The sequence below is a fragment of the Macrotis lagotis genome, chromosome 7 (assembly GCF_037893015.1).
Source record: "Macrotis lagotis isolate mMagLag1 chromosome 7, bilby.v1.9.chrom.fasta, whole genome shotgun sequence".
NCBI classification, from domain to species: Eukaryota; Metazoa; Chordata; class Mammalia; order Peramelemorphia; family Peramelidae; genus Macrotis; species Macrotis lagotis.
The window spans coordinates 139,056,541-139,200,719 of NC_133664.1; positions in this window are offsets into that span (position 1 = coordinate 139,056,541).

Here is a 144,179-nt window from a genome sequence, read left to right on the forward strand (position 1 = left end):
AGAGCTTATATTCCAAAAGATAACATACAAAGGGGAAATTTGAAATGGGCGGGTACCTGAGCTAAGACATGGTGTGAAGATAGTTAAGAAGTTATATAATGGTTCTGTTCAGGGTGAAATGAGGCAGACAACTCATCTATTTTCTCATTTTCAAGTTTGAAGTTCAGATAGTCCTGGGACAAATTGCTCCCCAACTATAATTCTTTGATATTTAATGTATTATGAACTATTGAACAAATGGATAAAATACTTGCTTTTTGTAGACATATAAAAATGTTAGAAGTTTAACATTTGCAGCTCACTAAAAGTATTTTTGAAATAATCAAATACTATCTACATCATGCCCTGCCATGATTTTACTTTTTTAGCTATGTCTGCATTTTGAAAGTTTTCTTTTCCATATTAACAATATAACTGATATTATAATATCTATTATAATTGCTGTCCTTAAATTTTGTGGAGCAATTGTAAGTATGAACAATGATTTATTCTGTTATAATGATCAAATTCTCATATAGGTTTTGGGTAAACTCTCAAGGTTACTTTGACACCTTTATTTCATAAAAATAGCAAGTTTCTGAGGCATAGTTCCAGTCACCAGGTCATGCTTGACTAGGTATTTTATAAGTGCTAAATTTTTCAGCAACAGTTTCTATCATTCCCTTGCATAATTTACATTAATCACTAAATTTAGAGTCCTTAAAGATAGCTTTCCTGTTACTTCTAGTGTCCTGAATCTGATCTACCCTCCTATTTCCTACCCTCAATTTCTATAAACAAATAACTGAATGAGACATTTTTATGGGACTGCTTTGTTGAAATAATTTTTACTAAGTTCATGTGTACGTTTTCCATGGTCGTCTTTTGGATTCTACTTTTGGATTTTAGCTCTTCACTGATTCCATTCAGGAACAACTGGCATGGTAAGTGGCAAAATCATATCACATTTAGACGCATTTGAAGGAACTGTGTATGATTATCCAGAAGAATAGAAGAGTTAAGGAAGATATGACAGTGGCCCTAAAACATTTGAAAGATGGTCATGAAGAAGAATGAAGCTTTTTTTGCTTCCAAAGGGAAGAGTTAAAAGCAATGCATGGAAGCTACAAATGATTTGATTTTTTTGAGAAAAATAATTTCTATAAATTAGAGCTTTTGAAAAGTGCGATAAACTACTTTTAGAAGTTTATGAGTTCTCTATCCCTGGAGGTCTCTGAAGAAAGAAAAACTAGCTAACTTATTGGGGAGGAAACTAGGTGGTTCGCTGAATACTGGAATTAAGAGTCAGGAAGACCTGAATTAGAATCCTGCATCAGATGCTTACTAAGTCATGTGACTCTGGTCAAATCTGTTTCCTCACTGCAAAATAAGGATTTTAATAGCATAATAGGGGTATAGTGAAAATCAAATGAAATAACATGTGAAGAGGTTGACAAACCCTAATGTGCTTTGTATGTATAATATTATTATCTTAGGACAGCTAGGTGACTCAGTGGAGAGAGCACTATCCTTGGAATCATGAGGATGAGAGTTGGAATCTTGATAATTACCAGGTGATCTTGAGCAAGTCATTTAACCCTGATTGCCTCACATCCAATGCCATCTCTAATCATCCTGTTTCATATCTGGTCACAGGACCCAGATGGTCCGGTGGAGAAAGTGAGGCTAGTGACTTTGCTCAGCACCTCCTTACTCAAATCCAATTCATATGTTTGTCATGTCATTATCTCCCTGATGTTCTGGTCTTCTTCAATAGACAAGTATCACCATCATTATTATCATAGGGTAAAAGGAATTTCTGTCCAGGTACAAGTAGGACTTAATGTTTAAAGTTCTTTCAAACTCTGAGAGTCTATAATCCTCTTAATATTTGTAATTTCTAGTACTAACACAAGAAATTTTGAGTCTGAATATGATAAAATTTTATTTTAGGAGTAACTGAATTGACTGGTTTTTAAAGCTCTTGCCTTTTCCTTAGTTTCTTACATTCATAGAACATTTTTATTATTAACTTAATCTTCCCCTTTGGCAAAAATTATTTTATTATTGCATTAGATTTTTTGAAAGACCAAAGTGATGCAATCTTGTAAAGGTTGGAAGTTCATTTCTGTTGTACTGTGTCGGCAATGGTCCTCTCTAGAGTATATAATAAATCAAGGGGTGAAATGAATTGCTCCACTGTAGATGAGTATTAACAAAGTTGACAGTCTTCCAATCCTTTCTGACCCATATAATGATCAACCTTTGCTCTTAGATTTGAACCTTAAGTTGTAACAACTTCCCATATAAACCCAAGGTTTTTTGGACTCAGAGGCACCTTATCATTATTAATATTAGCCTTATTTCTCAGAAGAAAATATCATTATTAGCTTGATCTTTAATCATCATTTTTTAAACCTTAAGACCATTCTGGCAGTAGAATTACTTTATGGGTAATCCTTGGCATTCTGGATCACTGTCCACAGAATCCATATAATAATGATGATGATGATGGTCATGATCATGTTGAGGATAACTGACAATTATATAACATTTAATGGTTAAAGAAATATTTAAATTCTATTATTATTATTAGTATTATTATTATGTATGCATTAGTTTATTTGATTCTCACAGAAACCCAGTAATATCCATAATAGTACTACTAGTATTAATATGAACTGGAGCTCAAAGAAATTAACAGTGGCAGCAGAGATAGTAAGTATTAGAGGTAGGATTCAAATAGTGATCTTGTCTGTCTGAGTTTAAAGTCATTTTCATCTTCCAACACTACTTCTTTCATTCTATCATATGTTGGTTCCCCCCACTGGAAGGCTAGGAAAATGACTAACTGTTTTGACTAAGCTCCAGTGTGTCATGGCACCTGATTTTCCCAGGTAAATAAAAACCAAGTACTGGAAATGTTTGGAAACAACTGAAATGAGTCAACAACCAAAAACTAGAGATGTTCATTAAATATGAAAGTGGTTGTTCATCTTACTGAGTTCACAAGTTAACCTCATATTTAACACCCAGAAAGGAAGTCCTATGCCTTGCTCATCTCTAAAATGTGCATAGTTAATTAAATTCCCTATCTCATGGTTTCTGTAAGAAAAATATTTTATAAATCTTAAGGTTCTGCATTAGTGTAAGTTGATTTACATTTTTCTTCTAGGGTAGCTAGGTGGTGTAATGGATAGAGCACTACCTTTGGAGTCAGGAGGACAGGGAGTTCGAATCCAACCTCAGACACTTGATACTCACTAGCTGTGTGACCTTTGACAAGTTACTTAACCCAGATAGCCTCACTTCCAGGGCCATCTCCAGGAATTCTGATTCATATCTGGTCACTGGACCCAGATAACTCTGTAGAAGAAAGTGAAGCTGGTGACTTAGCACAGCTCAAATCCAATTCATGTGCTTGTCATGGCATCACCTCCCTGATGTCATAGCACCTTTTAGAATGAAGAACAAACATTATTATATTTTTCTTGTGAACTTGTTTCATCTTATGTTACATCTTCCTTAATTGACATTAATGTAACAATCATCAGAATATTATTATTTTATCAGTGGAAATGACTTTGAAGAAGTTTTACTGTTGTGCCTTAAGGATACGAGACAGTTTTCCATTTGACATGTAGTTGAATCCTTCCCTATGTCTTATTTCCCCAATAAGAATGTCAACTCCTTGAAAGCAAGGACTGACTTACTTTTCAATTTACACCCCACCCCACCCCCACCCCCACCTCACTCCACCTCCCCAGTTCAGCACAGTGCTTTGGCTGTAATAATTGTTTAGTCAATACTTTTCATTCATTCATAAGCTCTGCAAAACACTTTACATAATCTCATTTGAGACTCACACCAACTCTTTGAAGTAACTGTTATCCTTACTTTATAGATGGAAAAAAAACAAAAAAAAATCAATTAGATTAAATGATTTGCCCATGGTCAAACAACTAGTAAATATGATGAGTAAGATTTTAATTCAGGTCTTTCTGATTCCAAGTCCCACATTATGGTTTCTAAGTTACTGTCTGCTCTACTAAATGATGTACTTTGTATAAAAGGAATCTTGTTTTTATTAATCTTTGCATTTCAGGCAGCATGATTCATTGAGGAGAGTTATGAAATTAGTCACACAATTTGAAGGCAGTCCTGGTTTTGTTGCTTACTACCTTGAAAAAGTCAAATGACTTCTCTGAGCCTCAGTTTTTCCTGTCTGGTTGGATTGCATGATCCCTAATTCACCTTTATTTTCTCAATCTGTGATCCTTTGATTCTATTAATAAAACAGTAGGCGTTAACTAAATGTTTATTGGAATTATTATTATTTCATGATATCCTTAATTAATCATAGAATCCAGCCCAGCATTACCATTTTGAATGGTCCTTTTCTGACTAAACTGGTTGGAAGAAAGCTTCCAGGCATCATGGCTTCCTTTGAGGTACAGTATTCCAACATAGAATAAACCAGGGTCAGGATGATTGCCATAGTCTAGAACATCTTATTAGCAATCTATTAATAAGCATTAAATATATATACATATAAAATTCATTTTATTTAGATATTTTACTAATTCAGTTTCTTAAGATCAGACATTTCATTTATTCAAATTCCTTAATCTGGGTATCACAGTACTCACTATCCCAAAACCCTAACATTTCTACTCACAAAGTAGAACAGAAAAGATAATTATTATATAGAATATTATATAGAGATATGTTATATCTCTATTATATAATTATTATATTAATTATATACATAATGGAGCTGTATCTCTATTATATAGAAAATATTTTTTAAATGTACAATAAATTTAACTTTCTAAGCTATCTGTCTTATCTATGCTTCCTTATGATCTGCTTTCTGTTCTTTTACGGATTTTAAAATGTTTATATGACCCTTTTTTAAAAAAATTATTTTTTTGGTAGCACTATTTCCTAGTTCCCTTCTGTCCTAACTCTCCCAAAGGAAAGGAAAACAAGAAAGAAAAATCATCCTTGTAACATATAGAGTAAGCAAAGCAAATCCATACATTTGCCTTATCCCCAAATCCATGTCATATTTAAAATATTTAGTCCATCATCCCTGTTAGGACATGATTAGTATGTTTTATCCTAGTCTTCTGGAGTCAGTTTACAAGCATGTATATGTCAAATACTGCCAGGTATGTCATGGTAAATGCAAAATCCTTGTTTTCCAGAATTTCACAGCTTAATGGGATGAGACAACATGCAGACAATTCTGTACAAACAATTTATGGTTGGCCATCAAACATAAAATATTTTAATCTTTCAAATCTGTTTTTCTTTAAAATGTTTTAATTGTTTTTCTGATTCTGTTCATTTCCCTTACCTGAATTCACAGAAGTGTTTCCAATTTCAACAAGTACTTTTTAAATATCTTCTATATTCCCATTACACTACATAATGGTAATGCAGAGACAAAAAAGAGAAACAGTGATGATATTAGTAGTGATGATATATGTACACTTACATAGGTACATATAAAATCTCTCTCTATATGAAAAATTTTATTTTGGGGAATGACACTAGCATTATATTTGTAGAAGGTATTTTTGAAAGGTAAGTGCGGATTCTAAGAGGGGGGATATATATATATATGTATATGTGTATATATATGTATATATATATATATATATATATATATATATATATATATATATATATATATATCTGAAGAAAAAGTACAGGGCATCTAGGTGAAGAATACCAGCCCTAGTGTCAGGAGGCCCTGAGTTCCAATTCAACCTCATTTTCTTAGCTATGTGACCCTGGGCAAGTCACTTAACTCTGAATTCCTCAAAAAAAAAGTATTTTATCTGGAACTATGCCCAAAGAGCAATTAAACTAATCATACCTTTTACCCCAGCAATACCAATACTAGGCCTATAGCCAAAAGAAATAATGAAAATGGGATAAGTCCTGCATGTTCAAAAATATTTATAGCAGCTCTTTTTGAAATGATAAAGAATTAGAAATTGAGAGGATGCACATAATTTGGGTAATGACTGGGCGAGTTATGCTATATGTATGTTATGGAGTACTATTGTTCTATAAGAAACCATGAGCAGTTGGACCTTAGAGAACCATGGAAACACGAACTGATGTAGAGGGAAGGAAGCAGAACTAAGAGAACATTGCACATATTAACAACAACATTGTGAGTTGATCAGATATAATGGATGAAGGTCCTTTCAGTAGTTCAGAGATTAAGGACAATCCTAGGAGACCATCTACATAGAGAGGGGAAAAAAAATCCTATAGAATCTGAATGTACACTATGTTCACCTTTTTAAAACTTCTCTTATAGTGTTCCTTTCAATCTCATGCTTTCTTTTATTTTTTCCTTAGTCCTAATTCCTCTTACACAAAATGACAAATATGTAAATATGTTACACAGAAATGTTTATGAACAACTTTACCAGACTGTTTGCAGCCAAGGGGAAGGAATGATAACTCTCCCCCAATACCTCATTGCAATGAGAAAAGTCAAATTCTGATAATCTAGTTGAAGGAGTCCAAGACTAGAAAAATGTGTAACATAAATTTACAAATGGAGGAATGTTGAACAACTACCAAAACAATTGGAAAAATAAAATAAATATCAATTAAAAATGAAAAAGTACAGAGATAGGTAAAAGAGTACTGTGTATAAGAGAAGGATATAAGGGCAGTGTATCTGGATAATGGAGTTTGTAAAGGGCAAAAGAGAAGTTTGAAAGAGATGAGGTTTGGAAAACAAGGTGATATTAACTTTAGATAGTTTCAGATAATTTAAAAAATTTTAGATAGTTTTAATTTTAGGCATGATGAGTTGGACATGTTTCTGGTTTATCAAGTTTGAAATGTCTAACAGGTAGTTGGTGAATTGGGACTAAAGCTAAGGGGCAAAACAAACTAGATATATCTTCAAGACATTTATGTAGAGATGGCAATTACTTTTGGGATCTGATGAGGAGAGGGAGAGACAGAGAAAAGAGAAGACCTATAACAACAAAAACTCAGAGACCATCCATAGTTAGTGTGTCTTTTCTGAGGTTTTGAATCCTTATCTTCTTAGTAGGGACATCCATCTCACAGCTCCTTATTGTCTTTAGTTGACTCTTTATTTGTCAGTTTTTTTGTCACTGACGGTCATGGCCATACCTAAGTACTTTAGATTATGGGCTGTTTATATTCTGCTAAAAAGGAGGCTACTGATGGAGCATGAAACTTTGCGATGGGACAGGTTTAGAGTAGATCCCTGGCAGAAAGAGGGTCAGATTTGAGGATGGAGCAAACTCCCACTGGGGAGCAGCTCAAATGTCTTGTGAATTTCTTGGTTACAAGATCCAATCCCTGCCTTCCTATAAGGGATGATAACTCTCCCCCAATTCCTCATTGCAATGAGAAAAGTCAAATTTTGATAATCTAGTGGAAAGAGTCCAAGACTAGGAGGCAGGAGACCTGGGGTTAGTGTCCTGCTTTGATAACAACTTTTTGGTCTACTTCCTCTTCTGAAGAGTGAAAGAGATGTATGAAATGTTCTCTAAGTTTTCTTTCAACTCTAATAGTTTATGAGTCTATGTCATCTGGTCTTTTGGATGTTGAGCAAGTCCTCTCCCTTATCAGAGGCCTCAGTTCTTTCTTTGTAACATGATGTTGCACTAAATGATGCTTAAAATATTTTTCTGTTTTTTTCATAATTTCCTATGATCATGAGGAGGCAGAGATGAAGAGGAAGATTTTCAGGCAAGTAAACAGCAAGTAAAAATTCCCAGTCTAGAGGCCAATTCTAGAAGAATAGGGAGGCCAGTGTGACTGTATCACAAAGTATATGGAGGAGAAGTATAAGAAGACTGGAAAGGAAGGAATCAGATTATAGAGGATTTTAAGTAATAAAGAGTTTTAAATTTGATCCTGCAGTAATAGGGAGCCATTGGAGTTTATTAAATATGAAGGAGACAGAGTCAAGATTTGTTCTTTAGGAAGATCAATTTGACAGCTGAGTGGTAGATGAACTTGAGTAGATCTCTTTTGGTTTGAATGTATGTGAGCCTGTACTGCCCAGAGTAATATGTTATGAAAATAAAACTGGGTTTGGCAATAGATTGACTATGAGAAGTGAGAAAGAGGAGTTGAGAATGATACCTGGGTGTCTGAGAGGTTATTAGTTAGTTCTTGTCCTTCATTATTGAAGAAGACCAAAGTGACATCAATGTGTTTGAGACAAATTACAGTATGTCCTACTGTGGCTGATCAGATCAATATGAGCTCAGAATTCTCTACCACAGGTTTGGCACAAATAATCCATGTGATCACCTGGGGTGGGTACTCTAAACTTACAGATGTCATGTTTCCTTTGAGCTGTTTCAATTCTGCCTTCCCTATAGAGTACAGCACCCTCACTGATGAGGCATGTGGAACTATACTCTATGAGCAGATGGTGCTGTGCCAATGCTGTACAATCAGTTCTAAAGTTCTTCAATGAGATCTTCAGGGTGTCTCAGTATTACTTCTTCTGATCCCATTGGGAGCACTTGCCCTGTGCAAGTTCTTCATAAAAGAGTTTTTTGGGCAAGGATATGCCTGACATTTTCACAATGTGTCCAGCCCATCATAGTTGCACTCTCTGTAATAATGTGCCTAGTAATCCTAGGCAGTTTAGCTGGAGAAAGGCTGAGTGTCTGGTATTTTCTCCTGCCAGGTGATCTTCAGAATATTCCCAAGACAATTCAAATGGAAGCAATTCAGATTCCTGTCATGGCACTGGAAGATTGTCCAGGTTTCACAGGCATACAGCAATGAGGTCATCACAGCAGGTCTGTAGACATTCAGTTTGGTAGCCAGTCTAATACCTCTTATCTCTCATACTTTGTTTCAAGCCTCACAAATATTGAGTTAGCTCTGGTGATGTGTGTATGTGTGTGTCACCCTCAATGTCAATGTGTGCCTCCTTGGAAAGGACACTGCCCAGGTATGGGAACTTGTCCACAGTACTCAAAACTTCACCATCTACTGTAATCAATGGTTTCACATATGGATGATGTGGTGCTGGTTGATGGAGTACCTGTGTTTGCCTGCTGTTAATTGTTGGACCAAAATTAGCACAAGCAAAAGATCCATACTTTGTTACATTTTAGTTTCAGAAGCTTCATTGAGTGCACAGTCATCAGCAAACAAAAGATCATGACCATTGGTCTTGGCCTGTAACCTTTTCAAGTTGAAGAATCCACCATCAATGCAATAGCTATCTTTGAGGTCATGTTCATCTTCAGTGAAGGCGTTTGATAACATGGCTGAAAATACCTTTCTAAAAAGTATGGGAGCAAGGACACATCTTTGTTTTACTCCATTGGTGACTGGGAAATCTCAAAAGCATCATCCATTATCTAGGACCCAGGCATGCACTCTGTCATGAAATTGACATACAGTACTAATGAACTTCTCTAGGCAACCAAATTTTGATGTAATTTTCCATAAACCCTCAAGACTGATGGTACTAAAGGGCCTTGGTCAGATCTACAAATGTTGTATACAGACCTCTGTCTGTTCCTGGAATTTTTCCTGGAGTTTCCAGGCAGCAAACACCATATCAATTGTTCTTCAACCTTTTCTGAACCCACATCGGCTCTCAGGGAGGTGACTATCTTCTGGGTAAAGGATCAGCTTATTGAAAAGGACTCTGGCAAGAGTCCTTAACCAGAAATTAACTAAAAGAGAAATACCCCTGAGAGTGTCACAGGGCAATCTATTCCATTTGCCTTTATAGAGATGGATGATGGAGGCATCCTTGAATTCTTGGGAGATAACTTCTTTTTTTATTTTTTTATTTTTCTGGTTTTATTAATTTGTTTTTTATGATTTTTTCCATTTATTTATTCTTATTTTGTACAAATGTTTTTTTATACATTACTAGAATATTCTTGTTTAAGAGTAAACATAATACCTCCTCCCCCAAAAAATATAGACCCACAGGAGCAATAAAATAAAGGGGAGAGAAAAAATAAAAATAAAAATAAAAAATAATAATAATAATTGTAGGTATAGCCAGGTGGTGCAGTGGACAGAGCACTGGCCCTGGAGCCAGGAGCACCTGAGCCCAAATCCAGCCTCAGACACCCAACAATCACCCAGCTGTGTAATCCCATGCAAGCCATCCCAACCCCATTGCCCTGCAAAAACCAAAACTAAAAAAGACCCCAATTAAAATAAAATAGTAATAATAATAATAATAATAATAGTACGGGCAGCTGGGTGGCAGACAGAGCACTGGTCCTTGAGCCAGGAGCACCTGGGTCCAAATCCGAACCCAAACACCCAACAATCCATTTGCCCTGCAACCCTCCCCCAATAAAAATAATAATAAAAAATATGCTTCAGTCTGTGTTCCAGCACCACCAGCTCTGTCACGGGTGGATCACATTCTTTATGATAAGTCCATCACAAAAGTTACTTCCATATTTTTCCACCTTTGCCATTACTGATTGCAACTCCCTCCATTCATACTTCTCCACTGCTATGTACTATATTTTCTCTCTCCTTTCACTCTGTCTCTGCTGTAGGGTAGCTGAGTGGTGCAGCAGACAGTTCCCCAGCCCTGGGGCCAAGAGGACCTGAGCCCATATACTACCCCTTGGGCCCAAGATCCACCCAGTCCTATGGTCCCAAACAGGCCATCTAATCCCAGCCCCCTTGCAGGAAGTAAAAAAGAAAATGTGTTATATCTGACCACTCTCCCTCCGCCATGGTTCATCCTCTCCTCCATCACTCACATCCCCCCCCTTCCCCCATCCCCCTTCTTTCCTTCTTACTCCAGATGTCTATACCCCATTGGGTATATATGCTGTTTCCTCTCCTAGCCACCTCTGATGAGAGCAAAGATTCCCTCATTCCCCCTTGCCTTCCCCCTTCCATATCATTGAAACAGCTAATTGTAATAAAGACAAATCTTATTATATGAAATATCTTAGCCTATTCCACCTCTCCTTTTTCTCTCTCCCATTACATTTCCCTTTTAGCCATTGACTCTATTTTTACACTCTATTATATCTTCAAATTCAGCTCTCTCCTGTCTGTGCTTCATCTATAAAAGCTCCTTCTAACTGCTCTATTAAATGAGAAGGTTCATATGAGTATTATCCCTATCATTTTTCTATGCAGGAATACATGTAGTTCATCATCATTAAGTCCCTCATATTTTACCCTTCTCCACTCTGTATACTTCACCTGAGTCCTGTATTTGAAGATCAATGTTTCTGTTCAGCTCTGGCCATTCCAACAGGAACATTTGAAATTTCCCTGGTTCATTGAAAGTCCATCTTTTTCCCTGGAAGAGGTTTTTCAGTTTTGCTGGGTAGTTGATTCTTGGTTGCATTCTGAGCTCTTTTTGCCTTCTGGAATATTATATTCCAAGCCCTATGAGCTTTGAATGTAGTTGCTGTTAAGTCCTGTGTAATTCTGACTGCAGCTCCATGATATTTGAATTGTGTCCTGGATGCTTGTAATATTTTCTTTTTGACTTGGGAGTTCTGGAACTTGGCTATAATATTCTTAGGGGTTGGTTTTTTTGGGATCTCTTTCTCAGGGGGATCGGTGGATTCTCTCAATTTCTATTTTGCCCTCTGCTTCTAGGATATCAGGACAATTTTCCTGTAGTAATACTTTGAAAATGATGTCAAGGCTCTTTTCCTGCTCATGACTTTCAGGTATTCCAATAATTTTTAAATTATCTTTCCTGAATCTGTTTTCCATATCAGTTGTTTTTTCAATGAGATATTTCACATTTTCTTCTAATTTTTCACACTTTTGGTTTTGAAGTATTGTGTCCTGATTTCTCATAAAATCAGTAACCTCCCTCAGTTCCATTCTTTGTCTGAAGGATTTGTTTTTTCCTCAGAGAGCTTTCACATCTCTTTTTTCCATCTGGTCAATTTGCTTTTTAAAGCATTCTTCTCCTCAATAACCTTTTGAACTGTTTTATCCATTTGACTTATGCTGGTTTTTAACATGTTATTTTCTTCAGCATTTTTTTTGGATCTCCTTGACTAAGCTGCTGACCTCTTTTTCATGTTTTTCCTGCATCTCTCTCATTTCATTTCCCAATTTTTCTTCTATCTCCCTCACTTGATTTTCAAAGTCTTTTTTGAGCTCTATCATAGCCTGAGCCCAATTTATGTTTTTTTCTCGTAGTCTTTAGATGCAAGAGCTTGTACTTCCTCATCTTCAAATTTCATGTTTTGATCCTTTTTTGGGACCAGGCAAAGTATTTCTTAGTGGTGTTACTTTTTTTTTCTCTGCTTACTAATTTCTCCAGCCTGTGCCTGGTTTTGGGGTGTTTCCTGAGCTTTTGAGTATTAGTGGGACATCCCCACAAGGATCTACATGTGTGAGGCTCTGTCTTCCCTCCTGGTCTGTGAATGACCATAAGCGCACCTCTCTGACATGGGGCTGAGGTGGGGGGGGGGCTGCTATTCTATGGGGGTCCTAGACTGTGATCAGGATCTGAATGTGGTCAGAATCCCAGAGTCCTGTTCCAGAGACAGAGGACAGAGCTAGGCAGTCTCTCTCCACTCCCCTCCCTAGGCTCAGCACTCATGCCCTGGGGGCTCCTGCTTACTGGTTTCTCTTTCTGTTTCCTGGATCTGGGCTGCGGTGGCCATGTTGCTCGCTCTGTGCCCTGAGGACTGGGATTCACCTGCTCACTCTGGCAGAGCCCCCCCATCCCCCAAGTTGTGCCTGGTGCTCCCCCAGATATAGGTCACAAAACTGCCCTAGCTGCTGTGAGCTGTGGCTCCCAGCACCCTGGGGCAACCTTCAGGAGGCTGAAGTTCCTTCCCTCTGGTGGCCTGCCCCTCCAACCCCATGGAGGGGAGCCTTTCTGCTCTTTTCCAGGTTACCTTGGGTTGGAGAACTGCCTCACTGTGTCCCTCTGTGGATTCTGTCCCTTGAAAATTTAATTAGGGTCCTTAGTTTATATGTTTTGAGTGAGAGCACCTAAGAGATGGTACTCTCCTGTTGCCATCTTGGCTCCACCCTTGGGAGATAACTTCTTCATGCCATATAACCTGGAAAATTTCAGTACATTTTTGGATGATCAATGGACCCCCCATCTTGTAGATCTAAATTGGAATAGAATCAACACCAGGTGCTTTGTCTCTTGAAAGGAGCCTAATGGCATTTAAAATCTCTTCTTCAAATTCAGTTAGGGACTGATTGACTTCAACTTGAGGTAAACAGTTGATGGCTTCTATACTGATTGATGATGGTCTGTGTTCAGCCTATCTCTCTAGGATCATGTCCCTGTAATTAATCATTGTGGATTCATCCATCTCTATAAAGGTAGCAGGAATAGATAGTCCTATGATAGTCTCAGGAGTTGAGATGCACCATATATCTTTGACCCATAATAACCTTCAGGGAATCATAAAAGCATTTTAGTTTGTTATTGTCTGCATAAAATTGATTCATCTACCTTCTTACTGAGCCAAGTGTCTTGCATCTCTCTAAGTTTTGCTTGGACTTTACTTTTGTTGGAATTCAATGCTGGCTTCTTAGAAATGGATGGTAAACACTGTAGAGTTCTCATTTTTCATTTAGCAGCTTCTCTATTTCCCCATCATTTTCATCAAACCAGTATTGGTGTTTGCAAGTGTTCTGACCCAGATGAGCAGATACAGTCCTGTACACAAGATCTGTGAAAGTTGCCCACTCCTTTTCTGCTCCCCTATTGCCAACTGTGTATTGGCTCAGTTTTCCCTCCAAGTTGGCAAACAAACTTTTACCTCTTAGAGAGACACTCTAATCTCTTGGCATTAATTCTAATATTCCTTTCGCCTTGAGGCTGGTGCTTTGGTTGAATATGAATATTTAGCTTAGAGAGGATGAATGCATGATCATTCTAGCACTCTGCACCATACATTGACTTTATCACTCTCACATTCTATCTGTCTCTTCTCTTTAAAATCACATAGTCTAATAGATGTCAATGTTTGCTATGAGAGTGCATCCAGGAAGTTTTATTGCATTTAGGTAAATGGAAGTCAGTGTTTTTCATGAGAAGATCATGAGATACATAAGTCTTCAGTAGAAGGTGTTGTTGTTTTCAACTCCCTGCCTAACAACTCCCTGCCATGTCTGGTAATCTGAGCCTACTCTAGTATTAAAGTCAACCCAGAATTATAAACTTGTCCTCTTTTGGTACATTGATGATAAAGGCCTCCAGGTCTTCATAAAATTTTTCTTTAATTTCATCAGCGTTCATCATGGTGGGAGCATAGGCACTTATGATGGTAACGTGATGTTTTCCTAGAAGGAGCAATATCATTGTCATCAACCTGCCATTCATTCCTTTTGGTAAGCATTCAAGTTTTTTGAACTAGATAAGTTTTGATTGCAAAACGTACCCTGGTTTCACAGTACTTCACTTCACTTCAATCACTACGGAAAAATGTGTATTCAGCTCTTCCTTCAGTAAATTGGCCTTCATTTGTCAGCCTTGTTTCTCTCAGGGCTGCTATTTGGATACCATAATCTGCTGAGTTCTCAACAAGAGCTGTTCATCTTTCAGGTCTATTGGATCTTGCATTGTCTATGTGCACATTCCATGCAACAATGGTGAGTGGAATCTTCTTTGAAGAAATTTTTGTAAATTTTTTTTTTGTTTTTCAACCACACTGGTATTCTCTGCCTGCTGCTGTAATCAGACCAGGGTTGGGTAAGCAGACAATTTTTTAGGGCACTTTTTTCTAGCCCCTTCTCTGCATCAGGAGGTGAGCAGTGTGATCCTTAAAAGGGCTGCTCTGTTACTCAGGCACCTGCTCAATCTCTCTGCTGCTTTCAATGGAGGAATGACCCTATGGCCCTGAGGTCACCTGTGTGCAGGGTTAAGAGTACAGCTACCAGTGTATCCACACTTTCTGCTTTATCACTTGCCACAGGACTTTGAGGAATGGTCATGAGTTATGTCTTTTGTTGCTTATATAAGTTGGATTTAAGTAAAATAGAGCTGCACAAAATCAGTCACCTCATTCTCTCTTCCAAAGTCATCATGATCAAGCATGGTAAGACAGTTAAGACAACTGGTAATAGCTCTAGACACAGTGGATGACCTTGGCATCTTTAATGTTTAACCAAAGTCTAAAACCTTTACAGCACCTGCTTCAGTTGGTTTCATGGTTGTTGGAACGAATTGTACCATCTCTAAAAAGATAACCAGTGGAAGACTTCACATACTTAGTGTAGATACCCCCCACTACTCACCTATGAGCTTGAGACTCCCTGGATTACCCTCAAACTGGTTTAGCCTGCCTGACAAAACAGTTTGCTGGGGTGTGGCCACTGGCATGCTACAGCTTCTTGAAGCCAAAGGTGAGAGTTAGGTGGCTCAGGTGGACATCAAAGGTGGAAAGCAACCCTGAAGAGGGTTCAGCAGCCCTCACACCAAAGTACTTCCTTCAACACACCCTACTCCCTATGAGAGATTGTACTTTCACTGTAATAGGAAAGTGAGGGGCAGGGAAGGGTTTGAGGGAAAAGGTAAAAAGAAAAGAAGGAAAATGAGCAGAACAACTTTAAAAGTAATATGTTGAATTTATTGTAAATTTAAAAAGAAAAGAAAACTGTAAATAATAGAGATCTACTACTTTATGCTTAAACTTTTCTTCCTATTCTATTAAGTATTTAAAATACTTGTGTTATTTGGTATTTGTTTCAGGTGAAAGACATTAAAAAGAAAATTTGACAATAATTAAAACATGAAAACATCAAATATAAGATTAGTCCAAACTCCTTTTGCTAGTACAAGTGCTGTACCTCCCCATTCCATAAATATGTGATAACCTACTATTATTTTTTCCTTTTATAGAGAATTTTCTTGATATATAGCTCTTTCCATCTGAAATCTTTGTAATATTGGTATTCATGGTGATATTATTATAATAAATAAATTATTTGAAGTCTCTCTACTTTTCTTTGAAAATTTTTATGCCCATAGAAAAAAGGTTACTGGAATGGTTTTGATTTTTCCATTTCTAGTTGTGAATATTTGAGCATAAAAACTTCATTTGAAATCTGAATGTGTCTTGGTCTGCATATAAGGAAGGGGCATGGTTAGTCTTTGTAGCTTTCTTATCACTTTTAAATGCATACTTCTTTGGTTAGTGACCTAGTGGTCCCCTTAAATGACAGGCATGCAACTATTAACTTCTTTAACAGAAGAAAATTTGTCACATAAACATTTTACTAGCTCAAAATTTTATGGTAGAATGAAGGGTGGAGTTCATTATTTCAAACTCTAATTTTAAATTCACAATTTATCAAACTAGGCTGCCTCTTTTTTCTCAGTCTTATTTGAAATATTCAAAAACACCATGATGGCTTAGATCATTTCCCCAAGATAAAAAGAATTCATTATGAATATGAGAATGAAAAGCTGTTAGGTGATATTTAGGAACTGACTTGATTTTTTTCATTCACTGTGGAACTTATTCATCTGCCTTCTAATTAGTAATTTTAGTGGTGGAACTATACTTTCTTTTTACATTTCCAAGTCGTACTTCAATGCCAGTGGATTTCCTACAAAGAGGTTTTTGATTCTTGCTTTTTAGCACTGACTGATCCCTTGAACAGAGGATGCATAGCTTCTGTCTTTGGGTAGAAAAAAAGCTAATATTTCTAAACCATTTCAAATAAATGAAATTCAGGCAACTTATCTTGTAAATTTGGAGAACTGGAAACAATAAATGAAACAGTCAGTACTATTTGGGCATTTATTTAGTCAAGAATACAATATTTTGCCAAAGTCTCAGCAGGGTAGTCATTCAATCTGAAGTATGCCTTCCTGTTTCAAACATGGTTTGGAAGTAAAGGATTTGCATGTTACATTTACAAGTCTTAGAAGGAAAGGAAATTGGGTGTGGCCATTATTTTAGGCTTTTTTCTTTTTTTTTCCTTCAAGGCCTAGAGATGTGCAAATGAGCAATGGAAAGTGGAGAATTTAGGCAAAGCAAAACAGAAAATTACATATGTTACCAATTCATGGTGGTTGTTAAGGGAAAATAGTGGTATGACACTTGTGGCATTTTATAGACTTGCAATTTGGGAGACTTTTGGAGGAATTCATTAAAATAGATATTCCTGGAAAGCTCTATTGGAACGGTCACATTATTTCCTTCTTCAGAAATCTTCAGTGGTTCTCTATTGCTTACCAAATAAAATACAAGTTCCTAGTCTTTATCCAGAACCTTCCTCATTTTGATAACCAGTGATCTACTTATATCACATGTCTCTTGCACCAATGTAATATTTCAATCCAAATTAAATCCTCCTCCATGCTCTGCATACCTAGAAAGGAATAATTCTTTTCACATATCTTCTGATAAAATAGTATCTTTCCTAAAGACCTCAACTTAGCTGTCAATACTTCCATGAAGACATTGAAAAACTTCCCAACCCTAAATTCTCTCCATTTCTCAAATCAGTCATATTTTTCTGTTTAGATTTTCTTTTGCATTTATTATAATATAATATAAATTGTAATGTCATTCTGTGTCCTCTCCTCCCACTCTGCTTCACAAGTTCAGGAAATATCTTTTTTATTTTTTTGTATCCCTAGACTTTGCACTCATCCTGTATGTAGTAGACACTCAGTGAATATTTACTCACTATTCACCACTCTTTCCCACTAGATAGAAAAGTCTTTAAGTTTGAGATAATTATAATTGGTTACATTTACATTTAAGATTTACAAAGGATTTTGCATACATTATCTCATCTGTGCCTTTCAATAATCCAGTGAGGTTCAGACCTATATCACTAGATGAGTGGAGATCATAGAGTTAGGGCTGAGCTGAAAGGTTTGAGCTCATCTAATTCAATCACTTCATTTTAGAAGAAACTGAAATCCACCAAAGTTATATGACTCATTCAAGGTCATATGGAAAATTTGAGCCCAGAGTTAGAGCTAAAAGTGTCTTGCGAAATCACCTAGTTCAATCCTTCATTTTACAGCTAAGGAAACTGAAGTTGAAGAAGATGAAGTGGCTGGCCCATGATTGCACCTTTAGCAAATTTTGGAGGTAGGCTTCAAACCTAGATTTTTCTGACTTCAAGGTTAATACTTAATCCATTACATCATTCAACGATTGTACCTTGTTTTATTTTTTAGATTTCTAATGCTTAGCATAATGCCCTGAACCTAGTAGGTTATCTGATACTTGTTGAATACAGTTGAATCTCCATTATCTTGTCATTTGATAGATGAAGAAACTGAGACCTACAGAAGTTAAATGACTCCCTCAGAATCATGCTCCTAATTGGTAGCAAAGTCAGGAAGAGAATTTACCAGATAGGTTCAGATTAAACAGTCATAAAGGACTAAATAGGAGCCTAGAAGCCACCCAGTGACTGGAAAGATGAAAATGGATAGTTAAGTATGGAGAATCAGATGATCCATCTAGTATCAAAGAGATCTTGCAAGAAGTATTGGGTATATAATGGTTGGAGTTTAGGGGTAGGGAATTCAGGCTTGGTGAGATTGAAAGTAGAGTGATGGAATGAAAGTTATCATGATGGGAATCCAAATTATATGACACCCCATTGAAAGCAAAATTAAATCACAAAAGAAAAAGGTAAGAACAACTGCAAAATTATAGTGAGTGGGACTTGCTGCAAGATTTACTCAGTTTAACAACCAATAGAAATATGTAGGACCAAAAGTTATTCCCCACTCAAGTTAAAGAATAAGAAGAATGTATTTTCAAAAGAACAATTCTGAGCTATTAACATGATCCTAAGGTCAGTTAGATGGTGCAGTGTATATATTCATCTTCCTGAATTCAAATCCAGCCTCACACTTGCTAGCTGTGTGACCCCAGTCAAATCTCTTAAACCTGTTTGACTCAATTTCCTCATCTGTAAAATGAACTGGAGAAGAAAATGGCAAACCACTCCAGGATTTTGTTAAGAAAACCCCAAAGAAGTCTCAAAGAATTGGACATGACTAAAATGACTGAACAACAAACAATATTTAAAAAATGCTCCTGATCATTAATAAAAAGAATTGAAAATTAATAAAACTTTTAGTATACTTCCCTCAGCCCATAAATTGCAAAGATGACAGAAGTTGAGAACAGTCAAAGCTAGAGGAATTATAGAAAGACAGGTAAACAATGGTATTAGTGGTACAGTTGAAATTAGTATAAGCATTCTGAAAAGTGATTTGGAATAATGTTGATCAAGCACCTAAAATGTCCATATACAGTGACCTTGAGATTTCATCGCTGGGTGTATGTACCCAAGGAGATCATTGGCAAGATGAAAGACTATGTATGCCAAAATATTTGTAGCAGAAATTTTTGGGGTTAGCAAAGAACTGGGGGGGGGACAGATGTCTAACTGGGAATTACTAAATGTATTGTACCATATGGATATAGAAGAATAGGAAAAATGTCTAGCTGACTGAAAGAAAGAAATTGTGAGGGAGAATAATCAATAATAAACATAGAAGGCAGGGTTAGACCAGATTTTAAGGGGCTTAAAAGGCCATACAAAGAATTTGTATGTCCTAGAAGCAATGAGGAACCATCAAAACTTCTGGAGTTGACTTAATTAGCTCTGTACTTTAGGAATATTAATTCAGCAAATATAACTTAGAATTAACTATTTGTGTCTAGGGAATATGAAGACACATTCCAAAGAAACATAATAAAAAAATATTGGACCAAAGATGGTAGAATGAAAAATATCATCTTTTTCCAAAGATATAAATGCAGAGAATTTATTCCTATTTCCTTTTTATTTATATATTTGTTTCAGCAATTCCTGGAGGAAAGAACGTGCTTTTTATTTCATGTACAAAATTACAATACAGTAAGATGATCAACAGTGAATGAACTATGACAACTCTGGGGGACATATGTTCAACAATGCTATCTGTTCCCAAAGAAAGAATTGATGGTGTCTGAATACAGATGTAAACATACTTTTTGACTTTAATTTTCTTTAGGATTATTTTTTGGGGCTATATGTTTTCTTTCACAACATGACTAATATGTAAACATGTTTTGCATGACTATGTGTGTATAAACTATATCAAATTGCTTGCCATCTCATTGAGGGTCTTGCTGAGGGATGAAGGGAGAGAATTTGGAACTCAAAAATTTTGAAAATAAATGTTAAAAGTTGTATTTTCATGTAATTAGAGAAAAATAAAATATTATTTTTTTAAAAAAGTATTTGTTTTAGACATAAATTTTCCCTGAAACTACAGAAACATTGGATTTGGGAACTGTTTCATGTACAATTATTAGAATATTTATATATTAATACATGTTATTTATATTAGATAGATATATTCCTATAAGATTTCCCACCTAGAAGCACATAATAATTCTTGCTCTAATGTAAAAACTTCCAGGGAAGAGAATGAATAAGAGAGAGTTTGCTAAATCTTTTGTGTGTACAATCAGATACAGCTCAAAAGTCAATTAAAAGGTTTTTCCAACTTCATACAAAAAGCTAATAAAAACAGAAGATAATTGCATGTATTATACATACCACAAATGCTTTAAAGATGGTGCCCTAATTGGCTAACCTTTCCTCCTATTACACATATATGAACCATTGACAATGAAGAATCTATTCTAATGCTATCCATTAATAAAAGTTAAATTAAAAGTTATGCTATGTACTGAGGTAATTAAGAAACACATTTCATTCTGGTATTTGCATGATCTGCTTTGAATAAATGAATTTTACATAGTTCCTTAATAGCATTCTTTTTTTCCATGCAAGAAAATGGTCCAGGAAAATATTCTCTGGTAATAAAACATTGGAACATCCTTCATTATATTGCATGCAGAAATCAATAAAATAGTAATAAAATAATGCTAAAGGTTAATTATCATTTTTTTAAATGAATTGGTTTATAATAAAACTTAGGTATGCAAAGGCCATTGGTAGTGGGAAAGAGCAAAAGACTTTGCAGGAGCCCTAAATATGGCTTATTGTATTTTTTTTAGATTTTTCAAGGCAATGGGGTTAAGTGGTTTGCCCAAGGCCACACAGCTAGGTAATTATTAAGTGTCTGAGGCTGGATTTGAACTCAGGTACTCCTGACTCCAAGGCCAGTGCTCTTATCCACTGCGCCACCTAGCTGCCCAGCTTATTGTATTAAAGCAAAATGTATAAAATTAAAGGCAATGTTTTTCTACTTTTGATTTGGCTTAAAATTGTAATGATGAAGAATGTGTTTAGTGCCCACTTTTTTAGAAAGTTATAAAGTATTTGTTGGGATTTTTTTTTCCTGTTTGTTTAGCTTTGACCAGGAAAAGTTGGCTTTGTCAAATTATTCTTTCCTTATTCTCAAAGACAAATGGCAGATATGGTGTCTTAAAATCAACTTTCATTGAGTTTATAACAATGAAATGCATGTGATTCATAGAGTTTCATATGATCATTTGGGTGTTTTGCTCTCTTCAATTTGTTTTTGACTGTGGATTGTAGAGGTCCTAAGGAAGAGCTGATATCCTCTAGAAAGGGAAGAATTTCTGTGACAGCCAATTAGTTCAGGTATGAATCTATCTTGTGATTTGAATTAAATAATGCTTGCCCAATAGTCAGTATTGTGTTAGTCTGATTGCTCATAGGACAGATTCCTTTTAGGAGAGGAAAGAGAGCCAGATATTGATATTTTCATGATTTCTGTGGGTAGGAACATGAACCAGAGAGTCTTTGTGAACTCTGCTCTTCTCCCATCCCCTCTTCCAAAGAAAAAATTTGTACATGGGTCCATTGCACATGGAGATCTGGGGCTAAATGTTACATGTGTTACATGAATTATAATTGGTTGAAGGCAAGTATTGTGTACTAGAATTCTTTGTAATCTTTTTAATACCTAACCCAATACTATGTTTATATTAGATAACTGAGAAGTATTAGTTGTTATTTTGTGATTTATTTACCCCAATCTCTCCCCCTCTCCCCACTGCAAGATGAGTCACTAAGAAGAATCTTCAAATAAACAACTAGAAGAATTAACTTTTCAAGGGGAAAAAGTACCTGCAGAATGATGTGTGTGTGTGTGTGTGTGTGTGTTTGTGTGTACATATGTATGTATATTCAAAATGTGAGATTTCATTCTGTAATGCAAATTAGGGAAGCATTCACTCATTTGCCCAGTTTCATTTTATCACTAGCCCCAGCCAACCATCTGGCAAATAGGTGAGGATGATTCATCAAGTAAGGGGATGGGAGGGAAAGGTTAGCCCAAAGTTCTTACCATAGCTTGAAAAAAATCCCAAACGGAATCATTTGCATAGATTTTTTTTAAAATATTATTATTTTAAATACTTCAATTTCCCATCTTTAACATGTTTATAAAAACAACAATCATTTGGAAATGTTTCTGAGTTAGTACTCTCTTTCCACAATTGGGTGTATAGTGAATGAAAAGCCTAAAGGTAATAATTCAGTTGAAGTAACATTTACTAAACACTTAACTATGTGCAAAACACCGATGATGTACAGAAATTAAATTGTCTAACCTCAGAGAAGTTGCATTCCACTAGGTTGATACCTGTTCGGAGATGAGTAAGTAAAAGAAGAGCTAAGTAATGCTCAGCAGTTTTCAGAGGGAAGGAGCAGCAGCAATAGGACTGATATGAAGAGGCCTTATGTAGGAATCAGTAACTAAGATAAATCTAAGGGATAGTTAGGATTCTATGAAGTCTAAAGGGAGGAAGAAATATGTTCCAGATATTCAAGGGTGCCTAGAATACTACGGGAATATAATAGAATATGCATATGGGAATAGCTAGCAGACAAGTATAACAGGAATGGATAAAATAAAATAATCAGTCAGTGTGCATTGATTAATGTTTGCTATGGGCAAGATAGAATGATAAACCTAGAGTCAGGAAGAATCTTTTTTCTGGGTTCAAATCTAGCTTCATGCACGCCCTAGTTGTATGACCCTGGACAAATCACTTAACCCTGTTTGCTTTAGTTTCCTTATTTGTAAAATGACATGGAGAAAGAACTGGTAAACCATTCCAATGGCAAGAAAATCTCAAATGAATTCAGGAAGAGTTGGAAATTATTAAAAATGATTCAAGAACAACAAATATTCTAGGAAATATGCTAAGATCAAGGGTTACAAAGACTCAAATGAAACAGTCCTTGACTTTAAGGATACACATACACACACACAGACACACACACACACCCCTATGTGTGTATATAAATATACTTATATATATGAAAATGTGTTTCACATATATGAAAATGCATGTACAAATACATACATATGCAAAAATATATACAAAATATATTCAAGATAACTTTGGGGGTAAGAAATTACTGGAAAGGAAGATGGGAACCATATTGCACAGTGCTTCCAATACCTGGCTAAGTAATTTTTTATTTTAGTTTAGAGATGATAGGGACCCCCTGGACATTTTTGAGCACAGTAGTAAAAAAGAAAAAAAAATTTGCATTTTAAGCATATTGGTTTTGCCTGGTATGGAGGATAGCTTAAAGAGAGAAAAGAGTAAAACCAAAAAAACAATTTCAGGGCAATGCATATTTTGTAGGGTAAAATCATCAATAATATATTCAAATTTAAAAGACAACTTTCAAGGCAATCATATTGCCTTATAAAATTTTTCCTAATAAAATAAGAAAAATAGAAAAAAGAGAGGTCTTTTTTATTGTTCTTCATTGTTTTAACCTGAAAAAATTTAATTTATAGCAAAAATATGGATGGGGTAAAAAAATCCATAAAAATAAAGAGAAATTGGTCACAAGCCTCTCTAATGTATTAATTTTTCTTTCTTGTTCCTTTAAATCTCTCTTTCTTTTTCTTAATTTAAAAAAATCTGGAGAGACAGATTTGACATTTTTCCAAAAGACCACCAGATGTGTGTTCATAATCCTTGAAATATTTCTACTGGTCACAAAGGTATCCTCAGAGTGAATATCCTGAAACAGTAGGGAACCCTTTGGTCAACAAAGACCCTGGCCCATTCTCTTTGTTTAGAATAATAATACTGCTCTAGTATGAAATCAGAATAAATAAACATGGATAAAAATCACAAATTTGAGGAATAACAGTCACAATTATTCTGTGCAAACAGGCAAATTATCTAGGAAAAATTTAGACTCCAATATCAACACAACTGAAATACAACTCTTAGCTGAAAAGAGGTGGGGAAAAGAACAGTAAAAAGGGGGAAGATTATATCTTGCCAAATTTGCCTCCTTGTGTATATCATAGTTCCAAAGTCATAAAGTTACTAGCTACAAGTTAAAATAACCAGAAGAACATTGTACCCTAACAGCATCATGGGAGTGATGATCAATATTAATGGACTTGCTCATACCAACAGGGCACAATCAGGCACAATTTTGGGATATCTGTATTGGAGAATGCCATGTGCATCCTGAGAAAGAATTGTGGAGTTTGAACAAAGATCAAAGACTATTACCTTTAATTTAAAAAAAAATGTTACCTTATTATGTAATTCTGCTGTATCTCATACTTTATGTTTCTTCCTTAAGGATATGATTTCTTGGGAAGGCTAGGTAGTGCAGTGGATATAGCACCAGCCCTGGAGTCAGGAGTACCTGAGTTCAAATGTGACCTCAGACACTTAATAATTACCTAGCTGTGTGGCCTTGGGCAAGCCACTTAACCCCACTGCCTTGCAAAAACCAATAAAAAAAAGGTTATGATTTCTCTCTCATCACATTCCACTTAGATCAATGCATACCATGGAAACAATGTAAAGACTAACAAACTGCCTTCTGTGGGGGGGTGGGAGAGAGGGAAGCAAGATTAGGGGGAAATTGTAAAACTGAAAATATATAAAATCTTTCCAAAAAATAAAAATAATTTAAAATAATTCCTCAAAGTTTATAATTGAAGCAGCATAGTGAGCACTTAAGAAATTTTTGGGGGGAGGTGGGTGGAGGGAGGGAAGTGAGATTAGGGGGAAAAATGTAAAATTCAAAAATAAATAAACAAATAAATAAAAAATTAAAATAAAAGGTGCATTTTCAGTGGTTCAGAGAAGCTTTCACAGTTAAAAAAAGATCTAACAGTTTGTACAAGGCAGCTACATTCCATCTCTTTTTAATGTAATTTCTAACCTCTCCCATACTAGCCTCATCCAATTACTCCATCTATTTCTGAAACCGAGATAGCTTCAATTCCTGACTGTAGTTTCCTTTTGTTAAAATTTCTCATCAAGGACCTTGTATTCCATGAGACTTAGTGCAGGATCTGAACCTTCTCTTACCTCATAGCTTAATCTTCCTAGCTCTCTAAAGCACACTCTGGCCCCCTAACTTTCATGTACCATCATTTATTTGGTCTCTCTCGCTACCTAATATAGGAAGAAAAGTTGGTAAAAGCTTTTATCCCTACTGGGTCTTGGTTCATATAAGGGCCCTAGTTAATTCCTCACAATTCCCTTGGGATCTGTCCGCCTCAAGTCACTTATTTGTTCTTTTTAAATGAAAGTGAGCTGAATTAATTTTGGCTTGAAATTTCCTTTTGTTGTTGAAAATTCCAGGACACTATTCAAGAGAACTGAAGATTGTTGATGCTGGAAAATAAATCAGGATGGGGAGCTGAATTAAAGAGAAACATTTTACTCTGATTAGAGGTTAGAGGTATCCAAGATTTTTGTTTTTGCTTTTCTGTAGAGTTCAACAAGAGCAGAAATCCATATGTGTGGCAGTCACATAAATATAATTATATTACCTACACAGTAGGTTCTAGTGCATAGGATTTAGAAGACTTGAGTTCTTGTTCCATTTCAGACATTACTAATTATGTAATCTCCATATGCCTTTGTTTCCTCATCTGTCTAGTGAGGGAATTTGATTTTCCTATCAACTCGAAATTTTTGATCCTCTGACTTAGGTTTGAATCTTGTCTCTGCCATATTAGAATTATGTGACCTAAACATTGGAGGGTTGAGGAGATTCCTTTTCCTGATAATGAGAAGTGATGGATGCAATAAGATATTGAGTCACTGTCTGGTTTTATCTCTGGGCTTTAGTCAGGTTGGATGGGGTAGGCTTCAATTATTGTTATTTTGAGTTGTATATAATACTTCATAACCCCATTTGGGGGGCTCTTAACAAAGATACTGGAGTAGGTTTGCCATTTCCTTTCCCAGTTTATTATACAAATGAGGAAATGGAGGCAAAAAAGATTAAGTGAGTTACTCAGGGTCACATAGCTAGTGTCTGAGGTCAGACTTGAACTCAGGAAAATGAATCTTCCTTACTCCAGATCTGGCATTCCATCCACTGTAGCACCTAGCTGCTTCAATTACAATTGCTGATTGTATGAAGCCTGCTACCCTTATACCTAGCAGCATTTATTTATTTATTTATTTGTTTGTTTGTTTGTTTATTCATTCATTCATTCATTTATAAGTTGTATGTCACTTTTTTTTTTCAATTAAAAGTAAAGACAGGGGTAGCTAGGTGGCGCAGTGGATAGAGCACTGGCCCTGTAGTCAGGAGTACCTGAGTTCAAATCTGGCCTCAAACACTTAATAATTACCTAGCTGTGTGACCTTGGGCAAGCCACTTAACCCCATTTGCCTTGCAAAAAAACCCTAAAAACAAAGTAAAGACAAATTTTAACATTCTTTTTTTTAATAAAATTTTGACTTAGAAATTTCCTCCCTCTCACTCCTCTCCTTCTCTAAGAACATAGGAAATTTAATTTTGCTTATATATGTGCAGTTATGTGAAACATTTTCATATTAGTCATATTGTAAAAGAAGAAATAGAACAAAAGGAAAAAACATGAAAAAAAAAGAAAAAATGAAAATAGTATACTTCAATTTGCATTCAATTTCCAGTAGTTCTTTATCTGGATAGCATTTTCCATCATGAGCCTTTTGAAATTGTCTTAGATCCTTGTATTGCTGACAAGAGTTGTCAATCATAGTTGACCATTGCTGAATGTTGTTGTTACTGCGTACACTGTTCTCTTCATTCTATTTAATTCACTTTGCACCAGTTCATGTGTTTCCAGGTTTTTTTGAAATCCATCTACTCATCATTTTTTATAGCACAATAGTATTTCATTACATTTGTACACCACAACTTGTCCAGCCATTCCTCAGTTGATGGGTTTCCTTAATTTACAATTCTTTGCCGCTATAAAAAAAGTTCTCATAAATATTTTTAGTACATGTGGTCCTTTTTTTGATCTCTTTGGGATACAGATCTAGTAGTTATATTGCTAGATCAAAGGGTATGCATAATTTGATTGCCCTTTGGACTTAATTCCAAATTTCTTCCAAAATGGTTAAATCACTTCATAACTCCATCAACAAAGCAATGGTCTTCCAATTTTTCCATATCCTTTCCAACACTTATCATTTTCCTTTTCTGACATATCAGACAATCTGATAGGCATGAGTTAATACCTCATGTCTTAATTTGAATTTCCCTAATCAATAGTGATTTATAGCATTTTTTCATATGACTATTAATATCTTGGATGGTAGATTCACATTCGTAATTAGGCCCTACTCTTTCCTATGGGCTAGATAACTAATTAGGTAAAATATTTAATTTAGGCTGCATTTCAGGATCATATGAGATACAAGTGGTCTGTAGATACCTTAGTTGTGTGCAATACTTATATTTTCCATAATATACTATAAGGATCTGTGTAGGTATTTTGTAGTTCACCTCCACCTATGCCGATTGCAACCCCTCTACAACTTGGGAAGTGGATTTGATGAATTGTTATGGCCAAAATATTCAGCACTTACGCTGAGGGACAGTCATATCAGACAACTGTGGAACTATTATTAAAGCTTTTCTTAGGGCCAGCTAGGTGGCCTAGTGGATAAAGCACCGGCCTTGGAGTCCGGAGTACCTGGGTTCAAATGTGGTCTCAGACACTTAATAATTACCTAGCTGTGTGCCCTTGGGCAAGCCACTTAACCCCATTTGCCTTGCAAAAACCTCTTTTTGGAACCTATCAGAGTTTATAAACAGCTAACAAAGCTTTGGAGTAGTCAAAGTCATCTCCATAATCAACATAAGAGACTGCAGCAGGATTTCAGTTGAGGAGTTATAGGTGTTAGTAAATGAAAATGTCCTCGCATTTCAGAGATAGGAACTCAACTCATCTCACATCTCTAGATTTTTAATTGGTCTCAGTAGGAAACATAGAATGAATATTTTTAGAGTAAAAAAAGTCTTACTATATACTCAGAAGAATAAACTGTAATGGGAAAGAAAGTGCAAAAGGTAAACAATAAATACAAGGATCCACAGTGTCTGATGAGTGATAGTGATAGCTGCTATACAAAATGAAAGCAAAAGGTCCTGCAAGCCCAAGAGATAAACAGATCCAGAAACTGGGCAAACTAGTATGCAAAGAATAGAGTACCAATCTGCAGGTTGTTTTGCTCATTAGTTGAAGTATGATCTTTTAAGAGAAAAGAGGAACTGGCCTTCTTCCATATGTTGTCTTTCAAGATAGAAAGGAACAAAGCTCAATCAACACTCCTATTTACTGAGGGAAATTATCAAGGCCCAGGCTTTTAAAAAGCAAATAGTCCTTTTTGAAAGGAGAAATACAAATTTAAGCATAATTTGTGAACTTGATATTTTTTCTTTTTTAAGTATCCTTTGGGAAAAGAAATATACTTCTCTGGATTATGAAGTAAAAGAAATAAAAATAATAATAAATAACACAATTTTGGACTGAAAATTCACCTCAACTTTGTAGTTGTTTTTACTGAATATTTGTGATAGCCTGATTATTAGCTTTTGAAGTCAAGGCTTTGTTTTATTTTATTTTATTTTGCAACTGAATAAGATGAGATGAATTGCTTTCCAATTATGACATCAGAATAGGGAATTCTTTGTTCCTAGCAGAAACTTCAAAAAGACTTCTTTCTAAGTTGATAATAGGTGTATTTGTAAGCCCTGGGAGAAAAAAGGTCACCTTTTTAATAGCCCTTCCTCATATCAAACAAAGCCAATTTTTATTGTAAATATTGAAATTGACTAAAAGTTGCATAAAAAAATTGGGTTGAATGACAGAGTAAACAGAACATGTCATCTCATCAAGTGAAAGGATTTGGAATAGTGAAATATCAATGTGTTTTTTTTAAACACAACAAATCTTTTTATTATTTGTAAAACAATACTATCCTTTCCCTCTCCAATTCTATGAAATACACTGTCCCATATGACATTGATAAACACGTAGAATTGGAGAGTTCCAGCCTTCTGAATTTAGGCTTCTTATTCTCTATCAAGCAGACAGCAGAAATTTATTAATCACCTACTACATGCCAACTCTGTGCTAGGTGCTAGAGTTATGCAAACAAGAAGACCTATGTTTCTGATAGCCTCTTTCATCAAAACATCCCTTGAGACAACTGTTATAGCAGTCATTCTGATAGATATTCCTAAGATCTTATAGAATTCTTTAAAGATGACAAGGTCCTCTACTGAAAGAAAGAAGGTACATAAGGAGAGGCAAAGGAAACTTAGGGTCTTTGCAAAGGTTTGCTGGATTAAATACCCCTCAAAGAGGGAAATTTTGATAGTTTTTTCATCAAAGCATCCCTTGAGAATTCAATAGCAGCTATTCTGGTAGATATTATTGAGATCTTTTAGAATTCTCTGAAGTGGCCAAGGTCCTCTACAGAAGGAAAGAAGATACATAAGGGGGGGGGTGTATGCATATGCATATGCATTTGTATATGTTACCTAATATTATGTCATATATTCCTTTTCAAAAACGAAGCACAAACAGGAAATAATTAACAGAGGATAGACAAGAATTAAGAGGAACTGAATTTTAATTAAGACTTAAAGAAAACCAGAGAGGTCAACGTTCATAGTAGATGAGGTAGAGCATTACCACCATGAGGAACATTCAGGGAGAATGCCCAGAGCGGAGAGATGAACTATTTTGTTTGTGGAGCAACCAGGAGGCTAGTGTCAATAGATATAAGAAGTCATTTCTAGGGGGTGAAGGTTAAGAAGACCAGACAGATAAACAGGTAAAAGGTGGGGTTAAGTTATGAAAGACTATGAATTCAAACAGAACATTGAGAGTGCTGGGCTAATGTATAATATATATATATATATATATATATATATATATATATATATATACATATATATATATATATATATATATATATATATATATATATATATATATAATTGTATGTAGAGTCTCAACTGAAGTCTGATATATGATTTGCTAGACACATTAGTAGCCTCTGCAGAGTAGGGTCATCTCTGCTGAACATTGTTCTCTTGTTCTCAGAGGTTTTCATACATAGTCTCTTCTGGAGGTTACTCTACCACCAGTTGCTGTTCTTCATTTCTTCAGACACTTTGGTGGCTGAATGGAAGCTGTCTTGAAGTGGGGACATGGTTGAAGCAGGCAGACCCCCCTAATAGGCTCTTGCAATAACCTAAGCATGATATAATAAGGGATTGCAACAGTGGTGACAGTGTCAAAGAAGAGAAAGTTTCATATCTAAGAGATGTTTAAAAAAAGGTGAAATTCTTAGTACATGGAAATAGCTTGGTTAGGGGGAACAAAAGATAGTGAAGAGTCCAGGGTAACTCCTAGGTTATGAGTCTAAAGTTCCTTGGTAAAATGGTATTGCCTTCTATGTAACAGAAAAGGTGAGGGGGGCAGTTTAGGAGGAAAGACAATGACTTCCAATTTGAACATACTGAATTTAAAATGTCTATTGGACATATAATTTGAGATGTCTGAAAAATGTTGGCGATGTGAGATTTAAGGTCAGCAGAAAGATTGGCACAAAAGGTAGATTTAAAAATCATTAGCATAGAGATGGCATTTAAATCCATGGGAGTTGATGGTATCACCAAGTGAAGTAGGGTAGAGGGAGGAGAAAAGAAGGCTCTTATCCTGGTGTCATACCTGACATGTAGGATTGGAGTGTTTAATCAGACAAGTCTTTGAAAGGGTCCCCAACTGTCTTTGCCTCTCCTTTAGTATCTTCTTTCCTTCAGTAGAGGACTTTGTCTACTTTAGAGAATTCTAAAAGATCTCAGGAATATCTACCAGAATAGTTTTTAGTTAGATTGTCCAAAGGGATGCTTTGATGAAAAAGACTATCAAAAAGATCAAATGATCAAATATAAACAGTTCCATTAGAGATAAGATTAAAATGACTAATAATAGCACCTGAACACATACCGTTTTGCCCCATTGAAGCTTAACTAATAACAGCCTCCCAACTTACTGAATTATATGTGAATCTTTCTGTAATAATATACACTGTGATTCTTATGACTTTCAATGTTTTCTGTGAGGGAAAAATTGGTTTGTCTTCTATTTTGTTGTTATTATTGCCCAAATACTCTTTGCTTCTCATCCCTTTTTTTGAGGGAAATCCTAGACAAAAGTTAAAAGTAAATTTTCCCTTGAGATATCTAGAGTATGGATTTAAGGAACCAAGAAATGTGAAAATATGAGGATAAACTCCCTAACTTAGAAGAAGGTTCCCCTAACTCTGAACTCCTAGCATGACTGCATTAGTGAAATACAGAAAAGCAGTTGTCCTGGTTATTAGTTCTGTAAATCCCAATCCAGAACTGTCTCTGAGTATTTAGAGAAAAAATGTAAAATAAATTCAATATAGTTTAGAGAAGAACTCTAGCAAGTGAAGGTATTAGGAAAACCTTCATATAGAAGATGACACTAAAGTTATACTTTAGTATACTAAAGAATATATATAAAATAAATTCAAGACAGTTTAGAAAAGGACTCTAACAAGTAAAGGTATTAGTAAAACTTTCATATAAGATGATACTAAAGCTACTGCAGGAAGCTATTGCATGCTAAACATTTTCTACTTTCTCAAATCTAACTTCTAATTTCTGATATGGCAGTCATGACTGCAATTTGTTTCTTCCTTGTTGTCAAAGTCTTCTTATAATTCAACTTAAGCTCTTTCCATTAAAATTTTGACTTGCTAAAATCTTACCCTATACCCACTATTCTTTACCCCTGGTCCACCCTCCCATTACCTTTTTAAACTCTTAATTTTTTTTCTTTACATCAGGATTAGCTCAATTTTTTTGCTGAGATAGTAATCCCTTCCTTTGGTAATAGGAGTGAAATTAATTGTGAATTACCTGAAGAACCTATATTCTCAGATACATAATGGAGATCCCAAGTTCAAGATACTGAAAGAATCTTCTACTTAATAAAACTATAGATCATGAGAGCCTACTGATATGTTGACTTTTATCTCTAGGCAATCAAAGAACATAACTCATTCAAAGCAAAGACATTCAATGAAAGAGCATGTTATGAAAAAAAATAATAATAGAGGATTCTTATTTAAAAAAAACAAATGAATACACTCTCCTACAAATGTAGAAACCCTCAGTGGAGAAAATGGGCATACTTAACAATTACTCATGGGAGGATTGCATATAGGGAACAAGTATGATCAGAGCAGATGAATGGAGGGGCAACTATTACATCTGGTGCTTGGGGATCATTGATAATGCTACTTTTATTAGGCATACTGGTTATGGGGTCACCACAGGGCACTTTGCTGTTTATTTCCCAATAATTTCTAATGTATAGTAATATATATATATGTTTTATTTATAATAATTGTTATATATCAATATAATAATCATATAATATATTGCATATAACAATATAATAATTCTCTATATAACAATATTAATAATAATAAAAATGTTTAGCTATTGGTTGCTATGCAGGGGGAGTATGCTGAACATTATTCTCTTTTTCTCAGATGCTTTCATACATAGTTTTTTCTGGAGGTTACTCTGCCACCAGTTTATGCTCTTCGTTTCTTCAGAAAACACCTCCTTTTCACTAGCATCTAATTGCTAGAACCTTTCTCTTACAAGGGCAGATTGACAATTCTTTAGCCATAGTCACAGCATCCTAACAACAATAACAACAGCAAAAAACAAGTACTTCTAGGTGAAGGTTAAACCATGATTGTATCACTCAGGGCTAGACTTGCCAAATTCTTCTCTGGCTTCAAGTACAAATGAATTTGAGTCAGAGCAAAGGGTAAGCTAAAAAAGCAAGTCCTTCTTTGTTCTATGCCTGCCTAGCTATATTCTGCCTTTATTATTCATATCTGTCAGCAGCAAAACTCCATTGTTTTAGTGTTGTGTTTTGGCCATTGAAAATCTCTCCATCTCCCTATAACAGCAACAGTATCAATAAGTGTTGTTAAAGCAAATGCAATTATAGGGGCAGTAAAATAGAAAGGAAAAGGTGCTGGACTAGAAATCCAGGAATCTCGTTTCTACACTTCACTCTACTAACCTCTATTCTTCTAGAAGTTCTGGTAGAAAGGGTTCTTGGACAACTTTTTTTTTGCCTTTTTTATAGGGCTTTTATTTTTAACGTTGAACTAGATACTTCCTAAAATTTCTTCCTAAAGTTCCATGATTCTATGTTTGGATAGTGACATTTTAAGAAAGGTAATTCTAAGTATCCAATTATCATTAGTGTCAGAAGGGAATGAGTGGGGGGAATCTTGCCTAGCATCCTCAATTTACAGATGAAGGAATTGAGGCTGAGATTGGTCACGTGACTTACCCAATATCACATAGGCAGTATTAGAGTAAAATGTAAATCCAGATCTTCTGACTTTAGAGTCAGTGATCTTTCTATGATACCACATTGTTTTCATATGTGAGTCACTTTAAAAAAATGTTCTGTTCAGACATTTTATACATCAGAAAATATCAAACTAAATATATTTATGCACACATATATACATATATGCAATTATACATACAATTTATTTTGACATATAAAATGTACAACACTGTGAACAGGTTTTTCTAAAGATATATATGTGTATACATATTTTCTAAACATACATATACTTTAAAGTTGTCATAGCTATGTTCCTAGTGTGTTTGTGTGGTTACCCAAAAAGCATCTTAAGGATCACATATAATTTTAAGATATAGTTTATTTACTTTGTTAAATGTTTCTCAAATACAAGTGAATTTTTTAACATGCAATCATAAAAATTTTGAGTTCAAAATTTCCTTCCTTTCTCCTACCACTTCCCTCTTCTTGAGAAGGCAAGTAATTTGATATTGATCATAAATGTGAAGACATACAAAATATATTTCCATTTTATCCATATTGTGAAGGGAAACAAAGACAAAAGATCCCAAGAAAATTTAATTAAACAAATTATACTTCAATATACATTCAGAATTCATTAGTTCTCTCTCTTGAGATGGATGGCATTTTTCATCATGGGTCCTTTGAATTGTCCTGGATCTTTGTCTAGATCAGAATAGCTCAGTATTTCACAAATGATCATCATTACAATATTGATGTTACTGTGTAAAATGTTCTCCTTGTTCTGTTCACTTCATTTTGCATGAGTTCATATAAGTCTTCTCATATTTTTCTGAAACTAAGGGATCCTACATAATTAATAGATACTTGCAAATTAATCAAAGATTTAAGTTAATAGGGACCTAAGCAACCTCTATGGAAATGTGACATGTTATCTCCTTCTGCAATTGCTGTAGTCTCTACTTCCTCAGCAGCTATAGCTTACTAAAGACCCAGAAAAGAAAAGAAAAAATACATATAGATATATAGATAGACAGATAGATGTATACACACATACACATATATCTATCTATCTATCTCTATATTCATCTATAGTGGAACACTATTATTCTGTAAGAAATCATGAGGGACAGGATTTCAGAAAAGCCTGGAAAGAGTGACATGAATTGATATTGAGTGACATGGAACAATGAACCACTATGATGAACTTGTTCATTTCAGCAGTACAATAATCAAAGAAAATTTTAAGACTTGTGTCAGAAAATACCATTCATATCCAGAGAATGTACTTTGGAGTTTAAATGAAAACCAAAACCTATTATCTTCAATTTTGGAGAGCTGTCTTATGTATACATGTTGCTTTTATCTCTCTAATGTTTTCTTCCTTCCATTTTGGATCTGAATGTTCTCTCAAAGCATCATCAATATGGATCCATGTTTAAAATGGTTTATAAATGAAAGAAAAATAAATTCTTTTTCATTCACTGCTGCTTTAATGTATAATGATTTCCAATTTAAATCTTAGCAATATCTAGGATTTAGAGTCAAAAAATACTTTGTTGTAGTTTGTTATTTTCAGTCATTTCTGACTTTTCTTGATACCATTTGAGGTTTTCCTATCAAAGATACTAAAATGCTTTGCCATTTCTTTTTCCAACTCATTTTATAGATGAGGCAAGCATAAGCAGGTGTAAGTGACCCAGAGTCACAAGGTAGTGTCTGAGGTGGGATTTGAATTCAGGTCTTCCAGACTCAGCACTCTATTCACTGTGTCACTTAACTGCCCAAAAGATGCTTTAGAGACTGTCAAATCTTTTTTTCCTAAGCAATCAATATTTCCCTTGGCTTTAAAAGTTCATTATGGTCTGTCTCTAGTCTATATTTCCCAGCTTATACATCACTCCCCTTCATTCACTGTGTATTTGAATCAAATTGACCCTTTTGCAGTTCCTTACATATAGAAATCCTCTTTGCAGTGACTATTCCTCTTACTCAGGAGCGCCCTTCTTCCTCACTTCCACCTCTTCAAGTCCCTAGATTCTTTCATGGCTCAGTTCATATGCCACCTCCTACATTTAACCTTTCCCAATCCCTTCAGGGCTACTGCCTCCCTTTGCCTTGCTATGTTGTATTATTTTGTTTTTAGTTATCTAGATACCTGTGGTTTGCACAGAAAGAATGTATGTTCCTTTGGGGTAGAGACGACTTAATTTTTATCTTTGTATTCCAGGTACTTAATTTTGTGTCTGCCACAGAGCAAGTTATTAATAAATGTTTGATGATTGATCATCATTATAACAAATATTTATGGAATGTTTGTTTTATTCAAGATATCATGGGAGACTCAAAAGATAAAAAATATAGTCCTTATCTTATGACATGATACAAGGACAATTATGTATGCATTTAATTCAGTAAGCATTTATTAGGCTTTTATTAAATAGAATATCCCAAGGCAATATTAGTCACTGAGAATACAAAGACTGAAAAAAATAGTTCCTGCCCTCAAATAGCTTGCATTCTACATATAGGAAATTGTATGTGAATGTATGTATGTATGTATAGACATGATATATGATCATGTATATATATATATATATGTGTGTGTGTGTGTGTGTGTGTGTAAATACAAAATCAATGAAACAAATTCAGTGATGAGGAGTGCCGAGGGTTCATTGAATCAGGAAAGATCTCATATAGTATTTGAGTGGAATCTTGAAGAAAGTTAGAGATGTCAATGGGTGGTGGGGGAGGGGAGAGAGCATTCCAGGAATCAGGGATAACCTCTACAACGACATAGAGTTGGGAAAGCATGTTTAAGAACAGTAAATTTATTAGTTTTTCCTGGACTTTAGACTGAATGAAGAGTAGTGATGCATAATAAACTTGGAAAGTCAAGTTCGAGTCAAGTTATGCAGGGATTTAAATTTTATATAGTGAAATTAGCAATGGGGACAAGGTAGGTGCTAGTATTATTCTCATTTTACAGATGAGGAAACTGAATCAGACAGGATTAAATGGCCTGCCCAGGGTCATAGAGCTAGTAAAAGTGAGATCAAATCTGAACTCAGATCTTCTTGAATTAAAGTTCAGAGTGTTATCTACTGGTTTACCTTGCTGTCCCAAAATGCAGTTAGGTGGTTTCAGAACTGTTTAAATAGTTGACCTTAAAATGTGTTGGCAGGATTAGATCACAATGTAGGAAAATTCAGACAAAATGAAATACTATACTTGTATACAAGATGGAATTTAACAAGAGCTAAATATGGAATCCTTCCCTTCATCTGAAAAAGAAAATATCTGAACAAATAAAGGAGGGGAAACTTGGCTAAAAAAGCAGTTTGTGTAAAACAAGACCTAGAGGTTATAATGACCTAGTTAGCTCTATAGGAGTAAGTATCTTCTTGAAGACCTTATAAGCTCATCACTGTGTTCTGAAGCAGCCCATTCCATTTTTCAGAAAACTCAATTTTTAAAGGAAGCTTTTCCTCATGTTGAACAAAATTCTCCCTCTCTATCATTTCCACCCATTGAAATGACATGAGGCCAAAGAGAACAATAATAATCCTCATCTTACGTGAGTAAAATAAATTCAGATCTGTCATTTCATCTACGTGGGTAACTCCAAGGGCAGAAATTGAAACAATTAATGCAGATTAGTGCAACTTATAGAATCAGTAATATCACCTAATATATACATATGTATGTATATATAGAGAGATGCTTACACACAGATATATAAATGTAATAAACTCTTGCAATTTATACCTTTGGTTTTATAAAAATAAGTACATTAATTTAATTTGCAAACATCTTCCTCTAACCAGTGGTATAACAAAATGCAGGTAAGACAAGCTGAGTGTTTCTAACAGACTCTATCTCAACACCATTGGTCTGCCCCCTTTCTGCTTAAATGTGGTATGATCAGGGAAATTTTATATTGATAACTATTTGCCTTCAACTTATTAGTTTTCTGGAGTGATGGATGATGATGATGATGATGGACAACAAAGTGTAATAGATTGAAAAAGTGGCGTCTGAGTCAGGAGACCTGATTCAAGTCCTCAGACATGTACTAGCTATCTAACTCTATCAGTGCCCCAAGAAATCCAATCTAACTATAAAGTGCAGAATAGTTTCTTCTCTTCATGGATACAGGGTGTTCTGCCTAGCCTGTAGTTTCCTTCACTGATGAAATCATAGGCCTGGATCAATTTGGACCAACCTATAAATGATGATGATGATGATAATAATAATATAATAATAATAATAATAATCACTGCCATTTCTATACTATTTTAATATTTCAAAGTGCTTTATGTGCTTCATCTCACTATCAAGTAGGTACCATTATTATCATCATCATCACTATTTTTATAGATAGATGTTATTGAGTCCCAGAGACACAAAATGATTTGCTCATGGCCAGACAGTTAGTATTTGAGATAGAATTCTAGGTCAAGCCTTTCTGATTCTAAGTCTAGTACTCCATCTATTTACTGGACCCTATTGTCTATTGGATATTGGATACAGAGGATTGTAGATCATAGATCTAAGGTTGGAAGAGACCTTGAAGACCACTGAATCAAAAGTTATAGGATCATATATTTATTTATTTGTTTATTTATTTTATTATTTTTTAGAGTTATTTATTTTTTGGTTTATTTATTTTATATTATTACAATAATATTGTTGTGAGAGCAAATATACCCCCCAAAGATGAGGAACCCCAAGATTAGTGAGAGAGAAAAATTGTATTTCAGTATGTGTTCAGATTCCAATGGTTCTGTGCCTGGAATTATTTCCCTTCTTTACTATAAGTCCACCAAAGAAGTGCTTCAATATTTTTCCCACAGTTGCTATTACTAGCTGTATTTCCCTCCACTTTATTCCTTCCCATTCTCATCTATTCTATTCTTTCTCTCTCTCCTTTTACCTTGTCCCTGTTCAAAAGTGTGTTGTATCTGAGTACCCCTCCCACCATCTTGCCTCTCTTCTATCACCTATTTCCCCTTTCCCTTTCCCCATTCCCCTCTTATCCTATCTCCTTATCATTTTTCTCTGGGTTAAGATAGATTTCTACACCCTATTAAGTGTGTATGTTATTTCCTCTCTGAGCCATTTCTGATGAGAATGAAGGCTCAATTATTTCCCCTGACCTTCCCCTGTACCACTCCATTGAATAAAGCTTTTTCTTCACTCTTATGTGAAATCTCTTAACTCCTTCTTCCACTTCTTTCCTCTTCCTCCCAGTACTTTCCTTTATCACCCATTGACTCCATCTTTTTACGATATTATACCATAATATTCAACTCCTTCCTGTGCCTTGTATGTATGTGTATATATATATATATATATATATATATATATATATATATATATGTATATATATTACTTCTAACCTCTTATAAATGGGGAAAATTCATATGAGTTATTAGTATCTTCTTCTCATACAGGAATACAAACAGTTCAACATCATTAAGTTCCTTATAGTTGGTCTTTCTTGTCTTCCCTTTCTATGGTTCATATAAGTCCTGTACTTAGAGATCAAACTTTCTATTCAACTCTAGTTTTTAACAGAAAGTTTAAAAGTCCCCTGTTTCATTGAAAGTCTATCTTTCCCCTGAAAGAGGATGTTCAGTTTTGCTGAGCAGTTGATTCTTGGTTGTAAATCAAGATCTTTTGCCTTCCGGAATATCATATTCCAAGCCCTACAAGCCCTTAATGTAGATACAACCAGATCCTGTGTAATTCTGACTATAGAACCAAGGTAATTGAATTGCTTGTTTCTTGCAGCTTTTAGTATTTTCTTTTTGACTTGAAAGTTTTGGAATTTGACTACAATATTTCTGGGAGTTTTCTTTGGTGATTAGTGAATTCCCTTAATTTCTATTTTACCCTCTGCTTCTAAGATCTCTGGGTATTTTTGCTGTATTATTTCTCGAAAAATAAAGTCTAGGCTCTTTTCCTGATTGTGGCTTTCAGGTAGCCCAATAATTTTTAAATTTTCTCTTCTGGATCTGTTTTTGAGTTCAGTTGTTTTGCCAATGAGATATTTCACATTTTCTTCTAATTTTCTTGGAATAGTTTTGTTTCTTCCCAATTTCTCATAAAGTCATCAGCTTCCTTCAGTTCTATTATACATTTGAAGGAATTATTTTCTTCAGAGAGTTTTTTATCTTCTTTTCCAGCTGTCCAATTTTGCTTTTTTAAGACCTTATTCTCCTCATTTGACTTTTGTGTTGCTTTTTCCATTTGGCCTAAACTGGTTTTTATCATATTATTTTCTTCAGTATTTTTAGTATTTCTTTCATCAATCTTCTGATTTGGTTTTCATGATTAATCTGCATCACTCCCATTTCTCCTCCTAATTTTTCCTCCACCTCCCTTAATTGCTTTTTTAAAGTCTCTTTTGAGATCATCCATAGCCTGAGCCAGTTTTCTATTTCTCTTGGAAGTTTTGGTAGAAGCTTCGATTTTGTGATCTTCTGAATCTTCCATGGGACCAAAGTAATTTTCTATGGTCAGATTCTTTTCCTTTTGTTTGCTCATTTCCTCACCCTTTGACTGATTTACCTCACTTCCAAGGCTTTAAGGGGTTTTGGGGACAAACTACAGGGACTTTAATTCCTCCAACGTCATATGAGAGGCTCTGACTGCTCTCTTGACTGTGTTTTGGTATGTGAATGACCATAGGCCCTCCCCTCTGACCTAGAGCTGTGAGGAGAGTCCCAGTTCAGCTATGGTGGTATGGGGGCTCAGACTGCAACCTGGATCTGAGTGTGGGCAAACAGCAGAGACTTGCACCAGGGAGAGCAAAGAGACTTATGCAGTCTCCCCTGATCCCCTTACCATCTGTGAGCTGTGCTCTGAAGGTACAGACTGACTTCCCCAATTCCTGCTGTAGGTTCTCACCACAGAGCTGTTCTGAGACTGGTGTTCATTCCACAATCTCTGATCACTGGGCAAGGAGGTCTGGAAACCACCCCCTCTGCCACGGACCCAGGCACCCACCCAGTTGTGCTGCACTGTGTTGCAGCTGTGCTCACAGTGGCTTTTTCCAACCCTGGTCAAGTGAAACAGACCTTTCCTTTGGAACTTCTAAGTTGTCTTGGACTGGGAAATTGTATCACTCAATCTTTCTGTGGGTTCTGCCACTCTAAATTTTTGGCTAGAGTCAAATTTGGCTTTTAGAGTTGTTTTTTTGGAGATGCGTATGGGGAATTCCTGCCTTCATGCTGCCATCTTTACTCCCCGCCCCCCAGGATCATATATTTTGAGTTGAAAGGGACTTTAGTGGCTAGAAAGTCCGACCTCCTCATTCATATGTGAGAAAATTGAGGCACAAGAACTTATATAATTTACTCATGGTAACATAGCTATTATGAGTCCAAGGTAGGATTGAATTCAGGTCTTACTGACTCTTAAGACAAACACTATTAAATTAGGCTACCTAGCCATCTTTGTATCACCATTGCTTATCTTTACTCTTTTCCACTTGTATAGAATGGGTTAAGTAATTTTATGCCTCTGTATTTTGGTTTATTCAAAAGCTGTGACAGAAGGAACTTACCAGGAAAATGAACTATGACCAGAAGCATTAAAATCTCAGTACAGACATCTGCCCCAACTGCAACATTGAAATGAAGAAATTGTAAGACATGCTCTATATCATGACCAGTTCAATTTGACATGACCTAATTGATGGGGTTTCCATTGACTCCCTTGAGAAGTGAAAGATTTCACAGTCAGGAAATTTTTCCTATGTTATTCACGTTCAGTCTTCCTTTTTCATTTTTTCCAATCATTATTTTTTCTTAACCTCTCTCTTTCTGTGAGCCATTCTAAGTGATTCCTCATTCTCTTGGCATTTGTACCCATTACAAATCTTTTTTTTTATCCAGCTATCATGTTTGTTCCTAGTTGTTCTTTTGCCAAGTTACATATATTTCAATTTCTTGGTCTTTTCTTGAAAATTAGCTTTAATTCCATCTTTTTTCTGTTCCCAATATTTCTTTAATCACGCCAACTCAATTGAAATTCACATTTGAATTTGGCACACACCAACTCTGCCTAGACATTGCCATTTCTAGTGGAATGGTCGTAATCATAGAATTTCATTTATTTCAAAACACACACACACACACACACACCACACACACACACACACACACACACACACACACACAGAGGGGAGAGAGAGAGAGAGAGAGAGAGAGAGAGAGAGAGAGAAAGAGAGAGAGAACATTTGTTTCATTTCATTAGAGTTTAATATTTAAAGTATGGTCATCTACCATAATTACTTATGCTCGTTTAGAAAATATATCAGATAGAAGAACCAGTCTTACAATCCAGAAACCCTGAGGTCAATTCTTCTTTTGACACATAGGATCTTTTGGATCATAGATCATACATCTACTGCAAATGGCCTCTAAGGCCATCTCATCTAACACTTTTATTTTACAGTTGAAGAAACTGAGGTCCAGTGAGCTCCACACAAGACCTTCTGAAAAACCCTTCTGTTCAGGGATACCATTTCCACCCATACAGAAAACAGAAGCAAACATAAAAGAAAGATAGATTTATGGGAAGAGATTCACATAAAAAGTTGACTTTCCTAAAATCGTACATAGGCAGTAAGAAGTAGAATGATTTGAAACTTAGTTCTCTGACTCCAGAGCCAAACTTTCCACAGTATTATGAATAGACTCAGAAAAGGACAGCAATTTCCCTAAGTATCCATAGCTATATGAAGCAGAGTTGTGATTTGAGCTTAGATCCTTTAAGCACAAATCCACTGAACCATGTTACTTCCATATCCTAGCTCTGAGACCACTATGTTCCCCAGGCAATGCACAAACTTTAAGTTAGAGATGAGTTGAAAGGATGGAGGGAGTTTCCAGGCCCAGAGTCCTTACACAAAGGCGTGTGTGTGTGTGTGTGTGTGTGTGTGTGTGTGTGTGTGTGTATCCAAGTATCTCTGAGCTCTTGAAAATAGTTCATTTTCTGGGATGAGAGTCTGAACTGTTGACTTTTCTTGGTATCTAAAACAGCAAAGCTAACACACTCTGTACCCTTAACATTTTTTACATATTTCATTCCTTTGCAATCTCATTCGTCTTTCTGGGATTTCCTCTTGACATCTGTAGGAAAAACCCCTCCAGCCACACTGATGGTGCATTTCTATGGGGAGTAATTATTATTCCTCTTCACAGATGACTACACATATATTGCAAACCAGGGAGCTTCTGTTGGGGAAGACTTGGCTTGTTTACAGTTAATTGCTAATCTCCCACACACAATCCAAATTCTACATTATTCTAAAAAAAAAAAAAAGAAAGAAAGAAATGTGTCTTAGAAAGTAGCCAGACAGGAATCCCTTCTGTCATCAGTCTTATCAGGGAAAATTATGACTCATTTCTAACAAAGCTTAAGAATAACACTGTTGTCCTCTAATAGGTTCGAAAAAAAACTAATCCAGACGAATTCTGATCTCCTTATCCCACACAGGAGGATAACCTGTATAACCCTTGTATTCAGGAGTGTCTTTGCCACCCATACAGAGAATGAATTCTTATAAAATGGGCCATAGTTCACTTAAAATCACACATATAAATAGTTCCAGTTCTCATTACAGATATTTAATACAGGTACTTTCTTTAGTCTATTACCCTATCTTTGGTGGCTGTTAGCATGTGCATAAAATGTGGAGATCTACTTGAAAAATGAATTTTAGAATCTTGTTGCTGTTCTTGTTTTTTTGGAAACATATATTGTCTCTGCCCTCTCAGTGTCTTACCTAGAATGCATTCTCACCTTTTGTATTTTAGAATCTCAAGGTTCCTTCACAACCCAATTTATCACCTCTTGAGACATTTCTTGATCCCTTATTTTTGAGTATCTCATCACCAAAATTGCCTTATATTTATTTTGTATTGTTCTTGTTCAATTTTATGCAACTCCTTGTGTTCCCATTTGAGGTTTTCTTGGAAGCAATAATGGAGCAGTTTGCCATTTCCTTTTCCAGTTCATTTTATAGATGAAGAAACAAAGGCGAACAGGATTAAGTAATATGCCCAGGATCACTCTGTTAGTAAATGTCTGAGACCACTTTTAAACTGATCTTTCCAACTTTAGGTCTGGCTCTTTATTCATTGCACCACCTAGCTGCCTACTTATCAAATATTAACATTATAAATTATTAATAATATGAAATATTAATAAAATATTATTAATTTGCTATTAAATACATTATATCTATGAAGGAAAGTGAGATAGACTAAACACTTTTGCAGGCCTTGGGACCCCCCTAGTGAGAAATGTCTTCTTATTACTTGCCAAATGACATGAGTTACCAGGAAAATCCTTGGTTGATTCCTTGGTTCCCATGACTGGGGATAGGAGATGGCTCTGCCAATTTCAGCTATCTCAGCCTTCCAGAAAGGGCAGTAAAAGAAGGGCATCTCTCTCCCATTCCCTTCCCTGGGTATGACTCTGCCAGCTATGCAGCCCAGATAGAAAGAGCATGTGCCAACTTAAGTCAGCTAATATTAGCTTAAGTCCATGTTATGTCGTCTGCTTTGGGTTTCTTTCCCTGGATACAGATAACACTATGTTCCTGAGCAATGTACCTTTCCAATCCTAGGGGCTCCATAAAAAATTCTAGACGTCAAGAATTTCTATATGTTCATTAGCAATAAGAACAATTTTTTGCAACTAGACTCCTTTCAGAGGAGTTAATGATTTCACCAGAAGGATGAGCCATCCATTCCTGGCTGGACAAAAGACATGTATATTGAGTTGCCATTCAAATAGGAACAATATGAAATATCTTTTCATTAGTTTCATTTGTTTTTTAAAATATATTAATAAACTTGTGAATTTTTGGCCTATACTAGATATTTACTACTTTGAGGCAGGCTTAGTGGATAAAGTGCTAGGCCTGTGTTCAATTTGACCTCAGTTACTTACTAACTGTGAGCTTGGGCAAGTCACTTAACCTGTGTTTGTCTTAAATTAACTGGGAAAGGAAATGGCAAACCATTCCAGTATCTTTGTCAAGCAAACTCCAAGGACAGTATTGGTGAGTTAAACAACAATAAAGTGAATTCCTTTCTATACGGCATCCTGTTAATTATCTCAGATCCTAAAACTAAAACATATCTGGGACTTTGTTTTAGAGATCTTTTACCTGCTGGAATTTTAGGGTAGTGCCATAATGAGCCAGAGTATACTAAAAAAAAAGACTTGCCCCTTCTTTTAGACATCAGACTATGTGAGTCTTTTATGGGAGAGAGTACATTTTTTCCATGTCTCAAGTAGCACCAATACTTATATGCCTACATTTTTACTTCCAATAAAACACATGTTCATTGAAAACAAAACAAAAATTCAAATGTGTTTTTTACAGAAGTGCTTTAATAAATCTTTTGATGACTGAATCTTCTTCCTGTTGAGTCTTAACTAGCTGAAACTGCACCTGGGATATATTCTTGGTGTTCAAAGGACTGAAGGCTGATGATCTGACACAGTGGTTGGAAAAGGAGTTAGAGGTTTGTGAATATAGAGAACAGTTCCAGTTTTGACATCTGTAGGGATTAAGGGCAAATACAGGTCCAGGGAGAGAGTCACTGTGGAGAGAGTGACTAGGAAGCATTTGAACTCTGTACCTCTAGAGGATTCAGGGAATGGGAAAAACGTCATTTACTCTAATGCTAGTTTCAATTTTGATTTCCTTTGGAATTTTTTTTAAAAAGTTATTCCTGAAGGCCAGTTTCATTCAGTATAAAATTCACAGGCACAGCATGAATTTCAAAGGCAGAGAACACCCATGTTATACAGGTATAAAGCCCAGGATAAAAGCAAAAAATACCCACCCCAAAAAACAAACCACACACAGAAGTGTGTATGTGTGGGGGGCAGAAATCAAAGACCTAGGATTGATTTTGAGAAGTAATCAATTAATGGACTTTATCTAAATATTTTATAAAATTAAGCTTTGTTGTTCTAAAATGAGCAAAGCTACAGGAGAGACCTCCTCTGGCTTCAAAGCACTTTACAAATTCAGTTCACTCTCCCTATTAAATATGACTTGTTTATTTACTTAATCTCTCCCAAATGGCGGATTCCCCTCTCACTAGTCATTTATATTCTTTTCCAAAAGCCTCCATCTGTCAGAATATGTATGATGTGACCCAATGTAAATAGGATGAGGTATTTTCATTATTTCCTGTGGTCTACCATGGCTCGTTGTTGCTCCCAAAGGGAAACAGAAATACTGTTTAACACAGTTGGAGAGGTCCAAAGCTCTAGGAGTCACACCAGTAACAAGGATGAGGCCGTTTTTGAAGGAAAACAAAACGAGCAGCCACTGTATCTCTCTCCCTTTCTCTTCTGGACCAGATTCAACTACATCCTCATTTAAATGTCACACTGTCATCTTTGTCTGAACGAACACTCCTGCCAGTTCATTTAGAGCCAATGAATGCTGCGAGGAGGAAGCAGCTTTGCTATTGAGTGATATTCACCAGAATGACAGACAAAGTGACGACATAAGGAATCTGGTTTGGGATCCTGAAAGGAAAGAATGGCAGAAGGGGCTTCAGGGGCCACCTGGTACAACCCTTTCATTTTGTGGAAATCACTGAAAGTCAGAGAGGTTAAGTGTCTTGTTTATAAATAAATACCTAATTACTGGTAAGGCTTGGGATGCAATAAAAGTTTCCTGACTTCCAGTAAAATGAACTTTCTAGCATAGCTTAGAAATGATGATTTTATTATATATATATATATATATATATATATATATATATATATAGTACATATTATATGTGTGTGTTTGTAAATATATATGTGTATAGATACACCCTTATATATTTCTGCATATAGATACATAGTAATATAAATATAAATACATATTTGTGTCTATCTGCACATATATACACCTACATATGGATATGTATTTGTGTATGTATGTGTATTGCACTATACTGTGATTTCATTAGTGTAGGGACTCCCAGGAAGAACATTCCCTTCAAAATCAATGCACTATTGGTGGAATTGTGAACTGATCCACCCATTCTGGAGAGCAGTATGGAACTATGCCCCAAAATCACTAAAACTCATCATACCTTAAACAGGAAAAGCCTCATATGTTCAAAAATATTCATAGTAGTTGTTTTTGTAGTGGCAAAGAATTGGAAATTGAGGGAATACCCATCAATTGGGGAATGACTGAACAAGTTATGGTCTATGAATGTTATGGAGTACTATTGTTCTATAAGAAATCATGAGAGGTTGGACTTTGGAGAAGTATGGAAAGAATTGCATGAAAAGATGCTGAGTGAAGTGAGCGGAACCAAGAGAACATTGTATACATTAACAACATTGTGAGATGATCAACTATGTATGATGGATGCAGCTCCTCTCAGCAGTTCAGAAATCAAGTACAATCCTGAGAGACTTGTTATGGACAATGTCATCCACATCCAGAGGAAAAACCCATGGAATCTGAATGTATACTGTGTATGCTTTTTAAAAATTTCTGTGTTTTTCCTTCCTATTTCGTGGTTTTCTTTCTTTCCCCTTAGTTGTAATTCCTCTTTTACAAAATGTCTAATATGTAAATATGTTAAACACAAATAGACATATACAACTTTTACCAGACTTTTTACTACCATGGTGAAGGCTTAGAGAAGAAAGGTTTGTGGAAAAATGTGTAATTCATTAATTCAAAAATGGATGAATGTTGAAAAACTACCATAGCATGCAATTGGAAAAATAAAATAAAATTTCAATTTAAAAAGGAAAATTCCCTTCATTGATGCTTATTAGCACCTCCTCAGTAATATATAGTCTTAAAAAAATTCCCTAGACTATTAAAAGTTTAGGTTAATGACCCAGGATCACACAGTTTGCATTCCTGAATTAGATGTTGTATTTAGATATGTTTTCAATTTTCTAAAATAACTTTCTATTTACTAGACTTTGTAAAAAGTTTGAATTCCAAAGTCTATCTCTTCTCTTCTTTGTCCCCTACCTGAGATGGTAAGCAATCTGATATAGATTATATGTGTGCAATCATGTAAAACCTTTCCACATTAATCATTTTATATCACATATTTTCTTAAACAAAAAAAGCACAATATTTAGCTCAGCCATAGTGCATATAAATGAGAACTATTAATTAACATCAAGTCAAGTATAGTGTGCTCAAAGGAAAGTACTCATGATTCTTCATGTTTTGTTTGATGGTGGGACCATTAACCATATCTACTACAAAGTGAAATGAGGAGAGCAATTCTTCATCATATGCCTATCCTGGATTTTTCTAAAATTTTTATACAATTTTATATATTTTATATAAGATTGCATTAGGCAACGGTTTCACATTCTTCCCATAGCCTCAGTTCACTTATTTTTAAAATGAGGAAAATGGAATGGATGATATTTTATTGTTGCTGTTCAGTTATTTTAATTTTTTCCAACTCTTCATAACCCTATTTGGGGTTTTCTTAGCAACGATATATCAGAGTGGTTTAACTTTTCCTTCTCTAGATTATTTTATAGATGGGGAAACTGAGGTAAACAGGGTTAAATGATTTTCCTAGAGTCACACAATTAGTAAGTGTTTGAGAACTGATTTGAACTCAAGAATATTAATCTTCTTCCTGGCGTGATTCTCTAATTCTTTATTCTCTGTTAGGAGGTGCTAAAAGATTCAATGATCTTTTAGGTTCCCTTTAAATCTAACATTCTGTAATTGTTATACAATCTCAACCAACGTGATGCCTAAGGTTGAGGATCTCAGATGAACATCAGGATACAATGAAGCTTCCAAATCTCTTTATATAGAGATATAGATAAATAGATAGATATAGATATAATCTCTCTCCATCTATCTATATGTCATTTATCTATATCTTTGAATATAGGGACTCCTTGAGTCCCCGAGTCTTTTTTAATATTCATTTTTAATTTGATAGATCTTGTGGAAGTATAAGGTTATGGCGCTGACCCTGTAATAAAAATTGTAGAGGAGGTGCCCAGTTTGAAGAAGATTAGAACTGGTGTTTAAATCACAGACTCATAAAATTTCAGAGGTTGAGGGTCATATCATTCAACTCATATTAGACAAAAAAAATCTTGTCTTTTTTACTCCCATGGTATTTCTCAGTTTCTTTTCTTCCTTTGCACAGAGTCACCACTCTTTTCACCCCTCACTTGGTCTATTACAAAGAATTGAAAACTGAAGGAATGCCTATCGATAAGGGAATAGCTGAACAAATTGAGACATATAACTGATGGAAAGCCATGGTGCTATAAAAAAAGAATGGTTTCAGAAAAAAACATAAAAATCAGTCTCTTTGCCTCAAGATTATCCCTCCTCCAATCCACCATCTGCTCAGCTACCAAGGTGATTTTACTAAAGCATATGTGTAATTATGCCATACTCCAATTCAGTAAATTCCAGGGATTCACTATGACTTCCAAGATCAAATATAAATTCTTCTATTAGTCATTTAAATCCTTTAAAACCTGATATTTTCCCCACTTTTTGAGTCTACATATCTACTTTACTTCCTTCCATATATGCTATGATTCAACTACACTGGCCTTTTTGCTAATCCTCACAAAATAAACTCCATCTAGTGAATTCTTCCATTCCTTTGTACCAACTGTTCCCCATGCCTGAAATATTCTCTTATCCCTGACTCTGGCATTCTGGTTTTCTTCAAGACTTAGCTCAAATGCAGAATTCTAAGAAAAGCCTTTACTGTTTCAGACAATTATTGGAGCTCCCCAGCCCAGAAATTGATTTTCATTTACTTTGTATATAGTTGTTTTTACTTCATAAAAATTTAAGATAACATTTAAATAAATATTGTTATGCAAAACAAAAAAGAAATAAAACCATGATTATCTCTGTTGTCTACCTACTACCACTACAGTTTTTTTAAGATGATCAGAGTCCACAAAAAGTGAAATTACTTCCTGATACTTTTGTTCAGTTACTAAAAGAATTACTAATTCATCAACTTGTGCAAGAGAAAACAGAACATTAAATATAAAAGAATAAATAAATAGCAAGACAGTAATTTATCTTATGTCATTTTTATCTGACCATACATTTTTCTTCTTCTATTCTTTAGTTTTCAAAATCCTTTGAGTTCTTCTAAGATATCTTTTTGGAATTGAAAGCAGTACATCAACCACTTTGAGGCCTCATATATGGGCATTTTGTCACTGCTTCCCTCTTCTGAGATGCCATTTTATCACCCCAGAATATTACCCCATTCATGATTACTGCATTTTTTTGTGTGTGTTTTGGTCATTTTGTCAGTTCCTATAGTATAGGATGTATAGGAGAAAACTTTGCTTGCTAGACGTTGGAATTCCAGTCCCTGGCTTTCTGTTCTGGCATTTCCAGTGTTCCCAGTTTACTCCCTGAGCTAAGATAGCACAATACCACTCCAACTTCTCAGGGCTTGAAATCTTGCTCTCCAAGCTGGGAGTTGGACCCTCACTGCTAGACAAACTGTGCTGAGATGTTAGCTGTGATAATGGCTAGAGGCCTCTTCCTGGCTTCCCAATTGTACTGCCTACACTGGGCTATTCTCCTTTACCCAAGATGGTAAAGATCTCTCCAAGATATCTCACTGAAAAGGTGTTCACTATTTTTTGGTGAGTTCTGTTGCTTTAGAATCTGTGTAGAAACTTCATTCAAAGATTTTTTTTTTTAGAAAATCTCCCTTTGATAATTTTTTGATCTTTCAAGATATTATCTTTAATATCTAGGCTGAACATGATTTTCAAATAGTCCAATAATTCTTTTTTTTTAGGTTTTTGCAAGGCAAATGGGGTTAAGTGGCTTGCCCAAGGCCACACAGCTAGGTAATTATTAAGTGTCTGAGACTGGATTTGAACCCAGGTACTCCTGACTCCAAGGCTGGTGCTTTATCCACTATGCCACCTAGCCGCCCCTCCAATAATTCTTAAATTATCTCTTCTGGATCTATTTTTCAGGTTAGTTGTTTTCCAGTGAGATATTTTATAATTTCTTCTATTTTTTATTATTTTGTTTTAATGATTTTTGGTTTCTGATGGAGTTATTAGCTCAATTCTAATTTTAGAGTAATTTTTTTTTTCAGTAAACATTTCTGTCTCATTTTTTCTATTTAGCCAATTCTGATTTTTAAAGTTTTTTTCTTTATGGGGTGGGGGGTGGAGGTGGCCTCATACCAAGCTATTCATTGTCTTTTCATAATTTTCTTGCTTTGCTATCATTTCTTTTTCCAATTTTTCTTCTTCTCTGATCTTGAAAATATTTTTTTAAGCTTTCAGAAGTTCTTCTTGGACTTATGTCCAATTCACATTTTTTCCCATTGACACATTGCTTGTTACTGTTTTGACATCATAGTTTATTTCTGAGTTTTAACTCTATCTTCCCTGTCAACATAATAGTATTTGTGATAAGTTCTTTGTTATTGTTGCTTGTTTGTTTATTTTTCTAGTCTATATCATGTCTTTGAATTTTGTTAAAGATGGGCTATGTTTCTGTAGTGGAGACTCTGAAGATTTCCCAAGCTTCAGACTATTTCACATGCTGTTTTTAGAGCTAATTCTGGAGGTTTAGATGTTTTAGGTGCTTCCAAGGTGATATGATGTGGATGAAACATGTTCACTGGTCTCCTAGTCTGAACTCTGGTCCTTACTTTGGAAAGGTCCTTGATCTCTTGTACCTGCAAACACTTCTCTCCACCTCAAACCTATGATTCATAATTAGATCTTGGCAATAAAGTCCCAAAATACTGCCCAGATCTGTGCCCAGACCAGAAATGTCTCCTTCTATCAAGTGGCCATATCATCTCCAAGGCCCACAGCTGGTGTTGCTTCCATGTATATTCTGGGTCACCTTAGTGTCACAGATCTTTCTTTCCCATAATCTAAGTTGTTTTGGACTAGAACAAGTCTCAGCAAACCTTTAGATGATTCTGTTACTCTAGAATTTGATTTGAGGAGTTATTTGAAGATTTTTTTAGAGGGGAATATCAGTAGAGTTCATCCGCTGTCTATTCTGTTATCTTGACTCTATTGCTAGATATTTGCTCAGTTGTGAAAATGTTAGTATGTGCTTTTTTCAGTACATAAAGCAGCTATAAAAACTTTATTTTTATACAGATAGTATACTTTAAGAACAATCATAAACTAGTTATTAAATAGATAAAATTCTTGAATTATTATCAACCGGGATAGTAGAAAGATGCTGTTCTAAATGCTAGTAATCTTGAAGAAAATGTGAATAATTTTCTAATGTAGTAAAGCTATGGTAAAATCAGAAGGGCATTCCTTTTTAAATGCATTTAAATTACTTTTGTGAATTATTTGTAGTTTAGAATGCCAGCTGTATTGAGTCCATTGAAGTGTCCAATTTCAAGATCTGCATATTATAGGCATTCCACTTGGTCATGGGCTTTTTCTTCCATAGTAACAGTGTTCTCAGCTATTGATTCAGGACTTAGGCAATCTTAAACCTCTATCTACTGTTGTTTCCCCAGGGAAAATTTCTTCATGGACTTCATTTCACCTACAAAAGCCTCCTAAAAGCGAATTTTTGGATAACAAGGTTGAGGAGAATTGCATTCCATAAATATCTTTGCAAGGGAGTGAATATGTAATGCCAATTTGTAGAAAATCTTGTCATCTACAGAAAGTTACCTTGCATCTATGATAGGGGTTAACTTGTTCAAAATACTTTTGCAATTGTCATCTTTATTGAGGTCATTCACTCTTTCAGAAGTGAATTCCAAATTCCGAAAGTTAGAGAAACTGAAAATACTTATTAATACATGTTTTTGGAAATCTATCAATTGGTATTTATTGAGTTGTTTCCTTTGACTTGAACTGATTAGGAAATAGGACATTATTATAGACTTAGAAGAAATTAAAATTATTTTCATACTGGGGAGTAATATTATTAGAGTGTTCTCTTGGCTTAAATGATATAAAGAGTCGTCTCAAAAATATTATTTTGCCAGTGGTAAAATTGAAGCAAAGAAGAGTTATAGCTTTGTTAAGTCTATTTCTTAAACTATTTTAGCCATAGTATTTGGAATAACCACTGGCATGTTTATACTGATATTGTCAAGGATACTAATATTATCTTCTCACTTAACTGAAGAATTGGTGCTGCTAGCATACAACATTATTTACTAACTCAAACAAACCATTGTGCTTTGAAATCCAGCCCTTATTTAATGTACTCAATTCCTTTACGATGATAACCATCAATTGCTAGGCAAGTATTCAGTTTCACGGGATCTGGTGATATCATGGTGGCATAGAAACAACATTCAAGAAAAGCAAGCTCACTATCATTCTTTTGTACATAGAAGAGGAAATTGGAAAACAGCCAAAGTAGAGAACAACTCCACTTTAGTTTCTTCTGTAAACTAATACCAAAAATTGTGCATGTATATACATACATTCCTATATTTAAAGTTATTCCTAGCAGAAGAAAAGGAGAAGAAAAGCTCACTGTGAGGAGGAATGTTGGATTTTTGTTAACATATGCCAATTTGGAAGATTAGGAAAGATGACAGTGAAGAAAAATTTTTAAATTTTATTTCCAATTCGATATTATGAAAGTTTTTCAACTTGCATCCATATGCATATACATATTTATAAGTTACATAATTTCCTTCCACTCTCCCTACCCACCCCCTCCCCCTCAGTAGTGAATAGTCTTGTGAACACTGTACATAGACATTTTGTGTTTAACATATTTACAGATTAATCACTTTCTGCATGAGGAATTAGGATTAAGGGAAAAGGAAAAACAACAATAAGATAGAAAGGAAAGACATAAGAGAAATTTCTTTTTAAAAAGTGAACATTTCAGTTTCTGTACTTCTTTGCTTGTTTGTTTTTGTTTGTTTTTCTTCATCTGAATGTGGATAGCATTTTCTATAACAGGTCTCCCAAGGTTGTCCCAGCTTTATGTAGTGCTGAGAGGAGCAGCATCGTTCAAAGCTATTCAACTCACAATGTTATTGTTATTATGTACAATGTTATCTTGGTTATGCTCCCTTCACTCAGTATCAGTTCCTTTAATTCTTTGCATGGTTCTCTAGAGTTCAACCATTCACAATTTCTTATAGAACAAAAATACTCCATAACATTCATATGGCATAACTTATTCAGTCATTCTCCAATTGATGGGTATCAACTCAGTTTCTAATTCTTTGCCACTACAAAAAAAGGGCTGCTATGATTATTTTAGAGCATGTGGGACTTTTCACATTTTTTTTTTTATGATTTCTTCTGGATAACTGCCTAGTATTGATATCGCTGGATCAAGGACTATGATCAGTTTTATTGTTCTTTGGGCATAATTCTATATCATTCTCCAGAATGGTTGGATCAGTTCACAATTCCACCAACAATGCATTAATGTCCCAACCTCCCACATCCTCTCCAATATTAGTCATTTTCCCTTTTTGTCATTTTAGTCAATCTGATATGTATGATGTGATACCTCATAATTGTTTTAATTTGCATTTCTTTAATCACTAATGATTTGGACATTTTTATATGATCATATATAGCTTTCATTTCTTCATTTGAAAACTGCTTTTTCGTATTCTTGGCCCATTTATCAATTAGGGAATGACTTGTAACTTTATAAATTTGATCGATTCTCGAGATTTTAGAAATGAGACCTTTATCAGAACTCCTACTGTGAAAATTGTTTCCCTGCTTTTTTGTTTTCTTCTAATCTTGGCTGCATTGTTTTATTAGTGCAAAAACTTTTAAAATTTAACATAGTCAAAATCATCCATTTTGCAGTTTATAATGTATTCTATTTCTTGTTTGGTCATAAATTTCTCCACTTTCCATAGAGCTGAGTATTTCTTGACCTGTAAATTGGTCTATAGGTATTGATTGCCCTTTATGTTTATATTTTGTACTCATTGTGACCTTATTTTGGTATAGGGTGTGAGATGTGGTCTATGTCTAATGTTTGTCAAAATATTTTCCAGTTTTCCCAACAATTTTTGTCAATTAATGAGTTCTTATCCCAGCAGCTAATGTCTAATACTTAGAAAAGTATATTCTTTTCTATCCCCATTCAGTTTTTCTCCAGAGATTTATCATATCTCATAGTCAAATAGTAGATCACTATTTTTTGTACCTATCCATTACTCTGTTTCTTAACCAGGGCCAGGCAACATTGATGACTGCCCCTTTATGGGATAGTTTTATATCTAGTAGAGGAAGATCACCTTCCTTAACAGTTTTTTTCATCATATTCCTTGATATTCTTGTTTCTCCAGAAGAATTTTGTTACTATTTTTTCTAGTTCAATAAAACAGGTATTTGGTAGTTTGACTGGTATGACCCTGAATAAATAATTCAGTTTGGTAGAATTGGTATTTTTGTTATATTAATTTGACCTAACATGAGCAATTGACATTTTTCCAATTATTTAGATCTGACTTTATTTGTGTGAAAAGAAATTTGTAATTGTGTTCATATGGTTTCTGGGTTTGTCCCAGGAGGTAGATTCCCAAGTATTTAATGTTGTCTGCAGTTACTTTAAATGGAATTTCTCTTTCTATCTCTTTCCCTTGAGTTTTGTTGTTCATATATAATACTGGTGATTTATGTTGGTTTATTTTATATCCTGCTACTTTTTTGTATTTGTTCATTGTTTCAAGTAGTTCTTTAAGAGTGAAAGTTTTGTTTCCTTATTGCCAATTATAATTCCTTCAATTTGTTTTTTTCTCATTGCTAAAGCTAACATTTCTAATACTATATTGAATAGTAATGATGATAATGGGCATTCTTATTTCATACCTGTCCTTATTGGAAATGCTCCTAGTTTATCCCCATTACATATAATATCTGGTGATGGTTTTAGATAGATACTTCTTATTATTTTAAGGAAAACTCCAGTTATCCCTATACTTTCAATAGGGAGCAATGTTGTATTTTGTCTAAGGCCTTTTCAGCATCTATTGAGATAATATATGATTTCTGTTGAAAATGTTATCGATATGTTCAATTATGTTGAAGCATCCCTTCCTACATAGTGTAAATCCTACCTGATCATAGAGTATTATCCTAGTAATAACTTACTGTAATCTCTTTGCTAAAATTTTATTTAAGATTTTTGCTTCAATCTTAATTAGTAAGATTGGTCTATAAATTTTCTTTGTTTTGGCTCTTCCTGGTAGGTATCAGTACCACATTGCTGCCATAAAAAGAATTTGGCAGAACTCCTCATGTTTGTTTTTAAAAGAAGAATGAAGAATTGAAATTAATTGTTCCTTAAATGTTGGGTAGAATTCACTTATAAAGCCATCTGGATCTGAAGACTTTTTCTTAGGGAGTTTATTGATAGTTTCTTCTACTTCTTTTTCTGAAATGGGATTATTTAAGTATTTTTATTTCCTCTTCTGTTAATCTGGGCAGTTTGTATTTTGCAAATATCCATCCATTGCATTCAGCTCATCAAATTTATTGGCATACAGTGGGGCAAAATAACCCTTAATTATTTCTTTAAATATCCACCTCATTTTTGATGCTGGTAATTTGGTTTTCTTCTTTCTTTTTTTAAATCAGATTAACCAAAAGTTTAACTATTTTTTATTTAGTTTTTTTTTGCAAGGCAATGGGGTTAAGTGGCTTGCCCAAGGCCACATAGCTAAGTAATAATTAAATGTCTGAGGCCGGATTTGAATTCAGGTACTCCTGATTCCAGGGCTGGTGCTCTATCTACTGCACCACCTAGCCGCCCCTTATTTGTTTTTTTTCATGAAACTTACTCTTAGTTTTATTTATTAGATCAATGGTTTCCTTACTTTCAATTTTATTAATCTCTCCTTTGATTTTCAGAGTTTCTAATTTGGAATTTAATTGGAGACCTTTAATTTATTCTTTTTCTAGCTTTTTTAGTTGTATATCCAATTCACTGATTTGCCTTTCTCTATTTTATTCATATATGCATTTGGAGATATAAAATTTCCCCTAAAAACTCCTTTGACTGTATCCCATAAATTTTGGTTTGATGTCTTGTTGTTATTATTTTCTTGGATGAAATGGTTAATTATTTCTTTGATTTGGTCTTTGATCCACTGGTTCTGTAAAATTAAATTATTTAGTTTCCTATTATTTTGGTCCCATTATAACATGTAATTTTTATTGCATCATGATCTGAAAAGCATTTATTATTTCTGCCTTTCTACATTTGTTTATAAGGTTTTTATGTCCTAGCATATGGTCAATTTTGGTATAGTGCAGAGAAAATATATATATATATATATATATATATATATATATATATATATATATTCTTTTCTATCCTCATTCAGTTTTCTTCAGAGGTCTATCATTTCTAAGTTTTCTAAGATTTTATTCACCTTTTGAATTTCCTTCTTGTTTGTTTTGTGCTTAGATTTATCTAGTTCTGAGAGAGAGGGTTTGAGGTCCCTCATTATTAGTTTTACTGTCTAGGTCTCCTTGTATTTCATTCAGCTTCTCCTCTAAGAATGTAGATACTATACCTCTAGATGCATTTACATTTAATAATGATATAACTTCTTGCCTATGGTGACTTTTAAGAATATGTAGTTTCCTTCTTTGTCCCTTTTAATGAGAACTATTTTTGCTTTTGCTTTGTCTGAGATCAGGATCACTACTGATTTTTTATTTCAGTTGAAACATAATATATTTTTTTCCAGTCTTTACTTTTATCCCGTGTGTTATCTCTCTGCTTCGTATTTATTTCTTGTAAATGACATATTATAGGATTCTGGTATGTAATCCATTTTGCTATCCACTCCCATTTTATGGGACAGTTCATCCCATTCACATTTATAGTTAAGATTATTAATTCTTTATTTCTCTCCATGTTATCTTTCCCCATTTGTACTTTTCTTCTTGCATTCCTCTTATTCGTTCTCACCTACATTTTGCTCCCTTTCCCCTTTACCTTTTCTTTTAAATTTTAACTTCTAAGATTACTTTCATTTATATCTTGGCCTTCCATTTTATCAGTCCCTTCTTCCCTTTTCTTTCCCTTTCATCCCCTACTTCCTTGTAGGGTAGGATAGATTTTTTAAAATTTATTTAACACAATAGGGTGAATTGACTTGCCCAAGGTCACACAGCTAGGCAATTATTAAGTGTCTGAGGCCAGGTTTAAACTCAGGTACTCCTGACTCCAGGGTTGGTGCTCTATCCACTGCACCACCTAGCTGACCCAGGATAGATTTTTAAATTGAATTGGGGATATATGTTATTTCTTCTCTGGGTCAAATCTATTGAATAGGATTTACTCAGTGTTAATGCCATCCCTTCTTTCCCTCTATTATAATAATAGGCCTTTGTGTCTCTTTACCTGGTGTTACTTATCCACTAAGTCTAACCTTCTCCTAATATAGTCCTTTTTTATGTTTTTATTGTTTAAACCTTGTGTTGTACTTACATCCCCTTGCCAAAATATACTCCTTTTATCTGACCTCATAGAAGTACTATTTTCAAGGGTAATTGATTGATTATTTGATAAATGGCATTGTATCATAGTCACTAAGTTCCCTTCCCTCTTCTGTCTCATTAGAAATACACTTATTGACTTCTGGCCAAGATGGGAGAGAGAAGACAGACACTGTGCTAAGGTCTCCTGATCTTCTCTCATATATAATACAAGTATGTGTGTGTGTGTATGTGTGTGTGTGTTTGTGATATATTCATATAATATGAAACAAATCTCTTAACAGAAATTTAATCCACAAAAGAAGCTAGGAGAACAACATCTACCTCAAGGTTTGGGGGATCCTGAGTGACCTGGGCAGGGAGCAGAGACCCTGCCAGGAGGGGTGAGAGCTGGACTAGCCTAGGATCAGCTGCAGAGGCATTGACTGTTGGAGCTGCTGTCAAGGAGCCAACTGGGGAGTGGAGGATTTGACTGTGGGACTAAAGTTCTGGGGCTCTCTGGCAGGGCTGGAGGGCAAATTCCAGCAAGGAAAATTGCAGACATGGATCCTCTGGGCTCCTCTGGTCTGGAAGACCTCAGACTCCACACTTTCACTTTAGAGGAGTCCTCTTCCCAGAAAAAAAGCAGCCTCACCCCCATCCTCAGGTGGGGCCAGCAAAACTCCCTCAGCTGAATAGGGAGAGGAATTACCTTATCCCCATTGTTCAAGGGTAAAAAACAGCACCACCCACCCTCTCCAGGCAAAGGGAGAGGGCCTCAAATCAAGGTCACAGACACTCCAGAGAAAGCAACCACCACCCCTTACTGGACAGCCCACTTAGAGTTATTAAAGCCTCTAGGGATCTCAACAACACACTTCTGTGAACCAGCTCCTTCCCCAACACAAGATCTCACGAAAATGAAGAAAGGCCAATGAAAGGGGGTTCCATTGAAAGCTATCTCAAAGATGAAGACACTAATTCAGAACCTCAGAGGAGAATATGATTTACTCTCCATCCCAGAAAGACTTCCTTGAAGAAATCAGGAAGGAGTTTAAAAATCAATTGGAAAATTTGGCAGAGAAAATTAGCACCTTGCAAGAAGAAAACAAATCCTTGGAAAATACACTTGGACAAATCCAAAAGGAAAATAATTCCTCTCAAAACCTCAATTGATCAAATGGAAAAGTATTTCAAAAATAGAATTGACCAATTGGAAAAGGAGTTGAAAAAGGTAAAGGAAGAAAATTCTTTTCTAAAAAAAAAGAATGGAGTTTGTGGAAACTAATGGCTTCATGAGAGAAGAATCTGTTAAACAAAACAAAAAAATTGAAAAAAATAGAAGAAAATGTAAAATACCTCATTAGCAAAACCATTGACTTTGAGAACAGAATGAGGAGAAACAACCTAAGAATCAACAGGCTTCCTGAAGATATTGAAGAGAAAAACAGCCTGGACTTTATATTACAAGATTTAGTGATGGAAAACTGCCCTGACATCATGGAACCAGAGGCAAAAATAGTTATTGAAAGAATACATTGATTCCCTCCAGAAAGGGATTCCAAAATCAAAACACCAAGAAATATTGGGGCCAAATTCCAGAACAATCAGATAAAAGAAAATCCTGTAAAAAGTCAGAAGGAAACAATTTAGATACCAAGGAGTAATAGTAAGTATTACACAGGCCCTGGCTGCATCAACATTAAGGGATCGAAGGGACTGCAATGTAGTATTCTGAAAAGCAAGGAAGTTTGGAATGCAGTCAAGAATTCACTATCTGGTAAAACTAAGCCTTCTTTTCCAGAGGAAAAAGATGGACATTTAATGAACTAGTAGATTCCAAGTTTTCCTGATGAAAAGATCAGAACTTAATAGAAAATGGGAGACCCAAGAGACACATGAAAAGGTTAAAAAAAGGGTAAAGAAAAAAACTGTTCTCTAATAAGATGAAACTGACTATATCCCTACCTGTGAGAAAGATACTAATAACTCTCAAGAACTGTAACTCTATTCAAGAGAATATACTTAGCCAGAAGTCATGGACACTCATGACTTTTCTGTGACTCAGATAGAATGATTTAAAAACAGTATCTTCTTTAAAAAGGGGGACAGGAAGGAGATGGGAGGATAAAGGTGAGTGAATGGGGTAAATATCATTACATTAAGAGGTACAAAGGTCCTATTGCAATAGAGGGGAAGAGGGAAGGAGGTGAGGACCACCTGAATATTACTCTCATTAGGTTTGGCTTAAAGTTAACATCATACATTCAGTTAAGTTAAGAAACTCATCTTGCCTTTCAAGTATTAAAAGGAGAGAAAGGGAGGGGGAAGGAAAAGGGGAACTAACAGAAGGAGGGAAAGGAAGAAGGGGAAAAGGGAAAGAGGAAAGAAGGGAGAGGCATTGGATATAGGAGGAAAAACACACTGAAGGTGATGGTATTCAGAAACAAAATACTGGGGAATATGGATAAAGTGAAAAAAGGGGGAAATACAAACAGAGGGAAGATAGCATGGGGACCTATAAAGAATTAGAACTTATAACTTTGAATGTGATTGGGATGAACTCTCCCTTAAAATGTAAGTGAATAGGGGTGGCTAGGTGGCATAGTGGATAAAGCACCAGCCCTGGAGTCAGGAGTACCTGAGTTCAAATCTGGTCTCAGACACTTAATAATTACCTAGCTCTCTGGCCTTGGGCAAGCCACTTAACCCCATTTTCCTTGCAAAAAAACCTAAAAAAATGTAAGTGAATAGCAGAGTGGATTAAAAACCAGAATCTGACAATATGCTGCTTTTTAGAAGCTCATTTGAAGCAGAGAGATACATATAAAGTATAGGTAAAAAGGTGGAGCAAAATATATTTTGCTTCAGCTGAAGTGAAAAAAGCAGGGGTAGCAATCCTTATCTCAGACAAAGCAGCTGCAAAGAATGGAAAGCATTGAAAGAGATAAGGAGGGAAACTGTAGCCTCCTAAAATGTACCCTAGACAATAAACTAATTTCAATACTAAATATGCATGCACCTAATGGTATAGCATTCAAATTCTTAGAGGAGAATTTGAAGGAGTTACAGAAAGACATAGACAGAAAAATTCTATTGGTGGAAGACCTCAACATCCTGCTCTCAGATTTAGATAAATCTAACCAAAAAATAAACAAGGAGGAAGTTAAGAAGGAGGTAAATATATTGTTAGAAAACCTAGGCATGATAGACCTATGGAGGGAATTGAATGGGGATAGAAATGAATTTTTTTTCTGTAGTATATGGCACTTACACATAAATTGACCATGTACTAGGGCATAAAAAACCTAATAATCAATTTCAGATAGGCAGAAATAGTAAATACATCTTTCTCAGATCATAATGCAAAAAAATTACATGCAATATTGGGCCAGAAAAATAAAGACCCAAAACTAATTGAAAACTAAATAACCTCATTTTAAAGAATGAGTGGATCAAACAACAAATTATATGAAGAATTAATTATTTCATCCCAGATAACGACATCCCAAAACTTATTGGATACACCTAAGACAGCTCTCAGGGATATATTATATCTTTAAATGCTTACATGAATCAATTAGAGAAAGAGGAAATCAATGAACTAAACATGCAATTAAAAAAATTAGAGAAAGTGTAAATTAACCCCCAAATTAAATATTGAATTAGAAATTCTAAAAATTAAAGGAGAAATTAATAAAATTGAAAGCAAGAAAACTATTAAACTAATAAATAAAACCAAGAGTTGGTTTTATGAAAAAACCAGTAAATGATGAGCCTCTGGTTAATTTGATTTAAAAAAAGAAAGAAGAAAACCAAATTGCTAGTATCATAAATGAAGAAGATGAACTCACGTCCAATGAGGAGGAAATTAAAGTAATAATTCAGAATTATTTTGCCCAGCTCTCTGCCAATAAATTTGATAATCTAAGTTAAATGGATGAATATTTCCAAAAATATAAGTTGCCCAAGTTAAATGAAGAAGAAATCAAATACCTAAATAGCCTTATCTCAGAAAAAAGAAATTCAACAAGCCATTATTGAACTCCCTAAGAAAAAATCTACAGGGCCAAATGGATTCACAAGTGAGTTCTATCAAACCCTTAAGGAACAATTGGTTCCAATTCTATATAAACTATTTGGAAAAATAGTTGAAGACAGGAACTCTGCCAAACTCTTTCTATGACACCAATGTGGTGCTGATACCTAAACCAGGAAGAGTTGAAACAGAGAAAGAAATTATAGCCCTATCTCCCTGATGAATATAGATGCAAAAATCTTAAATAAAATCTTAGCAAAACAATTGCAACAAGTTATCACTAGGATAATACTTTATGACCAAGTAGGATTTATCCCAGGAATGCAGGGTTTATTCTATATTAGGAAAACTGTTATAATAATTAATTATATCAATAACAAACCTATCAGAAATTATACGATTATATCAATAGATGCTGAAAAATATTTTTGACAAAATACAGCATGCATTCCTACTGTAAACACTAAGAGAGTGTAGGAATAAATGGACTATTCCTTAGAATAATAAGCAGTATCTATCTGAAACCATCAACAAGCATTATGGGTGCAATAGGGATAGGCTAAAGGCATTCCCAATAAGATCAGGGGTGAAACAAGGATGACCATTATCACCACTACTATTCAATATTGTATTAGAAATGTTAGCTTCAGCAATGAAAAGAAAAAGAAATTGAAGGAATTATAATTGGGAAGGAAGAGACAGAAGGCTCACTCTTTGCAGATGACATGATGGTATAACTAGAGAATCCCCCAAAATACATCTAAAAAATCTACTAGAAATAATTAGCAGCTTTGGCAAAGTCACAGGATATAAAATACACCCCCACAAATCCTCAACATTTCCATATATGACTAGCAAGATACAGCAGCAAGAGCTGGAGAGAGAGAAAAAACATTCAAAGTATCCTCAGACAATATAAAATACCTGGGAGTCTACTTGCCAAGGCAGACTCAAAAACTTTTTGAAAACAATTACAAAATACTTCTCACACAAATAAAATCAGATTTAAATAACTGGAAATCAACTGCTCATGGATAGGCCGAGCTACTATAATAAAAATGAAAATTCTACCAAAATTAAACTACTTATTTAGTGCACTACCAATCAAAATTCCAAAAAAAAATTACTTTTAATGAGTTAGAAAAAATTGTAAATAAATTCATATGGAAAAATAAAAAGTCAAGAATTGACAGGGATTAAATGAAAAAAGTAAAGAAGGTGGTTTAGCCCTACCATATCTAAAATTATATTATAAAGCATCAGTCATCAAAACTGTCTGGTATTGGCTAAGAAACAGAGTAGTGGATCAATGGAATAGACTAGGTGCAATAGCAGGAAACAATCATATTAATCTGCTGTTTGATAAACCGAAAGAGTCTAGCTATTGGGATAAATCTTTATCTTTGATAAAAACTTCTTGGGAAAATTAGAAGTTAGTATGGCAGAAACTTCGATTAGACCAACATTTCACACCCTATACCATAGTAGGATCAAAATAGATACAGGATTTAGACATAAAAAATATATAAATAAAACTAGGAGACCAAGGAATAGTTTATTTGTCAGATATACAGAAAGGGAAGCAATTTATGACAAAGGAAGAGATGGAGGGCATCATTAAAAAATATGCCAATTTCAGTTACATTAAATTAATAAACTTTTGTACAGACAAAACCACTGTAACCAAGATCAAAAGAAATGTAGTAAATTGGGATACTATTTTTACAACTAGTACTTCTGACAAAAGACTCATTTCTAAAATATACAGAGAACTGAGTCAAATTTTTATCAAAACAATTCATTCCCCAATTGACAAATGGTCAAAAGATATGCAAAGGCAATTTACAGATGAGAAAATAAAAACACATAGTCATATGAAAATTCGCTCTAGATCATTACTTATTAAAGAATTGCAAATTAAAGCATCTCTCAGATACCACCTCACACCTATCATACTGGCCAATATGATCAGAAAAGACAATGATCAGTGTTGGAAGGGATGTAGGAATCTGGGACACTAATATGTTGTTGGTGGAGCTGTGAACTCATCCAAACTTTCTGGAGAGCAATTTGGAATTACACCCAAAGGGCAACAAAAATGTGCATATGCTTTGATCCAGCAATACCACTACTGGGTTTATACCCTGAAGAGATGATGAAAAAGGGCAAAAACATCACTTGTATAAAAATATTCATAGCACCGCTGTTTGTGATGGCAAAGAATTGGAAATTGTGTGAATGTTCCTCAATTGGGGAATGGCTCAATAAACTGTTGTATGTTATGGAACACTATTGTTCTATTAGAAACTAGGAGGGATGGGAATTCAGGGAAGCCTGGAAGGATTTGCATGAACTGATGCTGAGCAAGATGAGCAGAACCAGAATAACATTGCACACCCTAACAGCAACATGGACCTTAATGGACTTGCTCATTCCATCAGTGCAATAATTAGGCAAAATTTTGGGATATCTGTGATGGAGAATACCATCTGTATCCAGAAAAAGAATTGTGAAATTTGAACAAAGACCAATGACTGTTACCTTTAATTTAAAAAAAAACAATGCTATCTTATTAAGTAATTTTGCTATCTCTTATACTTTATTTTTTTCCATAAGGATATGATTTCTCTCTCATCAATTCAACTTAGATCAATGTATGCCATGGAAACAATGTAAAGACTAACAGACTGCCTTCTGTGGAGGATGGGGGGAGGGAAGCATGATTAGGGGAAAAAATGTAAAATTCAAAATAAATAAATAAATTTTAAAAAGAAATTACTTCTCAAGAGTCATGAATCACATCAAACTATAATCACTTTATACCTTAACCTCCTTTCAAGTACCATTCAAGAACACACAATCTTCATGAGCCAAAGCATCTAGCAAAGCAAAATCATTTTGTGAACCATTTATACCACTCCTGTCTACAGTTGTAAACTGGTTTCCATCTTTTTTTTTGGTGGGATCTTTAGCTTTAATGTCTGTGTTGAGGTTTCACTCCATCATTTGCTTCTGCCCCCAAAGTTCCCTGACAGTGAAGAAACTTAAAGGCAGCTGGTGGTGCAGTGAATAGAGAAGTGTGTCTGGAATCAGGAAGATTTGAATTCAAATAAAGCCTCAGATGTTTGCTAGCTGTGTGATCCTAGGGGGAAAAATTACCTCAGTTTGCCTCAGGATTGTTGTGAGATTATATGTGGTAATATTTGAAAAAACACTTAGCACAATACAAAGAATATATACAAAAGAGGTTCACATAAATGTGTGATCCTTTCCTTTTCCCTTAAAAATCATAGTTTAAAGTTATATTATTGAATAGAAAGAGAAAGGTTAGTGCCTCTTAATAAGTGTTTCAAATAATTAGGTTCATGTTGTTTCTTAATATTCGTTAATTTGCTTTCCTATTATTCACTCTTGTTTTTGAGATTCTACCTGTCCAAGCAATGCTTTCATGGTATTGAAAGAAGGTCTGTTTTGTAGAATTGTATACCCCTAATCAATAGTTCCATATATGGACAGTGTGGTGCTGGTTGATAAATCACCTGTGTTTTCCCAGTGTTAATTATTAGATCAAAATTAGTACAAACAGCAGAGAATCGATCTATACTTTGTTTCATCTCAGCTTCAGGCTGCACTGGGCAAACAATCATCTGAAAACGGAATATCATACATCAACACTCCCTCTACTTTAGTCTTAACTTGTAGACTTTTCCAGGTGAAGAATTTACTATCAGTGTGATAGCTGTCTTTGAGGTCACGTTCATTCTCAGTGAAGGTGTTTGATAATATGACTGAAGATATTATGCTAAAAAGCATTGAAAGCAAGGACACAGTCTTGTTTCACTCCATTGGTGATCAGGATATCATGAGAGCATCATCTACTATCTAGGACCTGAGCAAGTATGACATCATAAAATATTAATGAACTTCTCTGGGCAACCAAATTTTGACATTATTTTCCATAAGCCCTCATGACTGATGGTATCAAAGTCCTTGGTCAGATCTTCAAATCTTATATATAGACCTTTGTTCTCTCCTGGCATTTTTCCTGGAGTTGTTGGACAGTAAACACCATATTGACTGTTCCTCAACCCATTCTGAAACCTTGGCAGTATACTTTCCAGGGAGGTACACATTGATAATGAGGTTGATACATGCATTACCAGAGCTAGCTCAGTATCTGGGAGACTTCAAAAGAAAACGTGGGAGAGAAGAGGTATTAGACTGACATCCAAACTGAAGGTCTACAGAGTTGTGCCAACTTCATTGCTCTATACCTGTGAAACATCATTTATCTTAGGAAGATTCTGAAATCACCTAGCAGGATAAGATACAGATACTGAGATACTTTCTCAAGTTAAACTGTCAAGCATTCAAACATTGTTACATCATTGCAATGGGCTGGTCAAGTTGTTGGAATGCTGTTTGTATGCTTGCCAAAAAGATTATTTTATGTAGAACTCAGAGAGGGCAAGGGCTCAGAAGAAATGATAGCAAGTCATGCTGAAGGTCTCCCTTGAGTACATTAGAATTGATTGTACAGCAGGGGAGACACTGACCCAGGACCTCCCAGCATGGCATGCCCTTATCAGAGAGGGCTGTGCTCTATGGGGAAGGTGGAATTGAAGCAACTCAGTGGAAATATGAGATAATATAAATTGAGACTAAGCAACCCAAGAATTCACATGGACTATTTGTGCCCAACCTGTGGTAGAGTATTTTGAACTTGTATTGGTCTGATCAACCACAGTCAAACCTACTGTTATTTGTCTCTAACATAGTGATGTCAATTTGGTCTTCTTTGATATCAAAGGACAAGAGCCAATATCCATAAAGAGTTGGACTACTTATAGAAAGCTGAATGGGGCATCATGCCACACCACAGGCCATATTTTGCTTATGACTCCCATGAAATGGATTTTTTAAAGATAGCCATTTGGCAAATGTGAGATTGATTTATCAGTAACAACTTCAACATGGGAAAAAAACTCCAAAATGAAACACATACTGATGAGGATAAAACTTTTGACTTTTTCCTTTGATTTAGGAAAGATGTTACAAGTGCATGGGAAATATGAATTAAGGGTAATTAATGAATTAATATTACTCTGTATTTGATAATTTGATAATAATAACAAATCTGTAATAAAACTGTAATATGATGATAGATTTTGAACTGAAAGGGAGCATGGAGAGTATATAGTTTAACCCATTTAGGTCTAGAGAATGTAAGTACTTTGCTGAAGATCACATATATAACAAGTGAAAGAAGCTGGTTGTGAATTTAGATCATTGGATCACAGATTTAGAGCTAAAAGAGACCTTATAGGACATCTGGTCTGGACATCTACAGCATTTTACAGATTAGAAAATTGAGAGCCAGAGAAATTAAATTTATTGTCTAAGGTCACATGATTAGTAAATGTCAAAGTGTAATTTGAACCTGGTTCTTCTGTCATCACTGTACCAAAATGTCTACTCATTAATGATTTACCTCATCATAAGCAATCTACCATTATTTCTTCAAGGGACAGTAGATTTCATCTTTGGTGGAAAAGAGTATCTTAAAAGCAGGGGCTTATTAACCTAAAATCCATGAATTTGTTTATTTTTTGGCAAATATATTTAATATATTTGATTTATTTTTATTTTCTTATTTATTTTCTTTTATGAATTTAAAAAGCATTATTCTGAGAATGGTTTCATAGGTTTTACTGAATTTCCAGAGGAATCCACAATAAAATCAAAAGAATGTTAATTCTTCCTGTTCTAAGGATTTGTTTTTGATGTTATCTATCAATTTTCAATTGTATCCAACTCTTCATGACTTCATGTGACATTTTCTAGGCAAAGATATTAGAATGTTTTGCCATTTCCTTCTCCAACTCATTTTGCAGGTGAGGAAACTAAGGCAAACAGGGTCACAGAACACATTAAGTATCTGAGGTCAGATTTGAACTGAGGAAGATGAATCTTTCTGACCCAGATCTCTTTTCCATTGAGCCACTTTGTTGTCCAACTCTATAGCAGGCACACATTCTTATCTCTTTCTGTGACTTCTGCTATAATAATTATAAATAATAATAATTCCCACCTCAACTAGCTTACTCTTAGTAGCTTACTTGCTATTGGAGGCTCCATGGTTATCAAGTCCAAATTGCAGGTTCAATTCTCCTGAGAGACAGTTGGTGTCATTCCCTTACCTAACCATAGAAGATACCCTTATGTTTAGTGCCATAATTCTAAGGCACTAATCTAATTTTTATGACTGCTACACAGTGAAGTACTATTTGGGATTTTGAATGCTAAGTAATTATTATTCCAAAGGGGAAAAAAAAACAATTGATAAATATGATTTGAAATTGGTAAGAATTGGGAGCAGCTGGGTGGTTCAGTGAATAGAGCATTGGCCCTGGAGTCAGGAGTACCTGAGTTCAAATCTACTATTTTTACAAAAGCTTGCCTTTCTAAGTGCCTGTGAGAAAAGAAGACTGCAAATTTATTTACAGGAATCTAGGGGAAATAACAACAGAAACTCCTCCCCCCCAAAAAAAAACCCCTCAAGGCAACTAAGAGAAGTGGTTTTTTTCTCCTTATGGGAATCATAGATTTGGGGCTCCAGGGTACCTTAAGGATCATCTGGTATGTTCCTTTTGTTTTAGAGTTGAAGATGTTAAGACCTAGTAAGGTTAGAGAAGTTATTTGAGGCCACACAAGTTGTTAGTAGTAGAGTCAGGATTTACAGCTTGGTCTTCTGGACTTCAAACACAATGTCCTTTCCACTGTACTTCTGCCTTCATTTTTTCACTGAGAAATTCGAATGGACAAGAGATACAACTAGCAAGTGGCAAAAAGACTCATGGATGAGGCTAGATGCGCAGAGCTGCATTTGTCTAGGGAGCTCAACACCTTCTGTGACATTATTAATGAAACCATTAAGTCTGCTGACCACCGAAAGCCAAAGCTCTACTTTTAAAAGCAACTTGTATGGGAGATAAGAGATGCCAAGGACCTCATATTTTTCTTGTTAGGTTGTTTACTTGAGTTCAACACAAAGGGTGAGTGCTATGGATCCAGCCTGGAGAGTGTTCCCTGGCAATGATGCCACTCCTTTCTTTATGGAATGTTGTAAGTTGGACATGAAATACCTCTAGCTAATTTCATCTTAACTGAATTGGAATGGAAGACCAAATTTCCATCCCAGTGCTGAGTCAAACAGGGATTCCTGCACAACAAACTGTCTGTAGAGTAAATAAAGCTCTCTCTGTGTTGCATTTCCTGAAGTTACCTGAAAATGTTTGCTGAAGCCAGTGCTGTGCTGAAGAAGGAAGTTTGTGTATGTGTCTCTCTCTGTATGTGTGTGTGTGTGTGTGTGTATGTGTAAAAAATCCAAACATGGAAAACCTTATCTTAATCTTTTTAGCAAGTATCCCGTCACTTTATAATCCCCGGAATTTTCTTGGCAGAATCTCATGAGCCCTCTGCTCCACAGAGAACGGAATGCATGGCTGTATGAGACAAACAGATGGTGTGGATCAGAGACTCTTCCATCCCCCCCCCCTTTTATTTTCCACTGAGAAATTGGAAGAGCAGGAGAAATTACCATCATCTGGCAAAGGGACATCCCTTTTAGGGATTAATTTTTGGTAAAAACCACACCTGAAATGCAAATCATACTATATGTAAGTAAACTATAATTTAATTTAATCTTCTTTTGGTCAGTCCCAATTTTCTATCATCTCCAAATAATTCTACTAAAGATGAAAGCAGGAAGTGATAGTGAATATGAAACAGCCTTACTGCTGTAATGTGAAATACAACCTCCTCATCATTTATTTGCTGCCATATTTTGTAACAGTCTGGCTTTGAGACAAACCCAAGTTAACAGTAGTAGGGATCTACATCTGTATTGCAGAGGTTATGGTCATGTTGGTTAACCATGGTGTAGAAAATAATTATTACATAGAGAAATTTTCAAAGTCTATTAGTGGTCTACAGAATAACAGATTGAGTTGGAAGGAAACTTAGAGGTCATTTGTTACAATTCTTTCATTTTACACTTGAAGAAATGGAGGTCCAATGTGGTTTGAACAGCTTCTTGAAGGTCACATAGGTAAGTGGTAAGGTTAGAATTTGAACTACGATTCTCAAATTCCAGACAAAGCACCCTTCCTACCATAGACAATTCCAGTCCTTATTTTTATTCTCCCTTCTCACCATATTGATATCATCTTCTGCATTAAGGTAGAAGGACATTCTATCCCTTTGAAGAGACTGTCCTCCAAATGTGGAACTCACTCTGTCCTTACCTGTTTCTGTTAAAATCCTTAATGCTCAACTTGGCTCAAATACTTCCTTTTCCACAAGGTCTTTCCAGATTTCTCCTATCCCTTCACTCCTCACTTTTTATATGCAATTATTTATTTCTTTTATTTTCTTTGAATATACTTCACATTTACTTATCTGTGAACATATGAACATTGAAGGGAGGGAGTATTTTTTGTTTTTTTCTTTATATTTCTAGCACCTAACAGTGTTTGTGATATAGTGAGTATTTAATAAAACTTTGTTGAATTGAATTTCTATTTTATTTTTTTCCAGTGTTATCTTAGCCCATTAGACCTAGTCTAATTTTTCCAGGCCATAATTCTAAGGCGCTAATCTAATTTTCATGACTGCTACACAGTGAAGTACTATTTGGGATTTTGAATGCTAAGTAATTATTATTCCAAAGGAAAAAAACAGTTGATAAATATTATTTGAAATTAGTAAGAATTGGGAGCAGCTGGGTGGTGCAGTGAATAGAGCATTGGCCCTGGAGTCAGAAGTACCTGAGTTCAAATCCAGCCTCATACACTTAATGATCACCTAGCTATGTGGCCTTGGGCAAGCCACTGAACCCCATTGCCTTGCAAAACAATCCTAAAAAAAAAAAAAGAAATTGGTAAGATTTTAGATTGCCTTTTGGTTGAAATAGATGGCAGTTTCATTAAGAGTGGAACTTTACTTGTTTCTGCAGATTCCTTGGTATTCATAAAGAATTAACATCTTGCCCAGAAGTTACAAAAGGCAAACTTTCACTATTTGCTATATGCTATCCTACCATCTTTTGGTCCTCCGGAAAAGTCCTTTAGTCACAAAAATAACCTTTCCTTTATTTAAGCTTTGAGAAACAAATGTCCCTTCTGTGGAAAAAAAAGATTTTTATAGTATGAATGAATACCATATCAAATTGTCTCCCATGGATAATATGAAGAGATCATATAGAACTCCTTTTATTTCCTATACTCACTAGACTCTGTCAAGGCTATCCATACTTCTCTAAATAAGGGATTTATTAAGACTATTCAGTGAAGGCTTAAAACTAGCTTCTAGAGACTGATGGGAAGTACCCTCTTCCCCTCTGTCATTTAGCTCAATATTTCTCTAGTCTTCTTTACTTCAGCCAGCTGGACAGCTTTGGGTCAAGCTGGATGACCTCCTCCTGGGCTACAGTTAGACCACCAGGCAGACTCTCTCTCTATATATATATATAGCATTTTATCTAGAGATTCCCCTGTAGCCTTCGTTCTTTCTTCATATTTGGCTGCTATTTACAGAAGACTGAATTCCCAATTGATTGCCATTGATGTTCCCTTGGCTTCTTTTAACAATCTAAATTTTCTCGGATGGAACTTGCAAGACAGATTCTGTTGAGAAGGAGATGGTGGGAGGTTGAGCAGCTGGGGAGAAAGGAGAAAGGAAGGGAGGGGAGAGAGAGCAGTGGAAGCACAGGGATGCCTTTGGCTTACCACAGAATTTACAGAGTTGCACACAAAAGAAAAACTACAACTAAGTCCAGCATTTAGAGAAGCAGACATTCAAAGTCAGAGAAGCAGCTGGAAGCAAAGGGTTTCCAGAATCCTGGCTGGGGAGTTACAGCAACAAGACTGGTCAAAAACTGACAGTGCATCATTTTCCATTTGTTTGGGAATTTCTTTATTTATTTGTTTCAGTATTAGTGATCTAACCACCAGATATAAATGTTCTTTCTTATCTAAAATACCAATTCTTACTTCTGGTTCTTTTTTCTCAAAGGGGAAGTAGAAACTGTATATATGCATGTATGTTCTCTCTCTCTCTCTCTCTCTCTCTCTCTCTCTCTCCACACACACACACACACACACACACACACACACACACACACACACACACACACACACACACACACACACACACACACACACACACACACACACATATATATTTCAGCCTGGCATAGGGATAGAGCGATGACTTTCTAGAAGGTCAGGAAGACCTGATTTCAAGTCCTAAATTTCTCGTATACTAGCTGTGTGATTGAAGGAAAGTCATTTCATCTTTTACTTCCTCAGGCAAAGGTTTATCTTGGCAAGCACAGGTTTCAATATATATCAAACTTTATTTTGATTATAGAAAAATAATATCACTAATACCAGAAGACAGTCTGGTGTGATAGAAAGAACTCTGGATTTCAAGTCAAAAACCTTGAGTTCAGGTTTTGTTCCATCATTTCAGTTGTGTCTGATTATTCTTGATCCCACTTGGGGTTTTCTTGGCAAGAATACTGGAATGCCTTATCATTTCCATCTCTCTAACTCATTTTACAGTGGAAGAAACTGAGACAAACAAGATTTTCCAGTGTCTCTCTCTCTCTATCTCTCTCTCTCTCTCTCTCTCACACACACACACACACACACACACACACACACACACACACATATCTAGCTTCTGATGTCAGATTTTAACTAAAGAACATGAGTCTTCCCTATTTTCATCCTGGCACTCTACCCACTATACCACTTCACTGCAGGTTTTAGCTCAGAAATGATATTTTGACATCAACATCTTCTGGGAGCCATTTCCCTATAAATGTTGGAATGAGATAATATGACAGATCCTTTCCTTCTCTCTTCTCTTCCATTTCTGATGCCCACCTTGGGGGTGGTGACAGGAGCTCTCTTCACTATCCTATTATCCATCAAATCTAGGCAATCTCTAGCCTATAGTGATGGCCAAGAACTAAGTCTCTTCTGATCAGGGGACCAAACCCTAAATGTGAAATGAGTTATAGTCTACCTTGAAAGACATCTTAGTTGTCTTGGCTTTGACCCTTCTGGTCCCCTTGCCCTGGCCATTTTATTGAGGTGAGAGTGACTAATAACCCATCCCAGAGAGATGGCATTTTATGCCTTGAACCTTGACTGAAAATTTAAGCAAATCTCTAATAAAGTTCCTATTTCATAAAAAGGACCTTTCAGTCTCTGAAATTCAATTTCCCCATCTTTAAAACAGTCATAATAGTATCAACTTGACAGAGTTGTGGTGAAAAGTCGGTTATTTAATCAATTTTGTCTTTTATTTACTAGTAGTACTTTTTAGCTTCCAAACCCCCATGCCCAAAGAGTCTCAGGAATTTATGGGTCCTAATTAGCTGTAGGGGTTTAAAAGTCAATGAAAATCATTTTCTAATGTTGCTTCTTGTTTATCTTGATTCACTTATATTTTAATTTTCATGCCATCAACTTGCTGGAGCTACAGAGCTATTTTACCATAAAATGTATTGTTTTAATTTCTATAAAGCAGGGAGTCACATCTCTATTATTAATCCCCTTAGTAGTACTATATATATATATATATATATATATATATATATATATATATATATATATATATATATATACATACAAACACACACAGTGTATTTGTTGAGAAATGTAGGTCCCAAAATGAATTTTAAATGCCAGTATACATTAGACTATGAAAACCAAATCAAGAATTTAATACTAAATTCTTGTACTGATTACCCCTCTAAATACTGTGATGACAATCTTTATGGAAAATGAATATGTGTATTTTAAGAAAAGGTTACAACTGAATAAAGAGTGACCTATGAAAATTGAGCTTCTGACTCAGCTATATGAACCTAAATAACTAAGAGATGAGAAAATCCATTTGACCAAGACTTGTAGAAGAGAGATGTTCATCATTCAATTGTATTATATGGATTTCACCCATTCCTCTTTCCTTTCTATGTTTCCAAATTCTCCTTTGTAAGTATTTTCTTTTTTTCCTTTCTGATATGTTCATAATATGTGTCTAACAGTTCTTTGAGATGGATCAAAATCTTACCATCTTTTCCTCATCTTTATACTTTATCTTCCTTCATGCTAACATATTCTTATACAAGAGCCATATTATGGAATTGTTTTCCATCTGAAGTCTCCAGCTGTTGTTTTGCAGCTGCTCAGCTAGGTACTTATCTGCTATGAAATGATGTTGTCTAATTCAGACAAGATGCAGTTCCCTATCAACAAGGAGAGAGGAAGTTATGTCTTTAGAATAGTAGTGATCACTATTCATTAATAAGGGACCTTTCTTATTAAATTGACAAACTCTGAATGAACCTTGCTAATCTTTTTGGAGTAAAAGGGAACTGACTCTCATATTTCTGGGCTGTAAAAAAACAAATCAAAATGAAAACCCTACACCTTTATGTAAACAGATCACAAGCACTCTATCCCTTGCTTTATGGTTTCCTGAGTTACTGGGTTAAAAATCAGAAAGAAATATGAAATCAATATTTGAATGAAGTATCTCTCCAGGAATAGTTAGGATGAAGTGTGTTCAGCATTGGTTGTTAAGCAAAACCTTTGCAGCTCTCTGGTGCCCACCTGAGATGATATTAAGTTAAAATCACCTCTATATCATTGCCATTTATATGACAAAATGAAGCATAGTGGTACTCAAGAGTAAAGAAACTTTCATATCTCAAGATTAAAAATTTCCTAAAATACACCATGTAGAGAATTTCTTTAAAAAGTTAATCAAAGTAGGACTACAGTTAAACAATATATATTTTCCTTTGATAAAGTCCTCTTCTGATGCCTCATATATTATAGTGTTGAGGTAACCTTGGGCCATCAGTGAGGTATAAATTCTCATAGTTTCTACTAAGCTGGAAGAAATTTAAGTATGGCCTGTTGGCATTCTATAGAGAGGTTAACATCAATTAATCATTCAACAAGCAATTTACTAAGTATCTATTATTTATCATACACTGTGTTAGGTGTTGAACATACAAAGACAAAACCTTATTCTCATGTAGAATATGGTCTACCAGAGAATATTACCCATGTAGCTACATAGAATCTGATCTTTGAAATGATTTAATTTCAGAATCCCCTAATAAGGTGTGACAAAGACCCTTGAGTAAATCAGAAGGAAGTAATGTCATTGGAATAATGATGAGTGACCACACCCCAGGAGACCCTTAAAAGATACAATCAGAGTCTAGATCATTGAATATTAGGGGTAGTTGAGACAGAAAATAACAGTTGGAGAAGAATCTAGTTCTTTACTTGGAGGGGGTCGGGGTAAGGGGGTCACAAATCTAGCATTGGAACTACTTATCCAGAAGGAGATACTCAGTCCTGAAGTTGGAAAATCAAGAGAATTCAAGGCAAATTTAAGAAACCTGAGATACACACTCCAAAGCAGACACAGACTTCAGAATCAGTCATTTGAAGTCAGAAACAGCTTCCAGGAAAGTCTTCTAGGAGTAGGGAAGAGAGCCTAGATTTCAGGTATTTTTAATAGAAATTAGTATATCATCTATGGATATAGTTTTATGATTTTATGATTTTAATTATTTTAGATATTACATGTCATTAATATGTTATATAATGTTACACATTAATATATAATATAATATATTATATGGTATATAACATAATCAATTATGTCAATAGTTTTCCTTATGTTAAATTTTCACTGAATACCTGGTATATATATATACATATATATGTATATATATTCAACTAGGTCATACATGATATATTGTTGTAGTTTTCTGGCTAATATTTTATTTAGGATGATTGCATCAATATTCAACAGTGAAATCAATCTATAATTTTCTTTCTCTGTTTTTGTTCTTCTTTGGTTTAGTTATCAGCACCATAACATTTGATAGCACTCTTTCTTTGTTTATTATTCCAAGACATTTATTTAATTGTAATTAATTGATCTTTAAATGTTTGGTAGAATTCACTTATAAATCTGTCTGACTGATGTTTCCCCCCCCTTAGGAAGTTCATTTATAATCTGATCAATTTCTTTTTCTATTCTATTCTATTTCTATTCTATTTCCTCTTCCATTAATCTAGACAGTTTAGATTTTTATAAGTACTCTTCCATATCACTTACATAGATACATTTATTGACATGAAATCAGGCAAAATATCTTCTAATAATCGTTTTAATCATATCTTTGATAGTGGTGTATTCACCCTTTATATATACTAGTGATTTGGTTTTCTTTTTTTGAATCATTAACTAATAGTTTACTTATTTTCTTGTTTTTCCTCATAAAGCAAACTCCTGGTTTTTATTTATGAATTCAATTGTTTTCTTACATTTAATTTTCTTAATGTCAATTTTAATTTTCAGAATTTACAATTTGGTATTTAAGAGATTTTTAATTTTTTTCTTTTTCTAGTTTTTAAAAATTTCATACCCAATTAATTGATCTTCTCTTTATCTATTTTAATGATATAAGCATTTAGAGACATCAGTTTTTCTCTGATTACTACTTTTGTCTCATTTCATAATTTTTGATATGTTGTCTCATTCTTATTACTCACTTTAATAAAATTATTTAGTTTCTATTTTTATTTCTATTGTTTCATTTATTCTTCAAGATTAGATTATTTAGTTTCCAATGAATTTTAATTTGTTTCCATGATCCTTTATTAAATGTAATTTTTAATGCATGAGATCCCAAAATTATGTATTTAATATTTCTGCTTTTCTGCATTTAACTATGCAGTTTTATGGCCTAATATGTAGTAAATTTTTGTAAAGATTTCATGTACCACTGAGAAAAAAGTATATTCCTTCCTGTTCCCATTCAATCATCTCCAAATATTTAACATATTTAATTTCTCTTAGATGCTATTCATCTCTATGATGTCTTTCTTATTCAATTTTTGGTTACATTTATCTAGTTCTAAGAGAGAAAGACTGAAATCTTCCATGATTATCGCTTTGCTGTTTAATTCTACCTGTAATTAATTTATATTGTAGATGTCTTAGTATTTAGAGTATATATGGTCAGTAATAACTTCATTATTTATGACACCTTTTAACATAATATAGTTTCCCTGTTTCCCTCTTTTATTTAAAGTTATTTTACTTTAAATTTGTCTGAGATTGTGATTGTTACCCCTGCTTCTTTTTCATTATCTGGTGGGATGTGGTGAAGGTGGTGAAGCCTCAGGCTTCTGTTTTTTTGGGCCTTTGTTTTCTCACCCTTATCTGTATGTTTTTGACTTTTTGGTTCTTTCAATGTTCAATGATGCGAGACCAAGCATGGTCAGTGCTTCTCCAGCTCATGTCTTGACTTATGAGTGACTTTAAGATGTCCTCTCCACCCCTGAGTTATGACTTAGTGCATCACTGCCACTTCAAACATTCTTGCTCATCATGATCCTTCAGACAACAGCAAGCCTCAGATCACCCCTCTGCACTGGAACTGAAACTAGGGACTATCCTATAAGCAACCACAACCATCCCCTGTACAACCACACTCACTGAGCATTCAACCCACAGGCTAGGACCCTGTCTGGTCAACATGCTTGGGCAACATGGAGTACAGTGGATGGCCCAAACTCTTCCCTTGACTAGCCACCTAACCCCAAATGTCTTTGGGGCTAAAGTTCTTGAAGTTGACCTCCCTTAAGATTTTTGCTCTACCTATGGTATCTGTATTTCCTAGGATAGACCACCTTCCCAGGGGTCAGATCTTTCTTAAGGTCCTTTGAGTTATCTGCTTTATCCTGATTAGTAATTTCTGCTATTCTGTTATTCCCTTTAAACTACTTAAAATAGGTTATTGGTGGTGGGGCAGGTTTGGAATAGCCAAGTAATTTCCTACCTTATTCCTCTTTCTTCCTGAAATTCCCTTCTTCCATTTTTTTTTGCTTTTTTTACAAGTCAGTGGGGTGAAGTGACTTGCCTAAGGTCACACAGTTTGGTAGTTATTGAGTGTCTGAGGTAGGATTTGAGCCCAGATCCTCTTGAGTCCAGGGTACCACGTAGCTGCCCCTGATTTATTTTTGAAAGAGGATTTTGGGGGGAGTTTGTGAGGTGTTGGATTTGAACTCAGGTCCTTCTGACTCTATACAGTAGTTACCTACCTAACAACATTGACAAAGTGTCTCATAAACATTAAATCACCCTATGGCTTCTGAAGAGTTTGAACTTGGTGCAAAGAGTGGTAAATTTGGTGCCAGGTAAGACTTGAGTTCAAATTCTGCTTCTGACAGTGAGTCAGAATTTTGTTTTAATCTTACAGAGAGTTTGAATTTTCTGTGATAGGACCATCTAATATGCTTCTTAGCATAAAATACCATGAATTAGAGAATAGCATATCTCACTAAGAATATCACAGTATTTGGAATCAGGAGGCATCTTAGTTCTAGTTATTTCTTTGCTTTCATTTGGGTAAGTCTTTGAAACTTTCTGTGCCTTGGTTTTCTCATCTGTCAGATGAGATGGTTGAACTATTTGACTTCTGAGATCATTGAGCCACAAAACAGCCCTGTGGGATCCATGGATTAGCTATTATTTTCTCCATTTTGAAGAGGAAGCTTAAGTTCAGGACTCATCTCTGCCAGAAGCAGAATTTGAACTCAAGTCTTACCTGGCACCAAATTTACCACTCTTTGCACCAAGTTCAAGCACGTTAGAAGTCATACGGTGATTTAATGTTTATGAGACACTTTGTCAATACTGTTAGGTAGATAAGTACTGTATAATTATTTCCATTTTACAAATGAAGAAATTATAACAAAGGATGGGTAAATGATGTGGATTTTACCCTATGGTTAGGAAATTTGGGAGCTGGATTAGATCCAGGATCATTTGGCATTGTCTTCCACACTCTTTTGATATTTTACTTTTCCAAATATATATTATGAAAGTTTTTTTTAATATTTATTCATGTATATTTCTAAGCTACAAAATTTCCTTCCATCTCTCCTCAGTGCCAGTCAGATTGATATCATAATTATACATTTGCATTAAGCATGTTTATAGGTTAGCCAGTTTTGGCATGAAGAACTAGGATTAAGGGAAAGAAATACATAAGAGATTTAAAAAAAACCCCTCAGATTCTGAAGGATTTTTCCCATATTTTTTCTACTGTAGTAAACTGTATTTTTCTAGACAACCACAATTATAATTGATTCACAGTAGGTGAACTACATATAGTATCATGCTGTAAAGTCAATGTCAATGAGAGTGGCATCTAATTATAAAAGAGAATCATTCACTTATAAAATAATTTATGGAGACCATTGGAATACCAAATTGCTATAAGGACTCATGTAAGGGAATCTCATTAACGATTATATATGATTTTGTGTTACATTTCTAAAAAGTGTGCCAAACTAGCATATATGATTTGGTCCACTTGGGGACTAATAATGGTTTGAATTTTTTTGGCTTACATCACAGTATATTTGGTTTTCAAATTTCTGGAAAACTCAGATTTTCCAGAAATATACAATCAATGATCTAATCTGAAAAATATGGTGTTATGTCCTTCTATGAGGCATGTTTCTTTTAAACCAGAACTTTTCTTTGAATTAGTCATGTATAATGAGCAGGGCAATATGTAAGTAATTATTTTGAGCATACATCTGGAGAACATTTTGAATCTTTTCTATTGATAGATTTTTACTTTAGTAGCATAAAAAATTCAAATTAATTTTAATCCAATATTAAGATGATTAAAGCAAATGCTTAAGTTCTGAGGTTTTAATTGGTTTTTGGAATAATTTTGGAAAACAACCTTGGAAAATAACATTAAATAGGGCTAGTAGAGAAGATATTTGTGGGTGTAAACTGGAATGAATGTTCAGGGATTAAGTTTGTACTTAAATCAATGAATCTTATTGCCTAATATCTTCTAGGTTCCTTCTCTAGATTGCCTGCTTATCCCATAGCCAAAAGATATTTGTGTATGTATGTATGTAAACTGGAATGAACAAATAACTACATAATTTCCTACATAAAGTTGTGCCTGAAACTTCATAGTTAGACAGCTAAGTGTTCTGAATTCTTTTAACATCCTAAATCTGTTTTTATTTGGAGAGGATAAATATTGTGGAATGGGGTAGGAATCTAGATCTTTCCCTTCCATATGACCCACATCCTTGTATACTTCTGCCTCATGTTCAAGAATGTCAATTTTTTGACCTTAGATACTTTATCCCCTAACTATTCACCAAATAACAACATTAAACCATAATTTTGTAAGACCCTTCTTACATATAAAATACTATACTAGTCTCTGAGGGAGAGTAATAAAGGATTACATGAGACTGGTCCCTCTCCATAGGAAATGTACAGTATAGGAAAAAAAGAACATGACACAAATGCAGATAAATGCATAATAACAGATAATGCATCAGAGAAATGCAAAAGTAAGTACTATATTCTTCTCTAAGGAGAAGAACATTATTAAGTGGGAGATCAAGATCTTCTTGGAGGAAGTAGCATTTGAGTTGCAATTTAAATAATAAATAGAATTTAAATGTAATGAGGAAAAGAGAAGACCTTTCAGGTATAAGCATTTTTTCATATTATTATATATAACTTTACTTTCTTCATTTGAAAACTGTTGATTCATAGCCTTTGACTATTTATCAGTTGGAGAATGACTTGTAAACCTTATAAATTTTATGCAATTCTCTATATATTTTAGAAATGAGACCTTTATAAGAACTCCTAGTTGTGAAGATTATTTCCCAGATTTCTGTTTTCCCTTCTAATTTTGACTGATTATATTAGTGCAAAAACTTTTTAATTTAATATAGTCAAAATTATTCATTTTGCAGTTTATAATGTACACTTATTCTTGTTTGGTGATAAATTTATCCCCTTTCAATAGATCTGATAGATAATTTTTGGTCTATTAATTTATCTATGGTGTTGCTCTTTATGTCTAAATCCTGTACACATTTTGACCTGATTTTGGTATAGGATGTGAGATGTGGATCTATGCCTAGTTTTTGACATTCTACTTTCCAGTTTTCCTGACAATTTTTGTCAAATAGTGAGTTCTTATCCCAGAAGCTGATGTCTTTAGGTTTGTCAAATGGAAATTGTTTTAGTCATTTACTGTGGTTTCTTTTGAACTTATCCTAATTCACTGATTCATTGTTCTATTTCTTAACCAGTACCAGGCAGTTTAGATGACTGCTGCTTTATAGGATACTTTGAGATCTGGTAGAGCTAGGTCACCTTTCTTTACATTTTTTTTTCATCAGTTCCCTTGCTTTTCTTGACCTTTTGTTGCTCCAGATGAATTTTGTTACTATTTTTCCTAGCTCAGTAATATAGTTATGTAGTAGTTTGATTAGTATGGCATTGAATAAATAATTTGATGTGGGTTGAGTTGTCATTTATATTAGATTAGCTTGACCTAACCATGGGCATTTGACATTTTCCCAATTACTTAGATCTGACTTTATTTGGGTGAGAAATGCTTTATAAATGTTTTCATACAGTTTTTGAGTTTGTCTTGAGAAGTAGATTCCCAAGTATTTAATATTGTCTTCAGTTATTTTAAATGGAATTTCTCTTTCTATCTCTTGTTCTTGGGTTTTGTTGTTTATATATAGAAATGCTGATGATTTATGTGGGTTTATTTTATATCCTGTTACTTTGCTGAATTTGTAAATTGCTTCAAGGAGTTTTTAAGATGATTTTCTAATTCTCTAACTATATCATCATATCATCTGCAAAGAGTAAAAACCTTTGCTTCCTCATTGGCAATTCTGATTCCTTCAGTTTCTTTTTCTTCTCTCATTGCTACAGCTAGCATTTCTAATACTATATTGAATAGCAATGGTGATAATGGGCATCCTTGATTTACCCCCGATTTTATTGGAAGTGCTCCAAGTTTATTTCTATTACATATACTATTTGGTTATGATTTTAGATAGATACTATTTATTATTTTAAGGAAAATTCCATTTTCCTAAACTTTCTAGTGTTTTTAATAGGAATGGATGCTGAATTTTATCTAAGGTTTTTTCAGCTTCTATTGAGATAATCCTATGATTTCTGTTGGTTTTGCTATTGATATGTTTAATTATGTTAAGTGTTTTCTTAATGTTGAACCTTCACTGCCTACCTGGTATAAATCCTACCTGATCATGGTGTGCTATCCCAGTAATAACATACTTCAGTCTCATTGCTAAAATTTAATTTAAGATTTTTGCATCAATAATCATTAGGGAGATTGGTCTATAATTTTCTTTGTCTGATTTGGTTCTTTCCTGGTATCAGGTGACATAAAAGAAGTTTGGAAGGACTCCTTCTTGTATTTTTTTTTCAAATAGTTTATGTAAATCACCTTACATGTTTGGTAGAATTCATTTGTAAACACATCTGGACCCGGAGACATTTTCTTAGAGAGTTTATCGATGATTTCTTCAATTTCTTTTTCTGAAATGAGATTATTTAAATATTTTATTTCCTCTTTTGTTAATCTGGGAAGTTTGTATTTTTGTAAATATTCATCCATTTACTCAGGTTACCCAATTTGTTTGCATACAGTTTGGCATAGTAGCTCCAAATTATCTCTAATTTCCTCCTCATTGGTGATTAGTTCACCCTTTTCATTTTTGATAGTGGTAATTTGCTTTTCTTCTTTCTTTTTTTTTTAAACAGATTAAAGGTTTGTCTATTTTATTAACTTTTTCATAAAACCAACTCTTAGTTTTATTTATGAGATCAATGGTTTTCTTACTTTCTTTTTAAAAATTTTTATTGAGGCAATTTTATTAAGGCAATAAAATTAAGTGTCTTGCCCAAGGCCACACAGCTAGGCAATTATTAAGTCTATGAGGCTGGATTTGAACTCAGGTCCTCCTGATTCCAGGGCCAGTGCTCTATCCATTGCATCACCTAACTGCCCCTTTACTTTCAATTTTATTAATCTCTCCCTTGATTTTCAGAATTTCTAATTTGGTCTTTAATTGGGGATCTTTAATTTGTTCTTTTTATAGCTTTTTTTAGTTACATACCCAATTCATTGATCTCTTCTTTCTCTATTTTATTCATAGAGGTATTTAAAGATATAAAATTTCCCTTCCACACTGCCTTGGTTGCATCCCATAAATTTTGGTATGATGTCTCATTATTATTATTTTCTTGGATATAATTATTGATTATTTCTATTATTCACTGTTTGATCCACCCATTATTTAATATAAAGTTATTTAATTTCCAATTTATTCTTGATTTATCTTTCCGTGGCCCTTTATTGCATGTATTTTTTATTGTATCATGGTATGAGAAATATGTATTTATTATTTCTACCTTTCTGCATTTGAAGAAAAGGTTTTTGTGCCCTAGTATATAGTCAATTTTGGTATAGGTGCCATTTACTGCCAAGAAAAAAAGGTTTGTTCTTTTCTATTCCCATGAAGTCTTCTCCAGAGGTCTATCATATCTAAGTTTTCTAAGATTTGATTCACCTTCCTAACTTACTTCTTGTTTATTTTGTAGTTAGATTTATCTAGTGCTGAGAGAGAGGAGATTGATGTCTCCCATTATTAAAGTTTTGCTGTCTATGTTTCCTTGAAATTCACTCAGCTTTTCCTTCAGGAATTCGGATGCTATTTCATTAGGTGCATACATGTTTGGTAATAATATAGCTTCATTACCAATGATGCCTTTTAAGAAGATGTAGTTTCCTTCCTTATCCTTTTTAATGAGATTGATTTTTGCTTTTACTTTATTTGGGATTAGGATCACTACCCTCAATTTTTTTTTTTACTTCCACCGAAGCATAATTGTTTTTTGCTCCAACCTTTTTACCTAATGGCAGAAAGTGAGAAGGAACTAAGTCTCTTCTTGATAAAGGTGAAAGAGGATAATCCCTTGAAGCTTAATATAAAAAAATTAAGATCTTGGCAACTGACTTTATCACTTCCTGGCAAGGCAAGAAAGGGGAGAAGAAATGGAAGCAATGTCAGATTTTATATTGGGTTCAATGGTCACTATGGATAATTACTACAACCACAAAATTAAAAGGCACCTGCTTTCTTGGAAGGAAAGTTATACAGGACAGCCTACAAAAAAGTAGAGATATCACTTAGTCAAAAAAGGTCTGTATAATCCAAACTTTGGGTTTTCCAGTAAGATTGTGGGAGAGTATAAGGAAAACTGAGTGCCACAGAATCAATGCTTTCAAATGGTGGTATTGGAGAGAGCTTTTGAGAATCCCTTGGATATCAAGGAGATCAAACCAGTCAATAAATTAAAGAAACTAATTTACTGGAAGGTAAAATACTAAAATTGAAGCTTAAATACTTCGGTCACCTTATGAGGAAATTAGAAAAGACCCTGATGTTGAGAAGATTGAATTTAAAAGGTAAAAGGTATAGCAGAGGATGAGAAAGATGAATAGGGATTGCTGTGCTATAGCCTGTGGGGTCATGAAGAGTCAGACATGACTGAACAATAGAACAATATGTTCTTTTTTACATAACACTTTACTGGATGCTGAATATATATACGAAGAAAAATGAATAGTACCTATCTTCCAAGAGATTATATTCTCCTGGAGAAAGGATTATTAGATGTACACAAATAAGTATAGTACAAGGAAAACTGGACAGACTGAGAACACACTAACAACTGGGAAGATCATCCAAGTTTTGCAGAAGAGATGGCACTATTTGAAATTTGAAGGAATGCAAAATTTGAGAAGATAAAGAGGAAGAAATTCATTTTTCAGTCATGTGGAACAGATTGTATGGAAGCCAGAGGTAGAATATTGAGCTCAGGGATTAGTCAATCTCTCAGTTTGACTGGAATGTGGAATTTGAAAATAAAAACAATATGACTTAAGATTGAAAAAGGTGTTTAGGAATCAGACTAAGGAGGGTCTCAAATGCTGACATATAGAGTAGCTCACTTCTAAGCAATTATTTTATGGGTATGGACTATACCATTAAGAACAAGTAAATCAGGAAATATTCACTCACATCAGACAATATTGATCATTTAAATATCAAGTATATATATGTGTGTGTGTATGTGTGTGTGTGTGTGTGTGTGTGTGTGTGTGTGTGTGTGTGTGTGTATTTAGGTAGTTGTATTATTTTTATGAAATTTCTGCAAAATTACATTTTGCCAAAAGATTACATGGGGCAAGGGGCCTCAAACTTTTAAGGAGTAAATGCAATTGAGATTAAAAAATAAATAAGATATGAGTTAAGATGTTTAGAGTCCAATAGTATGTCAACCACTATCACAGAAGTGGCCAGTAAGATACTATGAGGATATAGTTTTAGAAGTGTAAAAAGACCTCAAGTAAAGAGAGAAAAAGATCAAAATTCTTCCTTTGACACTACAAGGCCTATAACTTAGTTTGAGTAAAGTAAAATTTTGATATCCTGCTCTTCAAGACCCTGCACATAACTCCAAGTGACCTGCTCTTATTACCTTCGTTTAGGCCTTCTGTGATCCAAAATAATCTTAAGGTACAAGTCTAATAAGCAATATGGGAGCCACTGAAGATTTTTGAGCTATGGAGTGGCATTTAAGAGAGGCTTTATTGTATTTAGAGAAGCTCCCAATCAACCACTCATCTGCATAAAACACTATTCTAGTAAGGGATATAAAGAAAAAAATGAAACATACTTTGCTCTCAAAGAGTTTGCATTCTATCTGGGAGATAAGGCATACATAAATGAGAATATGTGAATAGATGACTAAACAATGTTTTCTGAATGTTTGATGAATGAGTCAATGAGTATCAGTTAGCTGGAGAGTATCTCTTTGTAATATATTGTCCAAATGTAACTCCTTAAAAGGGCTCCCTGCATAAAAGACAACTGATAAGAATCTATCTAGCATTTAAGAAAGAGGTGGTTATGATATATAAATTTGGCAATTATTTACTGAGTCAAATAGATAATACAGGTAGCACACTTGTTTATTTTGGCATTCATTCAATTACACAATTGAGAGGGAACAGGCTCAAAATTCATCATCCTAAAAACTTTGGGGAAAGAAAAACTTTATAGAATAATGTCATTGTTAGTACAAAAGTTTTCACAGACCAATCACGTCAAAAGAACAATTACCACCATCACTACCACACTACCACTACTACCACTTCTATCACCACTACCACTATCACTACCATTACCATTACTACTACTACTACTACTACTACTACTACCACCACCCACTTCTACTATTACTTCTATCACCACCTCTACTTCTAACTACCACTACCATTTCTACCACCATCACCACTACCACCGTCACCACTACCACTATTACTACCACTACTAGTATTACTAGTAGTACTACTACTACTACTAGAATGGTCATTATAATGAAACTGACTTAAGTAAATACAGGATACATACAAAATACATACAAGTTAGCATCTCTGGTAGGTTCTAGAGGTATTTTATCCCCTTTAACAAAAGAATATCCAAATTTAGCCCTCTTTTTACTCTGCCATGCTGCCTCCATCTATCCTCGAATAGGATTCCAGACTGATTACACACAACTACTTTTCATGCTTCAGTCAAACTTCCCTATTTGCTATTCCCTGTATATCATGTTCCTTTGTCCCTTTAGGTGTCCTTGCAATGATGATCCTCAATGCCAAGAATACTCCTCTTCACCTTTGCCTTAAAATTCCCATTTTCCTTCAAGGTTCAAATTAAGCTCTTTCCCCTTTTCCTTATCTACCCAAATTTTTAATGCCTCCCTACTTCCAGATCACCTTTTTTTTTGTATATATATATATATATATATATATATATATATATATATATATATATATATGTACTGGATTATCTTAGACTATTCCTTTTTTTGCTACTGGTATGATAATGACTTAGAAAATCCTAGATCAGAGAATAGCATGTAAGTTTAGGCATTCTTTTGCTTTGCTGATTAGTTTTCCTAAACTTTTTTTTTCTTTTTCCTCCTTACATTATTAATATAAGGGATTGATCTTTGAGAGGAGGAAGGAAATATCTTGGAAAATTAAGGTTAAAAAAATTAAAAAATGAAAGATATCAATAAAATGTATTATTTTAAAATGTATCCTTTTGAGTAAGAGGGCTCTAACTTTTGTTTCCTCAGCTACTTAACAGTGCTTAGAAATTTTCATTTTTTTCTTCCTTTGAATTCATTTGTATGGGCAACTCCTAGCATGGAAACTTCTTCCATCTGAATCAAATCGAATCAACCTGGGAAACAAAGCATATATGATTTGAATCTGAAACCTGTTGATCACCTTGTCATTCAGTTACATAGTAGAAGCTTAATGAATGTATCCTGACTGATGGATATCCATAAAAATTCAAAATGTTTTGACTTAATCATGTACATAGGAAAAATTGATAGAAAATGATTATTTTCCATTTATTTGAAAAGTGACCCAAGTCACTAATAATTGTAAAAGTGCAAATTCAAACAACAGAGTTTCCACCTCATACTTATCAGATTGGAACCATTGACAAAAAGAAGAAACCAGCAAATGAAAATGTGCTTTTGGAAAGATATGCTGTATTAGTGGAGCTAAGAATGTTTTATTTATGTGGAAATTAATCTGCAATTATTTTTAAGTCACTAAATTATATATATATATATGTGTATGTGTGTGTATACATGTATACATACACATATACATATATGTGTGTATATGTATATGGTGTATAAATATCCATATGTATATACATATATATGTATATATCTTTTAGCCTGGGGCTCTTGCCTAAATAACCCTACTAGGACTAAACTTCAAAAAAAGTTAAAGAGAGAAAGGTGATATATATCACATATACAAAAATATTTATAGCATCACCTCTGGGAGTATCAAAGAACTGAACGACTAATCATCAATTGAAAAATAGTTTAACAAATTATCACATATTAATGTAATAGAATATTATTTTATCATAGGAAATAACAGATATGAAACTTCAGAAAACTCATACAAACCATACAGTAAAATTGACCCTATAATCAGAGGATTATAGATTTAGTGCTGAAAAGATGCTAGGTTAACTAGTTTAAGCCCTCATTTTATAAATGAAAAAATTGAGGCCCCGGAGATTTTAATAACTTGCCCAAATTCACATTGGTGATGAACAGGTAACTCTAAGACAAGAATTCTTTCTGTTGCACCATTCTGTTTCCCTAAGAACTTGGACAATTATTAGCAGCATAGCATAAAAAAATGGAAAGGAAATATAAAAAACTTGAGAAAGTGCATTGAACAACTATTACCTAATGGTAAAGCATACATTACTGATCTCAATAGAGACTATGTATATAGAACGAGGCATACATCTTCATATGTGGCTAATATGTTTATTTGTATTATTTGAGAACACTTATTTCTTATAAGGAAAAGTTCTGAGTTGTGTATATATGTGTGAAATTAGTGGGAAGTGACTGCAATGTTAAGAGGAAAAAGAATAACAAAACATTTACTTTTAAAATATGATCTTTGTCCACACTATAATAAGCACAATTTATATAACCCAGAGACAAAAAGAGAGGAGAGAGAAAGAGAGAGAGAGACAGACACAAAGAGACAGAGAAACAGAGACAGAGAGCAGAGACAGAGAGTGACAGAGAGACAGAGAGAGGCAGAGACAGAGACAGAGAGACAGAGAAAGAGAAGACGAGAGAGAGAGAGAGAGAGAGAGAGAGAGAGAGAGAGAGAGAGAGAGAGAGAGAGAGAGAGAGAGAGAGAGGACACACACAAACACACACACACACACACACACACACACACTCACACATAGAGACAGACAGACAGACAGAGATACAGAGAGAAACAGTTAGATTGAGAATATATTGCATGTGGTTATGTTCAAACCTAACAAATAATTACATATTTGAAAGAAATAGTAAGTTCTGTATAGTAGATTTGCAGCTTTATGTACAATCATCTTTTTTTAGTATACCATGTTATGAAAATGCTTATTTTCTATAAATTAAAATAAAAAAAGGAATTCTCTTATAAAGTATGTCATCACAGTAATGATTGCAAAACAAACTTATGGGATCAGAGCTAGAAGGGTTTAAAGATGTCAACTAGTTCACATTCTCATTTTAAAGATAAAGACTCCAAGAATTTCTGGTGACATCCAAGATAATAGGTAGAACAGAGTGAAATGAAACTTGAGCCTTTCATTTCAAGGTCCCTTCCCGCCACAATCCTCTGCCTATCAAGTCTTTTTCTTTGCCTGAAACAATAACTCATTATTTTATAAGGATCAATCAATTAAAAGTGCCTATTAGATACCAAGAATAGTACTAAAATGGAGCAGTCCTTGTCTATAAGGGATTTGCATTGTATCAAGAAGGACAAAATGCACATATATAAATTTCCAAAAAGTAAAAATCATAATTTGGAATGAGACATTACAGTGGATTAAGAAAATTTCATGTAGAAAGTATCTCTTTAGCTGAATTTTGAAGAAAATGAGGGTCTCTAGGGGTGTATTTCAGGCATGAAAGGGACAAGATTCTGTCAAAGCAATGGGGTTAAGTAATTTGCCCAAGGTTACACAGCTAGGTAATTATTAAGTGTCTGAGGCCAATGCCACCTAACTGTCCCTATTTATCATTCATTTTAACAAGATTTTGCTTTGTAAATTTTTCTCCCTCTCTCCCTCCTCTCATTTCTCTCCAAAATGGTAGGCAATTTGATATAGGTTATACATATACAGTTATATAAAACATATTTTTATGTTAGTCAAAATTGTAATAGAAGAAACAGCTCAAAAGAAAAAAAAAGAATAAAGTGAAAAAGTAGACTTCAATCTGCATTCCAAGTCCATCAGTTCTTTATCTAGATCTTTATCTTCCTGAGCTTTTGTACTTGTCTTGCATCATTGTGTTGCTGAGATGAACCAAGTCATTCATAATTAGTTATCCCATAAAACAATAAAACATTGCACAGTGTTTTCCTTTCTTTCCACTTTGTATCAGTTCAGGCAAGTATTTCCAGGTTTTTCTGAAATCTTTCTGTTTACCATTTCTTATTGCAAAAATCAAAATTCCAATACATTCATGTACAATAGTTAGTTCATCCATTTCCCCAATTGATAAGCATCCTCTCAGTTTCCATTTTGCCATCATGAAAAGAACCACTATAAATATTTTTGTACATATAAATCCTTTTCTCTTTTTTATGACCTCTTTGAGATACAGACCTAATAGTAGCATTACTTTATCAAAGGATATGTAGAGTTTGGTTGCTCTTTTGGCATAGTTGCAAATTGCTCTCCCAAATGGAGAGCAAATGGGTCACAACTCCATCGATAATGCATTATTATTCCAATTTTCCTACATCCTCTCCAACATTTATTACTTTTCTTGTTTTTGGTCATTGTTAACCAATCTGATAGGTGTGAGGTAATATGTTAGAGTTGTTTTAATTTGCATTTTTCTAACCAAAATGATTCAATTTTCATTTCTCTAAGCAAAAGTCATCATATGCTTCAGATAACTTTGATTTCTTCATCTAAACCTGTTCATATCCTTTGACCATTTATCAGTGGAGGAATGGTGTGTCTTCTTATGTATTTGACTCAGATCTCTTTATATTTGAGAAATGAGGCCTTTATCAGAGACACTTGCTGTAAGGAGTATTTCATGGCTTTCTGCTTTCTTTTGTTTGTACAAAACTCTTTTAATATAATCAAAATTATCTATTTTATATTTTGTAATGCTCTCTTTCTCTTGTATTGTCCTGAACCTGTAACTCATCTTCTCCTTTAAGAATTTGAATGCTATGTCACTGGGGAAAAATAAAATAATAATAAAGAAGGTAGAAATTTGAACTGAGTCTTAAGGAGATCAAGGAAATTAGATCAAATGAAGAGAGTATTCTAAGCATAGGGAGAAGCTATGCCTTGGAAATCTGCAAATGTTATAAATCACTATTTAGTTTATTATATTGTTGATTGCTGAAACTTAAGGAAGAGATGGAGAAAATGTTACTAATAAAGATTACACCTAAAAAAAGAATTTGGATGGTATACCACTTGGTGGATATATGTTTAGTACTGTATGGTACCTTTTAGCAAGATCAAGTTTCCTTCTTTATCTCTTCTAATTAAGTCTATTTTTACCTATGCTCTGAGATTAGGGTTGCTATCCCTGCTTTTTTACTTCAGCTGAAACATAGTATATTCTGCTCCAGCCCCTTAACTTTATTCTGCATATATGGGATCTCTTTACTGAGGTGATCAGTGGATTCTTTCAATGCCTCTTTTGCCCATTGATTCCAGGATATCAGGGCAGTTTTCCTTGATAATTTCTTGAAAGATGCTGTCTAGGTCCTCCTTTTGATTATAGCTTTCAGATAGTCCAATGAATCTGACATTTTCTTTCCTGGATTTCTTTTCCAAGTGTGTTGCTTTTCCAGAGAGGTATTTAACATTTTCTTTTATTTTTTTCATGCTTTTGAATTTCTCATTCTTTTTTTTTTAGGTTTTCTTGCAAGGCAAACAGGGGTTAAGTGGCTTGCCCAAGGCCACACAGCTGGGTAATTATTAAGTGTCTGAGACTGGATTTGAACCCAGGTACTCCTGACTCTAGGGCCAGTGCTTTATCCACTACACCACCTAGCCGCCCCTCTTTCATTCATTCTTGATGTCTCATCTAGCCATCAGTTTCTGTTTGTCTAATTTTAACTTTTAAGGAGTTGCTTTTCCTCAGTTAACTTTTTTTTTAGGTTTTTGCAAGGCAAACAGGGTTAAGTGGCTTGCCCAAGGCCACCAATTATTAAGTGTCTGAGACGGCATTTGAACCCAGGTACTCCTGACTCCAAGACTGGTGCTTTATCCACTACTCCACCTAGCCACCCCTTCCTCAGTTAACTTTTAAGTGATATCTTGTTCAATGAATTTTTGCATTCCCTTTTCCATTTGTTCAATTCTACTTTTTAAACAGTAATTTTCTTTTTCCATGCTGTAGACTCATTTTTTCATAATTCTCTTGCATCACTCTCATTTCTTTTCCCATTTTTTCTTCTACTTCTTTTATATAATTTTTAAGCTCCTTTTTGAGCTCTTCCGTGAGTTCTTTCTGGGCTTGAGATCACTTCCTATTTTTTTTCTTTTTTTTTTTTTTTTTTTTTAGTTTTTGCAAGGCAATGGGGTTAAGTGGCTTGCCCAAGGCCACACAGCTAGGTAATCATTAAGTGTCTGAGGTCGGATTTGGACTCAGGTACTCCTGACTTCAGGGCCAGTGCTCTGTCCACTGTGCCACCTAGCCACCCCACTTCCCATTTTTCTTTGGGCTTTTTTCCCATAGGTGCTTTAACATTTTTGTCCTCTTCTGAGTTTCTGTCTTAATTTTCCCTGTTCCCATAACAATTTCCCATAGATTCATTTTTGTTGGGGTTTTTTTTGCTCATGATTCTTTTTTGTTGTTGTTGGGGGGTATTTTTGCTCTTTTTTTTTTTTTTTGGTCTTTATCCTTTCTTCTAAATTTTGTCTCTGCTTCCAGTATGAAGTGTCATTGTCTGAGGCTTTTTTTTTAAACCAGAGACTGACCATTTACCTGGTGCTTCACTGATGTTGCCCTGAAGCCCACAAGGGACCCTCATGTCGGATGCTGTACTGATGGGATTGGGTAGGGGTCAACAGGAATTGCTGGAGGCTGAAGGTTATTTGCCAGATTATCTTGTTTTGAGCCAGATTCTAGTGGTGGTGACTGATGTATACTGAGACTTGTGGGTTTCTTTGGGGTCATACTGAAGCACTGTAGTCTGTCTGGCCACTGGAAATTGTTTGCTTAAGACAATGTTGAAACATGGGATAGTCTACCCATTCGCCTGGCTATACTGAGGTATATGAGGGTGAGGAGGCTGGTGTTGGCTCTTGCCTACTACACTACACTGGGGTTCAGGATCTCCTACTGGTTTACTGAGGTGAGACTTGCTGCTGGCTTACTGGGATCTTTCTTGGCCTAGACTAAGCTCCCCTTTACCAGTGAGACAGACATTTTCTTGTTGACTTTCAAATTCTTGGACTAAAAGATTATTTCACCCCAGCTTTGTGCTGGGCCTGCTAATTCTAGGCTTTGTTTGAGGGTGCTGTTTTATGTTTGACTATGGGAGAGTCATGGTGATTTGCTTCTCCTCTTGCCATCTAGTGAATATTTATTAAATAAATAAGCAATGTCTTTTAAAATGAAATCCTCCAAGTTTCTACAAATACTTTAGAAGGATAATCTTAAAGCAAACAATAGATTAAATGCAAAGAAATATAACTACTTATTTTTGAATAATTTGTGAAACCTGCTATCATATACTGTCTTAAGAAAGCAAATAGATGCAACTTTCTTCTTTCCCCACTGACATAATATAGTAGCAGTTGATACTGGTTAGAAGATGAACCATTACAGACATCTGGTTCCAATATAAATACTGAAGAGAGAAAAATAAATATGTGCAATTTAAAAAAAATACCCTGTTATGAGAATGGTGTAAATTTTAATCCAAATAAGGTTAAGAGTTTCCCTTTATGATGCTACAGCCTAGAAAAAAAATGTAGCTAGGCTGGTAAATGTATAACAGCTGGCAAGCACCCTTTGCCAAATCTCATTGCAGATTACTCAGCTCTGTAAAACACTGACCTGATTCTCCAAAGAACAGTCAAAAGGAACTTTGGGGGTTTCAGTGTTTTCTCCCTGGAGCTTGTTGAATTGGTAAATATCAGTAGAAGTGGAAGTGTACTTTTAGCCCTAAAATTATAAGTGCAAGACAGAATTATGTTCTAAAAAACAATCTTTGCTATTCATTTCAGTAGAGCTAGGTTCTAGGGCAGAAAATGCCACTAAGTAGGTTTATAACTTTAATCACATCTTCAAGATCCTTCCTCTATCTTCTTGAGTCACCGTTTTATCATCCACAAAATGAGGAGATGAGCCTTTCAGTATGACCTTATGTAATTTGAAGCCATTTCAATGACAGATAGAATACTGGCTTAGTTTACTGGGAAGACTTGAAAACTAATGAAATAATGTCCATGTTTTTCTTTTGCTCTCTAAAAATACCTATTTATAAGTATCTCTGGGATTGGGCAGTATTTTAGGAATATTAGTCACAGATTTAGACAGCCTATAAAGTATTATTAATTTTTAGGAGTGGAAAGGAAGAATGGCATATATTACAAGCTAGAAAGTAAAAAACGTGTTTTTTCTTTATTATTTAAAATTTTGTTTCCTCCTCCACCCTGTTTATTACATTTTTTTAACCTGAAGGGATATCCCTTCTCCTATGGGTTTCAAAATCTCACAAGACCAAATCAGATGACTCTGAATCTCTTCAGCTAAACTTCAAAAGAATTCTACATAGATTTTCTCCAAAGAAAATCTGGCCATCATCCCTACGCCCTTGGGAGGGGATTAACAAGTGCTATCAATCAATCAATCAATTACCAAATATTTTTAGAGGTAACAAATAATAGGAAAGTCATAACAACTAACTTAACCTACCCATAATCCACATCCTTTCAGCTGGAAAACAACAGTGTTCTAGAAGCTGCAGACATCTCTTGCTATTTGGAATACTCTGTTCTAGACACACTAGTTTATTACTCTGTCCATTCCATATAAGTGATTTCCCAGTTTTTAGAGCATCTTGATGTTTTCATACTTTTCAACTTTTTTGAAACTATTTACTATCTTCTAGACCTTACACTATATGAGATGTCACCATAAAGTTACAGAAAGTATCCCCCTCATGGTTTATTTTAGGAATCAATTCTATTACTCTGTTGTCTATCTATTTGAGTAGAGGCCATGGGTTTTAACTTCTTTCTGTTACTCTTCCATCATTTTCACATGGGAAAGAAGATTACTGTCTCCTTGAGGATCATAGATTTAAAGCAGGCACTTATGTCTCAGCATTGTGATAATAAAATAAGATGATATTGCTCCTGGAGTAGGAATCACCTGCCCCCTATCCACAATTTTTTTCAGCTTTCTTTATATGTATTCTTTCCCCTTAGACTGTAACCTCCTTAGAAGAAACTATTATTCTTTTTATTTGTAATTATAGTATATAATTATCTTACACAAAAAATACAATTATCTTATCCATCTACTTATCCACCTACCTCTCTTCTATCTTTGAAAACATTAAAGTGATATAAAAATATTAGTCAATATCATTATTCTTAAAGGTCAAAAAATTCAACTCCTTCATTTTATGAATGATGAAATGGAGACCAGAGATATTAAATAATTTCTCCAACCATGAACACCAATAAAACTGTGACTAGAATTCAGGTCCTCTGACTCCAAATTCGTCATTCCACTTCTTAACCACCCAATCCTCATTCCTCTGTATGACTCACCAGACTATAGTGAGAATTCAATGAGAAGACATGAAAATGTATTTTGTACAATATAAAGTTTTACACACAACTAAGATTTTTATTCATACGTGTGTGTGTGTGTGTGTGTGTGTGTGTGTGTGTGTGTATACTCTTCCCACCAAACAAGGACTATTGGTTGGCTATTTGATAAAACTGACTCTCAAATTGTAAGGAACCTCAGAGATAGATCATTGAGAGCAGCCATCACCTTAACAAGGGACCCCCCCCTTTAGACCACTTGCTGCCTTTTTTTGTCACTTCTTTTATGTTTGCCCTTGACTTTTCATTTTAACCAGTTCATTTGTATAAGACTGGGGAGGGAAAGAGGGAGAAAAGGAACAAGGTATCATTAAACACCTGATTTATCTAGATTTTTAGTATGACATTTGTTGCTTATCTCTTAGGATCTTAATTGAAGTGTTCAAGCTAACTTGGAGCTCACCAGGGTTTTGTGAATTGAGCACTGGGAGAAGGGAAACAAAGCTCATTGTTCTGAGCTGTGGGAAGGGAGGCATCTCTGGAATGATGCAAAGATCCCAAAGGTCCAGGTGCATGAAAACCCTTTAATAAATAACTGAATGAAAAAAGTTAGTAGAAAACCAAAGCAGAAAAATGCAGTGAAGTTACTGTTCATTGGTTTCATAACATTAGCTATCTAATTAAGTACCAGAATATTTTCCCCAGGTTATCAGAAAGACATTTGTGCTTTGACATGCTTGAAGAAATATGCCAAAGTATCTCATAGACCAGGGATTTAATGAAAAAATAGTGCAAAAGAAAGTAGATTAGCCCTACCAGATCTAAAATTAAATTATAAAGCATCTGTCATCAGAATTCTCTGGTATTAGCTAAGAAATAGAGTGAAGGATCAGTGGAATGGACTAAGTGCAAAAGAGACAGCAGGAAGTGATTATAGTAATCTGCTGTTTGATAAACCCAAAGAGTCCAGCTTCTGGGATAAGAACTCTCTCTTCATAAAAAACTGTTGGGAAAATTGGAAGTTAGTATGGCAGAAATTAGGATTAGATCAACACCTTATACCAAGATAAGATCAAAATGCATACAGGATTTAGACATAAAAGACAATATTATAAGCAAACTAGGAGATCAAGGAATAGTTTACCTATCAGATCTATGGAAAGGGAAACAGCTTGTGACCAAGGAAGAGATGGAGAACATCATTAAACACAAATTAAGGGGCAACAAGGTGGTGCAGTGAATAGAGCACTGGCCCTGGAGTCAGGAGGGTCCTGAGTTCAAATTTGACCTCAGACACTATTTACCTAGCTATGTGACCTTGGGCAAGTCACTTAACACCATTGCCTTGCCAAAAAAACTAAAAAAATTAGATATTGTATTACATTAAATTAAAAAGCTTTTGCACAAATAAAACCACTATAACAAGATAAAAATACATTAAATTGGGAAACAATTTTTACAACTAGTATTTCTGACAAAGGACTCATTTCTAAAATATATAGAGAACTGAGTCAAATTTATATAAAAAGCCATTCCCTAATTTACAAATGGTCAAAGGATATGCAAAGGCAATTTACAGATGAGGAAACTGAAGCAATCCATAGTCATATGAAAAACTGCCTTAAATCATTAATTATTAGAGAAATGTAAATGAAAGCAGCTCTGAGGTCCCATCTCACACCTACCAGATTACCCAATATGACCAGATAGAATAATGATCAATGTTGGAAGGGATATGAGAAATGTGGGACACTAATAAATTGGGATTTTGTTTTGTTTTGTTTTGGGGGGTTTTGCAAGGCAAATGAGGTTAAGTGACTTGCCCAAGGTAACACAGCTAGGTAATTATTAATTGTCTGAGGCTGGATTTTAACTCTGGTCCTCCTGAATGTAGGTCTGGTGCTCTATATACTTTGCCACCTAGCTGCCTACACTAAATACATTGTTGATGGAGCTGTGATCTCATCCAATCTTTCTAGAGAGCAATTTGAGATTATGCCCAAAGGGCAATAAAAATGTACATCCCTTTGAACCAACAATACCACTACTGGGTCTACACCCTGAAGAGATCATACAAAAGGGGCATGTAATTGTACAAAAGTATTCACAGCAGCTCTGTTTGTAGTAGCAAAACATTGGAAATTAAATGAATGTCCATCAATTGGGGAATGACTGAACAAATTGTGGTTTAGATATGTTATGAAACAGTATTGTTCTATTAGAAACCAAGAGGGATGACATTTCAGAGAAACATGGAAAGACTTGCTTGAACTGATGTTGAGCAACATGAGCAGAACCAGAAGAACATTACACACCCTAACAGCAACAAGGGGATGATGATCAACCTTAATGGACTTGCTCATTCCATCAGTGTAATAATCAGGGACAATTTAGAATACCTGTGATGGAGAATACTATTTGTATCCAGAGAAACAACTGTGGAGTTTAGACAAAGACCAAAGTCTATTACCTTCATTTTTTTAAAAGTGTCTTATGTACTACATAATGTTGCTGTCTCTAATATTTTGTTTTCTCCTCAAGCAGGTGTTTTCTCTTTCAACACATTCAATTTTAATCAATGTATATAGCATGGAAACAATGTAAAAATTATCAAACTGCCTTCTGTTGCCTTCTGTGGGGAGACGGGGGGGGGGGGGGGGGGGGGGGGGGGGGGGGGGGGGGGGGGGGGGGGGGGGATTGTAAAATTCAAAACCTTACCAGAAAGCCTTACAAAAAGATACTATTTTGTATAATTGGAAAACAAATAAAATGTTAATTAAAAACCAAAGTATGTCATAGAGTATACTGATAATTTTGCATGAAAATGAAATGGGGTGTTTTTATAAATAAGTCAATTTAGTTTTTAACTTCAGAATGTAATGGGGAAAGCCTTGGATTTGGGATCATAAGAAATGGGCATGCTCTCTGTTTTAAAAATCTTATGACTTTAAAAGCACATACCTCCTATCATTAAACTGAAGTGTGACTGGTTCATTCAATTTAACTCAAAACCCTTATTATATTCTAGACTCTGGGAAACAGGGAACAAAGGAGAACAACTTTTGCCCTCTAGAAGATTACACCTAATGTATTTGTTTCATTCCAACTTATTAAGGCAGCCTGCTTGTAACACGCAAAGTATATTTTCACTCCCCTAGGGAAACCTTTCACACCCCTAGGGAAAAATGTATAATTAAAAATTGGTTTGTTTTCCTAAGTCTCTGTTTCTTCATCTATAAGATGGGGATGTTGGGGGTAGGTGTAGATGGGAGAGAACCAGAGCTAAGGTCCTTTAATATGACAAAAAAGGAAAATGATCAATGTTGTTTGTTGGATATGAAAAAAAAAACAGGACACTAAGACATTGTTGCTGGAGTTGTGATCTGATTCAACCATCATGGAGAGCAATTTGAAACTTTTCCCAAAAGACAATAAAACTGATCATACCCTTTGATACAGCAATGCCACTATGAAATCTATATTCTTAAGAAATTATGAAAAAGGGGAAAAGTTCCAAGAGTAAAAAGTATTTATAGCAGCTCTTTTTTTAGTGGCAAAGAATTGGAAAATTAGGGGATACTCATCAGTTGGAGAATGTTTAAACAAATTATGTTATATGAATGTGATGAAGTACAATTATTTGCTAAGAAATTATGACTGGGTGGACTTCAGAAGTCTAAAATCAGAACATCATAAACATTGTAAATCATCAAACTTCATAAAGTTTTGTTTTTGTTTTTGTTATTGCAAGACAATGGGGTCAAGTAACTTGCCTAAGGTCTGAGTTTGGATCTGAACTCAGGTCCTCCTTATTCCAGGGCAGGTGCTCTATCTATCTATCCACTATGCCACCTAGATGCCCCTCATTCTATAATTCTGAAAGCTCCCTAAGGTACAGAGCAGTGACTTGCCTATGATGCATCAAAGGTGATCTTCCTGGCTTCAGGAATGGCCCTCTATTTGCTACCCAACATTGACTACAACATATACATGCATGCATATATACATACAAACACACATACACATACATAAATGTGAATATATACACATGTGTACTCATCATTTTTTAAATTAAGTGTAATAGTCAATTAAAGCAACAAAAAATGTGAAGTCAGCAGAAGATACATGTGCATTTTTACCCTGGGAATAAGGAGGCAGCATGTTGTATTAGGACTAGGAGTCAGAATGCCTGAGACTGAATTTCAACTTTTGCTACTAGCCAGCTGAAAGAACTCTGTTAATTATTTTCAACTTATCCTATATACAGCTTGCTTTGTGTCTATGTGCTTATATATGTCAGTGTCTGTGCGTGTGTGTGTGTGTGTGTGTGTGTGTGTGTGTGTGTGATGTTGTCTCTCCAATTATGGTGAAAGTCCCTTGAGGTCAAAGACCTTTGACCTCTTTTTACATTCCCTACACAGTGCTGTGACAGGTAGAAAGAAGCCATTTAATAAATGCTTATTGATTGTTGTCCTCTTGGGAATGTATAACTCTGACATGTAAAGCAAAATGGTAAATGTGACCATTCAAACAGCTCTGGATAGGGGGTATTGTGCCTCCCAGAACATTATAATGGGCAACAATATAGATCCATATATATATATATATATATATATATATACATTTAAAACCAACATAAATCAAACTGTCAAACTCAGAGATTTCTTCTTAGATCCATTTAAGACTGAGAGAATGTACTGTCTGGACAATCAAACCCCTGAAATGTCTCCAAGATTTATAGAAAGCATACAGCTCATATGTTCACTATAGTCAGCAAAATGCAACACTCAGTCATAATTTCTTTGTCATCTCCAAATTATGTCACTCAGCTGAAATTATATCATTAGATCATTCTCAAAACTAGTTGTTCAGGAGTCATTGCCAGATTGGACTCAAGAGTTTGAGGGCTGCCAAACATAGCCACTCAGGGAGTTTGTAAGGATGTTGGGGAGTAACAAGAGGTGGTTCTTTATAGACCTACCTTGCTTAGGAGAAACTTAAAAAGTTAGTAAATCTTCAATAGAATATAAGCTACTTGAGATCAAAGAACCTGTTTCTTGTCTTGAACTGTCCTCAGAACAAGGAAGACCTGCATCTTTGATACATACTACATGTGTGCCCATGGATATATTATTTAACATGTCAATGCTCTAACCAACTTTCTAAAAATCTGGTTGGTTGGTTCTTGTCCTTTGTTATTAAAAAAGGACAAAAATGACATCACTTTGTGACAAATGACAGTGTGTCTGACAGTATGTCTGACTGTGACTGATCAGACCAATAGGAGCTTGGAATGCTCTATCACAGGTTGGGCACAAATTGCCCACATGAATACCTAGGATGGGTACTCTAAACTTCCATATGTCATGTTTCCTTTGAGCTACTTCAATTCAGCCTTCCTCATAGAGTGCAGCACCCTCACTAATAAGGGCATGCCATGCTGGGTGGTCCTGTGCAGTGTCTCCCCTACTGTACAATCAATTCTGAAGTTCTTCAATGAGACTTTCAGGGTGTCTAAGTATCGCTGATCTGACCCCCTTGTGAGAGCTTGCTCTGTGTGTTGTTGTTTCTTGCAAGCATTTATGTCTGGCATTCTAACAACATGACCAAACCATCATAATTGCACTTTCTGTAGTAATGTTGGAATGCTAGGTACTTTAGCTCAAGAAAGGACTTCAATGTATGACATCTTCTCCTGCCAGAATTTTCCTAAGACAGTTTAAATAGAAGTAATTCAGTATGCTAACGTGGCACTGGCGAAGTGTCGAAGTTTCACAGGCATATAGCAATGAGGTCAGCACAACCGCTCTGTGGACCCTAAGTTTGGTAGTCAGTCTAATACCTCTTCTCTCCCACACTTTCTTTCAGAGCTTCCCAAATACTGAGTTAGCTCTGGCAATGTGCCTGTTAAGCTCATTGTCAATGTGTATTTCCCTGGAAAGGACACTGCCAAGGTAAGTGAATTTGTCCACAGTTCTCAAATCTTCTCTATTTACTGTAATTGATGATTTCAGATATGGATGGTGTGGTGCTGGCTGATGAGGCATCTTCATTTTCTTAGTATTAATTATTAGACCAAAATGAGTTCAAGCAGCAGAGAATTAATCCATACTTTGCATTTCAGCTTCAGAGGTTGCATTGACTGCACAATCGTCTGCAAACAAAAGATCATGCATCAACATTCCCTCCACCTTGGTCTTGACTTATAGCCTTTCCAAGTTGAAGAATTTGATATCAGTGTGGTAGCTGACCTTGAGGTCATGTCCATCCTCAGGGAAAGCATTTGATAACATGGCTGAAAACATCATGCTGAAAAGGAGGGGAGCAAGCACACAGCCTTGTTTCACTCCATTGTTGAGAGCATCATCCACTATACAGAACTCAGGCAAGCATGCCTTAAAAGTGACATATATTACAGATGAACTTCAACAGAAAACCAAATTTTGACATAATTTTCCATAAGCCCTCAAGTCTGATGGTATCAAAGGTCTTGGTCAGTTCTACAAATGTTATATACAGACCTCTGTTCTGTTCCTGGTATTTTTCCTGGAATTGTTGGGCAGCAAATACCATATTGATTGTTCCTTGATCCTTTCTGAAGCCACACTGGCTGTCAGGGAGAGGTGAAGGATTGGTCTATTGAGAATAACTCTGACAAGAATTTTAGGGAGTTATAATCAAGATGGTGGAATGAAGGCAGAAATTCTTGGAAACTTGTTTCCCAAAACTCCAAAAGTCATCAAATTATGATTCTAGCCCAAATTTAAAGGGGCAGAACCCACAGAAAGACTGAGTGATGCAATTTCCCAGTCCAAAACAACTTAGAAGTTTCACCAAAAAGTCTGTTTCATTGGGACCTGAGGTTGGAAAGAGTTGCAGTGCTGTGCAGCTTGTCTGAAGCAAACCAGCTCCAGCTTTCCAGTTACAGTCTGTGGAACTCCTGGGTCCCTGGGAGTACCTGGGTCCATGGCAGGGCGGGGTGTCCTAGGCCTCTTGGCCCAGGGATCATCAGAGTTAGCTTGAAGGGGTGATGAGAGAACTCTGGTGCACCAGAGTGAGTGTGGAGTAGAGCACTGACCTCAGAGCAGCCCTGTGGTGAGAATCGAAGTGGGAAACTGTGAAGCCACCCAGCTCTTCCAAAGTGCAGGCCACAGATGGTAAGGAGATCAGGAGAGAATGCAGAGGTCTCTGCTCTTCCTGGGGCAGGACTCTATTGTATACCCACACTTAGATCCAGGTTGCGGTTTGGACCCCTATACTACCATAGCTAAGCTCACAGCTCCAGGGCAGAGGGGAGGTCCTGTGGACATCCATACAGCAGAGCATAGATAAGAAAGCAGTCAGAGCATTTCATAAGACCTTGGAGAAATTAAGGTCTCTGTGGGGCGTCCAAAAAAAATCCCCCAAAGCCTGTAGTAAATCAGTCATACGTTGAAGAAATGAGCAAACAACATAAAAGAAGACTCTGACCACAGAAAATTACTTTGGTCCCATGGAAGATGAAAATACACACTCAGAAGATGACAAAGTTGAAGCCTCTGTATCCAAAGTCTCCAAAAGAAATAGAAAATGGGCTCAGGCAATAGAAGAGCTCAAAAAAAGACTTTGAAAAACAATTAAGGGAGGTAAAGGAAAAATTGGGAGGAAAAATGAGAGTGGTGTAGATAAATCACAAAAACCAAGACAGCACCTTTGTGAAAGAAATGCAAAAAAAAATACTGAAGAAAATAACATGTTCCAACTTAGGCCAAATGGAAAAAGCAACACAAAAAGGCAAATGAGGAGGAAAATGCCTTAAAAAGTAGAATTGGCCAGCTGAAAAAGGAGATAAAAAAGCTCTCTGAAGAAAATAGCTCCTTCAAATATAGAATGGAACTAAAGGAAGCTGATGACTTTATGAGAAATCAAGAAATAACAAAACGATACCAAAAGAACCAAAAATTTAGAAGAAAACGTGAACTATCTCACTGGAAAAAACAACTGACCTCGAAAACAGATCTAGAAGAAATAATTTAAAAATTGTTGTACTTCCTGAAAGTCACAACCAGGAAAAGAGCCTAGACTTCATTTTTCAAGAAATAATACAGAAAAATTGCCCTGAGATCCTAGAAGCAGAGGATAAAATAGAAATTGATGGAATTCACCAATCACCTCCTGAAAGAGATCCCAAAAGAAAAATTCCAAGGAACATATATTATAGCAAATTCTAAAAGCTGCCAGAAACAAACAATTCAACTGTTGTGGTTCTATAGTCAGGATTACACAGAAGTTGACAGCATTTACTTTAAGGGCTCATAGGGCTTGGAATATGATATTCTGAAAGGCAAAAGAGCTTGGATTACAACTAAGAATCAAGTATCCAGCAAAACTGAACATCCTCTTTCAAGGGAAAAGATGGATTTTCAGTGAAACAGGGGACTTTCAAACTTTCCTATTGAAATAACCAGAGCTGAACAGAAAGTTTAATCTCCAAGTACAGTACTCAGGTGAAGCATGCATAGGGTAGATGGGAAGGACCAATTATAAGGAACTTAGTGATGTAGACCTGTTTGTATTCCTGCATGGGAAGAAGATACTTAGAACCCATGTGAATTTTCTCATTTACAAGAGCAGTTAGAATGAGCATATATAGATAAGGCACAGGAGGTAGTTGAATATAATGATATAATATGGTATTAAAATTGAGTCAATAGGTGATAAAAGAAAGTATTGGGAGGAAGGAAAGGAGAGGAAGAAGGGGTAGGATACTTTATATAAGAGTTAAGATAGAGCTTTTGCAATGAGTGGAAGGGGGGATGGCGAGGGGGAATGAGTGAGCTTTTGTTCTCATCAGAAATGGTTCAGAGAGGAAATAACATACACACTTAATAGGTTATAGAAATTTATCTTACTCTAGAGAAAAATTAGAAGAAAGAGATGGGAGAAGAGGAAATGGAGGGAGGGGGAGTGGGGAGGTGGTGATAAAAGAGAGGGAAGATCATGGAAGAGGGTACTCAGATACAACACACTTCTGAGCAGGGACAGGGTGAAAAGAGAAAGAATAGAATAAATGAGAGTAGAGAGGAATAGAGTGGAGGGAAATACAGCTAGTAATAGTGATTATGGGAAAAATATTGAAGCAACTTCTCTGGTGGACTTATGATAAAGAAGGCAACTCATCCCAGAGACAGAGCCATTGGAATATGGACACAGAATGAAGTACCTTTATTCCCTCCACACTATTCTTGAGGATTCTCTATCTTTTTGCAGGGAGGGGGGGTGTTTACTCTCAAAACAAGATTATTGTAATAATATAAAATAAATAAGCCAAATTGTCACTCAAAGAAAGAATTTCACAACAATGACTAAAAGAAAAATACCCCTGAGATCATTACAGGACAATCTATTCCTTTACCTTTATAGAGATGGACAGTGGAGACACCCTTCTTGGGGGATAGCCTCTTCATAACAATACAACTTGGAAAATTTCAGTCAGCTTTTGGATGAACAATAGACTGCCCAACCTTGTGGATTTCAACTGGAATAGAATCAGCACCAGGTACTTTGCTACTTGAAAAGAGCCTGTTAGGAATCAAAACCTCTTCTTCAATTGGAACTTCAGTTACGGACTGATTGACTTCAACTGGAGATAAATAATCCATGGCTTTTGCAATGATTGATGATACTCTGTTAAGAACACTATGGAAGTATTCATTGCATCTCTCTAGAACCATATTCCTATCATTGATCAATGTAGATCCATCAGCACTGAAATTTTGCGATGTAACATAGGTCTTTGGCCCATAAATATCTTTCAGGGCATTATAAAAGCCCTTTGGTTTGTTACTATTTGCATAAACCTGAATTTATCAAGTTTCTTACTGAGCCAGGAATCCTGCTTCTCTTTCTAAGTTTCATTTGTACTTTACTTTTGAGGTAATTAAATGCTGCCTTCTTAGAAATGGGTGATCTATCCTGCTGGCAAACCCAGTGGAGTTTTCATTTATCATTTAGCAGCTTCTATGTTTCACCATCTTTATCATTAAACTAGTCTTGATTTGCAAGTGTTCTGACCCAGATGAGCAAATGTAGTGATATACACCAAATCTCTGAAAGCTACCCACTCTTTCTCTGCTCCTCTATTGCCAACTATGTGTTTACCCTCCAAGATAGCAACAAATTGTTCCCACTCAGAGACATTCTAATCTCTTTACATTAAATCTTCTAGTATTCATTTTGCCTTGGGGCCAATTATTTGGTAAATATTTTGCTTGGAGAGAATGAATCTATGATCATTCTAGTACCCTGGACCATACATTGCCTTTGTCACTCTCGTGTCCTGTCTGTCTCTTCTCCTTACAATTGTGGGTGCATTCAGGAAGTTTTATTGCCTTTAGGTAAACTGAAGACAGTGTTTATGATGAGGTCAAGCCTTCAGTGGTAGGTGACCATTGCTGTTGTTGCTTCCAACACCATTCCTTCCAAGGTCTCCCTGCCATGTCTATTAATCTGATCCTACCCTAGCATTAAAGTCACCCAGAATTATGAGCTTATCTTCTTTTAGAACATTGATTATAAGGGTCTCCAGGTCTTCATAAAATTGTTCCTTGATTTCATCTGGGTTTGGCTTGGTGGGAGCATAGGCAATGATGATGGTAGCATGGTGTTTTCCTGGATGTGGCAATCTCATTGTCATGAGCCTGTCATTCACTTCTTTTGGTAGACATACAAGTTTTTTGAACTAGATTAGTTTTGATTTCAAAAACCTACCCCAACTTTATGGTGCTCCCCTTCCCTGTGATCATTCCAGAAAAATGTGTAACCAGATCCAACTTCAGTAAACTGGCCTTCATTTGCCAGCCTTGTTTCATTCAAGGATACTATTTGGATATAATACTTGAGTTCTCTTGCAATGAAATCTGTTCATCTTTCAGATCTATTGGGATCTTGTGTGGTCTATGAGTGTGTGTGTGTGTGTGTGTGCTCCATGCACCAATAGTGAGGGGAATCTACTTTGAAGAAGGTTTTGTAGATGTTTTGTGTCTCAACCACACTGTGAGATCCCTGCCTGCCAAGGCAATTAAGTCAGGGTTAGGTAAGCAGACAAATTTTATGGCACCTTTTCTAGCCCCTTCCTCACATCAGGAGGTGAACAGTGTGATCCTTAAAAGGATTGCTCAATCATCCAGGGGTCTGCCAAATCTCATTGCTGCTTTCAATGAGGAAACGACCTTATGGCCTGGGCTACCTGTGTGCAGGGCTGTGACTACAGATCCCAGTGAATCTGCACCTGCTACTTAATTACTTGCCTATCACCACAGGACTTTGAAGTAAAGTATGGATGAGGTCTTTTGATGAGTGTGTAAACTGGATTTAAGTGAGGTAGAGTTGCATGAAGTCATCTACTTCACTCTCTTTTTCCAAAATCATCATGATCCAGCATGGCAAGACAGAGTCAATACTACTGGAGATGTCTCTAGATGCAGTGGATGACCTTGGAGTCATCGAAGTCTAACCAAGCTCTAAGCTCTATAAAGCACCTGTTTCAACTGCCTTCAAGACCATTGGAATGGAGTGTTCTCATCTGCCCATTCCACCCATGGAAGACTTCACATGCTTGGGGTAGACCCCCCCCACACACACACACAACTCAATGATGAATTTGATACTGCCTCAATTACCCTCAATTTGGTTTAGCCTGTCTGCCAAAATGGTTTAGTAGGGTGTTCCCCTGAGCATGTCACAACTTCTTGGAGCCAATGGTGAGAGTTAGGTAGCTCAGATGAACATCAAAGATGGAAAGCAGCCCTGAAAAGGGCTCAGCAGCCCTCATATCAGAGGTACTATTCTTCCTTGAACCCTACACCTCAAAATACATCCTAAAAATCAAGGAGTTCCAGGAAGGTCCAGCCACTATTAATTGAGAGATTTCCTTCAACCATAAATTTCCCTTTATTAGTGAAATCTCAGATTTTCCTTTTCTTTGGACCCCTAGAGCTTGGCACCATGCCTATCAGATCAGTTTGTCAGTCAACTAGAATTTATTAGTCATATATTATATACCAGATACCATGCAATATCTTCAATCACAGAGAAATGGAGAAAAATCTATAAAAAATACAAAGACCAGTTTCTGTTCTCAAGAAATTCACAGACTAATTGGTAAGACAACATACAAACAACTATGTACAAACAAATGTGCAGGATAAATTGGGATAGTCTGAAAGGGAGGGCTCCAAGATTAAGGTGGGCTGGAAAAGACTTCCTGCCTTTCTTAAATTTGATATTTGAAAGAAACCAGGGAAGGCAGGGGCAGAGGTGAGGAGGGAGACTATTTCAGACCTTAGGCACAGTCAGTAAAAGTGCTTGGAGTCCATATGTGAAGAGCAAGGAAGATAGTGTCATTAAATTTCAGAGTACAAGGAATAAGATTAGATATAAGGAGAATAGAAAGAAAGGAAATGCATTTTTGAACAGTTTTAAAAGCAAAGCCAAGGATTTCATCTTTGATCCTGGAGGTAATAGAGAACCACTGAATAGGGAGGTGGTATGGTCAGAAAGCATTTTAGGAAGGTCAGTTTGATAGCTAAAACAAGTTGGATGATAGTGGGGAGAGATTTGAGACAGGGAGACCAACCAGCAAATTATTTCAGGAGTCCCAAGTATGAGGTGATGAGAGCTTATACTAAGATGAAGGCAATGTTAAAGGAGAAAAGAAGAAAAATACACAAGAGATGTTAGAATGGTAGGAGAAGAAAACTACTTGGATGGGGGAAGAGATAGAATGAGGACTCCAGGATGACACCTAGATTGTAGATACGTAATGAATACATATTGGATTCCATTAATGATTTGTGATCTGAGATTAGACTCAGAATATAGTGAGATCATACAGAATAAGTCTACAGAGAAATAAGTATCTGGAGATTTTCACTTTTTGGCACCTGATTGCTAGTCAGATTTCCTCTAGTGACTTAAAAACATTTGCAAAGCAATATGGTAGAACATTTAGTTTAGGATAAAAATCCCTCACTAACCACCCTGTTTGAACAAAATGGTTTGACCAAGTGTTTTTCTAGGTTAGATAGGCTGCCAAAGCTGATTTTATTGAAAACTTCAAATACAATCTACCCTGAAGTTTTTGAGCTATTTCAAGTGATGATTATGTTCATTAGTTATAAATAGAAGTCTTCCAACACAGGTAACCTTTCTGGTAGGCTATATTATCCTTAGATTGGGTAACAGCCCCCACAGCAAATACTTTTTCTTTGGTATTCTTAGGTTACTGGTGACACTAATATTATAATCTTTCTCTAGGTAATTGTATCTAATTAGGAAACTCCCTGTTTTCTATATTCTTTTTGCTATGCCTTATCTGTCTCTTCATTTAACTAGAAAATTTCCCAGCATTTTAATAATATGGTGTTTATGATATATTGCTGATATTTTTTTCTGTCTAAGATTGCTATTGATGTATTATTGTCACTTGAAAACCTTCTTTCCTCAGTCAAGCTCAAAGAAAAACTCTCTTTCCTATTGCCTCTCCTTCCATCCTTCTCACTCACTCCTCAACTCTTTGCAATCTGGCTTCCAAATTTATTATTCAACTGTAACTACTCCCTCCAAAATTATCAAAGGCTAAAGTAGAATAGGAAAGAATATGCCCTGAGTTAGGGGTTTGTGGTTTGGTCCTTTGATTCTTGCTTGTCTTTTAAGTAAATAGCCCTTTGTAAAAGCTAAATACACATGTCAATGAGGATTTATTAAGTGTTTGTTATTTATCAGGAATTGTTAACTGCCAGGGATACACAGTAGAGCAAGTCCACTATGCAGGGATATCAATGTCAAGTAGAGTGATCTCAAGGACCTCACAGACTAATATAGAAGCTACTTATTACCTCCTGGTTGTCAAATCTTATAGTGTTAGATCAGTTCTTATCCTTTTCAACCTCTCTACTGCATTTGATACTACTTTTTACTATTTGATACCAATTTCTCTGGGTCACTCATTTCTTTCTGAATAAACTCTTTTTGGGGGGTATCCCCCACCTACTTACGAGTTTCTTTTTCTCCCTCATCATCTCTGTCATGGTCCCTACCTGTAGATATTCCCCAAGATTTTGACCTGGATCATCTTCTTTTCTCTTTACAATCTCACTCTTTGTCATTCTCTTTGTTAATGTCTTCCAGATTTTTATATCCAGCTCCCATATCTCCCTTCAGCTTCTATTCATTCATCACCAATTATTTCTGCAACATTTCAACTGGAAGGTCTCAGCAATATCTCAAACTCAATATATCCCAAGAAAAACACATTTATGTCAAAGACACTATCATTCTTCCAAGCTTCGAGGTTTATAACTTCATTATTACTCTGAATTCTTTACTCTCTTCCCCCAATCAGTGGCCAAATCTTGCTATTTCTATATTCATATCTCTTTCATCTGATCCCTTCTTCTAATCACATAGCTTCAACCTAACTTTTTTCCTTGTTACCTCCTTTGTCAGTTATTACAACAATCTCTTTATTGTCTTACTCTCCAGGGAAGTCTATCCTGCCAAGGTGATTTTCTTTAAATACATATCTTTCCATGTGACTCCCCTATGCCAATGATTCCAATAGCTTCCAATTATCTCAAAGATCAAATTTACCTTTATTTGGTTTTTTAAATTTTGTGCAACATAACCCCGACCTATCTTTTTAGATTCATTGTATAATTACTCTCCTTATTTCAATCCAGTCAAACTAGTCTTCTCTAAGTTGTTCACACATGAAACTTTTACTTCTTTGTGGCTTGTCTTGCCCATATTCCATGCCTGGAATACACTTGTTCATTTTAGAGAAATTTTTGTCTTCCTTTGTGACAAAACTGAAGCTCTGTTTTTATTGATTGCCCTCCCTCACAAACTGTCTTGGTTTAACTACCTTGTATTAAGTCTTTTACCTTTATACTATGTATACTTAGGTATAATCTACTCTCTCTCAAGAATTTAAACTTCTTGTGAGTAAGAATTTTCATGTATTGTATTTTTCTCCCCAGTTCCAATCACATTGCTCAGAAAATAGGAGGTACTTAATAATAGCATATTGACTGATTGAAGTCCAGGACCACAAAAGGCTCTTATTACTATTTTAAGCTATTAAAGTTTTAAACTTTGAATACACCCGGTAGCTAATTTAAAATTTTTTTAATAGTAAAACCAACAAAAAGCAACATAGCTTGACAAAAGAAAATTAAACACTGGGAGACCTGGGTTCTAGTCCTAACTTTGGTGCTTTTAGACAGTTCCTCTCTGCATCAACTTTTTCATCTTTAAAATGTGAGGGGAGAGAATTAGATTATTTCCCCTGGTATCCTAGTGGTTTCCTTTCTATTATTTACTGATAACATTATCATTATAATTTATTTAATCAAAGTAACATTATTAGATTCTCTAACTTCCACAATTCAAGTTCCTCCTCCTCCACAGGATGATTTCTAATCCCTTTAATTGTTCACTCTTTCTCTCTCTCTCTCTCTCTCTCTCTCTCTCTCTCTCTCTCTCTCTCGGACTGTTTAATTTTGTGCCCATTGATATTTATTTATATGAGCTTATGTTAGAAAAGATAGTTTATGTCTCTGTGTTCCATAGTCTGAGATGTAAGATGGTGTAGGGGATAAAGGAAGACTCTCATAGTCAAGAAATTTTGGATTCAAACTTCAATTCCAACATATACTGATTATATGAACCTGATTAGATCATAATCTCTTTTTTTTAGAAAGGTTTTATTTATTTTGAGTTTTACAATTTTTCCCCCATTCTTACTTCCCTCCCCCCACCCCCCACGAAGGCATTCTGTTAGTCTTTACGTTGGCTCCATGTTATACATTGGTCTCAGTTGAATGGGATGACAAAGAAATCATATCCTTAAGGAAGAAAAATAAAGTATGAGATAGTAAAATTACACAATAATACAACATTTTTTCTAATTTGATGGTAATGGTCTTTGTTCAAAGTCCATAATTCTCTCTAAATACAGATGGTATTCTCCATTGCAGATAGCCCGAAATAGTCCCTGGTTGTTCTGAAGGATTGAGCAAGTCCATCAATGTTGTAGATCACAATCTCTTAAAGTCCCAGGTCATTCTCTAAAAATGCAAGCTGAAGAGTAACCAAATCTCCCTCCCTGCTTAATTGAGTACTTAATAAAGTTTTGTGGAATAGGCATATTATTTTCCTCACTTTACAAATAAGGTAACTAGCTCAGAGAAGTTAAGTCACTTGCTTATGGTAACAAAGCTAGTAATTGTCTGATCTGGGATTTGAATATCAATTCCCTCACAAGAAGAACACTCTGTCCACTATGCAGGGGTATCAATGTCAATGTCAATGAGCATTTTAATAAAACTGAAATGTTCCTGAGACATAAGAAAGTTAAACAACTGGCATTTTGATTACTGAATGATGATTTAGAAGGGAAGACACAAGAGAAAGTCATAGTGGAAATTCAAGAAAACTTCTTATCTTCATAGAAGATAGTTAATAACTACCATAGTTAATAACATCAAACATTTCACATACATAGCATAACATTCATTGAATTGAAATATAAATCTTTGACATATATTCTGTCATTTTAGCACATCTCAAGGACAGTAAAAATGGATATGACTAAAATATGATCATCTTCATGTAAAATGACAAGACTCCAACCCTTTGTAATGTCATTTGAGAAACATTGTGAAAAAAGACAATTTTTCATTTGTCTTCCAGCTTATAAAGTTCATCTGAGCAAACTGCCTTCAAAGTCATTGGATCAGGGTCTTAGAATTGAGGGTCAAGTTGAGCTATTGACACACATTTGAAAAATCAAAGCATCTGAAAAACTCATTTTTCACCAGTAATATTTTAAAAGGGTCATGCTGATAAGTATAAAAAGGAAGACAATCTTGGGAATATCATTACTAGAAGGAAAATAGCAATAGATGAAATTGGGTGCATAATATTACATGACTTTTCCAGTGGGGCTTTTTTCACTTAATATTATCTTATTTTTTCCAATTACATTATTTTAAAAAGAAAAAGAAAAGCATGAGAATAAAGCTTGCTATTTGGCTCAAACTGCAGTGTGAACTTGAGTGAGATGTACATTAAGATGTGTCATTATAGTTCTAGGGGTGTGTTTGATGATTTTCCTATAGAATTCCCATACTTCATTCTCTCCACTATACAACATGTCTCTGATGAAGCAGATACTGTCATTTCTCCATTGTGAATCATGGCAGTGGGTGGTTAGAAAGAATAAACCTCATTCCAATAAAAGATGATCATAAGCTATCTGGGGAATACCAAACGAGGATAAATTGATTTTTTTGTGATGTTATGATCCAAATCATTGCTGAACATCCAAATTAGGAAACAATAATTCTGTTCACTGATCCATCAGTAATAAAATGTTTTAGTTGACATAATCATAATAGTCTTAGTCCAAGTGATACAACATTTCTTTGTTTCTTTTTCAGTTATATGTAAAAAGTTTTTAATGTTTATTTTATAATTTTGAGTTCCAGATTCTCCCCAACCTTCCCTTCCCTTATCTCTTATTGAGAAAGCACATAATTTGACATAGACTATACATGTGAATTCATGCAAAACATATTTTCCTATTAGTCAGGTTGTGAAAGAAACATAGACCAAAAAAACCAAAACCTAAAACTCAAGAAAAATTAAAACAAATGAAAAAAGTATGCTTTGATCTGCATTCAGACTCCATTGCTTCTTAATCTGGAGAAAGATAGCATTTTTCATCATAAGTCCACTAAAACTGTTTTGGATCACTGAATTACTAAGAAAAGCTAACATACAATATTGCTGTTATTGTGTACTATGTTCTACTGTTTTTGCTCATTTCACTCTACTTCTGTTCATCTAAGTCTTCCCATTTTTCTTTTCTGAAAATATCCTGTTCATCATTTCTTATAGCACAACAGTTTTTTATCACCATTATATACTACAACATGTTCATTCATTCCCACACTTGGTAGACGTCTTCATAATTTGCCATTATTTACCACCACAAAAAAGAGCTACAATATTTTTGTACATATATGCCTTTTGCCTTTAAGGATGTTTTTGAAATATAGACATAATAGTGGTATTTCTCAGTCAAAGGCTATACCCTGTTTTATAGCATAGTCCCAAATTGCTCTCCAGAATGGTTGGATCAGTTCACAACTCCACCATTTCTGTATACTATTTTCCCCACATTCCCTCCAACATTTGTCACTTTTTGCTTTCATATTATCCAATCTGACAGATACAAGTTATGTCAGTTTTTATTTGCATTTTTTTCATATGATTGGATAGATTTGATTTCTTAGTCAGAAAATTGTTCATATCATTTGACTATTTGCTAATTGAGAAATGTCTTATTTTTTTATAAATTTGACTCCACTTTTTCATGTATTTGAGAAATGAAGTCTTTATCAGTGAACGTATTGTAATTTTTTCAGTTATGATTGTATTATGTATATTTTCCTCTTCTTGTTTTTCTCCATTTCTCCCTGCATCTTTCTGTCTCTGTCTCTGCTGTCTGCCTCTCTGTCTCTGTGTGTCTGTGTCTGTCTGTCTGTCTGTCTCTCTCTCTCTCTCCCTTTTCTTTTCCACAAAAGTGTTCTGCTTGTGACCACCACTTTCCCAATTTGCCCTTTCTTCATGATCAGCTCCCACATTTCTTGTCTCCTTCTATTCCTACTGTCATGGAAGGTAAGGTAGATTCCAATGCCCAACTAAATATGAATATTATTCCCTCTGAGTCAATTCCAATCAAAGTAAGGTTCAAGTGTTGTCTGCCACAACCAAATCATCATCCCCTTCACTGTAAAAACCCCTTTCACCCCTCTTTTGTATGAGATAATTCATCCTATTCTACATTTCTCTTCCTATTTATTCAAGTGCATCCCTCTCTCTCTCTCTCTCTCTTTCTTTCTCTCACCCTTTAATTTATTTTAGACATCATTTCATCATAATCAACTCATAGTCATGCCTTTTGTCTATGTATATTCTAATTGCCCTAATAATGATAAAGTTCTTAGGAATAACAAAAATCTTCTTCCGTATACTTCTTCTGTATTTTTGTACTTCTTTTACCAATCTGTTAATTTTTTTCATCATTTTCTTGCACCATTCTAATTTATTTCCCCAAGTTTTCTTTTGTCTTTCTTATTTGAGTATTAAAATTATTTCAAGCTCTTCTAGGAATTCTCGTTTTTTGGCCTGAAACCAATTCACACTTTCCTTTGGGATGTTGGAGGTAGCAGTATTGATTTTGTTGTCTTCTTATTCTGAGCTTGTGTTTTGAACTTCCCCATCACCATAGTAATTTCCTATTATCAGGTTCTTTTTCTTTTTTTACTCATTTTCCAGAAGAGTTTTTTGATTTTTTTGAACTTTAAATTTAAGTTGGACTCTGCTCCTGGAATGAAAGTGGCACTGTCCTAGGCTTCAGGATTTTTTCATACAACTATTTTCAGAGCTAGTTCTGGGAGTCTGTAAGTTTTTAATTCTTCCAAGATTGTATAATCTAAGAAGAACTGTACTTTCTGCTCTCCTATCCTGTGCTCTGGTCTGTGATTGACAAGTAATTTTTTTCTATTCTGGAAACATGACCAGGGCCTTCACTTCCCTGGAGTCACACATTCTAATACTCTGGTCTGCCCTTTCTCACCCTGTGATCCCAGACTGCAACCTAGATCTGAGAATGGATAATGAAGCAGAGTTTTTTTTTTTTTGCCCAGTTCTAGCAAAGGGACCCCTGTAACATCCTTCCCATCATCTGAACAGTCATCTTTCATCTATGAGCTGAGAGCTCTGAAAGCCACCAATGCCAAGTCAATTGCAACCAAAATCTAGTTCAGGTTTACCAATAATTAGGGCTTACCAGCCCTGGCCTGGCCTGTGCTCAACTCTCATCCAGTGAGACAGACTTTTCCTGCTAACCTAATTTGTCTTGGGTTAAAAAGTTGTTTCAAAATTCAACAGGAAGAGATAGAAAGAGAAATTCCATATAAAATAAATATAGAGTATATAAAATACTAGGAGTCTATTTACCCAATCACATTTAAGAATAACAGCAGTTCAATTATAAACCATTGTTGATAGGAATAAAGACAGATTTAAATAATTGGAGAAACAAATTGCATTTTCATGGGTAGGATTAGATCATTTATCAAAAATTATTGTATGACCACAATAAATACACGTTCTTCAATGCAAGGCTATTCAAATTACCAAGGAATTATTTTATAGAGCTATAAAAATGATACAATTCATATGGAAGCCAAAAAACCTCAAGAATCTCAAGGAAAACAATGAAAAAAGTGGACTTAGCAGTAACAGATTCCAAACTAGATTATAAAACAATAATATTCAAAATAATTTGATACAAACAATTTGACACAATTTTGTATTTAAAATAGAGATATCCATCTTTAGAACAGATTAGGTACAGAGACAAATGAACACAGGACACTTGTATTCATTAAACACAAAGTCCTCAAAACTGGGGTAAAGACTCATCATTAGACAAAAAAAGCTGCTGCTGAGAAGACTGGATAACAGTCCTTTTTGTTTGTTTTTGACTTTAGCAAGGCAATGGGTTAAGTGACTTGCCTAAGGTCACACTTCTAGGTTTGTATTAAGGTATTAAGTGTCTAAGGACAGATTTGAACCCAGGTCCTCCTGATTCCAAGGTCAGTGTTCTATTCACTATGCCATCTTAGCTGCCCCTGGATAACAGTTTTGAAGAAATTAGATTAAGATCAACACTTCACACTTTACCTTTAGATAAATTCCAAATGAATACTTGAGCTAGAAAAGAAAAATTCATGTTATAAACAAATTGGAGAAACAAGGAGAAAATCACTTTTAATATTTATGGATGCAAGAAAAGTTCATAATCACAAATAAAAAGAGAGGATCACAGAAGATAAAATGAATACTTTTGATTACATAACGTTTAAAAGCTTTTTCACAAACAAATCCACTAAAATTAAGATTAAAAATGGTAAAATTGGGCAGCTAGGTGGCGTAGTGGATAAAGCACCAGCCTTGGAGTCAGGAGTACCTGAGTTCAAATTCGGCCTCAGACACTTAATAATCACCTAGCTGTGTGGCCTTGGGCAAGCCACTTAACCCCATCTGCCTTGCAAAAAAACCCCAAAAAAACCTAAAAAAAAATGGTAAAATTAACTGAGAAAATATCTCTGCAGCAAGTTTCTCCAATAAAGTTCTCATCTTTCAGATATAAGGAACTGATACATTATTTAGAAGATTAATAATCCTTCCCCAGTTGATAAATAGTTTAAGGACATGAAGAGGTAGTTCTCAAGAAAACAAATTTCTATAGTCATTTGAAAACAAATGCTCCAAGTCACTACTAATTCTCCCTTATACTCATTAGTTTGCCAAAGATAACAAAAAAGAAAATGACAAATGTTGGAGGGAGTGTGGGAAAACAGGCACATCGAAACACTTTTGGTGAAGCTGTGAATATTTAGATATTTATAGAACATTCATTCTGAAAAACAATTTTGAGTTAGAATTTAAAAGTTAACCAGCGCAAGTCCTTTGACACAGCTTTACTAATGCTGAATCTCCATTCAAACAGAATAAAGAAAAGTTATTACATGAAAAAAAAATAACAGCTCGTTATCTGATGGTATTCATTTTCCATCCATACTTCCACTTGGTTTCCACTCCATAAATTATCATAACCCCCAGTCTTCATTCTCTCCAATTTCCCTTTTGTGTATTATCTTTTTCTATTAGAATGTAAGCTCTTTCTGGGTGGGGCTGTCTTTCTTTTTCTTATTTGTTTCCTGAGTGCTTAGCATAGTTCCTTTTATATAGTAGACACTCTATAAATGCAAACTATCATCATCATCATCATCAACACTGTTCTGTGAAAAAAAAGAGAGAAAAGGTATTTTCAGGTCATGGAAATGCTTGTATGAACTGATGATGCAGAATAAAATTAACAAAACCAAATCAACAGTTTATGCTATAACATCAATAATATGAAAATGTATAAATTGATGAAGAGTTAAAAAAAGAATCAGGAGAGAAATTTATACAGTAATAAAAATGCTACAAAAACAAATTTTTGAAAGTTGAAATAGGACTTCTGGCCAAGATGGTGGAGAGAAGACAGGCACAGTTCTAAAATCTCCTGATCTTCCCCAATATATGATATGGAAACAAACCTCTTAACAGAAATCCAATCAACAAAATCCAAAAAGAAAAGCCAGGAGAAAGAACATCTACCTCAGGATTTGTCTTCCACAATCATGGGGGGTCTGGACACAGAGGGCGAACTCTGCTGGGAGCATGGATGGGGAGAGCCCTGGAGCCTGGATAGGCTGTGAATTAGTGGGATTAGCAGTGGGGCTGGAACCGGGGAGCCTGAGGGCCTGAGAATAGGACCTGCTGACAGGGCTGGGGCGGGGGGAGTTCAGGTGCAGGAGAGCTGCAGACATCATCCCTGGGCTCCTCTGGTCAGGAGGAACTCAGAGTCCTCTTTCCAGAATAAACAGAATTATAGACCTTCTGCCCCAGGCTAAGGCCTAGCAGCAGAACCAGCTCAGCTGAAAATAGGGAGAGTGCTCACCTCACCCCAGGGTATAGCCCACCATTGATCAAAGATGAAAGTATTTAACAACTCCAATCACTCCCTCCAGGCCAAGGGAGAAGGCCTCAATCAAGTTCAAGCAACCAGCACCCCTTACTGGCCAGTTGGAGATATTACACTCAGTGAGCAAATTCTCTAGCACCCCTACTGGCCAGCTGGTGATATTACATGCAGTGAGGAAAACCTCTAGGGATCCCAAAAACCAAACCTCTGTGAACCAGCCCTCCCCAACTCAAGGTCTTAACAAAATGAAGAAAGGATAGCAGAAAGGGTGGTCCATAGAAAAATTCTTGGAAGGAAAAGACCCTAACTCAGAGAGACCAAGAACCTCTGAGGAGAATGATATCTGGTCTCTAGCACAGAAAGACTTTTTTGATGAAATAAGAAAGGAGTTTAAAAATCAGTTGGAATATTTGGGAAATAAAACCCAAGAGAAGATTAACACTTCGCAATGAGAAAACAAATCACTGGAAAATACAATTGGACAAATAAAAAATGAGAATAATTCTCTCAGATCCTCAATTGGAAAAATACAAAATGAGAATAATTCTATCATAACTTCAAGTGGGAAAATCAAAAAGAAAATAACTCTCTCAAAGCCTCAATTGATCAAATGGAAAGTTCTTTCAAAAATAGAATCGACCAATTGGAAAAGCAGTTGCAAAAGGTAAATGAAGAAAACTCTTCTCTAAAAAAAAGAATGGAGTTTGTGGAAACTAATGACTTCATGAGACAGCAAGAGCATGTTAAACAAAACCAAAAAATAGAAAAAAATAGAAGAAAATGTAAAATGCCTTATCAGCAAAACCACTGCCCTTGAGAACAGATCAAGGAGGGATTGGCTTTCCTGAAAACACTGAAGAGAAAAAAAGCCAGGGCTTAATATTACAGGATTTAGTGATGGAAAGTTGCCCTAATATCATGGAACCCAAGAGCAAAATAGTTATTGAAAGAATACACCAATCCCCTCTGGAAAGAGATCCTAAAATGAAGACACCAAGGAATGCTGTTGCCAAATTCCAGAAATATCAGATAAAAGAGAAAATCCTGCAAGCAGCCAGAAAGAAACAATTTAAATACCAAGGACCCACAGTAAGGATTATGCAGGACCTGGCTGCATCAACATTAAGGGATTGAAGGGCCTGGGACAAGATATTCCAAAGAGCAAGAAAGCCTGGAATGCAGCCAAGAATCTGAACCTTCTTTTTCAGGGGAAAAGATAGACATTTAACAAAATGGAAGAATTCGAAAAATTCATGATGAAATGGTCAGAGCTAGAATAGAAAATTTGGACTTCAAACAGGAGGTTCAAGAGACACATTAAAACATAAAAAAGTGGGGGGGGGTAAAGAAAAAAACCTGCTATCCAATAAGATGAAACTGGCTATATTCCAGCAAGGGGAAAAGATTCTCATAACTCCTGAGAATTGTAGCTCTAACAGAGAGAATATATCTAACCAGAAGTGATAGATACTCATGATTTATCCATGAGAATGCTATCCAATGGGATGAAACTGGCTATAACCCTACTTGGGAGAAAGACTCTCAAGGACTGTAACTCTATTAGAGTTAGCCAAAAGTGATGGATACTCAGAATTTTCTATGACTCAGATAGAATGATTTAAAACACTTTATCCTTAAAAGGGGGGACAGGAAGGAGACAGAAGGAGGGAGGGAATTGAATGGGGTAAATCTCATTACATTAAGAGGTGCAAAAGACCTATGGTAATAGAGAGGAAGAGAGGAGGAGATGAGAAACACCTGAATCTTCCTCTCAACAGATTTGGCTTAAAATTAATTTACACACACATTCCGTTAATTTAAGAAACATCTTACCTTTCAAGTATTAAAAGGGGGAAAGGGGAGGGGGGACAGAGATGGGGGGGAGTAACAGTAGGAAGAGAAGGGAAAAGGGAAAGGGGAAAGAAAGTGGAGGGGGTGGATATAGGAGGCCAAACATATTGAAGGGGGTGGTATTCAGAAACAAAATACTAGGAAATGTGGATAAAAGGAAAACGGGGAAATACAAAGAGAGGGAATATAGCATGGAGGGCAATCAAGAGTTAGTAATTATAATTTTGAATGTGAATGGGATGAGCTCCCCCTTAAAATGTAAATGAATAGTAGAGTGAATCAAAAACCAGAATCCTACAATATCCTGCTTAGAAGAAACTCATTTGAAGCAGAGAGACGCATATAGAGTAAATGTAAAAGTTTGGAACAAACTATATTTTGCTTCAGCTGAAGTGAAAAAACAGGTAGCAATCCTAATCTCAGACAAAGCAGCTGCAAAAATAGATAGCATTAAAAGAGATAAGGAAGGAAACTATATCCTCCTAAAATGTACCATAGACAATAAAGTGATTTCAATACTGAATATGTATGCACTCAATGGGATAGTATCAAAATTCTTAGAGGAGAAGCTGAAAAAATGACAGGAATACAGAGACAGCAAAACTCTACTAGTGAGAGACATCAACCTCCTGCTCTCAGATTTAGATAAATCAAATCATAAAATAAACAAGAAAGAATTTAAGGAGGTAAAGAGATTGTTAAGAAAACCTAGATATGACAGACTTATGTAGGAAATTAAATGGGGATGGAAAGGAATATTCCTTTTTCTCTGCAGTACATGGCACTTATACAAAAACTGACCAGGTACTAAGGCATAAAAATCTAATAATAAATTGCAGAAAGGCAGAAATAGTGAATACATCTTTCTCAGATCATAATGCAATAAAAATAACATCCAACATTGGACCAGGGAGATATGAACCAAAACTAATTGGAAACTGAATAACCTCATTTTAAAGAATGAGTGAATCAAACAAGAAATTATAGAAAGAATTAATTATCTTATCTCAGCTATTGACAATAATGAAACAACATACCAAAATCTATGGGATTTACTCAAAGCAGCTGGCAGGGAATTTATTATATCTTTAAATGCTTACATGAATAAATTAGAGAAAGAGGAAATCAATGAACTAAATATGCAACTAAAAAAATTAGAGAAAGAACAAATTAAAAACCCCCAATTGAATACCAAATTAGAAATTCTAAAATTTAAAAGAGAAATTAATAAAATCAAAGGAAAAAAACTATTGAGTTAATAAATAAAACCAAGAGTTGGTTTTATGGAAAAAAACCAATAAAATTGATAATCCTCTGATCAATTTGATTAAAAAAAAAGAAAGAAGAAAACAAAATTGCTAGTATCATAAATGAAAAAGGTGAACTCACCACCAATGAACCAATGAGGAGGAAATTAAAGTGATAATTTGGAATTATTTTTCCCACCTCTATGGCAATAAATTTGACAATCTAAGCAAAATGGACAAATACTTACAAAAATATAAATTGTCCAGTTTAAATGAAGAGGAGATTAAATATCTAAACAATCCTGTCTCAGACAAAGAAATTCAACAAACCATCACTGAACTCCCTAAGAAAAAATCTTCAGGGCCTGATGGATTCACAAGTAAATTCTATAAAACATTTAAGAAAAATTGGTTCCAATTCTATATAAACTCTTTGGAAAAATAGGGGAAGATGGAACTCTGCCAAACTTTTTCTATGACACTAATATGGTGCTGATACCTAAATCAGGAAAAGTTAAAACAGAGAAAGATAATTATAGACCTATTTCCATGATGAATATAGATGGAAAAATCATAAATAAAATCTTAGCAAAATGATTACAACAATTTATCACCAGGACAATACATTTTGACCAAGTAGGATTTATCCCAGGAATACAGGGTTGGTTCAATATTGGGAAAACTGTTAGTATAGTATAGTATAGTAAACTGTTAATATAACTAATTATATCAGCAACAAACTTATCAGAAATTATATGATTATATCAATAGATGCTGAAAAAGCTTTTGATAAAATACAACACCCATTCCTACTAAAAACACTAGAGAGAGTGTAGGAATAAATGGACTGTTCCATAGAATAAGTAGTATCTATCTGAAACCATCAACAAGTATTATATTCAATGGGGAGAGGCTAGAGGCATTCCCAATAAGACCAGGGGTGAAACAAGGGTTCCCATTATCACCACTACTTTCAATATAGTATTAGAAATGCTAGCTTCAGCAATTAGAGAAGAAAAAAGTAATTGAAGGAATTAGAACTGGGAAGGAAGAGACAAAAGTCTCACTCTTTGCAGATGACATGATGGTATACCTAGAGAATCCCAAGAAATCATCCAAAAAACTACTGGAAACAATTAGCAATTTTAGCATAGTTGCAGGATATAACATAAACCCTAATAAATCCTCAACTTTTCTATATATGACTAGCAAGATACAGCAGGAAGAGACAGAAAGAGAAATCTCATTCAAAGTAACCTCAGACAATATAAAATATCTGGGAGTCTATTTGCCAAGGCAGACTCAGAAACTTTTTGAAAACAATTACAAAACACTTCTCACACAAATTAAATCAGATTTAAATAACTGGGCAAACATCAACTGCTCATGGATAGGTTGAGCCAATATAATAAAAATGACGATCTTACCAAAACTGAACCACCTCTTTAGTGCCCTACCAATCAAAATTTCAAAAACTTACTTTAATGAGTTAGGAAAAAGTTGTTAGTAAATTCATATGATGAAATAAGAAGTAAAGAATTTCCAGGGATTCAATGAAAAAAGTGCAAAAGAAGGTGGTTTATCCCAACCTGATCTAAAATCATATAATAAAGTATCAGTCATCAAAACTGTCTGATATTGGCTAAGAAATAGAATGGTGGACCAGTGGAATAGACTACTTGCAATAGCAGGAAACGATTATAGTAATCTGCTGTTTGATAATTATTGAGATAAAAACTCTCTTTTCGATAAAAACTGCTGAGAAAATTGGAAGTTAGTATGGAAGAAACTTGGATTAGACCAACACCTCATACCCTATACCAAGATAATATTCAAATGGATACAGGATTTAGACATAAAAAACATAATAAGCAAACTAGGAGATCAAGGAATAGTTTACCTGTCAGATCTATAAAAAGAGAAGCAGTTTATGACTAAGGAAGAAATGGAGAACATCACTAAAAACAAACTAGATGATTTAGATTACATTAAATTGAAAAGCTTTTGCACAGACAAAACCACTGTAACCAAGATCAAAAGAAATGTAGTAAACTGGGAAACAATTTTTACAACTAATGTTTCTGATAAAGGACTCATTTCTAAAATATACAGATCACTGAGTCATAAGTTTTTTTTAATAAAAAAGCCCTTCCCCAATTGACAAATGGTCAACGGATATGCAAAGGCAATTTACAGATGAGATCAAAACAATTCATAGCCATATGAAAAATTGCTCTAAATCATTACTTATTAGAGAAATGCAAATTAAAGCTTCTCTGAGATACCACCTCACACATCCCAGACTGGCTAATATGACCAGAAAGGATAATGATCATTGTTAGAAGTGCTGTGGGAAATCTGGGACACTATGGCATTGTTGTTGGAGCTATGAACTCATCCAACCCTTCTGTAGAGTAATTTGGAACTACACCCAAAGGGCAACAAGAATGTGCATGCCCATATCCATCAATACCACTACTGGGTCTATACCCTGAAGAGATGATGAAAAAGGGTAAAAACATCACTTGTACAAAAATGTTCATAGCTGCCCTGTTTGTGGTGGCAAAGAATAGGAAATTAAGTAAATGTCCTTCAATTGGGGAATGGCTTAGCAAACTGCGGTATATGTATGTCATGGAACACTATTGTTCTATTAGAAACCAGGAGGAATGGGAATTCAGGGAAGCCTAGAGGGATTTGCATGAACTGATGCTGAATGAGATGAATAGAACAAGAAAAACTACCCTAACAGCAACATGGGGGCAATGATCAACCTTGATGGACTCTCAATCTATTAGTGCAACAATCAGGGACAATTTGGGTCTGTCTGCAATGGAGAATACCATCTGTATCCAAAGAAAGAACTGGGAAGTTTGAACAAAGACCAAGGAATATTACCTTTAGTTTAGGGAAAAAACCTGATATCTTATTGTCTGATCTTGCTATCTCTTATACTTTATGTTTCTTCCTTAAGTATATGATTTGTCTTTCATCACATTCAATTTGGATCAATGTATACTATGGAAACAATGTAAAGACTGGCAAATGGCCTTTTTGGGGGGAGGGAAGTAAGATTAGGGGAAAAATAAACTCAAAATATATAAAATCTTTAAGGAAAATAAAGAAAGTTGAAAGAACTCTGATCAATGCTATGATCATCCACAATGTTCCTGAGGACCAATGATGAAACATGCTATCTATATCCTAAAAAATTATGGATTTAGGGTTCAGAATGAGACATATATCTTTTCAAGTGAATTTTTTTTCTTAATTATGCATCTTTTTTCTATAAGAAATTCATATCTTTTCTTTGGGGGTTGGGGTTGGGACGGAAGATTGGGTGACAGGAAGAAAAACCATTTCTTTTAATTAAAAAAGTAAAATTTAATTGTAATAAAGAAGCTGAGCATGCTAAGAGATATGAATCCTGTATCTGAACAAGGAAATGAATTATCCAATCTTCTCTGTTGCTTATAACAAAATTGTAGTAGAAGGTCATTTCCAATACTGAGCAAAGACTAAAAATGCCAAAAAAAAACCCAAAACTAAAGATGCCTTAAGAATAAAGTGAGAAAATGGTGATGAAGCTAAGGTATCTTCAATATACTAGAAAAGTTATTTATTCTTAATATTTCATTAGCAGAAAGCTAAATTTGAAAATGAATGGGATTAAATATTTTTCAATATAGCCATGACTGACATAGAATGACTTTTTTTGAATATCAGGGTGATTCATTTTTACTTTATCTTACACATTTATTCTTAGATTGTCTAAATCATTTCAAAAATAAGAAAATGGAAGTAGAAAAAAATGAAATAAGAAACAACTTGAAAAATAATAGAATTTGAACCATTTCATTAGAGCCTCTGGAAGACAAGAACCTGGTGATTATAAGAAAGTAATAAACTAGTCACAGTACAGATATTAAGAAGATTTTTGAAGTCTCCCAAAGGCATAAAACCAATGCACATAAGATTGCATCTGGTCCTAAATTTCTCTATATTACTTATATTTGGAGTAGAAATAGGTGGCTCAAAGATAAAGATCAAGGCAGCTAGGTGGTGCAGTGGGTAAAGAGTCAGGTTGAGAGTCAAGTATTCTCGTATTCCTTAGTTTAAATCTGGTATCAGACATTTACTAGCTATATCATATTGGCAAGTCATTTAACCCTGTTTGCCTCAGTTTCCTCATCTATAAAATGAGCTGGAGAAGGAAATGGCAAACAACTCCAGTATCTTTGTTAGAAATCCCCCAAATGGAATGACAAAGAGTCACACATGATGGAAATGACCAAAATAGAAATATGTCAAACTATGTCTATCTGTATAACATACAGTTGTAATTGATGCATTTTTACGATCAGAGTTCCAAAAATATTCCTTAGGACAAAATTTTAATCTTGTCAATTTAACCTGGAAAAGGGCAAGAATCAATAAATCAACCAATCAACATTTATTCAGCTTCTACTACATATTAAATACTGTGCTGATTGCTGGGGATAAAAAAAATAGAATCAGCAAGAAGTTTCCTGTCTTCCAGAGGCTCTAATGAAATGGTTCAAATTCTATTATTTGTAAAGTTGTTTCCTATTTCATTTTTTTCTACATCCATTTTCTTATTTTTGAAATGATTTAGACAATCTAAGAATAAATGTGTAAGATACAGTAAAAATGAATCACCCTGATATTCAAAAGGTCATTCTAATGTCAATCACATCTAAACTGAAAAATATTTAATTTTCAAAATTTTCTTGCTTGCTTGACTTAAAAAAAATCCTTTGCATGCCATGCACATATTGGAAAAATAAAGTGGGAAATAATTTGAGTTGATGATTCATTTGTTTAATAATTTCATAATATGGCATTTTCATGAAAAATCCCAAGATGTTGAAATAAGAAAAAATTTAATGTACTATATTCAATATAAATTAATTAGTTATTGAAGGGGACAGTAAAAGAGGAAGTTAGTTAAGAAAAGAGAAGATAAAAGCACAAGGGGGTTAGAAATAGATTACTACCTGACCATGATATGAACTAAGAAGGAATAATCTTTTATTTAGTCTCCCCCATTGCATGGTTGACTGAGATAGTAGGTAAGGGCAAAACAAGTAAGAATTTAGCATCAAGGAAAGGATGCTTGTTCTGTTTTCAAAGAAGAAAAAAACTACAGGGTATCAATAAAATAAGCTTCCATTGGAGAAAATGAGTAACAAAGACTTCATGATGGCATTCATTTGGGAGAAATGGAAACCTCAGACCTTTCTCCTAGAAAACATTGTTTCCTAGCATTGCATCATATCCCATGAAATGAATACATAGACCACCTCTGGGAATTGACTTTAGGGGATTGTGTGGTAATGCATAGGGCTGTGTATCATGATTTGGGATGCACTATCTTTGGATGAACTATTTTCCAAGAATAAGATACAGCAAAAGGTCCCACAAAATGAAACAAATCAACTAAGGAAAAATATTAGCAGGCAAATCTGGAGTGAGATCTACAATTATACTATCTAATATTAGAAAATTGAAGGGAGGGCAACTGTTGTAGTATAGAAAATGTATTTTTTATAATGGACATATAACATAGAATCAACATAGCAGAAAAATGTAGAATACAAATGTAAAGATAGAATTTGGAATAGTTTAGATGGGGATAAGGAATGAGTGGAGCAGGTCTGTAATACTGGTTACTGGGGAGGCTAAAGTTGAGTCTAAGGTATTTGAATTCAGGTGCTCTGAGCCACTGTAGGCTAACCCAATAATTCATTGTCTGCTTTAAATCCTACATTATCTCTCACTTTACGAGAGATTTTCATATTCCCCCAAAACACAGACTATTCTCACCTTTTATAAACTCTACCAATTTTCTGAGTATGAGGTAAAAACTCAGGATTGTTTTGATTTTCATCATAATTAGTGACTTATTGTTATCAGTTATTTTTTTAAGGGTTATGTTTAGTGGAGTAACGAGGTGGTGCAATGAACAGAGCACCAGATCTAAAGTCGGAAGGACCTAAGTTCAAATTTGACCTCAGAAACTTAATACTTGCTTAGTTGTGTGACCTTGGGCAAGTCACTTAATCTCATTGCCTTACCCAAAAACGGATTATATTCAATACATAATATTATTTAATACAATTTAATACAATAATAGATTATTCACTATTATTAGTGATTTTGAACATGCTTTCATAAGGCTGTTACAAATAGGCAATGTTTTTTAGAATTTTTGGTTCTTGCACTTTAGCAAACTATTAGAGAATGGCTTTAGATCATATATGTTTCTGTTGATTATATATATATATATATATATATACATATATATATATATATAATCTTGGTTACAAAATTCTTGTGAAAGAGATATGAATCAAAGATTTTTTTCAGTCATCTGCTTCCTTTCTTATATTGTAGATTTGTTAATTTTTTTCCATTGATTGTGTGTGATATGAATTTATGCATTTTTACACACACATTATACATATTTAATCTGTGGAATAACTAGTGATTTGCAGGGAAAGATTACACAGAGAGAAGGGAAATTTTCTGAAAACAAAAACAGAAATGATTCTGAAGAAGAGAAAAAAAGGTAGCAACTGAAGAGAAAAATATAACTGCATAGGTAAGTCAGGGTCCAACCCAGATTTAAAAAAAAAAACCAACATGCAAACAAAGGAAGCAAAGGCAAGCAAATTAAGATGGATGATAAAGAGTAATATCATTCTGTAAAATGATGTCATACATGCTAAAACCTATAATAAACAGAGACTGGTGATGAAAGCTAAGTTCCCAAATGGAGTTTTACTGGATATGAATGAGATAATAATATTGTACAACAGAAGAGAGGCTTAATTACTCAACACTTGTTTTATCAATTTATTTATTTCCAAGAACACTGGCCTTCTTCCTGGACATGAATCTCCACATGTATTTTCTATACCTTTGTATTAGTTTTTCCCCCATGCCCAGGATGCTGTTTCATTTTTCTTACCACAGTTTCTTATATTCTCTATAATTCCTTCCTTTAATTCTAATTTCACCTTCTGTAGGAGGCATTTTCCAGTACCACCAGCTACTCATACCTTCCTCCCTGAGTTCACATTCCATTTATTCTGTAACTACACCAATACCATTTTTTCTTTTTATTGTATCTCCACACCTGGCACAGTGCCTGGCTTATAGTAAGTATTTAATAAATAATTGAATTAGATTACAAAGAAAAGAATAAAAAAAAGAAAAGAGTAGAAAGTCAACATAAAAAGAAGAGCTATAAAGAGAACAAACATCTCACTCTGCTCTATTGGGTTCAAGTCATCAGGTCTATATAACTGCATACTAGGGTACTAGAAGCTGTGAATACTGAATATCTAGAATAACAGATTAAATCAAATGAAGCATCTCTGTGGGTAGAAGGTAACTATCTGCCCTTTGAGACAGGAAGATGAGTTGAAATACCAAAAACCATATACATATATATATATATATATATATATATATATATATATATATATATATAAACTCTGAGATCTTGGGCAAATATCTTGACCCTTCTTAGCTTCAGTATCATCACCTATAAAAGGAAAATAATAGTAACCTGAGTTCCTGAGGGATCTCTGAGATCGAATGAAGAAATTTTTGTAAAGCAATTTTTAAAATCTTAAGAGTACTATATAAATGCTAGCTATTATTATCATTAAACAAGATGGGAAATCAATAAGGATATAGTTGAAGTTCTACTTAAGGTTTAAAAATCTCAACTTCACAAATACTAGATGAGGAAGGCATGACAAAACAAGAGTTCCCATGAAACTTATCTCAGACTTTAAGAAAACTAAAAAAAAAAAAAGTCAATTTAAGTTGTCATTGTGACACTACAACCTGTCAAAAGCTAATGCTAAGACATCAGATGTTCTTTATTTGTTGGTTTCTTTTGCTGAAATTTTTCCTTTTCTTGCTCTTTTTTAATATTCTTCATTAAAAGAGATACTTTTCTTTGAAGTGGAAAGAAAAGAATATAGCAGGAAATGTAGATGATAAAAATAAAAATATCAGTAAAACTCTAAAACTAAAACTGGATTTAGAGAAAGATGGAATAATTAAAGTGTAGGAGGTCTCCTGTATCTTTCCTGGTCACTCTGTTCACTTTTGTGAACCACATTTTAAAAAGGATGTAGACAAACTAAGATACCTCAAGGGAAAGGCATCCTGGATATTGAGGTTTGTATGAGGTGAGCAGGGATGGTTCAATATAAGGAAAACTCAAATAATTGAATATATATCAAAGCAAAACCAACAGAAATCATATGATTATCTCAATAGATGATGAAAAAGCCTTTCACAAAATGCAATATCCTTTCCTATTTTAAAAAACTAGAGTATAGGAATAAATGGTATTTTCCTTAAAATAATAAGTAGTATCTAAGCATTTCTAATAAGATCAGGGGTGAAACAAGGGTGCCCATTATTACCACTACTATTCAATATAGTATTAGAAATGTCTGTTGTTAGCAATAAGAGAACAAAAAGAAATTAAAGGAATTTGAAATGGCAATGAAGAAACAAAACCTTCATTGTTTGTAGATGATATGATAGTATAATTAGAGAACCCCCAAAATTAACTAAAACACTACTTGAAACAATTGACATCTCCAGCAAAGTAGCAGGATATAAAATAAACCCACATAAATGATCAGAATTTCTATATATGAACAACAAAGCCCAAGGGCAAGAGATAGAAAGAGAAATTCCATTTAAAGTAACTATAGACAACATAAAATTTTTAAGAATCTGACTCCCAAGACAAACCCAGAAATTTTATGAATACAATTAGAAAACATTTTTCACACAAAGTCAGATCTAAACAATTGGAAAAAAATGTTAACTGCTCATGGTTAAGCCAAGCTAACATAATAAAAAGGACGATTCTACCCAAATTGAATTACTTATTCAGTGCCATACCAATCACATTTCCAAAAAAAATCTATTTTACAAGAGCTTGACAAATAGTAACAAAATTCATCTGGAGCAACCAAAGGTCAAGAATATCAAGGGAATTGATTGAATAAACAATATAAAGGAAGGTGGTCTAGCTGTACCATCTAAAACTGTATTATAAAGTGGCAGTCATCAAATCAGCCTAATATTGGTTTAAGAAATGGTGTTAATATATCAGTGGATTAGGTTAGGTACAAAAGATACTACAGTAAATGACTATAAAGCTAGGCAAAGATTCACATCTCACACCCCATTCCAAAATAAGGTCAAAATGGGTACAGGATTTAGACATAAAGGATAATACCATAGACCAATTAACAGATCAAGAAAGACTATCTGTTGGATCTATGGAAAGGGAAGAAATCTATAACCAAAGAAGAATTTTACATTATAAATTGCAAAATAGATGCTTTTGATGACATTAAATGAAAACATTTTGTACTAATAACACCAATGAAACCAGGATTAGAGGGAAAACAGAAAGCTGAGAAACAATCTTCAAAGCTAGAGGTTCTGATAAAAATCTTCATTTCTAAAATATATAGAATGAATTGAATCAAATTCAAAAGGATACAAGTCATTCTGCAATTGAATAATGGTCAAAGGATATGAACAGGTAGTTTTCAAATGAAGAAATTAAAGCTATATATAATCTTATGAAAAGTGCTCCAAATCATCATTGATTAGAGAAATTCAAATTAAAACCACTATGAGGTTCCACCTCACACCTATCAGATTGGCTAAGATGACAAAAAGGGGAAAAGATCAATATTGGATAAGTGGGAAGTTGGTAACATTAATGCATTGCTAGTGGAGTGGTGAATGGACCCAACCTTTCTGGAGAGCAATATGGAACTATGTCTGAAGAGCAATAAAAACTATTCATACTTTTGACCCTGAAATACTACTACTAGGCCTATATCCAAAAGAAATCATAAAAATTGGAAAAAGTTCCACATATTCAAAAATATTTCTAAGTAGCTTTTGGGGTAGGGGCAAAGAACTGAAAATTGAGGGGATGTCCAAAAACTGGACTGAATAAATTATGATATAGGAATGTAAGCGAGTACTACTGTTCTATATGAAACCAAGAATGGTATAACTTCAGAGAAGCATGGAAAGAATTGAACAAACTAATGTTGAATGAAGGGAGCAAAGCCAAGAGAACATTGTACATATTAACAATTTTGTAAGTTGATTAACTATGATGAATGCAATTTCTCTCAGCAGTTCAGAGAGTTAGGGTAACTCTGGGAGATTGTTATGGACAATACCATCCTCATCCAGAGGAAAAAGAACAAAAACAATAAAAACAAACAAACCCACAGAATCTGAGTGGATATTGTCTTCACTTTTTAAAAACTTCCCATGTTTTTCCTTTCTATTCTTTGATTTTATTTCTTTTCCCTTAGTACTAATTTCTCATAAATGTTCCACAGAATGACTAATATGCAAATATGCTAAACAGAAACGTGCATGTATAACTTTTACCAGATTGTTTGCCATTGAGGGCAGAGGGGTAGGAAGGGGGGGTAGAGAAATTTGGAACTCAAAAGTTTGCAAAAGTATGCATGTGATTGGAAAAAAATTTAAAAATAAAGAAGAAATGATTAAGCAAGATGATGATGAGATTTAAAATATTGCCTTATAAATTTCATTTCAAGGAAATGTGAGTGTTTAACTCTAAGAAGATAAGATTGCTATATGTATGTTATGTGTTTATTTATAAAATTACCGTCTCCAAATATCTAAATGACTGTTTTGTGGAAGAATATACTTGTTTCCTTTGGCCAGGGGACAGAATGATAAACAATGAGAGAGACAGATTTCAGTTATACATAAAACTAATGATAATTAAACCAACATTTATTTTATAATTTAAGGTTCAGAGTGTTATATATACTTGTTTACAAAATGCTTTATAAATATTATCTCATTTTTTCTTCACAACAATTCTGTGAAATACTATTATCATTCCCATTATACAAAGGAGGAAATTGTGACTGTGAGAGGTGAAATGACTTGCTTAGGATCACACAACTAACAAGAATCTGAATCAAGAGTTGAACTGAGGTCTTTCTTTCTTTATTTCAAGTCCAACGTATTCACTATGTCACTTACATAGGAAAACTTTGCAAGTTTTAAGAGTGGCATTGATCAGGAGATGGTGAGTTCCTCATTCTTGGAGGTTTACAAGCAGAGTGTGGATAGATATTTTATGGAAATTTATCATAGAGAATATTCTTTCTTGCTGAGAAAATGTGTCTCAATAGATAGACTTATCCTCCAAGTTGGAAAGACCTAAGTTCAAATACTGATCTCCAATACATTCTGACTGTGTGACTCTGGGAGAGTCACTACCTCTCTGTGCTCTAGGTAAACCTCTAAGATAGTAAATTAGAGAGTCGAAGCCAAACTACATTGTCAGGATCCAATAATTCCAAACCTTTTCCCCATTTCAATTTGACTTGGACTACTTGATCTCAGATAGCTGTTTTTGTCCTGAGATTTTATGATTCAGGTCCCAGTAGACAATATATGATACATAATACACACAGAGAGAGAAAAAATCAAAAACACAACACACTCAACCACTCAACTCCTAGGTAGTAAATGGCATAATGGATAGGACACTGGAGGAAGGAAAATCTAAATTAGAGTTTTACCTCAACCCCTTATTTCCTGTGTGACCCTGGGCAAATCACTTAACTTCTATTTGCCTCCATTTCTTCATCTGTAAAATAATACCTCCAAGACTTGTTTGAAGATTAGCTAAGATTTTTTATAGTTTGTTTCAAACTTTACAGGACTATATAAATGCTAGGGATTCTTTTTATTATAAATAGATTATAATAAATCTGGTCAAGAGAAGACTGAAGGTTTATATCTATGAAGGACTAGTAAGAGAAATATTTTAGATGAATTCAGGATACTAGGGTTAAATAACATACTGGATATTGCTAAAAAAATACTGATATGATTCCTGACTCACCATTAATAATCTTTGAGGAATTCTGGAAAATAAGATTGCAAGGTTTTGAAACAGAAAATATCACAATTTTTCAAGGGTTGAAAAGGATTCTGGAGAATGGATACTGGTGAGTTTCACATTGACTATCTGGAAATTTTCCTGGAATTGACTTTAAAATCATTGGTTTATGACCCTTTGGGAAAAAACTAATAAAAATGATAATGAGGACTAACATTTTAGAGCACTTAATTTAAGTTTTGAAAATTCTTATAAATATTACTACATTAATTTTTTCCCTCATATCAACTTGGGAAGATAATTGGTATTTATTATGAGGAAAGTGAGATAGACATGTTAAATGATTTTTCAAAGGTCACATAACTGGTCAGTGTCTGGGGACAAATTTGAACTCAGAAACTTCTGATTCCAGGTCCAATGCTCTATCTATCATATCAAAGAGCTGCCCACTGTGATCACTTGAAACCAGTATTTGATCCATAATAGTAACTTCATTTTCCTTTTTTTTAAGTGATGTGATTCTTAACTAGATTTTTAAAACTTTTCACTTAAAGAATCTTGAAATCTTTAAAAAAATTTGGGCCAAGTGTCACCTAATAGTCTTCTTTTTTTCAGAAAAATAAAAGGAAGGTCTACAATATTGATTGTTGTCAACTTGGAGGGGAAGGATTTAGTAGAATTTTGTGTGGTTCTATTTTTATCCCTGTCCTGATCAACATTTTAATTAACAATTTGAATTAATTTATCAAAAGTATGGCATATCAATTTTCCAGAATGAATAAATCTGAGAGAGATGGTAAATGACAAGACCCCACATATATCATTCCCCCAACTCACAAAAGGATGGGATGATTTTAGATTTGATAGGTCAATATCAAGTTGAAATAAATGGATAGCTATATATTTAGGATCACATGTACAAATGTATATATGAAGGGTAGAGAAGATCTGGATTATGAGTATTTTGGATTTTAATTTTACTGTATGCTCAAGAATCTAAATTCATTAGATTTAGAATCTAAAATTCTAACCTATGACTGAGTTAATTGAAATAGATTGCCTCCAGCAAAGAATAAGGTAAATTAGAATGTTTTATTTGCCTTGGAATATCAAACTTTGAGATGGCTATTCATAACTTGGAGTTATCTTCAGTAACAAATTAAAAACCAAAATCACCAAAATAAGTATGCCGAACACACATTTACAGTTAAAAAAAATACTATTTTCTTTGTGAGAAATTGGAAGACTATATCACTAACAATCTTAAACTATCTCTATCTTCCCTTATACTTTCAGAATTAGAGAAAAGAAACTCGACATGAAGTAACAAGTTCTGAAAAGGATTTTTGTTATTGCAAGGATTCTGCCACCAGTAATTCCCTCCTACAGGAAATGTGACCTTGTAGTCTAAATGGTTTAAAAATCAAAAGGAAATCTGCTACACTGTGTTCATGTTTCTTGGGAAGAAAATCCTGACCCTGAGTATTCAAATATACTAAGAATAGAAATTAATTGTGTGGAAGCAGTGAAGCTGAAAATGATTTCCCTCTGTCATTTGAATCATGTTAGGAGTGCTATTGTCTTTTGAGTCATCTAGTTTTCATTTTAAGTTCTTTCTGGGCTGTATTGCTGATGATTAGGATGGAAAATATCTATTGAATCAAAGAATCTTCTCCTCTTCCAGGACAGGATATAAAATCCCTGAAGAAGAAAACTATATTTGACCTGTCCCAGAGATTTGGGAAAATATAACAATAAAATTCACAGAATCTTAGAATTGGAAAGAATCTCAAAGGCTCTTTAGACTGAACAAGAATTTCTTCTATAATGTACCAACGAGAGGTCATCCAGCCATGAATTAAAAACAACTAGAGCAAGGGAGAATTTGTTACTTCCTAAAGTAGCCCATTCTACTTTGGAATAGCTCTAATTATTTAGGGAGATTTCCCTTATCTCAAGCCTTAAATATGTCTCTCTCTACCCATGCATCTTAGTTTCATTCACTAGGTCCAAACAACACAAATTTAATCCCCCTCTTCTAATATCCCCCTCTTCAATATCTAGAGAAAGCTCTTAAACACCTAAAGTTTCTTCCATTGTTCCTCATTTGATATTATCTTGAGGTCCTTCATCATTCTGAATTAATTTCCTTTGGCTGTTTTCTAATTAAGCTCACCCCCTCCCCAGAACCCCAGACTTATGATTTAATTAATATTGGGAATTTCTAGTTAAAAAAAATCAAAACTGTCTAAATCAATGAAATTTACCAGCTATTCTGGAAGGGAAATGTTGAGAGACTCTCAACAACTTCATATCATAACTCATGGAATTTATTATTGAATACATTGCTCTAGATTGTTCTGAGTAGCACAAAGTACAAAGACTATCACCTCCCTATTTCTGGGACATTATGTCTCTCAGTGTAACCTAAGATCACATTAGGCTGTTTTTGTTGTTTGTTTGTTTTTTACTGCTTTAATCATACTGTTGACTCATGTTAAGATTATAATCCATTAAAATCCCCAGATCTTTTTTTTCAAACTACTACCTATTTGTGTCTTTAACATATTGTATTATTAAAAACTGATTGTTAAAATGCAATGTAATACTATACTTCTATTTTAATCAGCTGAAATTTTTTTTGTTTTCTGACCCTGTAATAGCACTGTTAGCTATTGCAGTATGCATAGAAGATTTGATTATTTTTAATCCTAGTAATCAATTAAAAATGTTTAACAGAACTAGTCAAGCACACATTTCTAGGGCATTCCACAAGTGACTTCCTTCCAAATTGATATCAAGCCTGTGTTAATATAAGTAGATCTTTTCTTTGCATTGTTGTACTTTCCATCTAGATTAGTATATATTAGTGCCATTGGGAAAAGTAGATAAGGGAAAGTAATTGAAGTTGTAAAGTGATGGAAATGCTGTTAATTGTCACCTTGCACAGTTCCGAAAACAAAAGGAAAGGAAAGGAAAGGAAAGGAAAGGAAAGGAAAGGAAAGGAAAGGAAAGGAAAGGAAAGGAAAGGAAAGGAAAGGAAAGGAAAGGAAAGGAAAGGAAAGGAAAGGAAAGGAAAGGAAAGGAAAAGGAAAGGAAAGGAAAGGAAAGGAAAGGAAAGGAAAGGAAAGGAAAGGAAAGGAAAGGAAAGGAAAGGAAAGGAAAGGAAAGGAAAGGAAAGGAAAGGAAAGGAAAGAAAAGAAAAAAGGAAAGGAAAGGAAAGGAAAGGGGAAAGGGGAAGGGAGGGGAAGGGGAGGGGAGGGAGGGGAGGGGAGAGTAGGGAAAGGGAAGGGAAGGGAAGGGGAGGAAGGGAAGGGAAGGGAAAGAAAAGAACCACTTTGGACTACTTGGTGGATATAGCCTTCATGTCTTATGATACCCCATGGCACCATGTTAAGAAGAGTTGATAGGACAAGAATTTTCCAATTGTTGGATAGGAGACATATTTTTTCCCCTTTCCCTCTATCTTAGGAATAAGGGAATGGAAAGCATAACCACCAAGATGCTGATGATACCAAAAAATTCTTCAGGGAGAGAAGTTGGAAAAGGAAAAATAAAGTTCTGAGATATTGAGAGGAGGGAAAATCAGTCATTCTTGGGAGATCAAGACAGCTTCTGAAGCTAAAATCTCTGATACACTAATTTACTATAGGGATGTGGTGAAATAGTCACTTTCCCTACTTTATTATTGTTACATGGAGAGAAAGTCAGTGATAGCTTCTGGGATCTTTCCTATTCTACTAGAAAAAGGAAATATCTTTAATTGGGAATTATTGTATCTGAACAGGGACATAGGAGGTATCACTGTAGTTTTTGCATTTTCTCTTAGGGGCAAATAAAGTGTTGAAGGAGATAAAAATCTTAATAGGAAATAAAGACCAAGTTTTCTTTTTTAAGTAGATTTTACTGGAAATTTAAGAGGAAGCACGAAGGTGATAAATTTATGGAATATTGCTTTTGACTGTTTGAATCTTAGCTCAAGCTGAGGAGAAACTGAGACATGGGGAAGAGACTAAAAGTTGCTGTAGTTAAGACAATTTCTTAAACATACGGTGGCAACACATTACCTGTGAAGAATGTCTAACCAATCAAATTCTGCATGAGGACCTTAAGCTAATTCTTGGGGTAGTCTTCCTATCATACAGTGGTATATAAACTATTTATTATTTTCTACAGGTAAGGAATTTAAATCCTTATTTCATTTTTTAAATTCTAAATTTATTTATTTTAAATATTCACTATTTTTACATTTTGAGTTCCAAAATATCTTCTCTCACCCATTGAGAAGTAATATAATATCAATTATACATATGGAGTCATGTAAAACATATTAGATATTTTCAAATCAGGTATGTTAGGAAAATGTAAGAAAAAGAAATAAGAAAAATAAGCTTCAATATGCATTCATCAGTTATCTCTCTGAAAATAGAATTTTTCATTATGTATCCTTTGCAATATTTTGGAACAGTGTGTTAATCTTTCTTTTATAGTTAATCATCAGTGCAATATTGTTGTTTTTGTGTACAAGCTTCTCCTGGTTCTACTTTCTTTACTTTGCAACAATTCAAATAAGCCTTACCAGATTTTTCGGAAACTATTCTGCTCATCATTTCCTGTAATATAATAGTATTCTAATACAATAATATACCACGACTTGTTTAGCCATTTTCCAATTGATAAGCATCCTCTCAATTTTCAATTACTTGCCAGTATTTTTATTTGTACACAAAACTCTTTTCTCTGTTCTTTGATCTCTTTGGGATACAGATCAATTAATAGTATCACTGGGTAAAAAGGTATGCACAATTTTTTAGCCCTTTAAATATAATACCAAATGGTTCTCTAGAAAGGTTGGACCAGTTCACAACTCTACCAACAATGCATTTAGTACTTAATTTTCCAAATCTTCTGAAGATTTGTCATTTTTCTTTTCTGTCATATTAGCCAATATGATAGGTATGAGATAGTACTTCATAACTGTTTTAATTTTCATTTATCTTATCAATGAGCATTTAGAACATTATTGATAGCTTTTATTTCTTGTTCTGAAAATTACCTATTCATATTTTTGACCATTTACCAATTAGGAAATGGCCATTATTTTGATAAATTTGATACATTTCACTATATATTTGAGAAATGAGACCTTTATCAGAGTAACTACCTGCAAATTTTCCCCCAGTTTCCTTCTTTCCTTTTAATTTTGGTTGTATTTGTTTTGTTTAGAAAATTTTTTTTTAAATTTCATGGAATCTAAATTATCCATTTTACTTTCAATGATCCTACTCTTATTTGGTCTTTTCCTTAGATCTGAGGTAAATTTTTAGTGCCCTCCTAATTTACTTATGATATTGCTTAATTTCTAAATCAGATGCCAATTTTGAAGTTATCTTAGGATAAGATGTTTTATATATATATATCACTTAGTTTCTACCAAATTATTATCTGATTTTCACAGAAATTTTTGTGAAATGAGATCTTGCCCCCAAAGTTTATAGCTTTGGGTTTATCAAACACAAAGTTACTATTGATTGTCATTTATTATTGCATATTATGTACCTAATCTTTTCCACTGGTCCATCAGTCTACTTTTTAAACAGTATCAGATTGTTTTGATAACTACTGCTTCATTGCTGTTCATCCTTCATTTTCAAAGAGGACCAATGACATCATGAGGTGATGTCTTGAGTTACAAATGATTTGGATTTAAGTGAGGCACAGTGAGGTTTTGTAATGTACTGTGATATCTGGTCTTGCTCGGTTGCCTTCTGCCATTTTTTTTATTGATCCCTTTGATATTTTTGATCTTTAATTCTTCCAGGTGAATTTTAGTATTTTTCTATTTATATAAAAGAATCATTTGGTAGTTTTATTGGTATAGAAATAAATAAGCAAATTGACTTAGCTAGAATTGTTATTTTTCTTACATCAGGTCATCCTACCCTTGCAACTGATAATTATCCAATTGTTTTATCTGTCTTTATTTTTGTGAAAAGTGTTTTATGATAGTATTCATAAATTCCCTAGGTTTTTCCTGAGGGGTACATTCACAAGTATTTTACATTGTTTAAAATAATTTTAATTTTTTATGTTTTGATATATTATTATTTGCTAACTATTTTCCAAATACTTTAAAAATTATTTGCATTCAGTTTTTGGAGATTTTGATTTCTAAATTTTCTCCTTCCCTTACACCCCTTCCCCACCTTAAAAGAGGAAAACAATATTAATATCAATTATGCATGTAAAATCATACAAATCATATTTTCCATATTATCTATATTTCAAAAGAAAACACATACATGCAAAAAAATGAAAAAGTATGCATCAATCTTCATTCATGACTTATCAGTTTTCTTTCTGTAAATGATGAGCATTTTTTATTATGGGCCCTTTGGAATTTTGTTGAACCATCAGAATAGTTGTCTTTCATAGTTGATTATCATTACAGTATGGCTGTTACTGTGTATTCTGGTTCTGGACATTTCACTTTGTATCAGTTCATATAAATCTTCCTAGATTTTTTCTGAAATCACCCTGCTCATCATTTTTTATAGCACAATAGTATTCCAACATAATCTTTTATCACAACTTGTTCAGTCTTTTCCCAATAGCTGGGCTTCCTCTCAATTGTTGCCACAAAAGGGTTGCTATACATATTTTTGTACATATAGGCCCTTTCCCTTTTTCTTTGATTTCTTTGGGATACAATTTTAGTGATGGTATTGCTGAGGAAAAGGGTATGTATAGTTTTATAGCCTTTTGAGTATAGTTCCAAATTGTTTTCCACAATGATTGGCCCATTTCACAACTCTACAAATAGTACATTAATGTACCTATTTTTTCAAAATCCCACCAGGTTTGCTACTTTCCCTTTCTGTCTTTTAGCCAATCCAATAAGTATGAGGTGGTATCTCTAAGCTCTTTTCATTTGCATTTCTCTAATCAATATTTTATGTGACTTTTAATTGCTTTGATTTCTGTTTCTAAAAATGCCTGCCATTATTTTAAATGTAAATTCACTATTTCTTTCTGCTGGGTTTTGTTAATCGTATTTTGATATGCTGACGGTTTACGTGAATTATTAGCCTTAAAAATAAAAGATTTTAAAAATAAAGGGTTAAAATAAAACAACAGAAAATATAGTTTAGAACTGAAGTATTATTCCCTGGGATTTATCATTAACCCACCTAAATGTGGAGACCATTTTAGTAATGACCACACCTCAAGCAGAGGGAGATCAGGAGAGGGGAGCAGAATATACACAACAAGATTAGACAAAACAAACTTCCCTGAAGATAATTCTATTATTTGATATCAAAGAGAACCATACTTCCACAATGCTATTTTGTCTGAGTTTATGAGTTTAATTACCAGGAGGGCAGGGTAAAATACTCCTTTCCAAGTCTAAAAGAGGATACAATTCTTTTCTGGATTTCCTGGAGGGCAGGACAAGTCTTCTTTTCAAAGTATAAAGGAGGGCGCATTCCATTCCTCAGACTAGTTGGCCAAGAATATAACTGTAAAAACTAATAGTAATTATTATAATTTGACAGGATTTATTTCATTTACTATAATTTTCTTAAAGTTGTGATTTCTTACAACATATTTTAAGTTGATTTTTCTAAGATTTTATAGGTAAACCATCATGTTAAGGGCAAAGAGAAATATTTTATTTCCTCATTGCCTATTCTTATTCCTTTCTTTTCTTTTTCTTATCTTGTAGCTCTGATATAATATTGAATAATAGTGGTGATGTTGCAGATCCTTGCTTCACCTCTGATCTTATTGGGAAGACTTTAAATTTATCTCCATTATAGATAATGCTTAATCTAGGTTTAGATACTACTTATTATTTTATGAAAGGCTCTTTTTATTCTTATATTCTTTGTAGCATTTTTAATGGAGTGTCTTGTATTTGTCAAAAGCATCTTTTGCACTTATAGATTATAATCATATAATTTTTGCTACTTTTGTTTTTGATTTGATCAATTCTACAGATAGTTTTCCTAATGTTGAACCTGTCCTGTGTTCCTGGTATAATTTTCACCTGTGAAAGGCCAAAAAATGAACCCTCAGTTAAAAGGAAGATGGTGCTACAAATGGAAGTTAATGCAAAGCTGTTTACTGAAAGAAGGAATAATGGGCTCGGTCCAAGCAGACTCCAGCAGTGGGTGGTGGGGAGAGCAAATCTTTTTATAGGGTTTTGGATATAGGAAGCAAGGTGGTATGGTTTCCATATGGACTGAGAGCGATTGGGGTTTCCATGGAGGATATGCTTTGTTTGGAGGGGTCACCAAGGTGAGATTGGACTGTTGTTTGGAGTTTCTGTGGAGGTTAGGATTCATGTACTTAGGAAAAAGATAATCAATAGGGCTCCACTGGGCAAGAATGAATCCAAGCCTGGATCCAAGGACTAGCCCTTGCAGATTCCCTCTCACATTGGCAAGGGAGAAGAATTAGTTTGCTTACCTCATCTCTCTCCTCTTTGGTGTGTGCTTGAGAGAAGAGGAGATCTTCTTCCTCTACGGGAACCCTATATATCTATATCTTCCCACCAACTGGACAGGTATTTGTTCCCTGGACTAAGGATGCTCCTGACAGCCATTTCCTTCCTGTCATTCTCAAGACAAGTGCAAGGTACTGAAGAGTCCCAGCTTTCATTCCTTTCTTAGTGGCTATAGGCATCCTTTCAGGAGTGAGCACAGGGGTAGGAGACATCACAACTTCTCTGTATTATTTTCAGCAGCTATCACAAGACCTTCAAGAAAATCTTGGTGATATAGTCAAAATTCTCTTACAAATTCAAGACCAAGTAGATTCCCTAGTCACTTTAACCTTATAAAACATATATGTTCTGTACCCATTATCGGCAAGAAAGGAGACCTGCTTGTTCCCGAATGAAGAATGTTGTTTCTATCTTAATCATTCTAGATTGGTTAGGGATGCTACTAAAAAAACTATAGAGCCTCAGGTATTAGGGAAAAATCAGCTGACACTGGATCCAGTCAATTTCAGTCTTCTCACATACTCCCTTGGCTCCTTCCCATATTAATCCCACAATTCATGATCTTTTTGGCACTCTTCTTAGGTCCTCCTTCGTTCCGAATGCTTACATACTTCATCCAAAAAACAGTGAACACTGCAACATCTCAGATGGCCAAATCCATGATGCTGCTTCAGGTCCAAGGATACCAACAATTCTACCCTTTACCATTTGCTGTACCTTATAACATCATTGCCCCCACTCACCTAGAAGCGGCTCCAGAAGACTGCCCTCTGACCACAGTCCCCCTTGGTAAAATTAAAACAAAAAAGTTGGAATGTTGGATCCAGGCCTGAATTTCATTCTTGCTCAGTAGAGCTCCATTGATTATCCTTTTCCAAGGAGATAAATTCTAACCTCCACAGAAACTCCAAACAATGTCCAATATTACCTTGGTGACCCCACAAAATCAAAACATATCCTTCATGGAGTCTCCAATGGCTCTTAGTCCCTATAGAAACCAGACCACCCTGCCTCCTATATCCAATACCCTATAAAAAGATTTGCTTATCCCAATACCTATTGCTTGTGTCTGCTCGGACCTAGCTCACCATTTCTTCCCTTAATAAACAACTTTGCATTCACTTCCATTTAAAATTCCATCTTCCTTTTTACCAAGGGTTCATCTTTTGACCTTTCAACCCAGTCATAGTGTAATTATTTCATATATGAATTTTATATATATTACTTCTCCTTTAGACTATGAATAGCAAGTATTTTTGCTCTTTCTTTATATCCCAAAGTTTGACATACTGCCTAGCACATTGATAAGTCTTATCAAATATTTCTTGATGACATTACTACTTTATAAATCTTAAAGCACTATATGAATTTAAGGTTTTTTTTTATTCATCCATTCATTTATTATACACATTGAGTTTATTTTTCTTTAGAGGTAATGGTTTTTCACTAATGTGCTATTCCAAACTACCTTGACCAGTCCCTATTGTGATTAACCTCAAAATTTTCAAGTTGACTGTCTAGGTGTGATCTATGGTCAAGTTTACCAAACTCTAGCAAGTAGTTCCCAAGTTTAAGAGAGTGTGAATTGTTGTTGCCTTGGGGGGAAGGGGTTAGGGTCAAGATGCCTTTTTTAAAGAGAGAATAAAGCAAATGGTAGGAGAGGGGGAAATGGTGGGAATTAACTGCTCCTCTCCTTTCAGTGAAGTAGAGCCCCAGGGAGTGCATGACAATGCTAACTGTTCCTATGCACCTTGATATTCTTTATTTGTCTCACTGGTTCCTGGTGGGTCTCAGGAAATTCACCTTCTATTTATGCTTCCAAGTGTTCCTTTTATCTCTAGATAAAAGTACACAGGGGAAGTTGCCAAAATTAGTCTACCTTTTGGCCCAGCTCACAGACAAACAGATAAAAAAGAGATCAAAGACTTTCCATTCTGATCCAAAGAGCTAATCCAAAGTATAGCTAGTGGTATTATGAAATTGTTAAGTCTCTGATTTAGAATCCTCTGGGCAAAGGCTGTTCAGTTGCTCTGAAGAACTGTCTTTGAAATAGCAGGTCATCAGATACTAGTGGAAAACGTGACTTACATTTGACAAGGAGCATTTTTGCCCAGATTTGGACTCATGATTGCTGTGGCTCAGTGATGGCCAGGTTCTGGAGATGGCCATCCACAGATTCAGGGAGGACATCCTTAAAATGGTTTTCACAAGGCAGGGCAAGATCTCAAAAGATCCTCAGTTTCCCAATCCCAACTTGATCTTACACTCACACACAGAGACATGCGCGCACACACACACACACACACACACACACACACACACACACACAG